Source organism: Heloderma suspectum, chromosome 3, assembly GCF_057233095.1.
Source record: "Heloderma suspectum isolate Gila_16-S chromosome 3, 16-S_ref, whole genome shotgun sequence".
NCBI classification, from domain to species: Eukaryota; Metazoa; Chordata; class Lepidosauria; order Squamata; family Helodermatidae; genus Heloderma; species Heloderma suspectum.
This window is the reverse complement of record NC_139460.1, coordinates 15,795,370-15,898,109: the sequence shown is the minus strand read 5'-3', so window position 1 is coordinate 15,898,109 and position 102,740 is coordinate 15,795,370. Positions and strand designations below refer to the sequence as shown.

The 102,740-nt window shown below is 45.8% G+C and overlaps 1 protein-coding gene and 1 long non-coding RNA gene across 3 annotated transcripts; one reads left to right on the top strand and one right to left on the bottom strand.

The window, feature by feature from the left end:
- Window positions 1–11,267: 11,267 nt before the first annotated feature.
- On the top strand, window positions 11,268–89,636 carry LOC146349377 (uncharacterized). Of its 2 annotated transcripts, none has more exons than XR_014788797.1 (2): window positions 11,268–11,846; window positions 14,079–14,916. XR_014788797.1 is itself a non-coding variant. In XM_084841604.1 (2 exons), the coding sequence occupies exons 1-2, from the start codon at window positions 11,744–11,746 to the stop codon at window positions 87,361–87,363; spliced, it is 333 nt and encodes a 110-aa protein (XP_084697730.1). In that variant the 5' UTR covers window positions 11,277–11,743; the 3' UTR covers window positions 87,364–89,636. The 2 variants fall into 2 exon arrangements, 1 of the variants encoding a protein (XP_084697730.1); XM_084841604.1 differs by lacking the exon at window positions 14,079–14,916 and adding an exon at window positions 87,134–89,636 and having other exon boundaries at window positions 11,277–11,846.
- LOC146349378 (uncharacterized) lies at window positions 44,570–59,586 on the bottom strand. The gene is made up of 3 exons (XR_014788796.1): window positions 59,180–59,586; window positions 49,208–49,388; window positions 44,570–45,080 (listed from the first exon to the last, which is right to left on the bottom strand). It is a non-coding gene; the product is annotated as an uncharacterized LOC146349378 (long non-coding RNA).
- Window positions 89,637–102,740: the final 13,104 nt, after the last annotated feature.

The window sequence follows — 102,740 nt, the reverse complement described above, 5'->3', positions numbered from 1 at the left end:
CTAATCGGTAGCCTTCTCCTCCATTAATTTGTCTAATCCCCTTTTAAAACCATCCAAGTTGGTGGCCATCCCGACATCTTGTGATAGTGAATTCCATAGCATAACTGTGCTCCATGTGGATACCTACATACTCGTAGCACCCTAATTCTGTCCTCAAAGACCAATCATTGTCCAACCCCGAACCCCCCCCCCCCACACACACACACTGTTATGTACGGCTAAGGCCTCTATTCCATCTGGTGTATGTTATATATTTTTTATTATTATTCTGCAATAGACTATCCTGCACTGATTTCATGAATGCCAAGTGGGTGTTTGCTTTTTTGGTTAAATATATACTTGAGGGGGCATAACACATAATTGTCCTACAGTACATTAGCAACAGTTCAAAACAGCATACCTCAGCAGCCACAGTGCGCGGAAACAGAAGCTGTGCACTGTACATGGGCCCTTAGTGTTATTCAGGCACATCTGTTTACCTGTATATGTGCTGGAGACAAAAGGCATCAACTGTCTTCCCACTCAGAGACTGAAATTCCACAGGCCCTGGGGTGGGAGCTAAACTTGGAAGCCTCACCGCTCTAGCAGCTCACATGAAAAGTATGGAGGAGGGCATTCCCTCACTCCAATTATTTCCCAGGAAATGGCACCCTAAAATAGGGACTGCCCTTGGCAAACAAAGACTGTTGGAGAGTGTGTATGCAATGCTTTCGTAGGGTGGCCATGTGTCCTACTCCACAGAGAACAGTCTTCTACTCTGGAGAGCTAGCAGAGGACAGTCCTCTATTTGTTGGCATTCTCTGTTTAAACAAGTCCAAGTCTGGTTTAAAGATAAAGAATCATAAGAAGGAAGAGCCAGCAGGGGCCTTGAAGTTGCCCATCAATGGTTAGTTAGCACCTGGACTACAGACAGAGCAGTCAGTCTTCACACTATGGTGAGACATGTGATGTCTTACATTTTTATTTAAATCATTCTTTCTAAATGTGCATCTGTACATATAAAATCCTCTTTTGGGGGTGGTGCCTTTCCACTTTTTTGGATGACGTATAAGTGGCCATCCTGCTCCAAAGAAAGGCTTTTTAGAAGTGGGATCTGCAACAAATTGTTGCAGTATGGAGTGCTCATGTTCAAGATATTCCTTTCCATCCCCTCTCTCCTCCCTCTGCCCCCCCCCCCCGGTCAGTATTCCATGACCACTGAGCATGCTCAGGCATCATTGGGCTATTTGGGTCCCCTGCACCCCCCCTTAGATTTCCCCCCTTAATTTTTTTTGTACTTCTGCACACCTTGGGATTCCCCTGAGACTGCAGATACTTCCCTTTTATGTTTGGGTGGGGCCACTTGGCTACATAAAGAATGGCACTCACAGCCTAAGCAATGAAAATAGAGGGAATTACTGTATAAGCAGCAGAAATAACTGAACCTTTATATGGTTTGTTTGATTTGAGCCATGCTCTGGTGCTTTGTGGCTCAGATGAGCAGGTGCTGCCTTGTGCAATCTTTTTTCCATGCCACATAGGCTGTTTGATCATCCACATCTTACAAGAGTTTCACATTTCTCAATTTATCTGTCTGTCTCAGTGAACAGCAACTTTTCCCATTCTGTGCTGATGAATTGATGATGTTCCATTTTCCTTCCTCCCTGAAGCAATATAGTTGGGCCATGGCCATGCAGCAGCAAATGAGATCTTAACAAAGACTGACAATAGCAGCTAAAATGCAAATTCCCCTCTTGGTGTGTAAGAACTTTGTTGAGGTGAAGTCACTTAGCTGCAATTGTATGAGATTGCTGAGCATTTGCTGATGCCACCGCTCATTAATTTTGTGTGGGAACCAGGACCTGACAGGCAAAGGCTGCTGCTGCTGGCGAATGGAGGCTATTTTGATCACCTCAAGAGTTTTTGCGCTTGGTTACTGTTATATTGTTGTAGGGAATAAAGAGTTTGATGATGTTTAATACTTGGGGCTTTTCTATATGGGGCTTTTAACTCACCACTTTACTGACCATCTGTTTCCGGATTCTTTGCAGGATTAAGATTGGCTCCTTTGCACATGTTTTTTTTTCCTGGGGATTTTCTTTTTCTTCCTTTCCTTGTGTTCCATTCCCCTCCGCCCCAGGTGGTGCTGTGGTATAGCAGAATTGCACAATTACACAAGGCTTTATCCCACCATTCACAAATAATACCAGACTTTCCTCATTAGGAAAAAACCCTGCTAAAATGGTTGCCAAGCACAAGAGAGGCCCTGGAGGATGACAACGTCATGTAAAGGACCCGTGAACTGCCATAACTGAGGAATCACAAGAGCTCAATAAATGCCTCATGTAGAAAGGCTCTTGAAGGACTGCCTGCTCCCGTGCAATCCTGCTGACCCATGGAGATCTGGAGGAAAGGACCTGCTCCGTGTTCCACCACTGTCTGAAGTACAGTTGGTGGCTATGCAGGATAGGAACAGTGCTCTTAATGACCTCATCACTCAACCAAACTTGATTATGTAGTGTTGTGATGTCATTCTCTCACTATGTAATTCCTCATTGGGTGGGATGACCCATGTGACTAATCCAGGAAAGAGAAAGAAGCAGCAGGTGGGGGCAAATATTACATTTTTAACAATTTTTTTCACCAAAATGTCCTTTAAAATTGTCAATTTGTAGGAGATAAAAAACATATATTTAAACATGAAAATACTCGGCCCAGTAATGGAGGGGACACTGCTCTCCAAACCCACTTTAACATTAGGCCTGAAATGTTTTTAATTACCTATCCAAGAAAGATTAAATGTACTAATAATTAGTAATTAGGTACAAATATTTCAATATTTACTTTTTAATTATGTAGGTATTTATATGTATACTTTAGTTATCCGAGAAGCTGGGACTTTTTATGGGATGTATGGTCTTTCAATTATATATAATTTCAAAACGATTGTAATGTTTTTGTGTGACAGGGGAAAATTCCATTGCCCTGGACCCCCAGGTTCCTCTAGGCAGCCCTGTTCTGATTTCAAAAGGTTTGCTAATATCACTTTATCTAAATGTCCCTTCCATTTGGAATAATTTCTTGTTTACATTCAAGTACTTTCAAGTAAACAAGACAGCCATCTGGACAGCCATCTGTCAGGGATGCTCTGACTTGGATTCCTGCATTGAGCAGGGGGTTGGACTCGATGGCCTTGTAGGTCCCTTCCAGCCCTACTATTCTATGATTCTAAGTATACAGAAATGTTTTTGATCTAATTCATGCCTTCTATATAGGTCTCAAAGTAGATAGTGACCACCATAGAGATGTGAAGGCCTGTGGGAAAAAACCAGGGGAGAAATGGGGTGGGGGGACGGGACAGGACAGATTTTTTTTAAAGTTTTTTTCAATTCCCCACCCAGTGAATTCTGGAAAATTTGAAGAGAAAAAAAATTAACCCCCCACCCTCATAGAATCATAGAATAGTGGGATTGGAAGGGGCCTATGAGACCATCGAGTCCAACCCCCCGCTCAGTGCAGGAATCTAAGTCAAAGCATCATTTTTCTGTCCCCCCCGCCCCGTTTTCCCCGCAAGCCTTTCCCGCATCTCTAGGCCAGCAGCATTTACTGCAGCGATCAACCCCTGAGTCCCCTAGGTCCATCGAACACAATAGTTTCCACAGTATGCTGAGTGTCTGTTGGGGGGAAAAATGAGAAATGGTTGGGACGGGGATGATTGGGAGCAGAATGGGATATTGTGGAAGAGGATACGATGGCATGGCTGGCTGAAACACTGAACAGGACAGTTGTTCAGTGTTCCAGCCAGGGGAGTAGCGGTTAGGGATGTCAGAGAATTCTGCGACGATCCCCCCGAAATCCGTCGCGGAACGAAGCCCCCGCCCCCCAACCCACGAAAGGCGCACGAAACGGAGCACTTACCTGCTCCTGTCCGCGCTGATTTGCGAATGGCAGCCGTCCTGCGGCCGCCATTCGCTTCCTCCTCTTCATAGCCGTGATAGGCTACGTAAATACTTACGGACCCTATCACGGCTAACGCCTGCGGAGGCCGTGATAGGCTACGTACGTATTTACGTAGCCTATCACGGCTAAGTACGGGGACGCAAATGGAGGCGGCTACGACAGCTGCCATTTGCGTCCCTGCAGGGCTGCCCAGCAGCCGGATGTCCGGCTGCGGGCGGCCAGAGCTGGCTGGCGGCCCTGCGGCTTGGCCGTGGAGCAGAGCTGTAGCAGAAATCAGAGTCAGAGAGACCTCGGAGTGAAGGGAAAAGAGATTCTTCTTTATTTAACACGCGGGCTTAAGGCTGGAATCACTTCCAAAGAGCCAGAAGCCCCGAGGCATAGCCACACATTACTTTTATAGAGATGATGACACACAAGCGACCCTTTCTCCCACCCCCTTCTCTTACGGTTTTACAGTTGGTACAGTTGTTTATGGTGCAGGAAATGGGCCATAGGGCATTCTATCTTGAGAACAAGGATATAGTCTTGCAGTAAGCAAAAAGGCAAAATCATGACTATGTTGTGCAATTCGGCTTGCTGACAGGGGAAGTCTCTACATTGCTGTTCCTGCCAAACTATGCTAGCTCAGCAAGAACATGAGACCACTTAGTCTGACCCCTGACATGGCTGCTACATTCCCCCCTTAAATGCATAATTTTATTACAATTATAGCATTTCATCACACAAGTAGACATCTTGGTTGGCAAGGCATAACACAGGATTTTTATGGCAACTCTCTTACTTAATATCTTGTTGAGCTATTAAAGCATAGCGGGCGGCTGTTTTTGTGGCTGAGGCAATAAACAGATTGTTTAAGCAACGCATAAACCAGGGGATGCAGAGGCATAACAGTACCCCTACCACTGCTACTGGTAATAGCGTTGCCCTTATTTTCACCGTAGTCTACGTAAAGATTTACGTAGACTACAGCGACCAAATAAGGAACGCGAATGGCGGCTCCCTATGGGGGCCGCCATTATCCGTACGCACTTTTTTTTTTTTAAGTCACCCGTGATAGGCTACGTGACGATTTACGTAGCCTATCACGGCTGACTTTGCAAATCTAGCCGTGATAGGCTACGTTAATCATCACGTAGCCTATCACGGGGGCGTTTTTTTGTTTTTCTTTTATTGGAATGGCGGCGGCGGCAGCCGGTCGAAAGACCGGCTGCCACTCCCGCCCCGGACGAAAACCCGCTGAACCGCCGGCCGGACCCGCCGCCGGGAGGGACATTCGCCAAAGGTAAGTCCCATCCCGGGGGGGGGGGTGCGTGGGGCGGGCGGAGAATTTCTCCCCAAAACCTGTTCGGGGGGCCGAACACGTTGGCGCTCGGCCCCCCGAAGTTTCGGGGAGAAATTCTCCGCCAACCCTAAGTGTGGCCCTACACCCCTTCTGACAGACAAGGGCCTTTAACTTTTTAGCAAGGCCTCTGTCTAAACAGAGCGGCACAGCTCAGCTCTCTAGCCATGACGCTTCAACCTGGGCAACTCCTCTGTAAATTTTATTTTACTTCTGTCAGGTTCTCACAGACATTTTAAAACTTACTCTTTTTTTTCTCTCTCTTTTAACCTGGTACACGAAAGCAAAGTGTCGAAACTCAGGACGCTGGGGGGTGATGGGCATCGCTTTAAACTTGCATTTTTCAGGCAGCCATTAATCTTCTTCGGGGAGGCGGGGGGTGATTTGCAAGACTTCAAAGGCAAGCTTCCCAGTTTGTTTGTATTTGTAAATCCTAAGCTTAAAACAGGACACGATGAGGTACAGGGCAGCCAAATCTTTGCTTTGGCACGGGCAACAAATAACTCAGGTTAGCTTTCTTCGCTGGGGTCTCAAACAGGAAAACAGTCTTAATTTAAAGTTGTAACATCACTGACAGCATCAGCCAGCCAACTACACAGATTTCACTGTTTTTAAGACAGTTACTCCAATATCTTCTTTTCTTCTCAATCAGGTTGGGTCTCCCAGCTTACACAGTTTATTGCAGCTTCCAGGAGCATGGTAGTAGCGTGATTTTGGCTTGGCCAGGAACATGCTGTCTGGTTTCTCGGTCTCTTCAGCTCACACACTCAGGCAGTTTAACACTGGACACTCAAATCAGTGAGATTTCTTCATTGCAGGGAATCCCACGGCAAAAGCTTAATGGTTACGCTCTTCAGAAATCATATAGCTGATGGTCTACAGGCTCTATGAAATTCTAGGACAGTTTAAAGCTAAACACGGCTACCTTGACAGAGATCTTCATCATGGTCTCTCCGCTTCATTCTGCCTTGGGACCGTCCTATGGCACACTTTCCACTCGAAGAGGGGTCTAGCCTGTGCCCTGGGGGCTGATTCTTCACCTTTATTTCATTTTGCGCCTTCATCTTCTGGGTCTTCATTTTCAGTTTCCATTTCTTAGGGATTTCATCTAAATTAGGCGAGGTGATGATGTTGCACAACTCAGAACGTTGTGGGCAATTCTCCTGCTCCCCTCCCAGCGCACTAGGCTAACGGTTACTTCTTCAGCCTCACACTCCCACGCTTCGTCAAAAGCCAGGCTGTCTTGCAACATTTCTCTGATTAACAGCCTCAGATCTTGTGCTTTTTTTCTCTCAGCTCGACCTTGAGCTTTTTTTTTTGCTATTCCCTCTCTATTCTGAATCCTTTTTAAAAAATCTTTTTCCTTTTTTTTTTTTTAACATACATCTCAAGGGGGTGCAAGTCTTGATTCCCCCACCTCCCATAGCCTCTCTCGTAAGATAAAGGCAGACACAAGGAGGGAAAGGGGATTGGTCAGTGAGTAAGGGGTCTCACTGATCGACACAAAAGGAATTTCACACCACGCACTTTGCTACTGGCCTGGGCACCCGGACGGTCAACGGTATGCAACAGAAACCGCAGTAGCCACTCACACAATCAATTTCACTTCATTCATATGTCCCTGCCACCCACTTTTCACTCGAGCGGAAAGCGGCTTCCCCAGCTTCCTCAGCTTCCTGCTGAGTACTGGCCGGCTGAGTACTGGCGCCCGCTCGGGGGTGTGATCAGGCCCCCCTTCTACCCGCAAGGAGTAGGTTCTTTTTGTATACGTATACCAACACTGACCTTCTCCATAAGGTGGGGCCCTCTTTTTTTCTTCCCAGTGGCCTTTCTCCCTAAAGGCGGGGCCCACTTTTACTCCATACTTGCCATACTCCTGAAGGCTTCCAATGTGGGTTTCAACTCAATTGCAGCTGCGATACAGGCAGGGGTCAAGTTCCTTCCTCCGCTTCCCAAGGTTCTCTTGCCGCTCGCTGCCGTTTGGGCGATCCCGGCGCAGGCTTTCTCCCGTTCACCCAACAAAAAGGTCGGTGGCGCCAAGAAAGGGAGGCGTGCGCCGAGCTCGTCTTCCCGGTGCGGCGATTAAGAGCAGGCAAATGCCACCTGTCTGTCTCAGAGCCTGCCACATCCGAGTCACGGCACCATTTATGTAGCAGAAATCAGAGTCAGAGAGACCTCGGAGTGAAGGAAAAAGAGATTCTTCTTTATTTAACGCGCGGGCTTAAGGCTGGAATCACTTCCAAAGAGCCAGAAGCCCCGAGGCATAGCCACACATTACTTTTATAGAGATGATGACACACAAGCGACCCTTTCTCCCACCCCCTTCTCTTACGGTTTTACAGTTGGTACAGTTGTTTACGGTGCAGGAAATGGGCCATAGGGCATTCTATCTTGAGAACAAGGATACAGTCTTGCAGTAAGCAAAAAGGCAAAATCATGACTATGTTGTGCAATTCAGCTTGCTGACAGGGGAAGTCTCTACATTGCTGTAGAGACAATGCTCAACAGCAATCCAGCCGGGCAGGATTCTGGGGGGGGGAGGACCGGATCACCTCCCCCCCATCAAAGATTCCGGGGGGAGGGACGGAGCACCTCCCACCCACCGCGGGAACGGAACGGAAGGTAAGTGTTCCGTCCATCCCTAGTTGCAGTGGAAGAGGAGACAAAGGCAAAGCAGTGAGAGGGCTGGAGTAAGCCCAAGGGGCTGTCCTTTCCATGCTGAGGCGCCGTGTGCTCACCATGTGCTCCTGAGAGCTCCAATTGAATTGAAGAGGCGTGGCCTGAGGACTCCCAGCAGCTGTGTGGGCAGGAAGTTTCAGTCTGTTTCCTGTCTCCTAGCTGAGCACAGCAGAGGAAGCTGCTCCAGCTGGTCTAGGGGCTATATAAGGAAGCAAGCTCCCAGAGAGCGAGCAAACAGAGAGAGCAAACAGGAGTTTGCCAGGGGAGTTCAGCAGCAGAGGTCAAGGGGGAGGCCCCTAACATTAAAAAAAAAAATATGTTTTTTTAACCTTTTTCTTGTAACACACACATCCATACTAGTGGGACTGTGTTTTTAAGCCCCAGTGAATAGAGGACAAAGCACAGGCTATTCCAGTACAATCAGAAAGCTAGAAACATAAAGGGAAAAGAGACTATGGAAGAAAAAGACTCTCCAGTGGTGGTGACCTGCAAGGTGTGTGCAATGTTTGTTTTCTTGCCTGAGAACAACATGGCCTACACGTGCAACAAGTGCAAGTTGATCACGCTGTTGGAAGAAAAGGTAAGAGGACTGGAGCGGCGAGTGTTGACCCCCCAGAACGAAGAGTTATTGGACAGAACGGTGGAACTACAGCAGCAAAGTGAAGAACAGAAGCTAAAAGAGCAACAGCAAGCTGAGGCAGAAGAGGAAAATGCTGAGGTGAGGAAAAATGCAGTAGAGGATACTCCTTGGAAAAGGGTGACAGTTAGGAGCAGAAGAACTAGAAGACAGTGGAAGCACTGGAACTATGGAACCATTTCCAGGAACTTGAGGATGAGACTGGAGAGGAAGAATTACAGGGGAAGCTGCATGAGAGTGAGCAAGAGGTCGGTCAAGCAGAGGCAATGAAACCAAGGCCTACAACAAGAAGAGAAGAGTAGTAGTAGTGGGAGACTCTTTGCTGCGTGGGATCAAAACCCAAGGATATTGCGAAGATCCATGGACTCGCCAGGTATGCTGTCTCCCAGAAAGACAGATTAGAGATGTGACTGAAGGGTTGCCTGCACTCATAGAGCCTACTGACATGTATCCCTTTCTTCTCAACCATGTGAGAACAAATGATACTGCCAAGTGGAGCTATGAAGAAATCGCATCAGACTTTGAAGCTTTGGGAAGGAAACTTAAGACCTTTGGGGCCCAGATAGTTTTCTCATCCATCCTTCCTGTAGTTAGAAGAGGGACAGAAAGGGAAATAAAAATACTCCGGGTGAATGACTGGCTACGAAGGTGGTGCCGGCACGAGAGATATGGATTCTGGGACCACGGGCTATACTTCCTGGAAGATGGACTGGTGGCAAGGGATGGGTTCTGGGTGCCACACTTCAAGAAGGATGCAGACAAACTGGAGAGGCTTCAGAGGAGGGCAACAAGGATGATCAAGGGACTGGAAACAAGCCCTATGAGGAGAGACTGAAAGAACTGGGCATGTTTAGCCTTGAGAAGAGAAGACTGAGGGGAGATATGATAGTGCTCTTGAAGTACTTGAAAGGTTGGCACAGAGAGGAAGGCCAGGATCTCTTCTCAAGTATCCCAGAATGCAGGAGACAGAATAATGGGCTCAAGTTACAGGAAGCCAGATTCTGGGTGAACATCAGGAAAAACGTCCTGACTATTAGAGCAATATGACAATGGAACCAACTACCTAGGGTAGTGGGCTCTCCCACACTGGAGGCATTCGAGAAGAAGCTGGACAGCTGCTTCAGGGATGCTTTGACTTGGATTCCTGCACTGAGCAGCGAGTTTGACTCAATGGTCTTGTTAGCCCCTTCCAATCCTACTGTTCTATGATTCAGGAGTACTCCACTTCAGGAGAACATTTCATTGCAGATCTCACTTTTGTAAGTATTTTATGATGCTAGGTATTGTGACAGCACCAGCTGGTTCCTTGATGCAAGTAAAAAGAAGTCAACAATGTAATCCTCTGAGAACCACCATATTGTGGGCAGATGGCTTCTTTTCAAAGACTCAATGGTGGGGGGAAGGAAGCTGTTGTTTTTGCTCCTAGGACTGTTCACAAAGTTTACTGTATTTCCCATAAACCACTTTTTTATGTTTCTAATGACCAAAACCATGGGTTAACCACTGGGTTGTTTAGCCCCCAAACAACCCAGTGGCCAAGGTTCGCACCTCATACTCAGCAACCTATGAAGGAGCCGCTCATGGGTTGCTCGGTAAAAGTGGAACTGGCGGGCACGCTGAAGGCAGTATATCTGCTCTCTCTCTGGTGCATGACTGCCCATGAGTTGTTTTTACATGCAGAATAGGTCAGTGCGACCTCACCATCAATGCAGTCCCCCCATTCCCTAGCCCCCTGCTTTTTATAACTTCTTGCCTGATGAAGAGATCTGGAGATCTCGAAAGCATGCGTATTTCTTTGTTTGGCCTAATAATGGTATTACACTAAGTTGGATTTGGAAATTTTACTTGGCGCCTTCACCCTTTGCTCTTTCTGATTACTGTGATGGCCCTCTCTGAGTTTTCACTTGATCACCTCTGATCCCATCGCAGCATAGGAACATCAGAAGAGCCCTGCTGGATCAGACCAAGGGTCCATCTAGTCCAACATCATGTTCACATGATGAGTGAGGCCAAACAGCTGCTCACTCAAAACCCACCAGGAGGACATGAGTGCAACAGCACCCTCCCCACCCATGTTCCCCAACAACTGATGTACACAGGCATCCCGCCTCTGATCCTGGAGGTAGCACAGAGCCATCAGGACTAGTAGCCATCGATAGCCTTTTCCTCCATGAATTTGCCCAATCCCCTTTTAAAGCCATTCAAAGTGGTGGCCATCACTTCATCCTGTGGCAGCGAGTTCCATAGTTTATCACTTCATCCTGTGGCAGCGAGTTCCATAGTTTAACAATGTGCCGTGTGAAGAAGGGCTTCCTTTTCTCTGTCCTGCCTCTTCCATCAATCAGCTTCATGGGATGACTCCCATCGGGCTCTAGTATTACGAGAGAGCGTTAGGGTATTTTAAACAAACGTTTTAATGTATAATTTCACTGTTTTAAATTGTGCTGTTGTACATCGCCCAGAGTGGCCGGGTGACGGGCCAGCTAGGCGGGTAAGAAATTTAATAAATAAATAAAAATATAAAAAGTGTCTCCCTAACCCCTTTCAATCTCCACACCAAGCATAATTTTGTACACCTCGGTCATGTCCCCCCTCGAGCCTTTTTTCCCAAGCTAAACAATCCCAGCTGTTGTAACCTCCCCTCATAGGGGAGTGGCTCCGGCCCCATAATCTGGAGCAGACGGTGCTGGAGCGGCAGCGAGCAGCCTCCAGGCGCGAGCGTCCGAGGCAGCCCCGAGAAGCCGGGCGGGGTGGCGCGGAGGCCGTCCCGCTTCGTTCCCGAATGAAGGCGGCCGGGCGGGCAAGGGCGAAATCTGCGCAAAGCGGGCAGGCGCGGAGGGGCGCGCGCGCTTCAGCCGGGCGCGGAGTAGTGGCGGGGAAAGGCTTCGCCCCGCGCCGCCCCGTCCGCTCCGCCGAAGACCCGGCGCCGTGCGGACGCGCCCGCGGCTGCGCTCCGCCTCGTCTCCAGCCGCCGCCAGAGCCGAACGCGCGGAGAGTTTGGGCCAAGCGCGCAAGCCCCGGTCGCGGCTGAGCGAGGCGAGCCGGCCCGCCGCCGGGCGAGAGCGCAGCCCGCTGGGTTAGCTCGCTCGTCCGCTGCGGGTGGGGGTCTCCCTTTCCTCGGCAGCCCTTCGTTCGGGGCAGGGCGGACCATGCTGAAGGAGACGGGCAAGGCGGGGGCTCCCCCGGAGCGCTCGCTTCGGTTGCTGCCGCTGCTGCTGCTGCTGCTGCTGCTGCCTTCGCCGGCCGCGCGAGGTGAGTGGCTCTGGTGCCTTTTGGTGCCCTTTGGATCTCTTGCTGGCAGGTGGAGCTGTGTGAGCCGGCGGGTCCCTTGGCGTTGCAGGCGCCCTCGGCGGGTCTTCTTCGCTAGCCTCTGCGCTTGTTTCTGCACCACCCGCAGCGAATCCGTTTTGTGGGTGCGTTTTCTTAATTTTAAAGATTTATAGCGCGCCCTCCCCGTCCCCCCGTCCCCCAGATCACCTTTCCCAAGATAGCATGGCACGTTCTTGTTGTTGGGGTGACACTTCTATATTATTTGTTTTATTATTAAAACATAATAACTTTCAAGACGAGGCTGGACAGCCACCTGTCCACCTGGACAGCCACCTGCTCTGACTCGGATTCCTGCATTGAGCAGGGGGCTGGACTCGATGGCCTTGTAGGCGCCTTCCAATCCTACGGTCTATGATTCTGAGTTAGCAGTGCAGTCATAGGAAGGCGTTTGCAAAAGTCCGTTTTGCCCAGTGAGGTATACTCCTTAGTGATAGTCCATGAGCTGGGTGGGTTGGGCATTACCATCTGGAGTGAGCAAGCGAGGTAGCCTGCCCCGGGGTGGGGGGGGAGCTGATGACACTAGTAAAATTATTAGACCATTTCTCCCCCCCCCCCCCCGTACATTACGGATTTTTTTCCAGTCAGTTTGAGCCCTCTTGGGCCCTAATTGGGCAAAAGCTGTCAGACACAAGAATTATGTACTTTTAGCTTCTTCTGTTTTTTTTTTAAATTATGTGTGGAGGGGGGGCATTCAGTGAAGGCTACTGGTTACAGATGGCCATAATAATGTTACTAGTATCAGAGACTACCAGAAGAAAAGGCTGCCTCGTTCATTCACTCTGGATGGTACCAATGACCCCTTTTTCAGACCCCTGGCAGATGGACTATCCATGTGTTGGGCTTGCAGTTTTTCCCAGTGGGACTCCCTGGTAAGCTTTTGAAAGAAATAGTTTCTGGAGTGAGTCGCCTTGGAAGCTGGTGTTCACAGGATGGCAGCTTTCTGCACATATTAACTTAGCATGATATAGCAGCACTACAAAGTCCTTGGGGGAGGTGTGCTTTTCTGCCAGGGTGACTGAGTTGGAAAGGAAGTCCGGGGCCCCTGTGTCCTTGAGGGGGTGTATGAAAGAGTGAATCTTCAGCAAATACATTTTTTTCTCATCCCTGTGAGGCAAGCCGCACCTGCCACAGTCCTGCTTCTACATCCTAAACCTCCTTGTTGCTTTTCTAGGGGTTGTTGCCATGTTATACTCAACTAGTGTACACGCTTCCTGTACATGTGTTCAACTGCTTGTGAGAAAGAGTCTATGCGTTGGTTTTTAAAATTCCCACATGTAGCTGGCCCCGGAAGAAAGCTGCCTCTTGTTCCCATGTAGGTCTTTACTCTTACTCTGTTCATGTAGCTATGACCGTGTGAAGTTTCCTAACAGTTTGTGTGCAAAAAGGAATTTCAGTCAATTAACGTTTCTCTTGTCCCTGCAACACTGATGCAGCAAGAGGCAGCTGCCAAAATTCAGATTTCTGCAGGGCAATAGCAGCCCTCTTTTTCATCTGATCATCTTAAGGAGGTGAGATCAGAGCATGAAAAGGGATATTGGGTTGCCAATTGTTGAGAGAGTGGCGAGAAAATGGCCTGGTCTGCCCTGGTGTATTCAACAGGAGCTTGAACTGGAGAAAATAGCAGGAAAAATGTGTGCATCCTTTTGGTGCATGATGATAAAACATTATCGTCTGCTGCTACTTGCTACAGATCAGACCTCAAGTAGAGGCACAGCTGCAGGAGCAGGTTAAAAAGTTGGGAGCCTGTGAAGGTTACCTGGCATGTTTTTGGAATGATGTGAGGGATGCAACAGAGGCTGGACTTGGAATTAGTAGCATTAGCTCCTTTCCAGGAGCTCTGAGCTTTACACTTCAGGTGGCCAGAATAAAAATAACGCAGGGCTCTGGTACCTTTTTCACAGCTGAGAAGAGGGACATGTGAAGTTTGTCATGCAGGGGTGAGAGAAGGGAACAAGGGAAGGCACAAAATCAGCCAGCCTTTGCATCTGGTCGCCCTGTTGCACCCTGAATTAAGCAAGCCAGCTTTGCAGAATACGTAGCCAGGGTTCCCAGTCTGGCTGCTCTCCTTCTGCAGCGCAGGTCCCGGCAGTTCCTACATAGGTGTTTGTGACAGGTCGGAAGCAAAACTGAAACCCTTCCGAAATCTCCTTGCAGGTGAATAATTTATGCCAAGGCTTAGAACCCATACGAAGTGCAAGAGCTCAGGCTGAAAACTTGAAGAAGAGTAAAAGCTGGGTCTTTCTTCCGAGCATCGGCAGTGTGGCTTTTCTTGAGCAGCCATACTTCACCAACCCACACTGGAGATTAATGGGGAAGGGTTTCCTTCTCAAGGCTGAATCTTCCAAGAAGTTGTGTGCCCTGTTCACATGTCTTCCAAAGCTCTGATGAAGTGCAGAACGTCCAGAAAAGCTTATGCCAGAACATATTCATTAGTCTTTAAGGAAGAGGTGGACAACTTTTGGGTGCTGTGCAGCTGCACTGCCCCCACTGGAACTCACTGGGGGCCACACACCACATCCCTGCCGCTGCTGAATTTGCTGTGATTTTGCAGGGAAACAAGGTGCGTGGGGACCACGCCCCTTCTTTCTAAGCAGAATCACAATTCTGGGAGGCTTCTAGGAGCACAGTTCTGTTTGCCAGCAAGGCATGCACTCCCTCTGTGCCTTGTTCACCTGCAAAATTGCCACAATTTTTGCCATCAGTGCAATTTTTACCATCAGGAGAACACAGCAGGGGTGCAAGAATTGTGATGGGGGCCCACGTGTGCACCACATTTTGCCCGCGTCTGCTTTAAGGTGCCACAAAATGCTGTTGTTTATGCTGCAACAGACTTAACACAGCTACCCCTCTGGAAATGTATTTTTTTATTTTATTACACAAATGTATATACTGCTTTCTTCAGAGGTATCGAAGCTGTGAATATAAAATATATTATCAAAACAGTAATGTGTAACTGTAAAACAACATAATAATAAAAATGTTAATCAGCAGTAAAACCACATACTCTCCTGTGTGCTACAGGTCATACTGACTGGGTCACACTTTGGGAAGGCCTCTGTGAAGAGATGGGTTTTGAGAAAACGTCTAAGGGCACAATCCTATGGCCCCTAGTCAGTGGCTAGATGGCCATAGGATAGGTCAGTTCCGGGAACTGACCTCGGAACCGGCGCTCCAAGGTTGGTTCCCTGAGAACCGACCTCCACCCCCTCCTGTGCTGCCTCATAAGCAGTGCAGAATGGCCCCATGCTCAGAAGAGGAGCTTCTCAGAGAACCTCAGGAGCATATAGCACCATCAGCAGCATTTCCTCTGAACAGGGCTGGCGTCAAGGATAGGAACAGTCGGGCACCTGTCTAGGTCCCACACCCCAGTAGGGGTCCACTGACAAGAGCCCTCTGGATTTACTACTCCTGTCCACCATTGCAGCCTGCTTATTCCCCTTCCTCTCGCTCTGGCCAGGACAGTGGTGGTGGTGGTGAGGAGAAGCGACAGATGCCACTCTCTACTTGCTCATTGGCTCTTTCCCTGTCAAGCAAGTCAGCGGTAGCAATGACGGGAAAGAGGAGGAGGAGTGGTGACAATGGCAGTGAGAAGGTGGATTCACTGAGGGAAGGGGGTCATTGGGGGTGCCTTGCCCAAGGCCCCTCAAAAACCTGGAGTCGGCACTGCCTCTGATGATTGCAGAAATCAGGCAGGGACATAAGGGGTAAAGCAATCTCTAAGGTAACCTGGCCCCAAGTTGTTTAGGCCTTTATATTGTTACAAAGCTCTCTGTTCAATCAACTGAACAGCGTTGCAAAGAGAGCAGGATCCCGGCAGCTCCGCTTCCTGCTTCCACCCACCCACGTGCATTCGGTCTGTTTGGTTGCATGACCAGGACTGTGGAAGCAGCTGAACGCACACCGTTTGCTAAGAACGGGTTAACAGAGGAGGAGCAATGAAGGCCACTGGGGTGTTGTTGTTGTTGTTGTTCAGTCGTTCAGTCGTGTCCGACTCTTCGTGACCCCATGGACCATAGCACGCCAGGCCTTCCTGTCCTGAGCTCTCTCCCGGAGCGTGCTCAAGTTCATATTCATTGCATCCGTGATGCTATCTAGCCATCTCATCCTCTGCCGTCCCCTTCTCCTTTGGCCTTCAGTCTTTCCCAGCATCAGGGTCTTTTCCAGGGAGTTTTCTCTTCGCATTAGGTGGCCAAAATATTGGAGCTTCAGCTTCATTATCTGTCCTTCCAATGAGCACTCAGGGTTGATTTCCTTTAGGATGGACTGATTTGACCTCCTTGCAGTCCAGGGGACTCGTAAGAGTCTTCTCCAGCACCACAGTTCGAAAGCATCAATTCTTCAGGGCTCAGCCTTCCTTATAGTCCAGCTCTCACAGCCATACATTACTACTGGGAAAACCATAGCTTTGATTAGACGGACCTTTGTCGGCAAGGTGATGTCTCTGCTTCTGACTATGCTGTCTAGGTTGGCCATAGCTTTCCTCCCAAGGAGCAAGCGTCTTTTAATTTCATGGCTACAGTCACCGTCTGCAGTGATCTTGGAGCCCAAGAAAGTAAAATCTGTCACTGCTTCCATTTCTTCCCCTTCTATATGCCAGGAAGTGATAGGGCCAGATGCCATGATCTTCGTTTTTTTAATGTTGAGTTTCAAACCAGCTTTTGCACTCTCCTCTTTCACCCTCAACAAGAGGCTCTTTAGATCCTCTTCGCTTTCTGCCATTAGGGTGGTATCGTCTGCATATCGGAGGTTGTTGATAATTCTCCCAGCAGTCTTAATTCCGACCTCTGATTCATCCAACCCGGCATTTCTCATGATGTACTCTGCATATAAGTTAAATAAGCAGGGTGACAATATGCAGCCTTGTCGTACTCCTTTCCCAATTTTGAACCAATCGGTTGTTCCATGTCTGGTTCTTAATGTTGCTTCTTGACCCTCGTACAGGTTTCTCAGGAGACAGGTAAGGTGGTCTGGTACTCCCATCACTTTAAGAATTTGCCACAGTTTGTTGTGATCCACACAATCAAAGGCTTTAGCGTAGTCAATGAAGCAGAAATAGACGTTTTTCTGGAATTCTCTTGCTTTCTCCATGATGCAGCGAATGTTGGCGATTTGATCTCTAGTTCCTCTGCCTCTTCTAAACCCAGCTTGTACTTCCGGTAGTTCTCGGTTCGCATACTGCTGAAGCCTAGCTTGTAGGATTTTGAGCATCACCTTGCTGGCATGTGAAATGAGCGCAATTGTGCGGTAGTTTGAACACTCTTTGGCATTGCCCTTCTTTGGAATTGGAATGTAAACTGACCTTTTCCAGTCTTGTGGCCACTGTTGAGTGTTCCAGATTTGTTGGCATATTGAATGCAGCACTTTAACAGCATCATCTTTTAGGATTTTAAATAGCTCAGCTGGAATAGTGTCATCTCCGCTAGCTTTGTTGTTACTAATGCTTCCTAAGGCCCACTTGACTTCACTCTCTAGGATGTCCGGCTCAAGTTCAGTGACCGCACTATCATGGCTATCAGGGACATTCAGATCTTTCCTGTATAGTTCTTCTGTGTATTCTTGCCACCTCTTCTTAATCTCATCTGCTTCTGTTAGGTCCCTGCCTTCTTTGTCCTTTATCATGCCCGTCTTTGCACAAAACGTTCCCTTGAGATCTCCAATTTTCTTGAAGAGATCTCTAGTCTTTCCCATTCTGTTGTTTTCCTCGATTTCTTTGCATTGTTCATTTAAGAAGGCCTTCTTGTCTCTCCTTGCTATTCTCTGGAACTCTGCATTCAGTTGGGTATATCTTCCCCTTTCTCCCTTGCTTTTCGCTTCCCTTCTTTCGTGAGCTACTTGTAAAGCCTCATCAGACAGCCACTTGGCTTTCTTGCATTTCTTTTTCTTTGGGATGGATTTCGTTGCTACCTCCTGAACAATGTTACGGACCTCCTTCCATAGTTCCTCAGGCACTCTGTCTATCAGGTCTAATCCCTGAAATCTATTCGTCACCTCCACTGTATATTCATCAGGGATATGATTTAGGTCATACCTGAACGGTTTAGTGGTTTTCCTGACGTTCTTCAATTTAAGCCGAAATTTTGCAAGAAGCAGCTCATGATCTGAGCCACAGTCAGCTCCAGGTCTTGTTTTTACTGACTGTATGGAGCTTCTCCATCTTTGGCTGCAAGGACATAATCAATCTGATTTCGATATTGACCATCTGGTGACGTCCATGTGTAGAGTCGCCTCTTGTGCTGTTGGAAAAGAGTGTTTGCTATGATCAGCATGTTCTCTTGGCAAAACTCTATTAGCTTTTGTCCTGCTTCATTTTGTACACCAAGGCCATGCCTGCCTGTTATCCCGGTGATTTCTTGACTTCCGACTTTAGCATTCCAATCCCCTATGATGAAGAGGACATCTTTTTTTTGGTGTTAGTTCTAGAAGGTGTTGTAGGTCTTCATAGAACCGATCAACCTCAGCTTCTTCGGCCTCAGTGGTTGGGGCATAGACTTGAATTACTGTGATGTTGAATGGTTTGCCTTGGATTCGTACTGAGATCATTCTATCATTTTTAAGATTGTACCCCAGTCCTGCTTTTCCCACCCTTTTGTTGACTATGAGTGCTACTCCATTTCTTCTAAGGGATTCTTGCCCACAATAGTAGATATGATAGTCACCTGAATTAAATTCGCCCATGCCTGTCCATTTTAGTTCACTGATTCCCAAGATGTCGATGTTCAATCTTGCCATCTCATGTTTGACCACCTCCAGCTTACCTTGATTCATTGATCTGACATTCCAGGTTCCTAAACAATATTGTACTTTACAGCATCGGATTTTCTTTTCACCACCAGACACATCCACAGCTGAGTGTCCTTTTGGCTTTGGCCCAGCCGCTTCACTCTTTCTGGCACTACTTGGAAATACCCTCTGCTCTTCCCCAGTAGCATATTGGACACCTTCCGACCTGAGGGGCTCATCTTCCGGCGTCATATCTTATATTATTTTGTCAGAACTCTCTGCCATGACCTGTCCGTCTTGGGTGGCCCTGCACGGCATAGCTTATGGCTTCACTGAGTTACGCAAGCCCCTTCGCCACAACAAGGCAGTGATCCATGAAGGGGCCACTGGGGTAGTCACGTACTAAGCAGCCACCTGGAGGTTGATGGTTTTTTAGCTGTTTCTCAGCCCCCTAGCTCAAGGCCACAGTTTGCTCTGACGAATTGGAAAATGGTAACTGCTGGGCCTGGTAGGAAGATGCAACCTCTTTGGAGGGTGGAGTGGGGGTGTCCTGGGCCTGGGTTGGGATTGGGTGTTCAAATCTGCCTTGGGTTGCTAGGGTTGGGCAATAAAAGGAGGGCTAAGAAAGGGGCTGGTGTCTCTTCTTGGCCCTGATGGCACTAGAGTGTGCTGCTGGCTATCCTGGAGGTCCATACTTTGGTATGTATAGGATAGGCTAGGCTAGCTAGCTTTATTGTTTTGCTGTTGGGAGTGCGTGCCTTGGTGTTTGGTGTTTCTGGTTTTGTTTGGAGTTTTGTGCCTTGCTTGTAATTTCCTGTACAACCTACCATCTCTCCCTATTCCTTCCTCTTTGTTCCTTACCCCTAATAAACTTTTACCCAACTTTACAGTTGGTGTCGTGTGTCCTGAATAACTTCAGTGCTAAATACAGTGCCTATTGGCCTGGAAGGGAGCTACTGGGTTAATTTGGGGAAAACTTGTGGCCAAGTTTGGCCTGATCTACCTTGCAGGGCTGTTGGGGTGAAACCAGCAATCCTTCACACTGTTCATTAACATAGAATGGATAGCTCTTAATTTCATGATTTAATTTTTTCAAGTTGGCCAGAGATTTTTCTTTAAAAGAGGGAGAGGATGTATATGCAGGAGGTTTTCCAGCATATCCACAGGACATTTCTTTAAAATGAAAAAAATGATCAGACTTGCAGGGTGTGTGTGTGCATGGGTGGGATTTTAGATAGGATCAGCAGGCTAAAAAATATTCTCCTTCGGTGTCCAGTATAGCGTTAGTAGCATCTGCTGGGAGACTTTTGAACAGCTAAGACTGAGCCAGCCAACTGATAATGATGCCTGGCAAGGGCTCCATGGAATTTTACTTTATTTTGAAATAAAGTTGAAAATGCCGGCAACAAAAAAGAGCAACACACACAGCAATACAAAGTGGCTAAAGAAAAAAGATCGCTTAGGGTTCAATCCTATTCATGTTTAGACAGAAAAAGTCCTACAACTCCCAGCATTCCCCAGCTAGCATGGGGACTTTTTTTCTGTCTAAACATGCATAGATTTGAACCCTCAATATCGTACGGCTATGCTTGTGGGACAGCTAGAGTAAAAAAAAAAAAAAAGTATCAGGATAAGCTTGCTATCTAATGAAAGATTGGATATATAAGCTATATAGCATATATAAGGGGTGTGTATGCGTGTGATATATATATCATAGAACACAGTGCAATTCTATAGTATAATACACTGAATGATGCAAGAACCTTTTTTTAAATAGGAGGAAGCAGAATTAGATTCTTCTTTAGGTGTATCTATACTTCAGATTTCAAAATTTTTGAAATTGGTCTGAAACCAGTTTATGCTGTACTATCTGTTTTATGGTGGGGTTGTTGCATTTCATGATCTTTTAACTGAGTTTAAGACACTGATTTTCCTTTTATTTGAAGGGTGGGGTATAAATCAATTCATAAATATAATATTTAATTTTGAGAGGTGGTGTAGCATAGTGGCTAAGAGACTGAACTGTGAATGGGGAAGTCCCTGGTTTGAATCACGCCTCTGCCATAAACTTGCTAGGTGGCCTTAGGAAAGCATCTTAATAAATAAATAAAGCATCTCTCTCTTTCACCCATCCTCAGTCCCTCTCCTATCTGCAGTTTGCAGGCTAATAATACCGACTTACCTTGCAGGGCTGTTGTAAGCGTATTTTAGCTTGAAGCTGTTACTTTGAGTAATTAAGCCTTAGGAGAGGCATTTCAACTTTTTAGAATGGGAGGGGAAGAAACATGGAAAAGCAGGGAAACCACCAAACAGCAGTTGGGGAAAATGGGGTGGGACCTGGGGAAGGGGGTGTGGCCCAGTGGGCTGTATTTGGCCCCTAGGTGGGCTGTATTTGGCCCCTAGGTGGGCTGTATTTGGCCCATGGGCCTAAGGTTCAACTTCCCTGCTGTAAGGAATACAACTAGATGATACACGTGAAGCACTTTGAATGCTTGAAAGCACTGTGCAAATGTTAAATATTTATTATAAATGTCCACAGCTTCCCCCAGTAGTACTCTCTGGGGTGCTCCTAACAAGGGAAGCAGAGTCCGATCATTGGTCCATATAGTCCAGCACTGTCTACTCTGATTAGCAGCGATACTCCAAAGTCTCAGGCAGAAGTCTATGCCATCACCTGCTACTTTATCCTTTTAATAGGAGACAGTGTGGTGTAGTGGTTAGAGTGTTGGACTGGGACTCTGGAGATACAGGTTCTAGTCCTCACCTGCCTGTGAAGCTCCCTGAGTGACTTTAGGCTGAGAGTCAGTGGCTGGGCCAAACTACCTCACAGTTGTGAGGATGGGAGAGGAGGAGGAGGGCTCTGCAACTTGCTTTGGGTTCCTTGCAAGAGGAAGAAAGGTGGGATATAAATGTAGTAATAAGTAAAAATAAAAGATGCTGGGGATTGAATCTGGGGCCTTCCATGCCAAACCATGTGCTCCACCATTGTGCTAAGCCCCCTCCCCCTGCCCCGTCTTTGGGTGGGAGCTGAGATTTCCTGTGCTAGAGATCCCATGTCAGGATTACCGCTCACCTGGTTCCTTCGGAAGGAGGCATGGCAGTTAAAAAAGCCTGAAACCACTTTACACTTGCAGTGTAGACATGCCATTTAAAGAGCAGCAGAGGCTGGAGTTGGGCTGCATGCTGCAGTTCCTGGTGGAAGACGCCGCTAACACCAGCATAAATATGGAAAACAGAGTGCTTGCACTCAGCATTTATATGGTGCATTTTGGAGGTGTTCAGAACACGATGCAGGTATGTATTATCAGGTAATCCTTAGAACTCCCCTGTAAAATTGGCCAGTATTATCCTCCTCCGCTTGCAGATGTGGGGAGGGGGTGACTGAGGCAGAGAGAGAGTGGATGGCCAAAGGCCACCCAGTGAGTTTGTAGCTGAAGGTCAAACTGGATGTGACAGCCCTCTTCAACCTGGGGCCCTCCAAATGTGTTGGACTACAACTCCCAGGCTGGCTTGTGGATGCTGGGAGTTGTAGTCCAACACATCTGGAGGGCCCCAAGTTGGGGGGGGCTGATAATAGGACGACTGCCCCATTGCCTGTACAGTGTGTCAAGGTTAGACTGTGGGAGAAACCTGGATTCAAATCCTTGCTCGTACATATACATCTGCCCAGACCCTAAGATCAGCTTCAGCAGTCCTTCTCTGGGGGCCCCTGCCAGAGGACAGGAGGTGGGTGGCTACCAGGAAGAGGGCCTTTTCTGCTATGGCACCCCGGTTTTGGAATGAGCTTCCCAGAGAGGTTTGCCTGGCACCTACATTGTGCTCATTTCGGTGCCACGTGAAGACCTTTTTATTGCCCTAGGCATTTTAGTTTTTCAGTTTATTTTTATCTGGTATTATGTTTTAAATTTTTGTACTGTGGCTAGCTTCTGCTGGCTATTTCTATTTTTATATTGCAGTTTTAAAGTTTAACGTTTCATATTGTATTTGTCATCCGTATTTTATTGTATGGCATTTTATGGTTTTAATTGTTGTGAATCACCCAGAGAACTTCGGTTATTGGGCGATATAAAACTGTAATAAATAAATACAAGTTAAATGAAACTTATTGGGTAACCTTGGGCCATTCACTCTTTCACAGCCTAACAGGGTTGTTGTGAATATAAAATAGGGGTAGGGAACCCTGAGCTCCTTGGAAGAAGGGGGATATAAATATAATACTAGTTGTAATGTAGCCATGAAATTAAAAGACGCTTGCTCCTTGGGAGGAAAGCTATGGCAAACCTAGACAGCATAGTAAGAAGCAAAGACATCACCTTGCCAACAAAGGTCCGTCTAATCAAAGCTGTGGTTTTCCCAGTAGTAACGTATGGCTGTGGGAGCTGGACTATAAGGAAGGCTGAGCGCCGAAGAATCGATGCTTTCGAACTGTGGTGCTGGAGAAGACTCTTACGAGTCCCCTGGACTGCAAGGGGGTCAAATCAGTCAGTCCTAAAGGAAATCAACCCTGAGTGCTCATTGGAAGGACAGATCCTGAAGCTGAAGCTCAAATATTTTGGCCACCTAATGTGAAGAGAAAACTCTCTGGAAAAGACCCTGATGCTGGGAAAGACTGAAGGCAAAAGGAGAAGGGGACGGCAGAGGATGAGATGGCTAGATGGCATCACCGATGCAATGAATATGAACTTGAGCACACTCCGGGAGAGAGCGGAGGACAGGAAGGCCTGGCGTGCTATGGTCCATGGGGTCACGAAGAGTCAGACACGACTGAACAACAACGACACTGCATATGCTGGTAGGAATCCATATACACCAACCCCTTCAGTCTAGGCAATTTTAAATTTATGTATGAAGTGCACCTTAGGAGCTTGGGATGGCCAGAGCATTTATATATGTTTTGCTACACTTAACAAAACAAATATAAATTCTGGGAAGCAAAAAACTGGTTTCAAAAGATTCAGGAAGTTTCTGAGAAGAGTGCGATGGAAGAAACAGTTGCTAGTTGACAACCAGACTGGAGAGGAAGTTGAGCGCATCAGAGCAGAGGTTATGGGTTTCAGCCTGTCCAGAAGAAAAATAAACTGCTAGCAGAGTTATTCTGCCTGACCTCCAGTCACCTATTTTGTGCTCTGTGTGAAGTAAGCAGCGTGATGTTCATGGCATTCAGCCAAACTACCGTATTCACCTAGAGAAGAATTGATTAACTAAAACTGGAGAGACAGAAGTGTCCGGCTTTTCAATTAAGCTGTCAGTGGTCCTTTTAGTCCCTTATTCATGGGAGACAGGCTTTTCCCATGTTATAATGACAGGGAAATAGGTTATTAATTTAGAAACTCTGCAGAGCCAAGTGTCTTAAGGTAATATTCAGGCAGTGTAGCTCCACAGGGTTCTTGGGCACATGTTAATGCTTGATCCAGACATCGTCCTAAAATGCCAGAGAAATGTTACATGGCTGCTTTGCATTCACTGTCCTTTCCCGCCTCTCTTTGGTTCTATCCCATGGCGTATCTTAACTTCATTTGCCTGAATAATCAGTTATTCCTCTAGTGCATTGCCAATGGGTGCCAGTTTCATAATGACTTCTCTTTACAAGCCTGTAGGTATCTCTCCATGGGAGGCTGAAGTACCTGATGCTAAAGCAAGAAAGCAGAAAGAACTCCCATCCCCAAAGCAGGCGCAATATTTTGTGAGATTGGGGATTGTTGAGCCAGGTTGGCTGAAGGAGACAGGTGGTATGCCAGTATGGTCTTAACAGTATGGACTGTACCATCTGTCTCTGCTCTATGTCAGGAAAACAGGCTCAAAATGGTACATGTCTTTCTGGTACATTTGGTACAGAACAGAGAAGTGTGGTATTTGATTTTCTCTGGACACCAAAAACTGCGCATGCGTCTATGTGGGTGCCCCCCCCCACACAAACCAAAAACTGAAATTCACAAAACAAATATTGCTGAAAATTATCCTGTGGGCCATTCCAGGTTGCCCTATCTGTGTTTGAACAGCACCTGAAAATAAAGGATTCTTTTTAAAGAGTTCTCAATTGGCAAAAATTATTTTATGGCTATTTGGCTATTATACGCCTTTATTTTAAATGGGCTTGTCTATTTTGAATTCATCTGGCTATGCTGTCTTGCAGATAGGTGCGGATTCCAAAAAGGCAAGGCACTGAATCTTTTTTGGATTCATCTGTGGTGGGTGGAACTAGACAAAAAGCCATTGAAACAGTGGTTGACCCCACCTCCACTGCCCAGTGCTAAGATGGATTTACCCTTGTTGTCATGTCATGCTGTGTGTTTCCCTGCCTTCACTGGCTGCTTCTGGTGCAGGCAGAGATATATGAGGATTGTTGTAGGTGGATCTGCCTAATAACTAGGGGTGATAGGAGAGGGAAAGAATTCAACACAAGGCTTCTGTTTTTGGCTACAGCACTTCGTTGAAAGTTACATCTATTTCCGTCCTGTGATAGACAAACAAACCCAAATAGCCATGATGATTAGTCCATTAGAAGAATTCCAGGCGGGCTGGGACAGAAAAACAAATAGAGGATCTTGCTTTGAAAATACCCCCTGCCCCAGCAGTTTCTGGCCACACTTGGATGACTGCACCTCAACTTAATGTTTTGTCTGCACATGTGGCCTTTTGCTTCTCGCTTTGCATTGCAAGCAAACAAACCAGGAAGCGTCTAATTAACCATGATTTCCCATCTCACCCGAACCAGGAAACTATGGCTACCAACTTTGGAACAAGCCAGGGTATTAAATCAACTTTAAACTGTGGTTTAATAACCTGGCTTGTTTCAAAGCTGGTAACTATAGACAAAGACCCATCTTTGCAGAAAGCAGAAGGTGTGGCTGGCGTATTCCTGTTGTCTCCTCCAGATTTCCCATCCTGTGTGGTTAAATTTAGTATTCAGGTATTTGGAGAGTTGTTTCTCTCTGCATTTAGAATTCTTCAAAAACACTCGCGCATGCTGAAGATTATTTTACTGTTCTGCCCTCCCATTTTCTGAGGAAACTTTCACATCATTAATATTTCATCCTATGTTTTCTAGAATTTTGTAAGGTCGGTTTTCTCATTCACGTTAATGAAGTTTTTTTGGTGAGTTCATGGTACAGGTTGACATGGAGGACTTTTCATTTGTTTCTTGCCCTGCATTCATTTGCTTTTCTAACAAGATTGGACTTCCTGAGTTTACCTCAAAAGAACCACATGTTTATGAGAGGATAAGGTGGACAGAATTACACTGGCAATTGTTTTATGGTTGCAGTCGCAAACATTAGAAAGTTTTTATTCAATATAACTAATAAGAATAGAGCTTCTTTGCATGTGAATTTCATGTCCATTGCAAGACTTAGGTTTTAAAAAATCAGTTCTGTTCACTGCATTTTAACTTTATATGGGACTTAAGTGATGTTTTAGTATTTTGGCTGTCTCTGGGAATTCTAATCTAATAGCACCATTTAGAATGTACATACTGCTTAAGTCACCCTCTTTCTTCTGTGTACATGGAGCACAAGAAATCAGCCCAGCAGCTGGAAGTCCTTTGGATTAGGTCTTGTAAAATAGACAGTGGACACACATGAGATAAAATGGAACAGACTTGTTATCTGTTGCTCCAGAGGTCAGGACTAGAACCAATGGAGGGAAATTACAGGGAAGCAGATTTAGGCTTAACACGAGGAGAAACCTCCTTAACAGTGAGAGCCTTTCAGCACTGGAACTGCCTTGGGAGGTGGTGGGTTCTCCTTCACTGGAGGCATTTAAGCATAGTCTGAAGGCCATTTGTCAGAGATGCTGTAGCTGCACCCTGCATTGCAGAGCCTGCATTGAGCAGGGGGGTTGGACTAGATGATCCCTGTGGTCCCTTCCAACTCTATGATTCTGAACAAAATCCTGATGTAGGTTTGCAAATGTGGGACAAAGTAATGGATTCTATGCAATGTACTTGCACTACAGGGATGAGTGATTAATGGCTCTCCAGGCATTGCTGGACTACAACTCCCATCAGCCTCAGCCAGGATGCCCAGTGATGAGCCATGTTGGCTGAAGCAGACAGGTAGTGTGGTCTTAACAGCGTGGATGTAGCCTTTGTCTCTACTCTATGTCAGGAAAACAGACTCAAAATGGTACAAAAGCATATCTTTCTGGAACATTTGGTACAGAACAGAGAAGTGTGGTATTGATTTTCTGTGGACACCAAAAATTGAGCATGCGTCCATGTGGGTGCTGACACACACACACACACACACACACACAGAGGCCCCAAACGGGAATTTGCAAAAATATCCAAACCTTCTGCTCACGGGGACTTAGGATCCAAGCCACTGAATTCACATGTCAATGTGAGTTCAGTGTTGTGGCCTTAATCAGCTGTGCACGTTTTCAGAGATGCATTTCGAGATGTGGAATTGAATGAAGGAAGAAGGTTCTGGGCTAGAGAAGTTGAGTGGGATGTCATCTGCATATTGGTGGGACTTCACAGTTCTTACATAGAATAGACTCATTCACCCACCCAGTGTCCCCAGTCCATTCTATAGCCAGTTATTAATAGAAAACATCAAAAATATTTCATACGTGAGTAGGCTCAAAATGAGAGCAATTAGTTTTTCTTCATTGCACAAAGATCTATAGGAGCCTGGCCATGCTGGCTGGGATGATGGGATTTGTAGTCCAACACATCTGGAGGGCACCAGGCTGGGGAAGTCTGATCTACAAGGAGGTTGGTATTCTCCATCTGTGAGCAGAGATGTCACAATATGTATGTATTTGTTTTAGGAAAATGAAAGTGAAGTCCTTGGCTTTTATTTCTCCCTTCCATTATAGCTTTGGCAAATATAAGGAAGTAGAAAACTACCAAGTGCAACTTCATGTGTCTCATTAATTTCCCTGGAAACTAATGGTAACACAGCCACATTTTTACACTAATAAGAGGTTGATGTGGGTGAAGTAAAAGGGGGAGGGGAATAAAAGTCCGCCATGCTATAATGAGACTCAAGTACCACGTGGCTGAAGCCAGTTGAAAAGAGGTGATGATGGCATGTCAACAGAGGGCTAAACTAAACCCTGTCAGATATCTGGGAATTGCTTTGCAACTCTTTAGATGCAGAGAACTTCAAACCATAGCCTGGCTCGCTTGGACTGCTGATGTAGTGTAGTTTTTAGAGACTGGGCTACAAATCAGGAAGTGTAGAGTTTGAGGGAGTCTCTGCACAAACGATTTATTGCACGCTCACGATTGGTCACTCGCAGAATTTTGTGGGTCCTTTACATGACATTGTCAACCTCCAGGACGCCTCGTGCGCATTTTCCCCTTTATTGTGCTTTCAAAAGGATCGGAGATAAGCTAGTAACAAAAGTTAATGGCGCCATATCGGCAGTGCGTAATGCCGGCTTAGCACCAGGAACTTGCCGTGGAAGAACTTTCCTCGATTCAAACCATGTGTCTATTGATCACTGTTTAGAGGGAAAAGTGAGTAAAATGCCTCCCTGCAACGAAGGGAGACAGATCTGATACCCCACCCCACCAAGCTCAGAATCAACAGCTTCTGTTGATTCAGAGCACCCCATTAAGTCCAGTGGGGCTTACTCCCAAGTAAGTGTGCTAAGGGTTGCAGACTTACAATGTGATCTAATGTCTACTCAGAAGTAAGTCCCATTGACTTCAGTGGGGCTTACTCCCAAGTAAGTGTGCTTAGGGCTGTGAGGAAACAGGATAGCACAAGTTCAGCATCAAAAGCAAGACTCCCCCCCCCCGTTCCCCCGGTTCATTTGTACACATGCCAGGGAGGGAGGCAGGCAGACACTTCCTCTACGTTCAGCACATGTCTGCTGTGTAAATCCCACAAAGAAAGCAAAAGCAGAAAGCCCTGGAAAGGATGAGGGCCTTTTTGCTTAATATAGAGACACCCCAAATCTGTCCTCTGCCATAAACTCAGTAGGTGGGCCTTAAGCAAACGACTCTCTCAGCCTGAGCCCACCCCCCATCTGCATTACAGGAGATAATAATACTAAGTTACCTTGCAATGTTGTGGGAAGGATTATAATGGGTCCCCAACCATTTTGGGTTAGTGGGCTCATTTGATAATGCATATGAAGCACTTTGAATACTTGAAAGTGCTGTCATAGATACTGATAGCAAACACAGGTTCCCAAAGTATGTAGTCAAAATGGCACGTTCCATGAATAATGGAGGCAGGTTTTTGGGAACCCCGTGCATTGCGGAAATAGAAAACATATTTAGTAACAAACAAAACTAGTGGAGGAAAAAAAACACCAAATTGTCTAATGAGGGCTGAGCATGCTAAATGGGCACAGAATACTGATGGGGGGGGGGGAGATAGAATGGAATATCCTGGAAGAGAGGCTGGCTGGCTGTTATCATTATCATGGACTGGAGCACTCTGTACTGCAACACTTTATTGAATTCTCACTTGTATACATTTACGATGATGTGTTCATGATCAAATGTGGTGTTCATAGCATAGTACCTATGGAATACCCATCATGCATGGGTGGGGTTCCACAGTTATATTATTCATTTATTTAGAATATTTATATAGGCAGTTTAAAAATAAAAAAATCACACAGTGTTTACGTAGGGCAAGACGGCGTACTATAAATCTGTGTACAGTCCCAGTGGGTTTGCACGTTTAAATCATCCAGCCTAAAAGAAAGGAAGAGTCTCCACCCTCACCTTGTGCCTCATCTCTGCTTGGGTTCTGGCTGTTTTGGGCCTTGGCAGTGGGCCAAAGAGCAACCTGTCCCTGGAAGCACCCACTCCCAGACTGAATCGAGGAGAAATGGAGCATCAGGTCACAAGTTTAGGGCTGGTCCTGTGAGACAGCTGTCCTTACAGGCAATCAACTTGGTGGCAGTGGGATTCCTCTCAGGAGGGTCTTTGATAGAATTGCCCTTGCCAGTGTCAGTACTGGTCGTCTTGGCTTTGGTAATGGGGCAAAGAGTAGCCCCTACCTGGAAGTAACAACTCCGCAGACCAAATATGGGGAGCAGAGCAAACAATAATGGCTTTGACGGAAGGCTAGCATGGAGAGCCATGTGATTAGGAGCCATGGTGTTGAAGGCCTGTTAATAGCACCTCCTGAGAAGATAACAGTCCTGGGAGGCTTGGATGACACTTCAGGAAGCTAGACAAGAATGTTATTGTCTCTCTTAAAAACAAGGCAGAACAGTGACAGGAAATACCTGACTTCACCCAGATACAGCTAAGTCCAGTGCCATCTGGTGACTAAACTATATAATGGCACTATCCATACAGGTAAGAGCGCCGCCATAGGGCTGTGCCATGCGGTCGTGCCAGATCATCTGCACAGATGCGTCTCTTGCCTGCTTGCTTCTTTACAAGAGTACGGCTGCATGTGGCAGTACTGCTGCACTTTTCCCATTCATTTCAATGAGGCTTTCACAGGAGAACTTCTCACTGGATCGTGTGCCGTGTGCGTGGTGGGTGGAGTGCCATTAGGTCTTACCACTCCAGGCACTAAAATGGTTTGGACTGGCCCTGAACATGTAAGGATGTATTGTTGGCAATGCCTTGAAGGCTACAGTCATAGAATCATAGAATAGTAGCCTTGAAAGGGGCCTACAAGGCCATTGAGTCCAACCCCCTGCTTAATGCAGGAATCCAAGTCAGAGCAGCCCTGACAGATGGCTGTCCAGCCTCGTCTTGAATGCCTCCAGTGTGGGAGAGCCCACCACCTCCCTAGGTCATTGGTTCCATTGTCGTATTGCTCTAACAGTCAGGAAGTTTTTCCTGATGTTCAGCCGGAATCTGGCTTCCTGTCACTTGAGCCCATTATTCCGTGTCCTGCACTCTGGGATGATGGAGAAGAGATCCTGGCCTTCCTCTCTGTGACAACCTTTCAAGTACTTGAAGAGCGCTATCGTATCTCCCCTCAGTCTTCTTTTCTCAAGGCTAAACATGCCCAGTTCTTCCAGTCTCTCCTCATAGGGCTTTGTTCCCAGTCCCCTGGTCATCTTTGTTGCCCTCCTCTGAACCCTCTCCAGTTTGTCTGCATCCTTCTTAAAGTGCAGTGCCCAGAACTGGACACAGTACTCCAGATGAGGCCTAGCCAGTGCTGAGTAGAGGGGAACTAGTACTTCCCGGGATTTGGAAGCTATGCTTCTATGAATGCAGCCCAAAAGAGCATTTGCCTTTTTTGCAGCCACATCACATTGTTGGCTCATATTCAGCTTGTGATTGACAACAATTCCAAGATCCTTCTCGCTTGTAATGTTGTTGCCATGTATCCCATTAGGACCATAAGTCCTAAACACACTTGCCTAGGAGGAAGCCCCATTGATCTTGCCTGGGAATAAGCAACAGATGTTTTAGTAGAGGGGCCATAGCTCACTGGTAGAGCACTTGCTTTGCATGCAGAAGGTCCTAGGTTCGATCCTCGATCCCCAGCATCTCCAGGTAGTGCTAGGAAAGAATCCTGGCTGAAACCCTGGAGAGCTGCTGCCAGTCAGTGTTGACAGTACTGGGCTAGATGGACCAACTTTGCATAAGCCAGCTTCCTATGTTCCTATCTCTGTGGGACTTACTTCTGAGTAAACCTACTTACGATTGCTCCATTAGAAAACTGGTCTTTCTGGCCTTTCCAGAGTAGACCTAGTGGAATATATGTCCCATTGTGTACTTAGGTGCAGTTAACAGATCCGTTATGACATTCTTTGTGCACACCACAGGGTGATTAATCTTGGTGTAGGATGAAAAACTCTTCCTTTTCCCCTGCTCATTCAGTGCATATTTTGATCCGCTCTCAGGTGCCTGCCATTGTTCCTGAGTAAGCCAGAGGCAATGCTATTCTGAGGCAATTGCCTCTGGGTGACCCAGAAACAGCCTAAGCCCGAGGCAGGTGGTAGGAGCATGACACAGCATTGTAGGATGCCAGGCAAACGTTCATGCCAATCTATCATCCCCTCTTGGAACTATATTTAGATCAGCTACCTGGAGACTGTATTGTTGGCAGAAGGTGCAAAAGCACCTTTTGTCTGCAATATTTTTCAGAAAGAAACACGCTTCCCCCAAAACATCAGTATCCACATTCATATGCATCCAACGGACCTTTGGCACTCCCATTCAATTCCGCACAGCATATGATTGGTGTGTATCTATTAAGATGGTGGCTGCTCTACTTTTAAGAACTGCACTCTGGGCTGGTTTCTACATTGTGGCTATTACGAGAATCATAACTTCCAGCTGCAGCAGGCTGTTTTGCTTCTTAAGGCTTTGTTCCATGCTCCTTTCAATGCCACTGCTTGATGCCAGTCCAGCATTAAACTAGAAAGTACTGACTTTAAACATAACTGCAGAGAAGTGTGTACTTTAAGTCCATCAAAACCATACGCTTGCATTTTCTTCATATCCCTTATGGGAATACAACATAATGCCTGTCGATAACAACACTCTCTTGAAAGAGGTATGTCTGCCGAGTGGCAAGGCTAATGTATGTAGGATGAAGTGAGAAGAAGCAGAATGATCAAGTGTTTCTGTTTATATCTTGTAGAATAAGAGGCTGAAGGGCAGGAGTGGAGGAGCTGGCTAGCTTTCTGCTCTAGAGAAGTGGTTCCAAACTATCTACTTTGACTTCTTTGCCCCAGAACCCCTGTGAGATTCCAGATTTTCACTTGCCATGGCAGTTATGCTGCTGCTCTCTGATTATGATTAGCCCCAGTCTTCTTCCCAAACCTGGAGCTGCAGAAGGAGGCAGAAATAATTCCTGTGGTTACATAGCAATCTTTACCCCTTCGCTAGCTCCGAGGATGGCAGGAAGCCCAGGGTGCTTTGGCTGCTGTATTACCAAGGTTCTTGGAGAAATCCAGCCTCTTGCAATGCCTCTAGGAAGCTGGTGGGGCTGGAACAGCTGGAGCCCTTCAGGTTCAGATGGTGTAGCCAGTGGGGGCTAGGGCTTCAATGTCAGTGGGGCAGTCAATCCACTCTGGGTTTCAGTCAGAACCAGTCAGAACTCTAAAGGAGCTATCTAAGGTTCTGACTGAAACCCAGAGTGGATTCACCACCCCACTGACATGGAACCTCCAGCCTCCAATGGGTGTATCCACATCTTCCTCCCAATGGAAACTCCCCAAATAAGGTTGGATTTGTTCTCACTATGCCTTGCTTTCCAGTATTAATGGCATGGTGGGGGCGAGGGGGAGGGTTGTTGGTGGTCCAAAGTTATATGTTTGTACAAGTGAACTGCCTTCTTTGGTTAACGCAAGCTTCTTCAAGTGTGAAGTGCTGGTGCCCATCCCTCCTTGGCAGAGAGAATGAATTATGCATGCACAAGAGCATTTTGAGATCTGTACAATATCCTTGGAGGTTCTTGCTCATGCACGATTGAAGCCATGTGCTGCCTCGTGGGCACTGAGAGATCTATCCTTGATTTACTTGGCTGCAAACTCAGCAAAATCTTCCTGCGTGTTTTGGAATTCTGAGAGAGCATAGCGCCAACCTTCAAGCATCTGTACTTATAACAGAGATGGGGAGCTGCCGACCCATGGGCCAGATTTGTCCCACCAGGCTTCCTTATCCGGCCTGCGGGCCAAATTCACCCCACCAGGCCTCGCTCTTGGGCCCCCAAAGGCCTCCATTGAAGCCCCATCACCTCAGAGAAAGGATGGGAGGAACTGAGGTGGCGGTCAGTCTGCTTTGCTCACCCCTTGCCTTCCCCCTCTTTTAACTGGGCTCGGGAACAATCCAGAGGATTTGTTGTCTAGATTTGTCTTGGCATGTGCTGCAGTGTGCTTGTGGTTGGATTAGAGGGACTGACTCATCGCCCCTTCTGTCTGTTATGGCTAAGCGAGTTTGTGATGGCATGGAGAGAGAGGGATCCGAGTTTACCTTCTTGCTCAGACATGAGCAAACTGGGATGCAGCACATCCCAAGATGAGACAAAGCATATAAAATGATACTGTATTTATATCCAGCCTTACAGAAGCAGCAAAGTAACACCTATTTAGTTTCATATTCCTCCCTTTTCAGAAGCTCCTGTAGGACGTCTGGGGGTGGGGGGGTTAGGTGCTATGAATAGAGTACAGCTTTTCCTCCTCTCATGATGATTTCTCACATCCAGAGAGCTTTTCTAATATGTGCTGGACATTAGCAGTACCCCTGTCCAATGGATATAATACATTCCATCCATATTTAATACATTTCAGGACCCTTCTGCTTTGACTGGTACCAGATGTGCTTCTCTGCATTGATTAAAAAAAAAAGTCAGGCAAAATGCAGGCACAGAATCCAGCCAAAATAGATTTGTGTTGTGTTGGATCTTTCTGGGAAAATCCAATGTTTCCTTCAGTCCTCATCCAAACAAGGAGGGTGTGAGCAACGGCTAGCGTCTTGCTTTGACCGCAGCACGCTCTCAGTGCAGGGCGAATACAAAAGCAATGCAATGAAACCAGCAAACATTCCAGCATACAGGTTTCCATCCAGTGGGGTTCAGGCTAAGACAGAGGTGGTCCAAATAACAAGCAAAGGTCAAAGCACAATCAGTCAAATATGTTCTGCAGTCCAGAGGCAGAGTCAATAAGGAGTCCAGAGGTCAGTAACATAGAGCATTAATCACAGGGCAAGGCCCGAGAAGCAAAGTGCATGGCGGGACGAACAACATTGTTCCAATACCAGCTAGGCTAAAACTGAAGGCCAATATAGCCAGAACTTTCTAAGCCCCACCCAGGCTCAGCTGCAGTGCGTTTCAGGCCCTCTGGCAAAAGTCCTACTTGGGAGGAGGGCCTTGTTCCGAGGAGTTCGCTTGTAAGCGAGCACTCCTTCTCAGAAGGACCCCATTGTCCTGCTTCTTGAGGCAGTGACACTCTTGTGGGCTGCCCAGCCTCTGCCTCAGAGATGGGACTCCCCTCATCCTGCAGGGATGGACCCGCAGTGACCTCCTCTGAGGGCCCAGGCTCCCCCAGATCTCCCGATGTGAATGGTTCCTTGGTATTGTCTCTCTTTGGGAGCTCTAGCTCCTCAGAGGAGGATTCCCCCAGCAGGGACATGACAGACAGTACCCACCAGCCATCAAGGCCATTCAGTAAACATCAAGAAGTACAAAAGCTTAAAAGAGAATCACTTTTTGTCTTGACACAGCATGATAGCATTCCTGTTACAATTAGTGATAGGCAAGTCCCACCCCCTGCTCAATTGGACTGAGTCAGAAGTAAGCACAGCTATTTCCTGAAAAACAGGGAAATAGCTCAGCTTATTTCTGATCCAGATCAGATTGAACTTGTCCGCCATTTGTAATCCAGGTCCCCTTCCACCCTACTTGTGTGGCTGCTGCTGGCACTTCTCTGGTGGAAAATAGGAGGAAGAAAGGGAAGGGGTTCTGTCCCACTTCAGCACCTGGTGTGGTACTACATGGTGTACAAGTGGCCCCTGGGAAATACAGTTTTCCTACAGGCTCCTGACATTGCAGTATTCCTTTGGAAAGCTATATTTCCCAGGAGCTGCTTGCACCTGGTGTGCTATGTAGCAGCAAACCAGGCATGAGAGAGGGGAGAACACCAGCGGCAGCCAGGTGAATAGGGTAGGAGGATTAAAATCCAAGCTGGAGAAGAATTTGGGGGTCATGAGGTTTACTTCATATTTGAGCATTGTGATCCCCAAAGCTCGTCTTTCCAACCCACAGGCAGTCATTAGTTACAATATTGTGCCTGGAGGATTTGTGGTGAGGTCTTTTCTTGGACCCCTGCACCTCCATGATGCCAATGGAGACTATTTTCTTTTTTAACACCCCACCCCCAAGGGGGCATTTAATGGAAAAACATTGGAGTGGAAAAGGTTTAGTCTTCCCCTCCTGGTCCATGGAGGTCCTGATCTGAATCAGGGCTGTGTGTGCTTACACTAAAGTAAAGGAAAAAAACTACCACAGCTATGCGATTAGCGTGGCATGGAGTTGGCTCTTCCTTACATCATATTATTAACACTACCGTGCTGATAATTTTTAATATCCCCACAACAGGATCCATTTAATTTTAAAAGAGGGAGTGTGAGAGAGTCTGTGTGTAACATTTGCCCTCCTGATAATGTTTACCATTCTGATCAAACTCTTGCCAAGTTGTAACCAGAGAAAGGTGTCCACAGTACCGTGGCTATCATCATGGAAACAGGTGGGCTGTATATTAGGTCAGCATGAAAAACATTCAAAGGTTAAAGCCTGCTGGGACCATTCCTCCTAAGAATGATCTGTAAAGCTCAGGTGTGGCATTGGCACCTGGCATCCTTGGTCAACTGCCCAGGCCCAGTAGGGCCCACCTGTGCTGACTCCTGCGCGGGGTCTGCAAGCTGCCATTTTAAACTTCCCACAATACCCCTCGCATAGCATCACTCCATCACATAGTGGAAAATTAAAATGGCAGACCCAGTGCCCCAGAGTGGCTCTGCATCATGTTCCAGCAAATGCATGTCTCATGAGAACGTGCACAATTTTGTACATATCTCTAGACGGGCAACACCCCTTGGCTTTTAACTTGTGGGTTCTGTTTTGCCTGTTTTGGAGTATTCTTCTCAAAAGTCATATGAACTGAAAGTGGAGCCACAGTATTTTTCTCATTGGGGATAACGTGACACCACAGAAAACTGTATTGCTACATTCTTATCATATGAAGGGAGAGGAGGGTGTGAAGCAAAGGGTAAACAACCCCCCCGAGCATCATGTTTTTAATGAACAGGGAAAGAAAGCATGGCCCAAATGTCAGTGTTTGTTTTCTCGCCGTCTGCAATGAGATTAAATTTTTTTAAATGTAAGCCTGCTACATGCCTTCTTAAATATAAGATGTGCTGTCAGAAGGAAAACTCGGCTCTCGGTGATATCTTTGCAATCATAACTCATTATAAAAAAAATGAACCTCCATTATTAAAAAAAGAAAACACCTAAAGGGAAAAAGAGAAGTTCACATCAAAGGGCAGTAATGATATCTGGTTGGTCATGGCCTTGAGCTATTTAACTTTGCTAAGGAATATAAATGCTTGCAGAATGTGAGGGGTCCTCGCAAACAGATTGTCGTCAGTGGGGGCCCAGAGAATGAGCTGAAGTTCTCACCACTGACATTAGGGTTTCTGACGAAATTCCAAGCCCTCTGAGAATGAGATTTTCATGATTTCAGAGCAAATTTGTTGGTGGTGCCTTTGTAAGCAAGCATTATTGCCAGTCTTTTCCCAGAAGAGGCAACGGGAGTAGAACTTATCCATCAAATGAAGTGATCCCATCTACCAATTCCACTGGCAGTTCTTTTCTTTCTTTTTTAACATTTCTTATCAAAGTTTGTATTCTAGGAGACTTCAAAGATTCTGCATCAGGATGTGGCAGAAAACTTCAGTAGATCTACCTGTCACAAGGAACGCTCCCAAGATGGGAGAAAGAATAGGCTTTAAAACTCGAACTTTGGTGCAATAAATAATTAGATGCCTGAAGCTATAGGACAGTTCAAGCCAAGTGAAGGGGGGAAAGGCCTCACACTTTCCATGGGTGTTGATTGCATTTTCATGCCAATGAAATGCCTGTCCTTATAACTGGCAGATGGTAGCAGAAGGAAGGCGTGTATGGTGCAGAACACATTGCAAGTCAGCCTGTGTCAGGGCTGAGCATCAGATTTTGCCACTATATTGGTGCTTTACTTTCAGCTGTATAAATCAGCCTTCCACACCCTGGTGCTCTCCAGATATTTTGGGCTTCATGTCCCGTGAGCCCCAGCCAGCATGGCCAGCAGTCAGGAATTCTGAGAGTTGTAGTCCAGGGGGTCACGAAGAGTCGGACACGACTTAACGACTGAACAACAACAAATATCTGGAAGGGTATCCTGGACTACCAGACTGAAGGAGGCTGATAAAAATGAATGGCTGCCATTCACTTCTAGGGAGGAAATAAGCATGCAGGTAGGGATGGGTGAAAGCTGCAGGTGGAGGAGAGGGCTGGCATCATGCCCTTGAGAGGGGCTGTGGCTGACTGGAAGAGCACCTTCTTTGCATGCAAAAGGTCCCAAGTTGAATCCCTGGCATCTCCAAGGGTTAGGAAAGAATCCTGCCTGAAATCCTGGAGAGTCACTGCCAGTCACTTGACAATACCGGGCAGCTTCCTAAGTTCATTAAGAGAGCAATCCTATGGTCCCTGGGTGAGCATCCCAGGGACCATAGGATGGCTTGGGAAACCCTTCCAAGGTCAGAGACAGTGCTCTGATCTTGGAAGGGGAAAGAAACAGCGACCTCAGAGGAGGAGGAAAGGGAGCGTTGCTGTGGCTGGAGAGGGGAGGGGACTGGAGAGGCCAGGATACGATTTATCCTGAGCCCTCTACAACCCCCTTCTCTCCCACTCCAGCCTCCTTCCCTTCCCCTGGAAAGCCCATTTAGTGAAAATACTGGAGTTCAGAAGACAGGGAGGTGAAGATCACCTCCATTGCTCTTTCTACCCTGCCGGCTTTAGCCTTGCAGGGCATAGGAATCTCAGAAGCCCCCAAGTTCAGGAGCTTCCAAGTGACAACGGTGCAGTCCACAGTATTGTGCCCTCAATCAAATGCTCAGAGATGTTCCTCTCCCCAAGATTTCTGAGCATTCGCCTTTGACATCTGAAGTGTGCAATGCAATTTTGGGGGTAGCAAAAAGCTTGCTAAGTATCTGCCTGTATCACTATGCTTCCCAGCTGTAGTGCTTGACTCAGTGCCATTGTCAGAAGGGTGACTGTCAGTGGAGAGAGATGGAATTATTTTAAAATCCTGCAGGATAATGTTTTGTGGTCTGCAGGGCTGAAAGAGAAATATACAATCTGGGGTTCAATCCCCAGCTTCTCCAACTAGAAGGATTTGGGGCATCAAGGCTGTGAAACATCTCTGCCTGTGCCTCTGGGGAGCTGTAGACAGCAGTGAAGTAGACAGAACCATGGCCTGAGTAAGAGCAGCTTCACGCCATCTTATTTATTTGCTACATTTCTATTTCTGTCTTTCCACCAAATGATGCTCAAGTCATATCGGCAGTAAATTACAAAACTTAAAGAACATAAAAACAAGACAGATAAAATACATCAATAAAACTGATAAAAAGAACAGATAATAGATGATTTGGAACTAGGAGTGAGCAGCTGAGTGGCCAAGTTCGCTGGTGACACCAAACTATTTAGGGTGGTTAAAATGGAAAGGGATTGTGAGGAGCTCCAAAAGGATCTCTCCAAACTGGAAGAATGGGTATCCAAATGGCAAATGAGGTTTGATGTAAGCAAGTGTAAAGTGATGTATGTTGGGGCAAAAAATCCCAACTTCAAGTATAGCCTGATGGGATCTGAGCTGATGGGATCTGACCAACCAAAGAAATCTTAGGGTTGTGGTGGACAGCTGGATGAAAATGTCAACCCAGTGTGATGCCGCTGTAAAAAAAGCAAACTCCATGTCAGTCATAATTAGATCAGGAATTGAGAATAAAACTGCCCATATCATACTGCCTTTACATAAATCTGTGCTCCAACCACACTTAGAATACTGTGTACATTTCTGGTCACCACATCTAAAAAAAAATTAGTGTAGAGCTGGAAAAAATGCAGAAAAGGGCAACTAAAATGATCAAGGGGCTGGAGCATTTCCCCTGTGACAGAAGGTTACAATAACAGGGAACCGCTGTCTATTCTCTTTGAGAAATCATGGAGGATGGGGGAAGTGCCAGATGACTGGAGGAGGGCTAATGTGGTCCCTATCTTCAAAAAGGGTAAAAAGGAGGAACCTGGGAACTACAGAGCAGTCAGTCTGACATCAATCCCTGGGAAAATTCTGGAGCAGATGATAAAGCAATCCATCTGGAAGCACCTTGAAAACAATGCCGTGATTACTCGAAGCCAACATGGATTTGTCAAGAACAAGTCCTGCCAGACAAATCTGATCTCATTTTTTGATCAAGTCACTTCCCTTGTGGACCGTGGGAATGCATCATATACCTCGACTTCAGCAATGCTTTCGACAAAGTGCCCCATGATATCCTGATGAGCAAACTAGCTCAAAGTGGGCTAGATGAAACAACGATCCGGTGGATCCACAGTTGGGTACAGAATCGGACTCAAAGAGTGCTTATCCATGGAACCTTCTCAAACTGGGGAGAGTTAACGAGTGGGGTACCACAGGGCTCAGTCCTGGGCCCAGTGCTCTTCAACATTTTTATTAATGACTTGGAGGAGGAGGTGCAGGGAATGCTGACCAGATTTGCAGATGACACAAAATTGGGCGGGATAGCTAATACTTTGGAAGACAGAAACAAAATTCAAAGTGATCTGGATAGACTGGAGCGCTGGGCAGAAAACAACAGAATTACATTTAATAGGGATAAATGCCAAGTTCTGCACCTAGGAAAACGAAACCAAATGCACAGTTACAAGATGGGGGATACGTGGCTCAACCACACTACAAGCGAGAAAGATCTTGGAATTGTTGTCGATCACAAGCTGAATATGAGCCAACAATGTGATGTGGCTGCAAAAAAGGCAAATGCTCTTTTGGGCTGCATTCATAGAAGCATAGCTTCCAAATCCCGGGAAGTACTAGTTCCCCTCTACTCAGCACTGGTTAGGCCTCAATTGGAATACTGTGTCCAGTTCTGGGTACCACACTTTAAGAAGGATGCAGACAAACTGGAGAGGGTGCAGAGGAGGGCAACAAAGATGATCAGGGGACTGGAAACAAAGCCCTATGAGGAGAGACTGAAAGAACTGAGCATGTTTAGCCTTGAGAAGAGAAGATTGAGGGAAGATAGGATAGCGCTCTTCAAGTATTTGAAAGGTTGTCACAGAGAGGAAGGCCAGGATCTCTTCTCCATCATCCCAGAGTGCAGGGCACGGAATAATGGGCTCAAGTGACAGGAAGCCAGATTCCGGCTGAACATCAGGAAAAAGTTCTGACTATTAGAGCAATATGACAATGGAAGCAATGACCTAGGGAGGTGGTGGGCTCTCCCACACTGGAGGCATTCAAGACGAGGCTGGACAGCCATCTGTCAGGGCTGCTCTGACTTGGATTCCTGCATTGAGCAGGGGGTTGGACTCGATGGCCTTGTAGACCCCTTCCAACCCTACTATTCTATGATTCTATGATTGTTTAGCTTGGAAAAAAGGAGGGTAAGGGGAGACATGATGGAGGTGTACAAAATTATGCATGGTGTGGAAAATGTGGATAGGGAGACTGTTTTCTCCCTCTCTCAGAATACTAGAACCTGGGATCATCCCATGAAGCTGAGTGGTGGGAGATTCAGGACAGATAAAAGGAAGTACTTCTTCACACAGTGCATAGTTGAACTATAGGATTTGCTACCACAAGATGTACTGATGGCCACCAATTTTGGTGGCTTTAAAAGGGGGTTAGACAAATTCATGGAGGAGATGTCTATCGATGGCTACTAGTCCAGATGGCCATGTCATACCTCCAGTATCAGAAGCAGTGAGCCTATGTACACCAGTTGCTGGGGAACATGGGTAGGAGGGTACTTGTGTTCTCCTTGTGGGTTCCTGGTCGACAGCTGGTCGGCCACTGTGGGAACAGACTGCTGGACTAGATGGACCCTTGGTCTGATCCAGCATGGCTCGAAGTGCAACATATTTGTTGTTGTTCAGTCGTTAAGTCATGTCTGACTCTTTGTGACCCCATGGCCCATAGCACGCCAGGCCTTCCTGTCCAAGTCAGCTTATCAGGCCACTGGTCTGTATGAAGAAAAATGTATTTGCTTGCCAGCGTAAGTTCACCGAGATTGGAGCAAGGACAGGGATGGGGAATGTGCAGCCCTCCGACTGTTGCTGGACTGCAACTCCCATCAGCCCGAGCCAACATAGCCAATGGTGAGGGATGATGGGAGCTACAGTCCAACAATATCTGGAGGCAGGGTCAGCATCAAGGGTACGTATGGTTGAACAGCTGGTGAGGGCCCATACCCCAGCAGGGGCCCACTGACAAGAACTCCCAGGAGTTGCTCCTCCTCTTCACCTCTGCAACCTATTTGTTCAACTGCCTCCCAGACAACGGTGGTGGTGAGAAGGAGGAACAGTAGATGCCTGTCAATCAAGCAAGTGGAAGCAATTATTAGAAAGAGGAGGAGCAAGAACAGCTGGTGACAATGGTGGTGAGAAGGTAGACTTACTGAAGAAGGGAGCCCGTTGAGGGTGTCTTACCCAAGAGCCATCAGAGACCTGGAACCAGAACCATGGTTCTAGGTTCCAGGAGCCATGTGAAGGAATGCTGGAACTAGTCCCAACATCCCTGAAAGATAGGACAGGCCAAACCTGGCCTCACATCCCCAGAAATACCCCAGAAATAGTCACCCTCTCTGGCCAAGAGGCACTGAAATTAGCACTGAAGTTGCTCAGAAAAGATCACACCAACTTGGAGTTGGATTTATGTTTATTAAAGGGAAGGGGATAGAGAGAAAGGGAGAATTGGAGGTCGTAGGTTGTACAGAGGGTTACAAAGCTTAAAAAAGGAAACCAGAATACACAGACTGCCTTTGTACCGCGCTCCCAAGCAAAATAATAAAACTAGCTAGCGTGTCCTTGTACATATGTAAATCTAGGCCTCCCAGGATAGCATCCAGACGTCAGCAGGTCCGAAAACCACCAGAAAGAAGGGAGACCCACACATTTCCCACCCTTGAGCTAGGAGCTCCAGAGACTGGGAGGTTCCATCACAAGTGCCCTCTCTCAATTTCCCACCAAACGTGTTTAAGATGTTGGTGGGACAGAAAGAAGCTCTTCTTCCAAAGGTCTTAACGCCTGGGTCGGCTTTGTATGAGAGGAAATGATCTTTCAGATAACCTGGTCCAAAGTTGTATAAGGCTTCGTAGGTCATAACCTTGAATTTTTCCGGAAATAGACTGGTAGCCGGTGAAGCTGTTATGACATGGGAGTTGTGTGCTCCCCTATCACCATCCCCAGATAATAGTCTGGTTGCAGCAGTCTGAACCAGCTGACACCAAGGTTATGCCCTGGTTATAAAGCTACCTTATGATTAGGCTCTTGAAAAATTCAGCCCCTCTTAAAATCCATCTATGTCACTTCATGCAATTGTTATGATTTTAATCCTGATAGAGAATTCTGAAAGTTGAGATTTAGGGAGCTTTGGAATGTAGGTCATTTTCTTAATTATCAGGATTTACCCTTTGACTAGTCCCTTTGCCTTAGTTTGTGAGCGTAAAATGAAGGGATGGGGACAACTTTGTATGCTGCTCTATTATCCCTGGGGGAAAGGCAGGATAAAAATATATAATCATAATAATTTGGAAGCTGCAACTGCATTTGATGCCCTTCTAGCACCAGTGAAGACTCTGTTTTTTTAATTAGCCCATGTCTCCCAGCATTTAATCTAGCTTGTTTCAATTGGATGAGCTTTTGCTCTCTGCTGGGGTTTTTTATTGGCCTGTAATTATTTTTGCACTGCACTTCCATTTATTTTATATTGTTTATATTTTTAATTAATTTTCTTACCTTGTAAGTTACCTTAAGAGCTTATCAGAAGGAAAGGAGCCATACAATTACTTTAATTAATACATATAAATGGGAGTGGATGTTTCTTCTCACAGTATTTCAGGACCATCCTGTAAACAATACCCTATCATCGGAGTCCCTAATATGGTCCCCGTGGGTACCAGGGTGCCTGCAGACATCTCTTTTGGTGTCCGCTGGGCTCCCTGCCCCTTATGATTGCTTATTTAATTGCTAAAGATTTTTTTGTAATTAAAAAGAGCTAACTGGGAGGCTGGCATGCTGCAAGGTGAAGTGTTGCCCTCCAGCGCCACCTTCATTTAGATTCAAATGACTCTTTTTTTGTTTTGGAGTTTAGACCACACCTCTGCCTTGTACTTAGGTTTTTGGGCAAGTTATTTTCCTTTTAGTCTCACCAGTTTGCCTTCTGGGAAATGAGTGTTTTGTGATTGGCCATGCCCACTGTGGCATCCATTTTATGAATGGAAAAGCTCCCCACTCCCCATGGCAGCCATTTTGTCATAGCCACGACACTCCCTCAAAATTCCAGATGTGCCCAAAATGTTTGGGGACCCATCATATTGCCTCTGCCCAGTAAGGTTTAACTTTTGACCAACCCCACCCCATATTTGTTTGATTACTCCATATTAAACCTTGGGATATCACCGTTATGGAGATGACAATTTTTGTTAAATTTACAGAAGCCAAAATCTGTATTGATTAACATTTTGAGTAAAACGGCTCTTGTGTATGCTATTTTGGAGAAAGTCTGGCTTAAAACACCTTCCTCAACCTGGTGCCCTGCCTGGGGATGATGGAAGTTGCAGTCTAACGCATCAGCAGGATACCAGGTTGGGGAAGGGTTGTTTAGAATTTCAGTTTTGAAAGGACCTTTGGATTACTATAGCTTCTTACAGGCTCTTTCCCCTTTTCTTCTATAAGTTAGTAAAAATGCTGGAAGGAAAGAGTGAGTGTTTACATACCTTCATCACCATCCAGTGGGATTACAGTTCCTATTAGCAACAAGCTTTTCTAAAGTGTGGTCAAGGACAATCTAAAAACATACAGCCAACCTGTCCTTACACTGTGACATGAGGAAATAACATCCCTGCCTACAATGTATGGTTTGATTTCCTTGCCTTTCTTCCCTGCAGGCATCTAATAGCTTAAAAATGTATTAACAGTCTACTTTCTTATGTGCCTGCAATTACACTGTGATTTTTTTTTTAAAAAATTGTAGTATGTGTAATTTTGACCAAACAAGCAGCACTGTAGGGAGAGGGTTAAGCACACAGAGATGTCTATAGCTGTATAAAAGAGACACCTTAAAACCCAGGCCCTGCCTCAGATGGGTCCTATAAACCTCACACCATAGGAGAAAACCTGATCTTTGATTGTTGCCTACTCTATGGATTAAACAGCACAGCTACCAGAATGTGAATATATTTGAGGGAAATTTGAGGGATTTTTTTTGGAGGATGTTTATTTAAACATTAAAAAGCAGTGAGACCCATCAAATATCTTACAAAAAATAAAACATCTAGACATAAAATAACCTTTAAACAGTGAGACATTACAATGAAGGAAATGGATTATCATGCATTACACCTTGCTTATCATTCCCACTGTTAAGAACATAAGAAGAGCCATGCTGGATCAGACCAAGGGTCCATCTCGTCCAGCATTCTGTTCACACAGAGCCAACCAGTTGCCTGTGGGACACCCACAAGTAGGTCATGAGTGCAACAGCATCTTTCTGCTCGTGTTCCCTGGCAGCAGGTAATCTGCCTCTGATGTTGGAGGTAGTATATAGCCATCATGACTAGTAGCCATCATTGCTCCACATCAACAGAGAGGGCTTCCAGACTAGGCTTTTATCATGCAATTACCCTGCCTCATACATGCAATTTCATGGTGGTCAGTTCACGTCTTCCACTTGTAAGCCTCCTGTGTTTTCCCATTGCTTCTTCCATCTTTTTTCTTTCTGCAAAAAAAAAAAAAATCTATTAAAGAGGAAAAGACAGAATAACTGCACAATGTCTTTTGATGGGTAGAGCCTGGAGCCACACTGCTGAAGAAGTTTATTTGTATAAACCATAGGTTATTAAAAAAAAATTAAAACAGAGATAGGTCATCACCTTTGAATGAACAGAAATTGATTTTTAAAACTTCGCTCTAATTTTCTTAGCTGCAATTGCAAATGAGTCCACTTGTTTAGTAGCATAAGGAACATTATCAGATAACAGTACTAATATTTTCTCAGATAATGTTCTTCCAGACATAGTTTTTAACAGCAGAGCAATACATTTCTTCCTCGGAGACGAATGCAACTCACAGAACAACATGTAATGAACAATATTCTCTATTTGTAGGGCTCCAGAAATACATAATTGCTGTATAATCGGCAATGTAGCTTACCTAAAGAGGCCATTGTCTGAAAGCATAGCTCAGTGAAGGCTTGCCTCAAAGGAGAAACTGTCAGAAACTGAAAGTATGGGGATAGGCTTCTAGCGTCTTCTTTGAAGCCACAGTACCGTCTACTGAAACCAGAGGACTGGATAGCTCTCCTATTCTGACTTGTATCCATTAGATATATCCAATCGCAGGCTCTCACTGTCTCTGAACCTGGAGGGTTCCACAAAGCCGTCATGACTAGTAGCCATAGACAGACATCTTTTCCATGACTACTGTGGTGTTGGGCATAAGATGCTGGTTGAGCAACCTGCTATTGATAATTACACAAGGTATCCAGTGCTTTGTCAATGTTCTTGTCTATTCGGGGGGGGGGGGGGAGTGTTGAACAAAAGTGCATAATCTCATTGAAGAGGTGCAAACTTTCCTGCGATTGACCAAGTCTCATGTTGTCCTTCACAGCCCTCGTATTGCCACCTTCTCATCAGAGTTCTTTTTAATGTGGATTTCTGCTTTACTGTATTTGTCTCAGGTTGTCCTTCACAGCCCTCGTATCGCCACCTCCTTACCAGAGTTCTTTTTAATGCTGATTTCTGCTCTATTGTACTTGTGTGCCCATTCATCAAAGACACCTTGCTCATCTCTTCTGCTAAATTAATTCTTTTTACCAGAAGCTCATCCAGACTACTGCCTGATTCCAGAGCCCAGCCGTTGTCTTGTTATTCTTCTCTTCCTCCCCCGTCCCAGTCTCGTGTTTCAGCCTGCTGCATCAAATGTATTAGAATGTGGATGGGTACAATTTGGAAAATTCTGTGTCCTTACAGAAAAGCAAACAAGCCACTGAGCCTGCAATTTTGGAAGGAGGAAATATTTACCTGTATGAAACATATGAAGATTGTTTAGTACGAAGGCAGCGATGGATGAAATGTGATGCAGGCTAGTCTAAATGTGGCTATCACCTGTTCACAGGCTTGAGTTGGAGAGTAATCCTGGGGACAATTTACATGGAAATGGAATGAGAAGTGGTTTCTGGTTATATCCGGATTTTCATGAAATTGCTTTGGTCCGTCAGAAGCAAGAAAAGCAGAGTATACGCTGCCTTAAAACCCGCTTTCATGGACCACACAGTACTTGAAACCCCCATACTTCAGGGTTGGGTGGGCGGAGGAGAACTGAACGTCATCAACCCTGTAGGTGCTGCTCAGCAAATGAGAAAGACTTGTTCCCTGCCCCTGTCCACACTCCCCTGCTCAGGGATGTTTACTGGAAGCGCTGAATTAAGCCCCTCTGGTTTACCCCGCACCTCTCCCCTCTCATCCACCCTTGGGATATTGTGAAAGATTAAAAGATACTGCACTATTTTGAATGGGAAAAACAAGCTATATACTGTAAATGGGTAAAGCAGATACTGCAGTATTCTGAATGATTAAAACTGCTATTGTGAATGGGAAAAACAGGCTACATAATGTGAATGGGTAAGGCACCTACTGTGCTATTCTGAGTTATTAAAACAGCATTATTGCACTATTATGAATGGGAAAAACAGGCTACATAATGTGAATGGGTAAGGCACCTACTGTGCTATTCTGAGTTATTAAAACAGCATTATTGCACTATTATGAATGGGAAAAACAGGCTGCATACTGAGAATGGGTAAAGTGGCTACTGTGCTAGGCTACATATTGTGAATGGGAAAACAGCACTACTGTGATATAGTGAAAGGATGAAACAGCACGAAGTTGTGCTAAGTGGGAAAGAAAGCTTGTGTCCAAAAGTGCCCTACTACTAATGGGGAAAAAGGGGGAAGGGGTGACCCCACCCTTTGGCCACGTCACAGCCAGGTCACAGAGAGGCATGCCCAGGATTTAATGGGGGGGGGGATTGGGCACACTGCAGCAGAACCATATGGGAGCCGCATTTAAGGAAAAAAGACACACTTTCCAAAAATGTGCCTTTTCCAGAGGGAGGCTGTGGGGTTGCTGCAGATTGGCGACAGAGTAATCTGTTGCGAACAACCCTGATGTGCTCTCACTCTGCACTAAATCAGCTGTGTAGATTCGCTCCTGGACTCTACTCAGTCGAACTGAAATAACGCACAACAGGAACTAACTTGGCTTACCCTGGCTTCACTTGTCATTCTGACACCAGTCTCTGCAGGTGGAAGTAAAGGGCATTTGGGCAGCTGTCCAATAATCATGCTCAGCTTATTTCACAGTATTTATTTATTTACTGCTTTTGTATACTGCTTTTCTTCAAAGCACTTGAGGTGGTTTGCATTTTATATGAATGGCTTGCCATCTAAGAGACACAACACAAAAGGAAAAGGAATGGAGAGGGAAGAGGAGAAATTACAGGTGGAATGGCTGCTGATGGAGATGGTTCTGAGAGGGGAGGAACCAACTAGCAGCTGACACAAGGAAGGGAGCCTTTTCTTCTGTTGCAGCCTGGCAGAATAGGTGCTGATTTCTCTTTCCCTGATTCTGTAAGCCATGTCTCAGGGAACCTACCCATATTTGAACTTTCACTGCTTGTCTTGGACACTTCCTTCAGCCTGTTTCCAGTCCTGAATGCCTGGTCTTTGTCATGTTTGCCTTCCTCTAGATTGGTATTCCTAGACTCAGTCATAAATGGCCTCTAGCCTTGACCTGATTGTTTTTCCTCTTTCAACTGAGACTTCCTTCACTGGTCTTGCTTTTGTAAATTCTACATTTCAACCACCAATGGTAAAGTTTGTACTTTTCTGTGGGCACCTCCAATGGCACCTGCAAAGGGATCCACAACATGGTGCCCACAGGCACCCAAATTACTTACTTATTTTTCTTCTTTCCATTTTTTAAATATACTTACATGCATTTGTATGAAACGCATACAACTTTCTAGCAATTATACATAGGCTTCAACAACCTTTGTAAACCACCCAGAGAGCTTCAGCTATTGGGGGGTATAGAAATGTAATAAATGAAATGAAAATGAAACTAAAACAAAAGTGGACCAAATATCCAAATAAGTCTGCATTTGGTGGCATCTACAAGCCACCCATTCAAATATTGAAAGTGTTGTAAGGTCCTCAATCCATTGCGCTATAGGAGATGAGCGTTTATCCTGCCAGTCTTGTAATATCAGTCTTTTAGCTGTCAGAAGGGCACTGAAAATCCAGTTACGCTGACCATTTCTTAATTTCTATGAAGCAGGTCAATAATTTTTAAAAGTGTGTACATCAGTGAATATTAAAGACTGTTCCAGTACAAAATTTATCTGTGTAATAATCTTCCCCCCAAAGAAGCAACTACTAGACATTGCCAAAAAGTATCTTTAAAAGAGGCATTAGCTGCATTGCACTGCCAGCAATCAGCTGAATTAAACAATCCCTTATTAAAGAGATGTTGCAGTGTCCAGTAGACATGAAAGAAAAGATTTTGCTGGATAAGACACAGCCTAACATCCATAGACACAAAAGGTAGATGCCACAGCGGTGATCCACTGATTAGGCATTTTGTGGTGGTACCCACAGCAGTTTCTCAAATTCCCATATCTTCCCACGGGTTCAAAAAGATTGGGGACCCCTGCTTCTGATGTGTTGGCCTACAACTCCCATCAGCCCTAGCAAACATCCAATAGTGAGGGATCATGAAAGTTGTAGGCCAAAACATCTGGAGGGTCACAAGTTGCCCACCCCTGCTGTAGAGCATAGAACATTACCTGTCTTCACAGCTACTTGATTTGGTGGGTGTTGCATAGTCCATAGTGGATTCCAAAATCATGGGCAAATGAATCAAAACACTTTCTGGAGTCTGCATTGGGTTCCTTAACCCATCTTCTTCATCCAATACACCATTGCTGTGGAATCCACTGTCACAAAATCTATTAGGTTAGCTGTTTTCTTAAAAAGAAAATAAAAAAGAATTGGATAAATTCATGAAGAATTTTTTTAAAAATGCATTACCTTTTCTGGGTCTATCAATGGCTATTAACCATAATAGTGAAATGGAACTAGCTTTGGCTATTGGGTAATACAGAAATGTAATTAAAAAAATAAAACTATCCTGTCGAGAGGCAATTTTTTAGATTCTAGACTTGTAATTTTGCTCTGCATAGTGCCTAGTTTTCTTCACCACTTAAAAAGACAAGTTATTAATAATACCAGGTAGTAGAGAGTCAATTAAAAAAGGGAGGCTGACTCAGTACTTCTCTGTGCAGCAACTAGCTGGCTACAGCTGGAAACAGCATGAGACTGACTGTTCAAGGTCCATGAGTTTGGCTATAAAAAGAATTGGAATTATAGATCATTACTTTCCTCTGCTGCTTTTTCCTTCCATTTGCTTTTACATATCATGATTAAAACTGCAGTAAGTTTAAATAGCTGTTATTTTCTTTCTCTTTCTTTGGTGGTGTGCTTGAATATACTCTGCAGTTACTTTTATTTACAAGCTGCTGACTTGTTTCTCCCGCTCTCTGTCATGGAGATGGTTTTTAAATATCATGCTCTTCTACATAAAGGCGGGTGGCTACCAGGAAGAGGGCTTTTTCTGCTGTGGCATCCTAGCTGTGGAATGAGCTCCCTAGAGAGGTTCGCCAGGTGCCTATGTGGTACTCCTTTTGGTGCCAGGTGAAGACCTTTGTATTCTCCCAGTATTTTAGCATTTTTAGCTTCCTAGGACCCATCTACACTGGGCTTTTACTCCGGGGCAGGTGCAAGTTGAGGTCCCTTGTGATAGATGACGCGGTCACGACTTTGCAGCCATCCGTGGTTTTCACCTGGAAAAAGCGGAGTTCCAAGGAGTCGTTTTACTGTGATTTTTTGGGTTTGCTGCAGGCCATCTGTTCCTTCCCTGAACTGACTTCGCATCTTACAGTGGGCGTGTTGTAGGCGTGCGTAGTGCCTGCGTCACTCTGTGACTCCCCTTTGCTCCACGATCCCTTCACAGCTGCGCAGTTACAGAGGCACGTTATCATTTATTTAATCACACTTTCGCACATTTTTTCAGCTTCATATCTTCACAACGGTTGCATTTGGACTCAGTACCCAAGGGCTGGGGGGTGGGGTCTGGGGGGCGGCTTGGGGGAGGAACAACATCACTCTGGCCACCATTTCGGAGTGATGGCTTGCACATAACACTCATGCTTGTGAGTGCGAACCATCACGAGAATCTCGGGCTGGGGAACTGACAAACTGCTTCTGCGGAAATGAAGGAGCACAAAATACCCAATTTTTACGTAAAACAGGGTCAGAAAGACACAGCAGAGCCCCTCAATTATAAAACAGCCACTGAAGTTTCTCACCCCACAGTCATGGGACTGCACAGCTGCGCGTTTCAGTATAATGGCGGGGGGGCATGGCGAGACTCTTAGGGAAGCGCACAGTGGATTGCAGGGCATGCCGACTCGAAGCCACATTGCTGCGCAGTTGCAACGGAGTTGGGGGCCAAAGTGGTGCCATGTAGATGGGGCCCTAGTCTTTTAGCTCTGGTGTTTTAAATCTGTATTTTAAATCTCTGCATTGCTGCTAGGTTTTATTCTGGTTGTACTGTTGCGGTTTTAAGCTTTCATATTTTATATTGTTTTATGCTGCACTTTGTGGTTTTAATTTTTTTGAACTGCCCAGAGAGCTTTGGCTATTGGGTGGTATTGAAATTAAATAAATAAGTACATAAATAAAATAAAGTACAAAGGAAAAGACTGCCCACCTCTTTTCCATGCTTTCGTCATTTCCGTTGCTTTGCCCATCTGCAAGTCCCATATACTAATCATATAATCATCGGTTCAGATAAATGGCTGCATCTCCCTCCCCACACTCTCTCGTTCTATTCCCCAAGTCCTTATGCAAGTCTTTGGAGGGGTCTTGAATTTTATGCTCAAAATAGCTTTTGTTGTGGTAAAAATGTTTAATGTTTAAAATGTTTAATTTAAAAATTCATTCAGGGTTTAATATTAAACATTTTTCCTGTCATTTATTTATTTAAAAGATTTTTTAACCCACCTTTCAGGGTGCATTGGCCTCATAAAGCGGTTTACAATATTACAAAAATATGAAACATTCGAATTACAGGTAAACACACATACATTCACACTCTGTCTCTTACAGTGAGAGAGAGAGAGAGAGAGAGAGAGAGAGAGAGTTTAAAAAATGATTTTTAAGCACCAAATGCAGACTGGAATAAATGTGTTCAGGGTTGCTGTTTTTAAAGCCAGCAGCAGTGGAAACTGGTGGCTCCAATTTTGGTGGGGCTATGTATCCATTCTGGGATTCAATCAGAACCAGCCAGAACTCTGTACGAGCTACTCAAGATGCTGAACCTTTACTTACAGTAGGCCCTTTCCAATCAGTGGCACATGATAACCAATTTAAGCCCCACTTAAGCCCCAACCCATCCTTTCCAATGAAAAAAATGGCAGCAGTCAAAATATCACTAATACTTAACATTTGTATAGCACTTTCCAGTGTTCAAAGCAATTCACATGCATTTCCTAGTTGTAGTTCTGATAACAGCCTTGCAAGGTAAGTCGATATTATTGTCCTGCATGTTGTATATGGGGCGGGGGGGGGGGCTGGTGGCAGCTGAGAGTGAGTGGGTTTGCTTAAGGTCAACTAGTGAGTGATTCAAACCAGGGACTTCTTGATATGTAGCTCAGTCTCTTAGCCTCTACACTATATCCACTGTCTATCAAAAAACAGCAATGCAAGTAAGGTATCATTCAGGAGACATGTGGAGTGTCTCCCAACCCTTTTTGCTTTTACATGCAGCTTAACCAAACACATTGGCCTCGGTCACACATAACATTCTAACCCATGATGTTGAATTTTGGTTTGTCAGGATGACCTGGTTCGCACGTAACGAAAACCCAGAGAATGGGTTGAGTATGGGTTGTTGAATCCTGCGTTGTCATTGTGTGTGAACCTGGAACTATGGATTAACTATAAGTTGTTAATCGCAAGCAAACCGGGAAGAGAACCCATGATTTGTTGTTGCACTGGAACTCTGGGTTGTTAAAACCATAAGTTGTCGGTACATGTGAACCCAGAACTGTGGGTTGTTCATGGGTTATAGAGGCAGCAGGCAAGAGGGGTAGAAAAAAAAACCAGGCACTCCACATGCCAGTACAACAGCTCAGCAAAGGCATTTGGGATACAGGGAGGGATCAGGCAAAGGAAGACGGAAACAAACAACCCAGGGACTGAGAAAACAAACTACAGTTTGTTCAATTGCCTGCCAGACAAACCCTGGACAGGGCAACAAACCATGGGTTAAATAGGGACCAGACTACCTGGCAGATAACTTTCCCTAACACAGACCTGTGTGATCATTAAGATCATCAGAAGAGGTTTTGCTGGTTGTACCATGACCTGCAGATTGCCATCTTGCAGCAACCAGGATGCAGGCCTTTTCCATGGTGGCACCCACCTTATGGAATGAGCTCCCCACTGGTATTCGGGAGGCACCAACTGTAGCATGCTTTAGGTGCCAACTGAAGACCCATTTCTTTACACAGGCCTTCCCTGAGTGAGTGTGTTGCCCCATCTGTTTGTTTGTAGTTATGTGTTATAGTGGTTTTAATTGGTTTTAATGTTTTTATTAATGCTTTATATACATGTTTTAGCCATTATTATGTATTTAATGCATAATGTAATGTATTATAATGTTTTTAATTTTCTTGTAAATCGCTTAGAGATGTTATTAAATATGGACAGTGGTATATAAATCTAATAAATAAATAAAGTGTACCCTTAGTGTGGCTCAGGAGTTCCTGGCCCATGTTGTAACTACACTTTCTGGCTTCATGTATTTGTTCTGTGAGGAACAGGGCCTTAAAGGGGTTATTTCATGGGCAACCTGTAGATAGATTATACATAGGAGTCATTATTGCTCTGATTCTGACATTACTTATAGACTGTAGTTGTACCATTTCCATGATTCTTTGGTCCACTTGGTATAATTCAAGGTGGATAAAGAATAGTTTTTGTAATACTCTCCATCCAGCCACATCCCTGTTGCCTTCCCACAGTTCCAGTCACTCACGTCCCCATACACCTCAGCCAGTGCTTCATTGATCACACTGGTTCCCCACCTCCCATTGCTGCTGTCAAACCACAGGGTCTGAGCACACCAACTCTCAGGGATTTCCCCCAACCAGTTTGTTCCATTATCAGGCCACACACACAGGGGATATGGCTACTAGGAGCAGAAAAAGCCCTCTTCCTAGTAGCCAGCCACCCGCCTCACTTCCTTTGGCAGGGGCTCACGGAGAAGGGCCGCTGACGATGATCTTAAGGTCCGGGCAGGCACATACGGGAGGAGGCGTTCCTTCAGATAACCTGGCCCCAAGCCGTTAAGAGCTTTGAATGTTAATACCAGCACTTTGAATCGGGCCCGGAAATGGACTGGCAGCCAGTGCAGCTGGAAAAGAACTGGCGTAATATGAGCTCGCAGGCCAGTCCCTGTTAACAATCTTGCTGCCCTATTTCGGACCAGCTGAAGTTTCCGGACCGTTTTCAAAGGCAGCCCCACGTATAACACATTGCAGTAATCCAGACGAGAAGTTATCAGAGCATGGATAACTGTAGCTAGGCTATCTCTGTCCAGATAAGGGCGTAGTTGGTATACCAGCCTAAGCTGATAAAAAGTGCTCCGTGCCACCGAGTTCACCTGTGCCTCAAGTGACAGTTCTGGATCCAAGAGCATCCCCAAACTACAAACGTGATCCTTTAGGGGGAGTGCAGCCCCCTCCAGAACAGGTTGAATATCACCTAGCCGGACAGACAAACCACCCACTAACAGTACCTCCATCTTTGTCTGGATTGAGTTTCAGGTTATTGGCCCTCATCCAGTCCATTACTGTTGCCAGGCCTGTAGCATTTCCCCCCTGCCTATTTCATTTTTTTTCTGTGTTTAACTTTAAGTGTAGAAAAAGAACTTGACCAGAGTGTTTCAAGGCATCTAAACTGGTGAAATTACTAGTTTTTTTCTTTTTTTTCCTCTTGGCTTTGAATGAAGATGTGTTCTAAAAGCATTTATTTTAAGAACAAGCCACAGAATGGAGCTCTTTGATTCCATTCTGGTAACGACTGTGAAATGTCAGCGCCATAAGGATAGATCCATTTCAACAACCTTTACTTAAAGTACCTCCCCTGCCCCCCTCCACACACACACCCAAGTAGATCAATATTGCATTATTGTTTGGTAAGGTGGCTTATTATTAGAGCAACAGCGTATTTGCTTGGTGGTAGTTATGGGTTTTTCTTATGTAGATTAATATTGCATTTCATTAGGATTATTTCATAAATCAGCATAAGCTTAAAATTGTTGGACTACTTATGTGAAGGGGAGTAGGAGAGTTAGGGGGGATTGCCCCCAAACTCCCCACTTCCTGCAGTATGGGCAGCAGGCAAACAAATTACCTGGCGGACATACACCACCCCTTAACATCCAAACCCAGGGCTTCTCTACACTAGCAATTTATTGCACCTTGGTGCTTGGCCATTCACGGATGTTTGCAGTTCCATTACACAACGTCGTTGACATGCAGGGCCCCTCCCACGCCTTTTCAGGTTTTTCCCACTGTAAAAAACACTGGACTAAATCAGGTCTTTTTAAAAAATGTGCAGAATCGGTAGCGCATAATGCCACCGTAGTGCTACATTTCAACCACTAGATGGCACTGTCTAAAGAAAAACATAGGGAAAATGCTGAAATGGAAGGTTTCAATTCAAACCACGTGGTCACCTGTGTCTGCTTGTGTAATGGAGCCAATCATAATCCCACAAAGACTCCAGGAGCAGAAAACACCGGTAAGGCAGTGGAATTGTCCATTAATGTGGAGAAGCCCCCAGCCTGAGCAAGGGGATACTCAGACTTTTCAGGACACACTTGGGGCACATAAATAAGGGTTGCAGCTGACACCCTCTATTTCATGCCCCAAGCCCAATATTCTAGACAGTAGCAAGACCAACGCAGAAGGCTCTGAATTCAGCACTGAGGCTTAAATGGAATGAAGCTCACACAAACTTTGAAACAGAAGTGAAGTTTATTAACAACAAAGAAGGGGAAAGTGCAGAAAAGGTGTACAGATATCAGAGGAGATCAGAGAAAACCCAAAGCAATCAGAGAAATCTTTGGAAGCAATGCTGCAGGCAAAAACAATAGAGCATTATCTGTCCTATACTTTACCAAAGTAGGGGGCTTCCCATAGGACAGGGCCTAGTTCACGATCCAAAAACTCCCAGGCCCGAAAGCCAGTTAGCAGATGAAGACTGAAGATCAAAACAAATACCAGAATGAAGACCAAACACAAGACTGGATGAAAGACCAAATGGCAACAGTAGCCCCCCTAGGTTTATATCCTCCCCCAGGCCGTTGAGATGTGTTAGGTGAGCCTCCATAGCCAATCATTATTGGGCTGGATAACTGCCTCGGGTTCCAGGAGGGGAGGGGGGAGTGAAAACCTCTCACTGCAATCCAATGAAATCAGTCAGTCTAATTTTGGCAGAAATTCAGCTCTGCCCTTGAAGGCCTGGAGACTAGAAAACCTTATGATAATACATGCAGGTGGTTTTCACGAATGTTTGTGTATTGCCCCAGTGGGCTGCTAAGGTTTGGAGGTGCTGAGATAGTGATAAGCCAGATCCAGGTTTGCTTACAAGGATAGACTTTATTGAGTACTTACAGCACACAGGCGTACCCAATGGTTGGATTAGAGAGCTTCTCTGAACCCAGAGCCAAGGGGTAAAATGGGTTTTATACCATACATGTTAGCAATGAGGCAGTATGACAGCAGCAAGCGTTAATTAGTGTTCATCTGCAACTTTCCCAGCATAGACTAACAGCCCCACGTCAGAGGGGAGACAATCAGAACTTTCCCAGCACAGACACCTGTAAACAGAGCCTAAACAGAGCCTTACTTCTCAGGCGCTTCCTAGGCCTAATAAGATTCAGAGCTTATTAGCATGGATATTGACCTTTGACTCATCTTACCAGCCAAGAGGCCCACTAGCAAGGAAATCCCACTTAATAATGAACCAAAGCAAAGCATTATGGATCTCTAGCCCCCACTAAAACTACAGGTGACTTGGTTACAGGCCTGGGGGCCTTACAGCGTGCCAGCCCCTCCTTACAAAATGGAGCTTGTTTCAAAAAGTAAATGGATTTCTTTACAACTCATATTTAGGCTTTAATGGCTTTGCGTTGACTTATGATGCCCCCTCAGCATAGCCATAAGCCAGGAGTGGGACACCTGTTGCCCTCCACTTGTTGTTGGACTCTAGCTCCCACCGTCCTTGTCCACTGAACATGGCTAGGGCTGATGGGGGTAGAAGTCCAACAACATCTGGAAGACCACAGGTTCTCCAACCCTGTCTTAGGCAGTTCACCTTTGCTGCAAAATATCTGCCCACACAGACCTGCAGTAGGTTGAGGTTGACGTCTTCATTTCGTTAGGTTAGTTATAGCTATTAGGTTTCCAGTCCGTAAAATGGTAATTCCCGAACTGTGTGTAGGGAAATGGTAGTAGGCCAGAAGAGAACTGGCCATGTGCTATGAGAATAATCTCTAGCATCTCCAGTAAAAAGGATCTCAAATTCCAGGACTAGAAAAGCCTCCTCTCTGCCAGCAATGTTAGACAGCCAACTATCACTTGGGATAGACAGGTGCTGGACTAGTGCAGTATAAGTCAACATCTTAAGCTTACATAGAAGGCTTGTCAAGCACCCAGTTGCTGTATTAAGTAATTCCAGGCCTTAAGGGTGCAATCCTATGCATGTTTGGGGCATAGTGGGAATTGTAGCACTTTTTTCTGTCTAAACATGCATAGGATTGCACCCTAAGTTTATTATATCTCACTCTGCTGACGGTTACTTATATGATCATCCATCCAGGCACTCATCAGATCTATTCCTGCTTAGCTTCACTACAATTACAGCACTGGGGGTTCCCAAGTCATTTGTTGGGAAAAAAAAAAAAAAAAAACCAACACAGCCTTCATTGGAAGCAACCTCCTAGTCTGCTCTGTTCTTGGCTAGATTTCACCAGTCTAGATAGACTAGTTCACTAAAAGAGCAGGCAACATTCTGCTCTTGTCTCTCGATCAGAGAGAAGCTATTTAAATATTTAATAATAATAATAATAATAATATTTGTTCTATTGTTGAACAAGCCCAGCTGCTTTGATGTAGTTTTGACAGAGAACAAAACTGTCCAGGAGATTCCTTCCCTCTCTTTTTCTCTTGAGGAAGATCCAACACACTGGAATATATGTCACAAATAGGCTTACCAATAAAACCTCTGCACTTTTTGGTTTGTGCTTTCCATGCTGCATCCAAAGGGCTTGGAACCAGAATACCTCCAGAGGCATCTGCTTCAGTAAGGGGGGTTCCTTATGCCATCCTGCCCCCCCCCAACTGCCATGTGCTTACATCATCATATGGAAAGGAAAGGAAAGGTTCCTCCTGTGCAAGCACCGGGTCATTACTGACCCCTAGAGGGATGCCACTTGCACTGGTGTTTTCATGGTAGACTATAGCGGGGTGGTTTGCCATTGCCTTCCCCAGTCGTGACTTCTTTTCCCCCAGCAAGCTGAGTACTCATTTACTGACCTCAGAAGGATGGAGGGCTAAGTCAACCTGAGCTGGCTCCCCAAGACCCGGCTTCTGCTGGGATCGAACTCAGGTTGTGGGGAGAGTTTCGGTTGAAATACTGCCGCCTATACCACAGGGGCTAGTAATCTGAGAATACTGCTACATTTAAATGCGCTACAAATGAAACGCCAAAGGTGAAAACAACAAAAACATGTTATTTTTAAAAAGATCATTTGACTCTTCTTGCTAGTGTGTTGTCTATCTGTTTTCGTCTCTTGATTTTCTGTCTCTTCTCCCTCTGATGTCCTTTCAGGTTTTTGTCCTCAGCTTCTCTTCCTCTAACTTACTTACTTACTTACTTACTTACTTACTTACTTACTTTATTATTCTTCTATACTGCCCCATAGCTGAAGCTCTCTGGGTGGTTTACAGAAGGTAACTATCAACAACTGACTTTTCTTCAGGCTCTTTCCCAATATTCTGTGCCTTTCATTGGCCCAGCACTCTTAAGACCTCATAGGAGTAAGCATTATTACACATTGCATACACACACAGTGTCACATGTTACATTTCATGCACAATGTGGGGCATATGCATTAACCTCCCCTTTGCCTCATCCCTCTCGCTTCTCCCTTCCCGAGCTGCCCAAAGCTCGAGCTTTCAATGTTTTCAAAGCTTCAAAATTTTCTGCATGCCTTCACTACTCAAGCTTCAGTTTAAAAAAAAAAAAAATGAGCAAAATCAGTCCAATAGATCTCTAGAAGTAAGTCTTACACTATCATATTGTTATGTAAGATTCTACTCTTACAGACATGGCAGCCTGAAGCTAGGCTAATAATTATGAAGAGCAGGTTTTATTGGCAGTGGCACCCACATTTTGGATTTCCCTCCCAAGAGAGGGTTGTCGGTCTGGCTTCCTCTTGACATTCTGACATTTGGTTACATTTTTTTTTATTTCAGAAGACCTTGGCATGAGCTGTGATTTTATCAGGTTTAGCTTTGTCATTGGATTATATTGCTGATCTCACAGTGGCTTTTAGAGTGGATTTTAGGAGGATGTAATGTGTCTGTTCCAATGTTAATTCCAAAAGAGAAACACGCTCTTACCTCGTCTGAGATGGCCGCGTCCGGCTGCTTCAAACCATCACCTCTGAGCGGAGGACTGTTTGTTCTGTGTCCAGAAAGAGACTTCCCTCTAGAGTCCCCAGCGCCGGTTGACACACGTCCAAGAAGCAGGGGAATGGCGGATCCTAATTCAGGCTTCCAGTGCGCACTTCATTCCTTGCCGTCGGAGGTCGTTCGGCCACAGGGGTCGACTAGAGGAAAAGTCCCGGCGGAGTCACCATTTGTTGCACAAATTATGCTTAAGTTCGTTCCCTCTAGGAGGGATATGCCAATATCCCCTTAGAGACACACAGAACTCTGAGATTCAGTCCAATGCCGTTTTATTTGGCAGGAGACAAACAGTGCTGTTCAGGTGGATTCTCGCAGCTAACACCACAAAGGAGAACCACACCTTAGATGCTTTTGGTACAGCTTATATACATTCAGTATAATGACCTCATTAGCTATGCAGGGTGGGCCACATAATATTCATGAACTTCATTAAGCATGCGTAGCTGACATGTCTCTATGGCTTTAGATTATGGCTGTCCTTGCAAGCTGGGCAGGAAGCGATCTAGCTGGAACTGATCTAACCAGCTGCAGGAGTGGCGGCTACTTGGGGGGCGGGGGGGCTCCTCTGGCTGTACCTAGTATGAAACAGACCGTTACTGTTGGTTTCAACATGATAAGACTATCTTCCTCTGGGACTTTTCCACTGTAGGAGGCTGCCTCGGATGGCTGCCAATACTTTAAGATGGTGCCTGTTTGGTTCTTTCACTCTCCCACACTGGAGGCGTTCAAGACGAGGCTGGACAGCCACCCGTCAGGGATGCTCTGACTTGGATTCCTGCACTGAGCAGGGGGTTGGACTCGATGGCCTTGTAGGCCCCTTCCAGCCCTACTATTCTATGATTCTATGATTATTAGTAATAGTAGTACTGCTTCTGCTCAGTCATTCACAATAGCATTGTTGTGTACCTTTGCATTACTTCAGCTGGGCTTAGGGGCTCCTACTCCCACCACCAGAGGGAGGGAAAGGGGTGGAAGGGAGGATGTTTGCATGTCTATTCGGAAGTAACGTCTCCATTGCACACAAGCAAGAGTGGCAGGGGTGGGGGGGAGCAGAGGACTAAAAAATGGAGATGCGCAGGTACGCAGAACTTTGATTTTAAGAGCCGATGGTTTAAATGTGTGCATATATGGGAGTGTGGAACTGTGTATTTCTAGGAGCCGAAAAAGTAATCATCCTCAACCCCCACCCCACCCCATTCTTGTCCATTTCACCTGACTTGAGCATGGAAAGGAGAACAGGGGCAGAAGTAACTGGGTGTCTCCTATTGACTTAACCAAGCATCGGAGTGCAGAGAGCGGGGCAGGGTGGGGGGAAACACCCATCTATCTGCACATCCACAGCAATTTAATTCAAGTACTTTAATTCACCCTGACTTCCCCTGAGAGAGGGAGCATGTGAGGGGAGGTGTTAGCTAAACGTGCCTACTCTGAAGTAAGTCACGTGCATCCATTGCTCTTGATTGAGCACTTTCATTCACAGAGGGGAAGGAGAGGGGGCAGCCAGCAGCAGGAGTATGGACAGGGCAGGGAACAAAGCTCTCTCATTCGCTGAGCAGCATCTCTGCAGTTGATGAGGTTCACTTCAACTGGCGGGACTATGCCCAACCTCAAAGTAAACCGGTTTAAAGGGCTCTTGTGTGACTTGCGAAAGAGGGTTTTTAGGTGGTGTATATTCCGCTTTTATTGCTTCGTGTGCTGCTGACAGACCAAAGCCGATTTCATGAGAATCTGGATACAACCAGAAAGCACTTCTCATCCCATTTCCATGTAGATTGGGCCTGGGTTTTCTACTCCCTCGCAAGCACTGTGAACTGGAGCTTTCATAGCAGATTTTGAAAAAAGGCCTTCTGCCTGAGATACTGGAGAACTGTTGGCAGCCAGAGCAGAATAGGCTAACATAGTGCTAGATGTTTTCATAGAGGCCATCATGTTTAGCTTCAAGGTTCACCAGCCTCATTTAAGCTAAGGGTTAGTCCTAGAAATGCAGTAAACAGTGCACTTTCCGGTTGGGGGACCTGGTTTTCTGCTCCCTCTGCCTCACAGACAATCACATAATCCTCAGGGATGGATCCAGGTGACTCACCCTGGTATAGCAATTTAAGTGAAAGTGACAACCCCCCCACCCCCTGCATTGCTGACAAATTTGGAAGGGGAAGGAGCACAGCTCAGCCATGACAGGTGCTGAGCCACAAGTGAATTTCAGAGCTAAAGAAGTGTTGCTGAAAGGCGTGGAGTCTCACACAGGTCTGCTCGTGCATTGGCTGCTAATCCCCTGCACTGTCTCAGAAATTAGAAGTTCTTGGCAGATACGTGGCTGGCAAGAGTTCCACAACACACAGTGGAGCAGAGAAGAGCTTCCATTAATTGGATAGCACGCAAGCTGTGGAGAAGAAACAGCAACAGTAGTGCCCCGTGGGTGAAGTACTTTCTGCCCTGTTTTGGCTCACTCCATGGACTGTTAAGTGAGACATGGACCAAAAAACAAACTACAACATGCAGCAGGATGTGATAGCAAGAAACCAGTTTTGGGCTGCTGATCAGAGTCCTGAGCACAGTAGGAGTGGATCTGACAAAGACCAGGGCTCAACTGATTCATTATACTGCCAAGCCGGGCTTTGGGATGGCCTGAGTCCCATCCTTCAAGCATAATGGCATACAGTTTTAAAGAGGAGCCTGAAATGGTGACACTGCTGAATGGTTCTGCCTTCCCCAGTGAAGACCCCTCAGAACAAGGGTGTTGAACCTCTTTCAACCCAAGGGCCAAATTCCACTTCAGAGAAGCTCTTGGGGGCCACATTCCCATGGTGGGTGGGGCTGAAAGCAAAAGGGGCATGGCCAAAATGCCAAAAAATACTAGCATATTTTAGCTTAAAGCTCTTAGTGGCTGTAATTAAGCCTTAGGAGAGGCATTTCAACCTTGCAGAATGAGAAAAAAAAAAACTACACAAAAGCTTAGAAATCGCCACACAATCGATGTTCAGGGGAAAGGAGGATGGGGCCATCTGGGGAGACCTGGAGGACCAGATGTGGCCACTGGGTAGACCAGATTTGGCTCCTGGCCTGTAGTTCTGCACCCCAGCCTCAGAGCATGAGCAGCCTTGGTGAGCCGTTGTCTCTCTTCACCTGAAAAGCCTCCATTGCAAGATCCAGGTGCAGAGTCTGGTAACTTCTCTCTGTTACTCCTGATGGTAAAGGGGAGCTCTCAAATCCTAGTTCTGTTCATTCAAAGCCCATGAGAGCTCCCAAGAGCCGGACTTGCCTTTGGCTATCATCAAAGATGGCTTGCCCCACTTCCTGTTCCTCTTCCTGTTTTTCCATCACCAGAAAAATAATTGTCAAGATGTTTGTTGAATTGTAATAGTTGTATGCACTTCCTTGTTTTGAGTTATTAAGAAGTTTGTCCCTAGAGGGTCCCAGGAGGAGGGGGAAGGAAAGAGGGAAGGAGAGAAAGAAGAAGAAGGAGGAAGTGAGGAAAGAAAGACAGAAAGAAATTTAGGGTTTAGAAATAAAGTGAAATTCTATTTACATCCAGACCTTGTTTCTGGATCTTCCTTACTGAGAAGAAAATAAAAAAAAAATTCCATTAATTCCTATTTGTTCTGTTGCTACTCATCTTTGGCAAGTGGTGGGTGATTTCTTGAGAGCAAATAACCACCCAGAGAGTGGCAAGAGATGAGGGCAACAAAAGCAAACTCCGATTTATTCCTGTCATCATGATGCTATGATTTAAGTGAATTTAAAATGCAGAACGGCACACTCAGAGCATTTTTTAAATCAAGGTTGGCAAACCATTTTGTTGTTCTTGTTCTGACATATCAGGAATTACCTAGGTATACCACTCGGAACTCTGTATGTTCATCAGATTCTCATTTGCAGGAATATAATGCAAATCTTTTAAGGTGGAAGATACGCATGAGCAATACTGTGCAAATAGAGGAGAGGAGAGAGAGGGGGGAGTCTTATTAAAGTAACAGCCATTTACATCTTCATAAGGGAAAACAGGCAGAGTGTGTCCCTCTGAAAAGGATTTTCGAGGCAAGAAATGGGACGATAGGAGCCTGTATAGAGCGACAGAGAGCGCCTAAAGAGTGGTCTGAAGGAACATGATGCTGTTATATTGTTGACGCTAAGCAGGTTTTAGGAGTGTGAGGAAATGTGCTGTCAACCTGCCTTCCCCAATTTGGACAACAAATTGCACAACACATCTTGAGGGAACCAGGTTGGGGAAAGTTATCTAGACACTGTCCCCAGGGTCCTTTAAAAAAAACCCTGTTCTGTCCCTCAGACATATCATGTGCAAATGTAGCCGAAGACTAGAAGTTTAAATACGGAGTGACAGATGGTTACCTCTGGGGCATCTGTGCCATTACTGTGCCTTTCCCATTTCTACTGCTAAAGCTTTTCTAGAAGATGATTTCAATATCCACAACATATGGAAACAACATTGGCTAGGAAATTGCCCAACACAGTGCCCAAGCTTGCCCTGCATCTTGGAAAAACCACCTGGATTTGACCAGCCCTGTGCGATATGGACAACTTTGAACCGAATTCTCACAGGTCATGGTAGATGTGCAGATGCCCTTTATAAATGGGGCAAAACAACATCATCAAATTGTGATTGTGGGCCTGAAAAACAAACTATCCAACATATAGTGACAGAGTGTCAAAACCGAGCCTACAATGGAGACTTTGCTGATTTCCTGGCTGTGACAACAGAAGTAAAAAACTATATCTGTAACCTAGACATACGTTTGTAATATTCCTGTCTGTATATTTTCCATTTCATATTTATTATGCTCTATGTGCTGGGAAAGATTGAAGGCAAAAGGAGAAGGGGACGTCAGAGGATGAAATGGCTAGATAGCATCACCGATGCAATGAATATGAACTTGAGCACACTCCGGGAGAGAGCGGAGGACAGGAAGGCCTGGCGTGCTATGGTCCATGGGGTCACGAAGAGTCGGACACGACTGAACGACTGAACAACAACAATGTTTTTATTGTGTTGTTGTTCAGTCGTTCAGTCGTGTCCGACTCTTCATGACCCCATGGACCATAGCACGCCAGGCCTTCCTGTCTTCCGCTCTCTCCCCGAGTGTGCTCAAGTTCATATTCATGGCATCGGTGATGCCATCTAGCCATCTCATCCTCTGCCATCCCCTTCTCCTTTTGCCTTCAATCTTTCCCAGCATCAGGGTCTTTTCCAGAGAGTTTTCTCTTCGCATTAGGTGGCCAGAATATTTCAGCTTCAGCTTCAGTATCTGTCCTTCCAATGAGCGCTCACGGTTGATTTCCTTTAGGATTGACTGATTTGACCTCCTTGCAGTCCAGGGGACTCGTAAGAGTCTTCTCCAGCACCACAGTTTGAAAGCATGAATTCTTTGGCGCTCAGCCTTCCTTATAGTCCAGCTCTCACAGCCATACATTACTACTGGGAAAACCATAGCTTTGACTATACGGACCTTTGTCGGCAAGGTGATGTCTCTGCTTCTTACTATGCTGTCTAGGTTTGCCATAGCTTTCCTCCCAAGGAGCAAGCGTCTTTTAATTTCATGGCTACAGTCACCGTCTGTGGTGATCTTGGAGCCCAAGAAAATAAAATCTGTCACTGCTTCCATTTCTTCCCCTTCTATATGGCAGGAAGCGATGGGGCCAGATGCCATGATCTTAGTTTTTTTAATGTTGAGTTTCAAACCAGCTTTTGCACTCTCCACTTTCACCCTCAACAAGAGGCTCTTTAGATCCTCTTCGCTTTCTGCCGTTAGGGTGGTATCGTCTGCGTATCGGAGGTTGTTGATCATTCTCCCGGCAATCTTAATTCCGACCTGAGATTCATCCAACCCAGCGTTTCTCATGATGTACTCTGCATATAAGTTAAATAAGCAGGGCGACAATATGCAGCCTTGTTGTATTCGTTTCCCAATTTTGAACCAATCGGTTGTTCCATGTCTGGTTCTTACTGTTGCTTCTTGGCCGTCGTTAGGGATGGCGGAGAATTTCTCCCTGAAACTTCGGGGGGCCGAGTGCCAACGTGTTCGGCCCCCTGAACAAGTTTCGGGGAGAAATCCTCCGCACCCCCCCCCGCACCCCGCACCCCCCCCCCGGGATGGGACTTACCTTCGCCGAATGTCCCTCCCGGCGGCGGGTCCGGCCGGCGGTTCGGCGGGTGTTCGTGCGGGGTGGGAGCGGCAGCCGGTCTTTCGACCGGCTGCCGCCGCCACCATTCCAATAAAAGAAAAAAAAAACACCCCCGTGATAGGCTACGTGACGATTAACGTAGCCTATCATGGCTAGATTTGCAAAGTCAGCCATGATAGGCTAAGTAAATCGTCACATAGCCTATCACGGGTGACTTAAAAAAAAAAAAAGCGCGTATGGATAATGGCGGCCCCCATAGGGAGCCGCCATTCGCGTTCCTTATTTGGTCGCTGTAGTCTACGTAAAGATTTACGTAGACTACAGCGACCAAATAAGGAACGCGAATGGCGGCTCCCTATGGGGGCCGCCATTAGCGTACGCGCTTTTGTTTGTTTCTTTTTTAAAGTCACCCGTGATAGGCTACGTGACGATTAACGTAGCCTGTCACGGCTGACTTTGCAGATCTAGCCGTGATAGGCTACGTTAATCGTCACGTAGCCTATCACGGGGGTGTTTTTTTTAAAAAAAAAAAACTTTCAAGTTCGCGGCCGGGCGAGGCGGGAAGCCTCCTCCCTGGCCTGAATTTCGGCCGGGCGAGGCGGGAAGCCTCCCCCCCGGACTGAATTTCGGCCGGGGCGAGGCGGGAAGCCTCCCCCCTGGCCTGAACTTCATGGGGGGAGCAGCGAAGCGCCTCCCTCCCACCGCGAACAAGCTTCGACGACAGGTAAGTGACTTTCATCCACCCCTAGCCGTCGTACAGGTTTCTCAGGAGACAGGTAAGGTGGTCTGGTACTCCCATCTCTTTCAGAATTTGCCAGAGTTTGTTGTGACCCACACAATCAAAGGCTTTAGCATAGTCAATGAAGCAGAAATAGATGTTTTTCTGGAATTCTCTTGCTTTCTCCATGATCCAGTGAATGTTGGCGATTTGATCTCTAGTTCCTCTGCCTCTTCGGAACCCAGCTTGTACTTCTGGTAGTTCTCGGTTCACATACTGCTGAAGCCTAGCTTGTAGGATTTTGAGCATAACCTTGCTGGCATGTGAAATGAGCGCAATTGTACAGTAGTTTTTATTGTAATGCGATGTAAATGTGCCATATGATTGATAGATAGATAGATAGATCCATCCCCTGGTGCCTAAGTGTGATCCTGATTGTCCTTTGTCACTGCTTCGCCATTTTTTCAATGCCTCCTGCGCTGCCTGTCTGGAGATGCCAAACAACCAGCTTCTGTGACTGAAAACACGTGTCAGCCAGCACACTGAGGCTGATATTGAGCCTTGTTTGCAGTATCTGATTCAAGGAAACGAACCTGTGGCTTTCTCTGAATTCTTTGAAACAGATAGGTATCACCAGAGGACATTGTGTTAAAGAGATACCACCTATTTGAAAAGAGTTCTTCTTATACAGTGCTGTGCTAAATATTCTTTTGATGCTCAAGTGGCAACTGTTTCAGTGGGGCAGAAATGTTTCTTCCAGACTACTTCGATTCATGCAAATGCTTGCTTTCCCACCCACCCCCAACATTTCTTATGTTTGCTTCTTCTCTATCATGTTTGTTGCTTCCTATTTGTCACCACTGTTTCCCAGGCTGCTGTTTCTTCCTCCTTCCTACATTAGTCACATGTGTGATTCCAGCTGTTCGGGGATCATATACAGAGCATCTCTACGCCAGCCTAAAATCCCACATTTAAAACAGGGCTTTCTGCTTCCATTTTAAATGGAGGATCACAACGGACTCCCTTTACATGCACTTCCTTCCCCCCCCCCCCGTCCTTTTCCCCTGCATCTTGGAAAAACCACCTGGATTTGACCAGCCCCGTGCGATATGGACAACCTTGAACCAAATTCGCACTGGTCATGGTAGATGTGCAGATGCCCTTTATAAATGGGGCAAAATAACATAATCAAATTGTGATTGTGGGGCTGAAAAACAAACTACCCAACACATAGTGGCAGAGTGTCAAAACCGAGCCTGGAATGGAGACTTTGCTGATTTCCTGGCTGTGACAACTGGAGCAAAAAAACTATATCTGTAACCTAGACATATGTTTGTGATCTTCCTGTCTATATTTTATATTTTATATTTCATATTTCATATTCATTATGCTCTATGTTTTTATTGTAACGCGATGTAAATGTGCCATACGATAAATAAATAAATAAATAATCCTTCCCCCCCTTCTCTGGGTCCTCCATATGTTTCATTATCCAGCCACTAGATGGCGCTGTGGTCTAGCTCCTCTTGCCACTAGATGGCGCTGTGGTCTAGCTCCTCTTTTCACTGAGGGAATTCATGCGGAACTCAAGCACAGTAATTTGATAGCTCTTTATCTCTGATCTTTTAAAAATGGAATAGAGGTCATTTAGTCTGGGAGACGTCCTGGCGGTTGACAATGTCATCTAAAGGACCCTCAAACTTCCATGAATACCAATCTCAATAGCAGGATGAAAGGTCCGTGTGAAGAAGCCCAGAGTCCAAGCCCAACCTGGTGCCCTCCTAATGTTTTGGACTTCAGTTCCCATCAGTCCCAGCCAGCTAGCTGATGTTTAGCAGTCCAGCACATCTGGAGGGCACCAGGTTGGAGACGGCTGATGTAGCCAGTCAGATTCAACGACATGATGACATCGCTGAGGAAAAATGAGGGCAAAGGAAATGGAATAGGAGAACATTTTCACAAAGTGCACTGAAAAATTGCCACAAAAGTGGGGTGTTACTGAGAAGCTCAGCCATGGTGGCTCTTTGCACATTGTTGGCTTTTTGCATCACCTTTTCTAACATCTCCATTTTGTTCTGGAAGTTTGCCTTCAAGCATGAGGCTTGAGAGCAGCAAAGAGCATAAACGTTCCTGACAGCAGTGTGTGAGCTGCTGTTGCCTAATGCAGTCGTCCCCAAAGAGGGGTGCGCAAGACAATTCATTGGGGTGCACGAGCCGCCTGATCACTGAGCAGCCTCCCGCTGCCCCGACGAGCTGCCGTTGTGTGCAATGATGGCGGCGGCAGGGGCAGCAGGATGGGACGGGAGCCGAGAGGGAGGTTCCAGGGCATTTCTCTCTCAGCTCCAGCCCTATCCTGCCTCTGCTGCAACCACTGAGACCAACTGTGCCAGTCTCTGCCAGGCACCGTAGAGGAAGGCACAGTTGCCTGCTCAGCTGTGAAACTGGAGCAGCTGACATCCTGCGGAAGGAGACCACATTCGTTCCAAATGTGCTGACCTTTTCTGTGATGACAAGTGGCTGTCAGTAGTATGCTACCTAGGAGATATTTTTGAAAAAATAAACACACTTAATCTGTCTCTTCATGGTAAAGGTGACGTTTTAACAATGAGTGAGAAAGTAACTGCTTTTCGAAAGAAACTCATGCTGTGGAGAGAGCGTTTTGAAAATGGATGTTCAGAAATGTTTCCATCAGTATGTGATTTTGTTGCAGAAAACGATGTATGTGTGTCACCTATAAAAACTCTCACATCTGCACACTTTAAAAACTTGGAAATGGAATTTTCTAACCTGTTTAAAAATCTTCCAAACGAAGCGTTTCAATGGGTTGTGAACCCATTTGTTAAAAATATAAAAACACAACACCTTCCGTTGAGTTTGCAAGAACGACTGATTGACATCAGGGAAGATGGAAATTTATTAGCTGAATTTCAACAAAAACCTTTGCATAATTGGTAGATGGGATTTAAAAATGAGTATCATGATTTCCTAAGCGCAGCCAACAATGTACTTCTTCCATTTGGATCTATGTATCTTCGTGAGGTGTCTTTTTCAGCTATGACAGCCATTAAAAACAAGTATCAAAATAACCTGAACTTAGAACCAGACCTTCGAATCGCTCTACAAAGTGTTAAACCAAGATTTCCAAAAATAATGAAGCATATTCAATCACATTGCTCTCACTAAAAAATATTAATAATAATATTTTTAGTGAGGTTTTTTATACCGTTCATAAATAAAATACATTATTTAAAAAATATTGTTTGTCATCTGTATCTAATCCTTTTTTAATTTCTATTTTTGTGTATGTTTTATAATGTACACAATATATTAGTACAGTAGTACATGTATATCAGTTATGAATAAATATACATACATTGGTGTGCTTGCAGTAAAGTTTTTACTGATAGGGGTGCGCAGTGAATAAAGTTTGGAGACCTTTGGCCTAATGTAACTTTGTGTTCTCCACTATAATTGAATTAGGAGTTATCCACATGTGAGTATACAAAGCATGGGAACTCTAGATATATGTAGATACCTTCCTAACTACCAAGTCATGACCACACAGGTCAAGCCACCCCTGAGGCAACCTAAACTGGCCAATCTAAAGCCTTGGTGAGAAATATGGCCCAATCCTTGATCTGTTCCTATCTCTGGGAAAGTCATTAGCAGTCATTAGCATTAAGGTTAAAGCCCCACTAGGTTGTCTCTTGGAAGCATAACTTTGTAATGCCTAATTCACCAGTCCAAATTCAGTCATAATCCCAGCACAATCATGCCCTGCCTTAGATTCCTGCATTGAGCAGGGGGTTGGACTCAATGGTCTTGTAGGCCCCCTTCCAACCCTACTATTCTATTATTCTATGATTCTATGCTCAAAGTCATTACCTTCTTTGTGTCCCTTGCTGGTACCCTATAATTGCCGTTGAGTCCAAACCTTCATTGTGATCGCAGGATCGCAGGACTTCATTGTGATCACAGGATACACAGACCCTCATTGCGTTGACGTGCGATTCTCCTGGCATGCTGCCTGTTCATCATGATCCATTATTCTTCCTTCCTTTCTTCTTGTGCTACCTTGCTGCCCTGTTTTCCCAGATAGAGTGTCGCCCTCCATGGAACAACCATTGCTTCATTTAGGCCACTTGCATTCCAGTGGTGCTGCCCCACCTCACTGGGAACTTAGCCACCTGCCTGACATGCTCAAGGGACTTCTACTGTGTGTGCATGGCTGCAATATCTGGGCTGCAGACCTTTGTACATTTATCTCCTCGGAGATCCAGGGAGACCTGTGCCTTGCCATGGTAGTTAGTAGCAGGACTGTTATGAATTGTTAGTTTTAAGCTCAGGGATTCACTCTTCCTGTGGCCAAGCATTTTGCAAAGGTCTCAAGCCAGGCACACCCAACATCTACCTAACCTCCCTCCTTTGCTTCCTTTTCCCAGTCCCCTTTCCTGTTTTCTAGGTTTGTTATCTTCTTCAGGCTAGTTAGGATTTCAGGGGAGACATTGCTTCATTGTGCTCTACCTCCAATTACACTTTTGCGACTGCATTCCTCACCGTACAGGGGTCCAGGATTCCCAATAATGGTTCAGCCTGTTGTCAGTCCCCCATCATTGCCTTTGGTAGCCAGAAGCCTGTAGAACGGGCGTCAAGAACACCAGTCTGCTTTTCCACCATGAAGCCACTAGCCAGGCCTTGCTCTCACATCTGGTGCAACCACCTGTGAGTGTGTTATCTGGGAAGCTCCTCGGTCCTGCCACTCAGGGCCAGGCTCAGTCCTCGGTAATTGGGAAAGAGATAACCGCTGGGTTTGGTGGGAAAATCCTGCCTCCTTCTGGGGTGAGGGTGGTGGACCCAAGAACTGGGCTGGTGATTGGCTGGGGGAAATCTGCCTTGGGTTGCCAAGGCTGTGCTTTAAAAGGAGCTGGGGCAGAGGCGTAGTTGTCTCCCCTCATTATGGTGGTCTTTGGACCTGGCGCGATGGCTGGATTCTGTCCCAGGAGGCCCTTACTTCGGTATGTACAAGGATAGGTTAGCCAGCTTTTGTCATTTTGCTTGGGTGTGAGGTTAAAGGACTCTCTATGCATAAAGGTTTCTTCCTTGAGAATGTCAGCTTTGTGCCCCTCTGTACAATCGACTACCTCCACCCTTCCCTTTCCCTCTACTCTTCCCAAAATAAACATTTATCTAATGTAAGGTTAGTGTGATTCCTTCTGGGTAACCTCAGTTTTAACTTCAGTGCCTCTTGGCCTGGGAAGGTTGCTATTGGGTGTCTTTGGGAATTTGAGGCCAGAATTGGCCTGTCCTACCTTGCAGGGGAGTCGGAATTAGTTTCAGCTCTCCTTCACAACAGGGGTGAGCAACTTGGGGGGGGGGGGTCTGGGAGCCCCTGCCCCCCTGGACCCTTCACAGGCTGCACTTCTGCCACCAAATTCAGCAGCATCAAAAAAATGGTGGTTTGCAGCTGAATTTCTGAGGCAAACAACAAACTACAGATTGTTTTCTAAATGTGCCCCTTTTACCCCCTGTAGTGGTTTTTTGCCACCACCGTTGCAACATTTGCAGTGGCGTGGGTTGCACCAAAGGACAAGGGCTTCATGCAGCCTGCTTGTTGCCCACCTTTCTGTAGAAGCCACTGCCCTCTTGAGAATTTCCAAGTGACTATGAACACCCAAGAAGTGAAGGCCTCAGCTTTCCTCTTCCTCTGAAACAGGTAAATAAATAAATATACCTGCTCCAACTTTATTTCTCTCTCTTTCTCCTTATATTGCCCTGAATCTGCCCATTATTCCCCTCATGCAGGCAACCTCATGCTGTTGAAGCTCAGGTTTTCCCCACTGTAAATAAACCTCCAAACGCAGCCTGGCCATTTTCCTCGTATCCTCCCTGCTCCTTCTTTGGCAAACCATTACTCCCCACCTCCGTCTTCTCTTGCCCTATCACTGCTAATGTTGTATGAGCGGAACACACTCACATGTTCATTGTCTAGCTGGACAGTGGATCACACTAGACACAGGTAAGACTCTTGGATCTAAAAGCACTTTATTGCATGGCCAGCAAGGCACTCTGTCAGCAAAGGGGCAGAGAGCCCCGAGTGTTCAGTAGGGCGGGCTTTTATACAGCTGAAATACATCACATATAGGGAAGAACTCTAGCCATGCTCTAGTAGCCGCATTACTTGGAGGCAGTCTTACACAGTCTGTCATCTGAAAAGGGACTGAATGTTCTTTCCCTGGACTGGGGTGGATGCTTGCCAGCTACTGACACTTGGTTACTGCACAAAATACAATGTTATCAGGCTGCAGTCTAGGGAGGAATTCATCCTCCCAATTCCTAGGGAAACTGCTTAGAAGCTGTAATTTGCTTCTTACAGACTTGCCAACAACATGGAGTACTAAACACAAGCCAATCTGGGGTACACATAACACATCAGGGGTGAGGTTAAAGGATTCTTTCCACACTAATAGGAACCATAGGTGGACAGTGCTAGTTCAGTCCTAAGCATGATGTACCAACCAATCTTTTCTTTCTGCAAAAAAACTTCTGGTAAAATAAAAATGTGTATGGATTATGCTTAAGCGTTGCCATTCTTCTTGAGCTAATTTCCCCCACTGTATCAATCACAGTATATTTATTTTTATTTACAGCATTTGTATACCACTCCACATCTAAACAGATTCTGGAGCGGTGAACAAGAGATAAAATGAACAAAAGATAAAAAGAATGAAACAAGATATTAAAATTCTTTAAAAACAAAACCCAGAGTGCCAGTATAACTGAGGCTGGTTAACCAAAGAAGGCTTTCTAGAAAAGAGTTGTTTTCAGGAGGCACCAAAGAAGGCTTTCTGGAAAAGAGTTGTTTTCAGGAGGCACCAAAAACAATGCAGTGTTGGCACCTGCCTGGCCTCCGGTGGCAGGGAGTTCCATAGGAAGGGAGCCACCACACTGAAGGCTGTTCTCTGGGTGAACTCCAGTCAGGCCATAGGTCCTTGTGGAACCACTAGCAACATGCCCTCTGATGACCTCGGTGATCAGGCAGGTTGGTAAGGGAGAAGGCACTCTGCCATGTGTTCACCATGTCTTTGCCAAACATCCTAGTATTTTTTATATCATTTGAGTACAAGTGCATAGATGTGGGTTTACGTCCGTGTGTGATTAAAGACTTGGGTAGCAGTTCTGGTAACAGAAGCAGTTTGGGCACTGTGACTAGTTTCAGGTGAGCTGTAAATTCTTACACTAAAATATAAAAACTTTATAGAATTATTTAATGTATTTATTGTGCAAAGGGCTTTACAGTTCTTGGGGAGTCTCCAAAAGCTACTTTTAGCATGATATGTGTTGTTGTTGTTGTTGTTGTTGTTGTTGTTCCTTTTGTGCAACAGACTCCCCTCTCCTCCTACTACATCACAAAATGCTTTGGAAACTCATGTCTCACTTTTATCATGAGGCACTCCAACCACTTGGGACCTAGTGCATGGAACTGGCTCTTTGCATACTGGCTCTTCTTGTCCATTCTGACATCATGCTATACATCTGAAATTGGTGGGGGTTAATTTTAACCAGGTGCACTCCAGGACTTGCAGCCCAATCCTGTCTGATTACTCAAAAGTGCCACTCGCTTTAATTGGCTTATTCCTGACTAGGGATGGACGAAAGTCACTTACCTGATCCCGAAGCTTGCTTCGCAGTGGGGGGAAGGCGCTCCGTTTCTCCCCCTGAAATTCTGGCCGGGGGGGGGAGCGTCTCGTCTCTCCGGCCGCGAATCCTGTTGTCCTGCTGGGACGCAAATGGCGGCGGCCGTAGCCACCGCCGTTTGCGTCCCTGGCCTGCAGTCAGCCATGATAGGCTATGTAAATGTTTACGTAGCCTATCACGGCTGACTTCGGGGGGGGGGGAAAGCGTATGCAAATGGCGCTATTTGCGTTGCCCTTATTTTCGCTGTAGTCTACGTAAATATTTACGTAGACTACCCGTGCCAAAATAAGGAACACAAATGGCGGCGCCCATGGGCGCTGCCATTTGCGTACGCACTTTTTTTTTTTTCAAAGTCAGCCGTGATAGGCTACGTAAATCTTTACGTAGCCTATCATGTTTGTTGTTTTTTGTTTGTTTTTTTACTTGGAAATGGCGGCAGCAGCAGCCAGTCGGAAGACCGGCCGCCACCGCCGAGCCGCTGCCGTGAGGGACATTCACCAAAGGTAAGTCCCATCCTGGGGGGGCGGACCATTTCTCCACCAATTTCGGGGGGGCCGAATGCGTTGGCATTCGGCCTCCCGGAGATTCGTGGAGAAATTCTCTGACATCCCTATACTAAGCGTGCATATGAACTGCCTTTGAACATGCACGAACCATCTTTTCTCCTGACTAAATATCCACAAAGGCTGCAAAATGCAAGATACAGTGATAGCTCTGTATAAATCAGGGATGGAGAACTTGTGACCCTCCAGATGTTGGACTACAGATCCCAGCATCCCTGACCAACAGCTATGCTGGCTAGGACTTATAGGAGTTGGAGCCTGACAATATTTGAGGACCACACGTTCCCCACCTCTGGTATAAATAATAAGGTATAACCAGGTCTGCCTCCAGGTTTTGGGGTCTGCCCTCTGTGGGCGCCCCCTGATGGTACTGTATCCCTGCCTCCCCACTACTTACATAAAGTTGTGTCTAGACTTAGTCATGCCTGGAGTAAACCCACTGAAATCAATGAGACAATTTAGTCATGATTGCTGGAAAAAGTGCAGCAAAGGGCAACTACAATGATCAAGGGGCTGGAGCATCTCCCCTATGAAAGAAGGTTATAATAGCTGGGATTATTTATCTTACAAAAAAGGAGGGTAAGGGGAGACATGACAGAGGTCTACAAAATTAGGCATGGTGTGGAGAATGTGGAGAGGAGGACATTTTTCTCCCTCTCTCCAAATACTAGAACCCAGGGTCATCCCATGAAACTGATTGGTGGGAGGTTCAGGACGGAGAAAAGGAAGTACTTCTTCACACAGCACATAGTTAAGCTATGGAACTCGCTGCCACAGGATGGAGTGATGGCCACCAATTTGGATGGCTTTAAAAGGGGGTTGGACAGAATCCTGGGGGAGAAGGCTATCAGTGGCTACTAGTCTTGATGGCTATGTGTTACCTCCAGTACCAGAGGCAGTGAGCCTCTCTACACCAGTTTCTGGGGAACATGGGTGGGAGGGTGCTGTTGTGCTCATGCTAGGGATGGCGGAGAACTTCTCCCCGAATCTTTGGGGGGCCGAGCGCCAACGCATTCGGCCCCCCGAAATCGGCGGTGAAATTCTCCGCCCCCCCCCAGGACGGGATTTACCTTTGGCGAATGTCCCTCCCGGCGGCGGGTCCCAGCAGCGGTTCGGCGGCATTTCGTCGCGGGCGGAGGCGGCAGGCGGTCTCCCGACCGGCTGCCGCCGTCGCCATTGCAAAAAAAAAAAAATAAAGTAAAAAAAAAAACCACACCTGTGCATAGGCTACGTAACGATTTACGTAGCCTATCACGGCTATATTTCCAAAGTCAGCCGTGATAGGCTACGTAAATCGTCACGTAGCCTATCACGGGTGACTTGGGGGGGGGGAAGCGCGTACACAAATGGTGGCGGCCCATGGGCGCCGCCATTTGCATTCCTTATTTTGGCACGTCTAGTCTACGTAAAGATTTACGTAGACTACGGTGAAAATAAGGGCACGCTATTTGCGTTGCCCTTATTTTCGCCGTAGTCTACGTAAATCTTTACGTAGACTAGACGTGCCAAAATAAGGAACGCAAATGGCGGCACCCATGGGCCGCCGCCATTTGCATATGTGCTTTTTTTTTTCCAATGTCACCTGTGATAGGCTACGTGACGATTTACGTAGCCTATCACGGCTGACTTTAGAAATCTAGCCGTTATAGGCTATGTAAATCGTCACGTAGCCTATCACGGGGTCTTTTTTTTTTTTTTTACTTTTTGTTTCGTGGCCGGGGAGATGGGGCGCTTCTCCCCGGCCAGAATTTCAGCCAAGCAAGGCGAGAAGCCTCCCCCCCTTCGCCTGAACTTCGGGAGGAAAAGCGAAGCGCCTCCCCCCCACCGCGAAGCCAAGCTGCAAAAAGGTAAGTGACTTTCGTACATCCCTAGCTCATGCCATGCTTGTGGGTTCCTGGTCGACAGCTGGTTGGCCACTGTGTGAACAGAAGGCTGGACTAGATGGACCCTTGATCTGAACCAGCAGGGCTCTTCTTATGTTCTTATGACTAAAGTCCTTTTGATATCAATGGCCCTACTATATTATTTATTAGCAATATTTATATACCACTTCTCATTTGAAACCACTCACAAAAGCATGACTAAGACTGAATCCAACCCATTGCATATATCAGGGGTGCAGAAGCTCTTTCAACCCGTGGGCCACGTTCCATTTTGGAGAAGCTTCCAGGGGCCACATTCCAGAGATGGCTGTGTGGCACATGGCCTGGTTCAGAAGTTCTCTCAAACTATATTGTCATTACATTGGTAACCACTGATCACCTGTTTACTGCAGGGATACAGATTCCCCTTACAACCAGACACCATCTAGAGCCAGTTCAATACTTCACTCTGATATCAGTAATACAGAATTTTAGTTCTTAAGAAACTCTCTCTCAGGCAAGATTTTGTCTCTTTGTCTTTTACTCCGAAGTTTTAGCATAACAGTACTAAATAAAAGAGCTGATGCATGCATAAATTCAAATAAACAAAAACATCTAACTCTTAAACAAGGCCCCTAAGCAGAGCTGAGTACATTCGCTAGTTCTCAACGATAATCAGTATCAAACTTACCAGGTTGATTCTACAGGCAACATGTTGGGGCAAGCTGATCCTAAAAGATAGCTTCCACTGTTGCGTGTTCTGAGTCTCCTTTATATACTGTTTGGCTGCTATAAAATATGTCTAAACTATTTTTACTATGGCTTATATTTCTTATCCAAGAATTCTAAAGATAACCTTTCTACTCTAAATCTTCATATGTCTAAATAAGAGAATTTAAGTTTGAAGTTTCTTATCAAAATTAATGTGCATTTTTGTTGTTGTTGTTCAGTTGTTAAGTCATGTCCAACTCTTTGTGACCCCATGGACCATAGCACGCCAGGCCTTCCTGTCCTCCGCTCTCTCCCGGAGTGTGCTCAAGTTCATATTCATTGCATCAGTGATACTATCTAGCCATCTCATCCTCTACCGTCCCCTTCTCCTTTTGCCTTCAATCTTTCCCAGCATCAGGGTCTTTTCCAGAGAGTTTTCTCTTCGCATTAGGTGGCCAAAATATTTGAGCTTCAGCTTCAGTACCTGTCCTTCCAATGAGCAGTCAGGGTTGATTTCCTTTAGGATTGACTGATGTGCATACCAGCATGCTTATCCAAACATCTGAACTTTCTTTGACATGTTACAGGTTTGTTTTTAACACAAACCTATTCACTTGGTATCATTCTGTCTTGTGAGCTTGTTTTTCTTACATATTTAAGGTCTCCAGTGAGGCCTCTTGGTCACTTATCTGATGGCCCATCTGACCTAATGACTTTACAAGACTCTACTAATTAAAAGTCGTAAACCTAAATTTAACATTGAACACCTCTTTATCTGGATTCCTATCTAAACAATAAAAGGATCTATTTCTAATTGCCTGGTATATCCGGCGAACCTCAGAGCTAAAACATCCTAATTTCTCTTGGGTCAGAAGCCTGTACTGGGTGATATTAGGCATTGGGATCCCATTTTTAATCCCAGAGTATTAATCCTCCTGGAGGCATTTAATTACAGAATTTCCTAATTGAGCAGCAGGGGTAAAATCATGCAAATATGAAAGATTTGCTTGATCTGCCACAGGTGGGGCTTAAAGCACAGGGCTGGAGCTGAAAATACTAGCATACTAGGGATGTCGGAGAATTTCTCCACAAATCTCCGGGAGGCCGAATGCCAACGCATTCGGCCCCCCGAAATTGGTGGAGAAACGGTCCGCCCCCCCCATCCCCCCCGGAATGGGACTTACCTTCGGCGAATGTCCCTGGCGGTGGCGGCTCGCGGCGGCGGCAGCGGCCGGTCTTCCGACCTGCTGCCACCACCACCATTTCCAAGTTTTTTTTTTAAAAAAACAACAAACGTGATAGGCTGTGTAAAGATTTACGTAGCCTATCACGGCTAGATTTTCAAAAAAACACCGAAATAGGCCACGTAAATGTTTACATAGCCTATCACGGCTGACTTTGAAAAAAAAAAAAAGCGCGTACGCAAATGGCGGCGCCCATGGGCACCGCCATTTGCGTTCCTTATTTTGGCACGGGTAGTCTACGTAAATATTTACGTAGACTACCCGTGCCAAAATAAGGAACGCAAATGGCGGCGCCCATGGGACCGCCATTTGCGTTCCTTATTTTGGCATGGGTAGTCTACGTAAATATTTATGTAGACTACGGTGAAAATAAGGGCAACGCTATTCTGGCCGGGGAGCGCCCCACCTCTCTGGCTGCGAAAGTTTTTCTCCTGCCAGGACGCAAATGGCGGCGGCTGTAGCTGCCGCCGTTTGCGTCCCTGGCTGCAGTCAGCCGTGATAGGCTACGTAAATCTTTACGTAGCCTATCACAGCTGACTTTGAAAAAAAGAAAAAAAAAAGCGCGTACACAAATGGCGGCGCCCATGGGCACCGCCATTTGCATTCTTTATTTTGGCACGGGTAGTCTACGTAAATATTTACGTAGACTACAGCGAAAATAAGGGCAACGCAAATAGCAAATAAGGGCAAATTATTGCCAAAATAATAAATGCAAATTATTGCCAAAATAAGGAACGCAAATGGCAGCGCCCATGGGCGCCGCCATTTGCCTACGTGCTTTTTTTTTTTTCCCCCAAGGTCAGCCGTGATAGGCTACGTAAACATTTACGTAGCCTATCATGGCTGACTGCAGGCCAGGGATGCAAACGGCGGCGGCTACGGCCGCCGCCATTTGCATCCTGGCAGGAGAAGAACTTTCGTGGCCGGAGAGGTGGGGTGCTCCCCCCCCGGCCAGAATTTCGGCGGGGAGGGATGGGGCGCCTCCCCCCCGGCCAGAATTTCAGCGGGGAGGGATGGGGCACCTTCCCCCCGGCCAGAATTTCGGCGGGGAGGGACAGAGCACCTCCCCCCCACTGCGAAGCAAGCTTCAGGATCAGGTAAGTGACTTTCGTCCATCCCTATAGCATACTAGCATTTTAGCTTAAATATGTTACTGCCAGTAAGGAGAGGCAACTTAACCTTTTAATAGGGGGGGAAACTGCACCCAAAAAGCTGGGAAAGAGGGTGGGGCCAGGGGAAGGAGCGTGACCATCTGGGGAACCCCAGAGGGCCAGATTGGGATGAAAGGAGGGCCAGATTTGGCTTCCGGGCCTGAGCTTGTGCCCCCTGGTATGTGTGATAGCTGCATAGAATTTTCCATTCAGAGCCAGCATATTTCTCAGTACTCTTTCTGGGACCGGGGGAAGGCTGCTGCCTTCATGCCTTCCTCATAGGCCTTCCACTGGGGCATCTAGTTGGAGTGGGAAACAGGATGCTGGACCAATCTGATCCATCAGGGCTCTTCTTATGTTCTGTTTATTACTGAAGGAAGTCAGGTGTTTGGGTTGCAAAGTCCGTCTTGGTTCTGTGCCGGTATAAGCCATCAGTGGTGTGAACCTGTACGGGGCCAGGGTTGGCTGTGCGCATTCCAATTTTATAAACAAAAATCAACCTATCATCCACTCCATCTTTTCATCCAGCCTACTCAGCCTTCCCAGGCAAAAGATAAATTTGCTAATATAGCTTTTACTTGCTTTTTTCTTTTAAATGCAGCTCAGCCGATCTCTTGCTGCCTTCTATTTAGGGCGAAACCATGGAAGCAGGCATGTAAATATTTGGAAATTGCATTTTAAAGCATGGAAGCTGTCAGCCCAGGAGGGAGGTATTTATTAATATTAACGTGCTCTTTAAAATGTTTGAGCTGTCAGAGCAACAGCATTAAAACAGAGATTAGGGGGAGGGGGTTAGTTTCTCCCTTCTTCAGCCAGACTCTTGACTGGTGAGGGAGGTAGCCATTTCTATCCATTAGTCTGTGTGAAATACATCTAGACTATGGACTGGATAGTGATCCAGATAGGCAGATAGATCCTGACAAATAGCCAGTTGACCCTATGTCAAAACTCACACACTTCAGTGAATCAGTTAAAGTGCCTTAGGGCACAATTGTATGGATGTTTGGAGAGAGAAAAGTCCTACAAACTCCCAGCATGCCCCAGCCAGTCCCATGCTGGCTGGGGGATGCTGGGAGCTTTAGGACTTTTCTCTCTCTCTCTCTCTCTCTCTAAACATCCATAGGATTGCACCCTTAGGCAGCACTTTCATGTACACATACCTGATAGTAAGTCTTATAGAACACAGTGGGACTTTTTCCTAAGTGGCTGTGCATAGGATTGTGCTGTAAGGCTGTAATCCTTTACCTAGGTGTAAAACTCATTGAACACAGTGGTATTTACTTCTGAGTAGGCATCTATAAGGTTGCTCCATTAATAAACACCACAGGGTCATAGAATCATAGAATAGTAGGGTTGGAAGGGGCCTACAAGGCCATCGAGTCCAACCCCCTGCTCAATGCAGGAATCCAAGTCAGAGCATCCCAGACAGATGGCTGTCCAGCCTCGTCTTGAACGTCTCCAGTGTGGGAGAGCCCACCACCTCCCTAGGTAATGGGTTCCATTGTCGTATTGCTCTAATGGTCAGGAAGTTTTTCCTGATGTTCAGCCGGAATCTGGCTTCCTGAAACTTGAGCCCATTATTCCGTGTCCTGCACTCTGGGATGATCAAGAAGAGATCCTGGCCTTCTTCTCTGTGACAACCTTTCAAGTACTTGAAGAGTGCTATCATATCTCCCCTCAGTCTTCTCAAGGCTAAACATGCCCAGTTCTTTCAGTTTCTCTTCATAGGGCTTTGTTTCCAGTCCTCTGATCATCTTTGTTGCCCTCCTCTGAACCCTCTCCAGTTTGTCTGCATCCATCTTAAAGTGTGGTGCCCAGAACTGGACACAGTACTCCAGATAAGGCCTAACCAGTGCTGAGTAGAGGGGAACTAGTACTTCCCGGGATTTGGAAGCTATACTTCTATTAATGCAGCCCAAAATAGCATTTGCCTTTTTTGCAGCCACATCACATTGTTATTATTTAATCAGTATGACTAAAATGGTAGCCATTTTAGTCATACTAGCTGGGGAATGCTGGAAGTTGTAGGACGTTTTTCTGTCTAAACATGCATGGGATTGCATCCTAATCCACTTAGACCATATTCCAGAGAACTGGAAATCAGACTCTTCTTATGGTGAAATCTTGGGTTGTTCCATTCAATCTGTAGCTGGAGGATGTCATGATGTAGAATTTAGTTGTTCTAGTATTGTGCTTTCACAGTATTACCCTTTGGTTTGGTTTCATTCTCCAGTCTTCACAGTGGAGGCTGGCGGCTCTGATGTCAGTGGGGCGGCGAAACTACTCCAGGTTTCAGTCAGAACTCTAAAGGAGCTATCCAAGGTGCCTTGGATAGCTCCTTTAGAGCACAATCCTGTGCATGTTTACACAGAAAGAAAGTCCTACAACCCCCAGCATTCCCCAGCAAGCCAATTGTGGGGCTTTTTTTCTGTCTAAATGTGCATAGAATCGCACCCTTAGAGTTCTGAGTGGTTCTGACTGAAACCCGTAGTGGATTCACCGTCCCACTGACATCCAAACCACCAGTCTCCACTGAGTCTTCAGCCTTCCCTTACTGCTGCTATACTCTTATAGGTATTTCCTGGGCATTTGCAGATTTTATCCACTACTGGGCTTCCTTTTAATTCACAGAATTTGATTCTGTTGTATAGTTGCAGGATTCAGCCACTCTGATGGAGCAGAGAGAGGCCTGTCTTTTCACAGTGCTTTATTTCAGTTCCTCACAAAACAAAGTTGGCCCTTCCCAATACCACCGAGCTGGACAGTAGAATAATTCTTTCTACTACACATATCTTATATTCTAATACCTATTCAAGTCTTCTAGTGCCTGGACTTATGTAGTCAAAAGTGCACCATCCTCACACAAGAGGGAGGTATCACCAAACACAGGAAAGCCCCAAGGTTTGCAGAAGAATTAAACAAAAAACCCTAAGGAGGGAAATGCTCCAAAAACAGTCCAGTGAAGACTGAGCATGCTCAGTGGGCACTGAATGCTGGGTGTTGGAGAAGGGAATAGAATGGAGTGTCGTGGAAAATGGTGTGTCTGGCTGCCTGAAAGGCTGAACAGGAGAGTTCTACACTACAACAAACCTACAGATTACAACACCTACTTACATTTTCAGAGTTCACACCCTAGGCACACGAAGGAAAACATTCATGTGAGCCAGTTCTTGAGAATTCGTAGAAATTGTGCAGAGATAAAAGCCTATGAAAGAGAAGCCACAAAACAAAAGAAGGATTTTAAAAGTAGAGGTTACCCAGTTGAAGTCATTCACAAGGCACATGAGAGAGCCCACTTGACTACACGCAGTGAGATTCTGAGACTTAAGGGTAAACAAGAGGGGACACAACAGAAAGATGGCAGTAGTCAGTTATGTAGTTTGACCTATAATAAAGCTAGTATGCCTATAAGAAGCAGCATTTTGAAGTACTGGCATATTTTGGGAGGCATATCCATAAGAAGAGCCCTGCTGGATCTGACCAATACCAGTCCAACATTCTGTTCACACAGTGGCCAACCAGCTGTCGACCAGGAACCCACAAGCAGGGCATGAGCACAACAGCACCCTCCCACCCATGTTCCCCAGCAACTGGCGTACACAGACCCACCGCCTTTGGTACTGGAGGTAGCACACAGCCATCAGGACCAGTAGCCATTGATAGCCTTCTCCTCCAGGATTCTGTCCAACCCCCTTTTAAAGCCATCCAAATTGGTGGCCATCACTCCATCCTGTGGTAGCAAATTCCATAGCTTAACTATGTGCTATGTGAAGAAGTACTTCCTTTTATCTGTCCTGAATCTCCCACCAACCAGCTTCATGGGATGACCCCGGGTTCTAGTATTTTGAGAGAGGGAGAGAACAGTATCCCTATCCATGTTTTCCACCCCAGGCATAATTTTGTAGACCTCTATCATGTCTCCCCTTAGCCTCCTTTTTTCCAAGCTAAACAATCTCAGCTGTTGTTACCTTCCCTCCTAATGGAGATGCTCCAGACCTTTGATCATTGTAGTTGCAGTTTTCTGCACTTTTTTGAGCACTAGAATATCTTTTTTTAGGTGTGGTGACCAGAACTGAACATAGTATTCTAAGTGTGGCCGCATCACAGACTTGTATAAAGGCAGTATGGTATTGGCAGTTTTATTCTCAGTTCCTTTTCTAATTATGCCTAACATGGAGTTTATCTTTTTTTCCAAAGGAAAACAGTCTTTGCCTACAAAAGAATTAATAAAATCAAGGACATATTAGTGCACAGTGACACCACTGAGAGTCCAAAATTACCGCTGTGGGCATTGTGTGTACTGCAAATACACATGTAAGACGTTGTCCTTCATGGATCCCAACAGCCAATGGGAATATTTCTTGCAAAGTTTTACCACGTGTGCCAGCCAGGGTGTGGTTTATATTGTTAGATGTCCATCCAGCTTAATATTTGTAGAAATGACTACCCCACAATCTGAAGATAAGAATTGGAGAGCATTTTAATAATATAAAAAAGGGAAGCTGAACCCTTAGTCAAACATTACTTACAATGTGGACATAAAGCAGGGGATATTTTATTTTGGGCCATAGATCAGATGTCCTAGAATCATAGAATCATAGAATAGTAGGGTTGGAAGGGGCCTACAAGGCCATCAAGTCCAACCCCCTGCTCAATGCAGGAATCCAAGTCAGAAATTGGAATCCAATTTCCTAAAGGAAATCAACCCTGAGTGCTCATTGGAAGGACAGATACTGAAGCTGAAGCTCAAATATTTTGGCCACCTAATCCGAAGAGAAAACTCTCTGGAAAAGACCCTGATGCTGGGAAAGACTGAAGGCAAAAGGAGAAGGGGACGGCAGAGGATGAGATGGCTAGATAGCATCACTGATGCAATGAATATGGACTTGAGCACACTCCGGGAGAGAGCGCAGGACAGGAAGGTCTGGCGTGCTATGGTCCATGGGGTCACGAAGAGTCGGACACGACTGAACAACAAAATAGATCAGATGGCCCTGGAGAAGAGAAAGAGCTTTGTAGGAAGAAACTACTCAGAAAGGAAGCAATGTGGTTCTTGAAGCTTGGTACTGGAACCCCTTCAGGGTTAAATAATATTGACTATATGTCTCTCTTGAAATATGCTGTACAATATCCTCATTCTTGTTTATGTCTTGAAATTGATCTCAATATAAAGGGCAGTAAGTCTTAACAGGATTTTTACCATTCTCTCTTTAAGAATTGATGGCTGGGGGGAGTTTAATTAAGCTCCATTTAATTTGGTTAAAATCAGATGATACCCTACATATGTCTTGAAAGGTAGAATACTTTTCAGTCTTCTTTGGAAGAAGCAAAGGAGAGGGAATTCTCCAGAAGAATCTCTAAGAGTTTGTAAGTAAGCTTAAAAAAAAAAAATCCTGCTTGATCATCGTTGGATATCTGAATACAGAGAATCTCATCATCATTTTTAAGCCAGTTGATATGTCTTGCAGTTTTTAACATTTTAGGGTATCCAGAGATTTTGTTGAAAACATATGAATTTGTATTTTAAATGCCTAGTATATGTATATAATTTATTATGTTTTTTAATGCTTGTCAGATGATAAGACTTATGTATTTATATAGAGAGAATGTTAACAGTATTTTTAGGATAGTTTAGCATGCTCTGAAGATTTTAATTAGTTAATACATATTATTCAGGAATTCTTTTGGAAACATGTAAAATTGTATTTTAAATGCTTCGGTGTATATTATATTTTATTTATAATTTATTTTATTCTTTGAATTCACTTCCCTTGTTAAAGACCAGTGTCGAAAGGTGTTGGGAATTCAATTGGTGCAGCTGTTCCTTTTTTTTAAATTTGCATGCTGGGAGTTATAGGACTTTTTTTTCTGTCAAAGCATGCCTAGGATCGTGCCCTGAGTCTCCATTTCTCTTAGTCTGCAGACGTTTTCTCTGCCCTCCTTCTTTACATGTGAACCCTATTTTCGGTCCTTTCTGTTCCTCTCTGCTTGCCAATAATTATAATCTTCCTAAGGTCGCTCCAAAAGCTGCCAGCTCTCCACCTCTTCTGTCGCTGGCAAACATCAATACCCTCTTAATTCCCACTCCAGCAATATATATACAAAAATCAGAAATAACTGTGCTATACCCTCCTGAACTTTACCACCTGCCTAATGCTAGGTTTTCCTTGCTTAATAAGGGCACCTCTGCACTTAAGGATGCTTCTGCACTTCAGTGCGAGTTCTGTTATGGCGCCTGTTTAGAATTTCCGAGCTGTTCTTTGCACAGTGTTGCAGGGCACAATCCTTTCCAGGGCTTAGCACCATCCTGCATCCCTTCCGCCTGTCCCATTGCCTTCCACAAGGGGAGACGGGGGGGAGGGGGGAGAGGGGAGAGGTCGTATCAATCAATTTGTACTCTATTTTGCTGCAGTATTTTTACATCTAATGTTCTTCGAAAGCAGTGTTTTTCAAGGAGCCCTTTCCACATCGACTTATTTGCCAAACAGGCCTTGCATATACGTAATAGAATCCCTGTGTTGCAGAGGATTCTGGGAAATGCTCTAGTGCAATAATATCTTAGTGCATGCAAAGCACTGACCTGGCCTTTGGCTTTCACGGTTGCTCCGTGCAAGCTGACATTTATTGCATTCCAGAGGCGATCACAGCAAACTGCCTTTCACAGGAGATTGTCCACCATTACTGTTAAGTCAGTGTGGAAACTCCAGGGCTTATTTTGAGAGGCACATAAAGAGGTGACATAGGTAAAAGTTTAACTCTGGAAGGGTCTGATACAGCCTGAACAGGATCCAGGCCTTTCCACAGCTCCCAAGACCAGGGGGCGCAACCTTTTGGGGCCCATGGGTGCACTTGGGAATTTGAGATACTGCTGTGGACACCACCACAAAATGCCTAATCAGTGTATTGCCCCTTTGGCATCTACCTCTCATGTCTATCCATCTTAGGCTGTGACTTATTCAGCAAAAACTTTTGCTTCTATTGGACACTGCAACGTCTCTTTAATAAGGGATTTGCTTGATTGCTGGTGGTGCAATACTGCTAATGCTTCTTTTAAAAACATGTTTTGGCAACGTCCAGTAGTTGCCTCTTTTATAGAGTAGGTTGTTACACAGATCAGTTTTGTACTGGAACAGTCTTTAATATTCACTGATGTACATGCTCTTTTAAGTTATTTACCTGCTTCATGGAAATTAACAAATGGTCAGTGTAAATGGATCTCTTTTCACAGCTAAAAGACTGATATTCCAGCATTGGAAGGATAAACACTCACCTCCTATAATGCAATGGATTGAGGACGCTACAATACTTTTAGTATTTGAAAGGGTGGCAGATAGACATCACCTTCAAATGGATACTTATTTGGATGTTTGGCGTGCTTTTGTGGAAACCCATGTATAATCGCTCGAAAGTTGTATGCATTTCATACGAATACATGTATGTATATTTAAAAAGTTTAAAAAATAAAAAAATTATTTGGGTGCTCAGAAACCAAAAATATCAGCTTATTTTAGCTTAAAGCTCTTAGTGCCAGTAGCTAAGCCTTAAAGACCAGCATTTTACCCTGTTAGAATGGATAACAACACAGAAAAGCTGGGAAACCGCCCATCAGTGGTTGGGGGAAAGGAGCATGGCCATCTGTGGAACCCTGGGGTAGGCCCTCAGAGTGCCCCCTGCGGTGTCCTCCCCGTTCCCTAGATGGCGAGTTCAACATGATGTCACCCCAGGGCTCCTCAGAGCAGAATTTGACAACCAGTGGTCCAAAACGATGTCTAACCCCATGCTGTGTTTCTCTTTCGTTGTTAGGGGAGAACACAGAACTCCCTACCTTCTCTGCAACAAGTGGACTCCACTCCGTATTAGAGGATACAGTATCGCCAGCCTTCAGCGCCACTGTTATCATAATCATCACAGTTATCATCTCTGGGAGCGCTTACTTGTGTTTCTTGAAATACATCTGTGCTGGCTGCTGCAAATCTACACAAGTGGTCCCCGTCAGGAGACTGGACCGAAGCAGATCTGAAGAACAAGTGTAACCTTATTGTCATTCAACCAGGGATGTCCAAATTCTGTTAAATCCATTCCGTCTGTGTTTAGCGGATTGTGAGGTGTCTTTCGTTCTGTTGTCCGTTCCATGACGAAATCAGATTTTTTTGTATGAGAACTTTGTTCTTTTGCAAATGCGCATTTGTGTTAATGCACACTTGTGCTAATGTGGAGTTGTGCTAATGTACACGTGCTCATTAGTGTAAATCCCCCCCAAAACAAAAAACATTCTGCATGTTTGCAGAATCTGTACGACTCAGAAAAAGCTGGTCTGTTGCAGAATCTGCAGGTCAGATTCACAGAAATCCAGTCTGATTTGAATCCGTTGCAGATTTCTCCGATATCCCTACATTCAACTGGCAGTGGCCCAGCCTGGGAGAACTTGTATCTGTTGATGAATGAGAAAGAAACAACTGATTTATTCCTGACATTTATTTGCAAAATCTTGGGAGGCTTTTAAAAGAGTAGATGGCCTTTCCAGGGAATTAGGACAACCAAAAGACTTGTGAAGCTTTCTCACACAAGATTGGTTATGTACATAACAGCTTTTCTCCTCTGAATAATGTATTGACATTGGCCCACCCCACAAAGTGGCCAGTTTACCAAAGTAACTCTATTCTCATGAGTTGGTGCAGCAGCTTATCTTTTTGAGTCCATAGTGGTTCCTTCTAATATAGAGTTGTTGCTGTTTGTAATAAGCCCAGTGCTGGTTTATTAGGGTTGCATCTCTTTCTTTTTTACATTGTTATCCAACCAGGTAGCCGGCTCAGGTCGACTCAGCCTTCCATCCTTCCGAGGTCGGTAAAATGAGTACCCAGCTTGCTGGGGGAAAGGTAGTCACGACTGGGGAAGGCAATGGCAAACCACCCCGCTATAGTCTGCCATGAAAATGCCAGCAAAAGCAGCGTCCCTCTAGGGGTCAGTAATGACTCGGTGCTTGCACAGGAGGAACCTTTCCTTTCCTTTTCTTACAAGGAGCTGTGGTAAATGAGTCTGGCACCCCACCTCATTGTATCCTCACCACAACCTTGTAGGGCAGGTTAGGCTGAGACCAGCACAAGGCTACCCAGTAAGCTTCATGGATGAGCATGAAGGTGAACATGGGTTTCCCACACCTAAACCCATGACTCTTTTCCTCACACCTCTCCAACTTCCTAGCATGGTGAGTCCCTGGGCTCAGGACAGTAAATGGATAGGTCAAACCAGCCTTCCCCATCCTGCTACCTTCCAGTTGTGTTGGGTGTGACTCCCAGTGTTTCAAACCAGCAACCTGAGAACCCTCCAGATGCTGGCTGGGAAGGATTGGAATTGGAGTTCCACACAACTGGAGGGTACCAGGCTGGATTCAACTGATGGATTGCAAATTAATTAATTAATTCATTCATTAATTACATTTCTATACCACCCAATAGCCGAAGCTCTCTGGGCAGATCACAAAATATGCTAACTTATCCCATAATAATTCCTGCATTGAGCAGGGGACTCAATGGCCTTGTAGGCCCCTTCCAACCCTACTTTTCTATGATTCTAAGCTGCAGATATAACACAGCAGCATCTTTCTTTCTACATATCCTGCCTTTCAGGTGGCTTACAAGTAACATCAACATTCATTAATCACATCAGAACAAACTATACTAAAATATTTTAAATTCAGAATGAATTTATTTATCACATTTATATCCTGCTTTTTTTTCCTGCAAGGGACCCAAGGCAGCTTACATAATCATCATCCTCTCCATTTTTATCCTCTCACAACAACCCTGTGAGGTAGGTCATGCTGAGAGCCAGTGACTGGCCCAGAGTCACCTAATGAGCTTCATGGCTGAGTGGGGCCTTGAACCTGGATCTCCCGAGTCCCAGTCCAGAACTCTAATCACTATGCCGCACTGGCTGTCTTATATAAAAATATATAAGAAGTCATCAAGATCCTTCTCATGGGGCTGCCGGTAGTAGATGGCCCTGGGGGTGTATGGGGGACAGTGGAGGCATTCCGAGCTGAAACACCCTAGCAGACTGGTGTTATCCTTACCTACCCCCCTCTGTCACCTAGAATCTTTCTTACAGGATAGAGGGCCCTGTGCGGGGAGAGGGGACAATCCAATCCACTTACTTCTGATGGATTTGTTATACAGGGCCTTCTCTGTGGTGGCCCCCACTCTGTGGAACTCCCTCCCTAGGGAACTCCGTCATGCCCCCTCTTTAATGAGCTTCTGTCGTGCATTAAAAACATGGTTGTTCAGGCAGGCATTTGGGGTGGGTTAGGGTATTTAAAAAAAAAAAATGGTAAAATTTTATTGTTTTAAATTGTTTTATGGGGGTTGTACATCGCCCAGAGTGGCTGGGTGACCAGTCAGATGGGCAATTAATAAATTTAATAAATAAATAAATAAATAAATACATACATACATACATAGTGTTAGGGGGATCCCCGTCTCCATGTGAACTTTAGCAGGGCAGGACAGAAGCCATGAATAAATAGGAGAGATTCAAGTTATTTAAGTTGGGAACATAGGAAGCTGCCTTATACTGAGTCAGACCCTGGGTCCATCTAGCCCAGTATTCTGACACTGACCAGCACCAGTGGTTCTCCAAGGTTTAGGGCAGGGATCTTCCCCAGCCCTGCCTGGGGATGACAGAAATGGCAGGGCAATGTTTCACAATATTTTCTCTTCTGCTAGAAGGGGAGCAAACCTTTAAGGCACAAAAGCACTACTGAGCTATGTTCAGCTGGATAGGGTGGAGTAGTGCAGGTGGGCACAACTTGCGGCCCACCCAGCGAAGCACAGCCCACCCCCAATACGCCATGGCCTGTCACATGTTTGACGGTGCCCCTGTTTTTGCTGTCCCAGGCAGACGCTGGAAGGGGGGGTTTCTCAACTTCCCGATCAGCCACCATACATGGCTGGAGGGCTGTGGAAGATGACATGGACCTCTAAACATTATATAGGGCAAAACTAAACTTTCTTCAAATCATGCATAGCAGAGCTATGCATCATTGCCTTATTTACTTCAGTGTAAGCATCTGCAGCTCTGATTCGAATAAGGACCATGGCGCTCGGGGCGGGGGGAATTAAGCTCCCACTGCCATCCTCCATTTTCATCCCAAAATTCCACCAGCAGTACAAAGTGATTGATACTTCGTTCGCCCCTCCCCCCGGTCTCCCCTTGTGGAAGACAATGGGACAGGCAGAAGGGATGCAGGATGGTGCTAAGTCCTGGAAAGGGTTGTGCCCTGCAACACTGTGCAAAGAACAGCTCGGAAATTCTAAACAGGCGCCATAACAGAACTCGCACTGAAGTGCAGAAGCATCCTTAAGTGCAGAGGTGCCCTTATTAAGCAAGGAAAACCTAGCATTAGGCAGGTGGTAAAGTTCAGGAGGGTATAGCACAGTTATTTCTGATTTTTTATATATATTTCTGGAGTGGGAATTAAGAGGGTATTGACGTTTACCAGTGACAGAAGAGGTGGAGAGTTGGCAGCTTTTGGAGCAACCTTAGGAAGATTATAATTATTGGCAAGCAGAGAGGAACAGAAAGGACTGAAAATAGGGTTCACATGTAAAGAAGGAGGGCAGAGAAAACGCCTGCAGACTAAGAGAAATGGAGACTCAGGGCATGATCCTAGGCATGCTTTGACAGAAAAAAAAAGTCCTATAACTCCCAGCATGCAAAATTTAAAAAGAACAGCTGCACCAATTGAATTCCCAACACCTTTTGACACTGGTCTTTATCAAGGGAATTGAAGAATACAAAGTATAAAATAATAAAAAATAACTTTCCCATTGGAATCAATGGCTCTGCTATGCATGATCTGAAGAACATTTACTTTGGCCCATAGACTACATCTTGTTTATCCTAAGTTGTGTAGGCCTGAGATAACCGTGCTTTCCTGGAAGTCAAAAGCCCTATTCAGGTGTTCTGAACCTGAATAGAGCTAATGTGTGAGGAGAGGAAGTGGTCCAGCCTTGCCCCCTCAGTCATTGCGTTTGTTACCCTGCACTCAGGGAAGGTGAATGTCTGAAGATGAGAGCCTCCTGTATCCAGGGAGGTTCTCTGAGTCGCATGGAGAGCTCCTCTTTAGACAGGTGCCCTCTGCAAGTAGAGGGCAACGAACCTCGCGTGTTTGCTGAATTCAGGCTCAGAACCCCTGCATAGGGCTAGAGAAAGAGCTCAAAGTGGAGCCTAAAAAAGAGGTTAATACTTGGATTTTTGTTATATATGGAAGAGAGAGGCTTCGAGAAAGCTGTCCAGTGTCTTCAGATCTTGTTGTTTTATTCTGACCCTTGCCAGGTCTGCTGGTGCCTTTGGTGGCCACTGCATCTCTTGCATTCTTTGTCAATCTGTACATTTGTAAATAAATATGTTTTCACAGACCATGGGTCACCAATGTTTCCCTCATTCTCTTGTCAGAAGGAACTGGGGTGTTGTCCGGATTTGTCACTGAGAATGAGAGATGTGAAGACCCAGAAAAAAATGGGGAAATTCGGGAGGGAAACCCATTGTTTTTCCGTTTATTTCCAAGGATGGAAAAACAGGAAAACCCCATGGGTTTTCCATGGCTTCAAAATTTCTGGAAATTTTACATCTCTGCTGAGGGCTGGAACACTGTAAATGAGTCACACATTTCTGTGCTGAAAGTCTGCAATGCAAATTCTTTGTGCATTATGGTAAAACGGACACAAACACAAACCAGATCTGGCCCCCGCCTGCAGTGCATGTTCCTTTAGCACAGAGGTGAGCAACTTTGAGAGGTGCAGGGGCCATTTCTGCTCCCCCCCCATGGTGCTGGATTGATTTGTCTGGAGCACTGAACAGGTCAAAATGAACTTGTTTTCATGCTAATTTTAACCATTTCAGTGCTCCATAGTAGCTACAGAGCATTACAGTGGTAACAAAGGCTTCAAAATGGACATTCCCGACACAGTTTTGTTTTTTTTAAAAAAAAAATATGTTTTTTACAATTTTGGAGGTCACATGCAGCCTGCACATTGCCCACCCCTGCCCAGCACTACAACTGGATAAAAAGAAACTTTGGGGAAGGTGATTTGGAGTAGAGAAACAGCAGCAGACAGGTCAAGCACCACCACCACTTGCCACAGCTTCACCACTCTGAATCCCACTGCTGTAGCTGCTCTTTTTCCGAAGGACAACAGCCATCCAGCCCCTCTTATAGGTTTGCATGCAATGTAAACTTAGGCCCTGAGCCCTGGGATTAGCCTGGCTTTCTCCCACCTTTACAGCTGAAGTGACAGACAGGCATACCTACCAAGTGAATGCTGGATCAGTTATCAGTCTCAGTAGTGGCTAAGCAATTGAGCTATGAATCCAGGAAGTCCTTGGTTCAAATCTTGCTTCATGCCTAGGGATGTACGGACTGTGTAAATTCTGCTCCATCTGTGTTTCGTGGATTGTCAGGCGCCTTCTGTTCCATCATCCGTTCAGACGGATGGGAATATTTTTTTTTCATCATGGGGAAAAATACGCAAATAATTACGTAAGAGGTTTTGTAAGAATTTACATAATTCACTTTAGTATATAACATTTAGCATATTGTCCCCAATTCCATTCAACTTTTCCTCAGCAGAAACGTGCGTATTTTCCTACAAATAAATATGCATACATTTTGGGAAAGTAAAGTCCATGGACTCCGTGCGGCCTGAGGGGGTTGCTCCACAGCAGATTCTGCAGGTCAGATTCTTAACAATCCGAGCTCATCTTAGTTCATCTCAAATTTCTCCAGCACCCCTACTCATGCCATGAATTCACTAGAGCAGTGGTCTCCAAAGTGGGGTACGCGATCCACTGGGGTGCATGAATCACCTGATCATTGAGCTGCCTCCCGCTGCCCCAACGAGCTGCCATTGTGTGCAATGATGGCGGTGGCAGGGGCAGCAGGATGGGACTGGAGCCGAGAGGGAAGCTCCAGGGCATTTCTCGGCTCCAGCCCTATCCTGCCTCTGCTGCAACCACTGAGACCAACTGTGCCAGTCTCTGCCAGGCACCGTAGAGGAAAGCACAGTTGCTTGCTCAGCTGTGAAACCGGAGCAGCTGACATCCTGCGGAAGGAGAGCACATTTGTTCCAAATGTGCTCACCTTTTCTGTGATGACAAGTGGCTGTCAGTAGTATGCTATCCAGCAGATATTTTTGAAAAAAATAAACACACTTAATCTGTCTTTTCAAGGTAAAGGTGACATTTTAACAAGGAGTGAGAAAGTAACTGCTTTTCGAAAGAAACTCATGCTATGGAGAGATCGTTTTGAAAATGGATGCTTGGAAATATTTCCATCGGTATGTGATTTTGTTGCCGAAAGCAATGTAAGTGTGTCACCTATAAAAATCCTCATATCTGCACACTTTAAAAACTCGGAAATTGAATTTTCTAACCTGTTTAAAAATCTTCCAAATGAAGTGTTTCAGTGGGTTGTGAACCCATTTGTTAAAAATATAAAAACACAACACCTTCCACTGAGTTTGCAAGAATGACTGACATCAGGGAAGATGGAAATGTATTAGCTGAATTTCAACAAAAACCTTTGCATAATTGGTGGATGGGATTGAAAAATGAGTATCATGATTTCCTAAGTGCAGCCAACAATGTACTTCTTCCATTTGGATCTACGTATCTTCGTGAGATGTCTTTTTCAGCTATGACAGTCATTAAAACCAAGTATAGAAATAACCTGAACTTAGAACCAGACCTTTGAATCGCTCTATCACAAAGTGTTAAACCAAGGTTTTAAAAAATAATGAAGCATATTCAATCACATTGCTCTCACTAAAAAATATTATTAATCATAGAATCACAGGGTTGGAAGGGGCCTACAAGACCATCAAGTCCACCACCCTTCTCAATGCAGGAAGCCTGATTCCCAGGCGGTCACCCATCCAAGTACTAACCAGGGCTGACCCTGCTTAGCTTCCGAGATCAGAAGATATCGGGTGCGTATTTTAGTGCGAGCGAAAAGGGGTTTTATATTGTTAATAAAATATTTTAAAAATATTGTTTATTTCATCTTTATCTCATCCTTTTCAATTTCTGTTTTTGTTTATGTTTTATACTGTATATAGTAGTACATGTATATCATTTATAAATATACATATTTTGCGAGTGCATGCTCAAAACGTTTTTACTGATAGGGGTGTGCACGCAAAAAAGTTGGGAGACCACTGCACTAGATGGCCTTAGGCAAGCCACTCAGCCTCAGTCTCATGCCCCCTCATCCCATGTCTGTAATATGCACGATACTGCGTATTGGCTAGGGACTGTGACTAGGGACGAGTGAGAAGTGCAGTTCAGTTCTGACAAAAATTTACCAACATTCACTAAGATCTCCATGTCTGGGATAAATCAACTTGATTAAAAAAAAAAGTATGGGAGAAACTGAAACACCGATTCATCCATCCAGGCCCTGGTTTTTGAGTGCTTATCCCCTAAAAGCCTGGCTTGGAATCCCTGTGTATATTCAGCCATGTTAGTGCTGAACTAGAGTTGCCCCCTCTCTTTCCTTACAGCCTCCTCTTCTTTAAAAGGTATATGGCCGGTAGGTACGTCATGGTCTTCTCTATGCTGGATATCGCTGTACCCATTGAATTTGGCTGGTCCAGATGAGTGAGAAGTTTGTTTCAATTCAGTTTTGCTAAGAATTTACCCACGCTCACAAATTGCTTCATATTTAGGAGAGAAGGAACTTGAGATTTGAAAAATTTGCTAGAGAAAGTAAAACTAACAGATTCGCCCATTGCTAATACTGACTTACCTTACAGGATGATTGTAAGGTTTACAGTTAGATAATGCAGGTGAGGGCACAATCCTATAGCCGATTTCAGCTGTCTAGCCGCGGGAAGTTGGAGTGGAGGGGCAGATGCCAGACGATGCTTAGGAAGCGTCGGAACGGCACTTCCGCCCTCCCCAGCCCGCCCCCAGGAACACCCCATTTTTGCTGCTCCGCCCTCCTCTTACTAGTGCGGGACCAATCTGCACTGCCTATGAGGCAGTGGGGGAGGGGGTGGAGGTCAGTTCTCAGGGAACAGACCTATCCTATGGCCGTCTAGCCACTGACTAGCGGCCATAGGATTGCGCCCTGAAGCACTCTGAAAGCACTAGACAAAGTGTTGTTTTATTATTGCCCTATGCTTTTAGGTGGATTGGCAGCCTTTTTAATTTTTAAAAATGCCGCAGAAGCATGCATAAGTTCATTCATTCATACGTTATTAATTTTTAAAGGGGAGACTTTTGAGTAAATGCAAAATTGCTCTGCAGATTGTGTGTTTGGGGTGGTGGGAGGTTTCTTGGAGATATCACAGGAGCCAGTCACTAAATATCATAAACAGCTTCCAGAATTGACATTTTCCCCCAAGTCTAGAGGGAAGGTATATCTAGGTTGGCTCAGTGGGGATACTAAAGAACAGGATGGAATGCAAAAAGGCACATTTTCTGGAAGCTGCCAATGAAAAATGTATTACTGTTGAACCCAGTTTATTATTGTTGAAACCAGATGTGTTGTACTAAAACTCCCATTGTCCCCATTGGCTATGCTGGCTGGGGATGATGGATGTTACAGTCCAACACTTCTAGAGGGTGCTGGCTTGGGGAAGAGTGTTCTTGTCTCTCCTAAGGGTAGGCAACTTGATGTCCACCAGATGTTTTGGACTGCAGTTCCCATAAACCCCAGCCAGGATGGCCAGTGGTCAAGGATTATGAGAGTTGTCCTCCAACACATCTGGAGGGCACCAACTTGGGGAAGGCTATTCTAGGGTGTCCATCCTGCTCTAAGTATGTTAGATTGCATAGGAACATAGGAAGCTGCCTTGTACCGAGTCAGATCATTGGCCTGTCTAGCTCAGCATTGTTGACACTGACTGGCAGCATCTCTCCAAGGTTTCAGGCAGGATTCTTTCCAAGCAGTGGAGGCAGGTAGCTCCGATGTCAGTGGGTCTGTGAATCCATTCTGGGATTCAGTCAGAACTGGCCAGAACTCTAAACGAGCTATCCAAGGCATTGAACCCATTTTGGATAGCTCCTTTAGAGTTCTGACTGGTTCTGACTGAAAGCCAGAGCAGATTGACAACCCCACTGAACTCGGAGCCACCAGTCTTCCCAAGCCCTACTTGGGGGGGTTTCTCCATGACAACAGAAGGAGAAGCAAATGGAGGATTACCTGGATTTTTTGAAGGGATTGGCTTTGGTCCAGGCAGGGCTCCACGAGTGAGTGCACAGCACCGGTATAAGTCATTTCACAGAACATACTTCCGGGTGTGTGGGGTGTGTGTGGAATGAACATCATCTGACTGGAAGGGGTTGCTCAACCAATAAGAGAGGCTCCCCCGCTCCAGGATCCCCCGCCTTCTCCTTTGATAAAATCACTCTCCTCTCTCCCCCAGCATTACTTACTCCCTTAAAGCAACAATCATTACAAGAACAGAGTTCTCTCTGCCTTGAACCTGCCAAAGCTCAAATAATCTCCTCTCTCTCTCCCCCCACCCCTTTACTTACTTCCTTAAAGCAGCAAAGAACACAGCGTTCTCTTCTCCCTGCTGTGTTGCGATCGCAGCTTCAAAACTTTGAAGCCTTGACATGAGGGCTCCTAAGTGGGAGCCCTCACTAACTTCGGCAGCACACATTTCAGAAACAAGCTTCATTGACCACAATGGGGGTTACTTCTGAGCAGACACAAATTGGGTTGTGCTGGGAAACACAGGGACAGGAAACTCCCCTTGACTGGGGTCACAGTGGAAGGCACACCCCTGGGCAGGGCTGGCATACCTGAGGTAAATGGGGGCTTGGGGCTCACCACAACTATATCGCAGAGAACCTGACTTAAGGAAAAGAATCGGACTTTAAGCAGTCTCAGGAAATCTGGTCTTTCCATGATAAGCTCTGGGGTGGCTGCTGGATGGCCACAATGTCATGTATCCCTAACGACCGCCACACACAGCCGGCTCGGAGTAAATCGCTCATGGAGACATCGCCCTGGAGGTCCCAGGGATTGAACCTGAGGCCTTGTGCATGCAAAGCGGGTGCTGTATCCCGGAGCTGCAGTCTCTCTTCACCCCATCCCTCTTTGAAACCAAGTTAAAAGCCTCAGTTATATGAAAAGCACACTCTCACACACAAAAACGGTAATTGAGGATCTCTGCCAATGTTTATTACCTTTTCAGTGATTTTAAAGTGCACCTTTCAAATTTCGCCATTGCTACGACTGAACAACAACAACAACAACTCTTTTCTTGGAATTACTTGAAAGGGTCCATTTGCCTCTAAAGAGGTCTGCAGCTGTCAGTGACGTTATGTCTGGCTTGTCTCCCGGTCTTTCATTACTTTCATCACCAGGTTAGGTTCCACCAGTGCCTCTTACATAAACATATTTTTGCAGTTGTCCCTTACCATTTCTCTATTATCAGGGCCCTCCTATTTTTACAGCAGATCTGTATTGCTGCATCCATATATTTGTTGCTGTCTTACAGCACAACCCTATGCATGTCTATTTGGAAGTAAGCCCCGTTGAGTTCAGTGGGGCTTTCTCCTGGATCGGTATTGAGGTGATCACATCCTTGGAATAAAGACAGTCATATTAAGACGAACATTAAAATCAAAGCAATATTATTCAAAATCAGAGCAATAAAACAATGACAACGACAACAAAAATAAGAAAAAGCCAAGACCTAAGAGACATTTGTCAATAAAAAGGTCTTAAATCTGCAATCCTGTACACCAGGAACTGAAACTGGGTGGAGGACCAGATGATGCCCCCCACCGAGCCCTCCACAGCTTGGGTATCTTCAGGAGCAGGACCACCCTCCCTGACCTTGCCCAGTCCCTGGCTGAAGTGCTGTGCTGCCCACAGGTTTTCTTCCCGCCAGGAAAAGCCCACCTGCAGCAAAGCTACCCCAAACAAGGCACTGCCCGGAGGAATGCTCCACCCAGTCCTGTCACCTCGGTCAAGACAGCTGGGCGGTGAATCTGCTCCAGGTTTCAGACAGAGCCAGTCAGGACTCTAAAGGAGCTATCCAAAGGTGCAAAGGCACTCCAGATTTCAGTCAGAACCAGTCAGGATGCTAAAGGAGTTCACACCTTGGATAGTTCCTTTAGAGTTCTGACTGAAACCTAGAGCAGATTCACCACTCCACTGACATCGGGACCCCCAGCCTCCACCGCCTTCACCTGCCCCACACCTTTCCCCATTGGGGAGGACATGGGGTGGGCAAACATAGGAAGCTGCCTTAGACTGAGTCAGACCATTTTATTAGCCCAGTATTGTTGGCACTAACCGGCAGTGGCTCTCTAGGGCTTCAGGCAGGATTCTTTCCTAGCCCTACCTGGAGGTGCCGGGAATTGAACCTGGGGATCTTCTGCATGCAAAGCACCATCCCATGTGGGACAGCAAGGGGTGCGCTAAAGGGAATCTCTTATCTCGTGTTGATTCCCCTTAGCATACCACTTGCCCTTCCACCCTGGAGAGGAAGCGGTGCGCTTGTTATTATCGATCACTGATCAGTGATAAAAGTGGGGGTTCCTCTTCTCGCTACCCTACAGCCCCCCCCTTCTGTACATGCAAACGTGGGACTTGCTTTTGAGTTGACACACATAGGACTGTGCTGTGTAAATCATCACGTACGAAGTGTACAGGGCCTGTCAGATTTCCTGCAGGAGGCTATTCCATAGAAGAGGTCTGAAAACACAGATGGCCCTGCTCTGTTCACTGACAGATTCTACCTCGCAAGTAAAAAGTACATAAACCAGAAGCTCTGCCTTAGATCTGGGGGGTGGGGGAATGCTCCTATGCCCACTTACCTGGGAGTAAGTTCCACTGAATTCAGTGGGACTTAATTCTGAGTAGACATGTATAGGATTGCACTGGTGGAAGCTACTAAGCTTGCAATCCATTGAGCTGGGCCTTGTCCATTTATTCTTGTACACTGTTTAGTTTTTTAAATAAATAATTCGTTATTATCATCAGTGGTGGTGGTGGGTAGCAGCAGTAGTAGCAGTGTTACTAGTAGTACGCTTTATGTACACTGCGGACTAAAAAGCAAGTTTTAGGGAGACGATGGGTAAAGTTCCCTGACCGTTGCAGACAGGGCTGGCCCTTTTATTAGGCAGAGTGAGGCGGCTGCCTCAGGCAACAGATGCTAGGAGATGGCAGCAAGGTGTAGGAGGAGCGACCTTGTATGCCACATGACCTGCCCTGCACTCCCTAAGTTAGCCTGATGCCCTGAGGTGCAGGGGAGGATGCTGTTCCATCACTGGTGTGGAAGGAAGGTTTAACTGCCAGTCCAGTTGGCTTCTGAACATGAAATGAGAGGGGAGCATCATCCTGTTCTTTGCCTCAGGCAGCAAAAGGTCTTGGGCCGGCCCTGTTTGCAGAAAAACATCAGAAGGTTGGAACCTGCCCCAGCACCTCAAATTCTTGCCTATTTGCATTTCCCTCATGCTGCCAGGGAAAACCCTGAGCAGGAGAGAGTAATGTTCAGCCACAAGCTCTGCAGAGTGTAACCTGTGTGGTGGAAGGAACACAAGATGAGCTTGCTTCCCTTTTTGCCACCAAGCAGGCAAGCTCTGGAGAGGAAGCCGTCCCGGCATCCCGGACACAGCACTGGCCTCCCCAAGGTTCTCCCCTCACCTGATGGGCCAAAGGATAGGAGGAATGGTGGGACAGGGTTTGGCAGAAACGTCCCCCGCCCCACACTCTTCACTCTGTGACTTTTTGTGGGCTCTCGCTTGTTCAAAGACAGCAACCAGCACTTTGAGTATTCGCCCTAGAAGCTAATAGGAAGCCAGAGAAAAAGACGCTCCTGGTTAACTAAATTTAGCATGTGTTTATTATGGATATGTATACACATATGCATGTCTGCCTGGATGCTCCTTTAGCAGGAAAGTTCAAGGAGCTCCACAAAAGTCAAGTTAAAGTGGCCACCAGAGGGAGCCCTAGAAATGTCACAAAAAGACAATGGTGCTTGGAAAAATGTACTGGGTCTCTATAGGAAAATCAATTATATATCAGGACCTACACCGTTGGTCTCAATGTATGCAATGCCCTTCAAATATTCAAAGGTGGCTGTCATAACGTCTCTCCAAGATGCATATCCAGCTGCTTCAATCTTCCTTCATAGGACTTGGTCTCCAGATCCCCTCATCACAGAATAGCCATACAATAGTAGGGTTGGAAGGGTCCTATAAGACCATCGAGTCCAACCCTGGTAGCTCTCCTCCAGACACGTTCCAGCAAGGTAGGAATGTGCTGTTTTTCTCCCTGTTTGCCCCCAGCATTGGGTACTCACGATATACTGCCTCTGAACATGGACCCATCTATTCCTAATTGCCATTGATAGAGCAATCCTTGTTAATCGCCACTGGTAGACGGACTGCTCAGTCCTATACATCTCTACTCAGACATAAGCCCCATTGAGTTCAATGGGGCTTACTCCCAGATAAGTGGTTATAGGACTGCCACATTAGTCTCCATGAGGCTTGGGGGGAGGAGGGCCTAGCTCAGTGGTGGAGCACCGGCTTTCCATGCAGAATGTCCCAGATTCCAACCCTGGCATGTCCAGGTAGGGCTGCAAAAGACCCCTTCTAAAACCCTGGAGAACCATTGCCAGTCCGTGTAGACCAGGGTGTCAAACCTCTGGCCTACAGCCTGCTTGGGGTCCCAATCCAGCTAGCTGGGATACCCCAGTAGGCCAGGCCCCCTTCCCGCCCCCTTCCCCCCCACTCATTTGGTCATTTCCCAGCTTTTGCATTCCCCCCCCCCATTCTGAAATAGACCATCCTGTAGATAACATTGATCTAGATGGACGGGTGCTCTAACTCAGCTCACATATAACTTGTGTAGTTCTTTTTTAAACAAACAAACAAAAAACCTAGTAATTAATTCCAGGACATTTTGAAAGCAGAATTTCTCAAATCCAAGTGATCAACATCAGTCAACGTTTTTGTTTTTGTTTTTTTACAGCTGCTAGGGGAAGGACAGCAGCCTTATTTGGGCATTCAAAAAATCCCTTAGTTTAACATGCCAACAGAGCTTTGCCACATAGTCCCACTGATAGCAGAGGAGCGTTGATGAACATGAGACTTGAGTCTGGAGAAGAAATACTTTCAAAACTGGACTTTTACTTAAACCACATAACTTAATACAATCATGGTTTCTACTAGTTAGAGAGAAAAAACTGGGGGAGTGTCTCCTATTCAGGGAAAGTAGGAAAGGAATGGGTTCCTTCTGGGCAAATAAAGGAACATGCCAACACAAAAAGGGGGGGGAGACCATGGGTTGCTAGGCAATGCCCTACTATCTCCCCCCTAGCCACGGAGGGACTGGTTCATTCTATTAACCCCTGACCCCCAGAGTTATCCCAAAAGATGGAGAGTGCAAAGTGAAGGTAACTTGCCTGCACAAGCATCTCCTCCCCAAAACGCCTCCCTCCAGAGTTACTCTTCTGTTGTCGATCTTCCAACGCCCGCCACTCCAAGGAGGGGCTGTGGCACAGTGGTAGAGCCCCTGCTTTGCATGAAGAAAGTTCCAGGTTCAATCCCCGGCATCTCCAGGTAGGGCCTGAAAAATTCCTGTCTGTAACCCTGAGGAACCACTGCCAGCCAGTGTCAACAGTACTAGGCTAGATGAACCAAGGGTCTGACCCAGTATAAGGCAGTTTCTGATGTTCCCAACATTGCATGAGTTACATAGCCACACACACACACACACACACACACACACACACAGCATCAGTGCATCCAGCATGAATGTCTGCAGGGAGGTGGCCTACGTGGGTACAGCTGTATATGCAAAGGCCTCCATGTGATCCAGAACCCCATACTATAGGGGTTCCGGGTGTAGTGGTGGCCTGTGTGCATACATCATGTACCTGTGTAGTCCCCCTCCCTGCAGAAGGTCACCCTGTACATGCAAACACCGGGGATGGGGGCAGCTAGGTAATGCACATGATGGGAGAAGGCTAGGGCAGGGATGAAGAATGTCAGGGCTGAGGGCCAAATTTGGCCCTCTGTGGTCACAATCCAGCCATGGCCACAGCCCTTCCTGGCCCCAGCCCCTTTCCGCCAGCCACCAATTGTTTGGTGAATACCCTGCTTTTGTGCAGGTTTTTCCCCATTCTAAAAAGATTGAAATGCCTCTCCTAAGGCTTACTGACTGGCAGGAAGAGCTTTAAGCTCAAATATCCTGAAGTTTTGCCTGCCCACCACTGGAATGCACCCCCCTGGGAACCTCTCTGAAATGGACTTGAAAGAGGCTTTGCACCCCTGTGTTAAGGTAAGCTTGTTTTTGAACACCAGAATAGAGCTAGTATTATTCCTATATTATAGACAGGCAATGGAGGCTTAGACTGAATGAATAGCTCACAGTCTCTCACCC

What these genes read in the sequence shown, in the direction of transcription:
- LOC146349377 (XM_084841604.1), top strand. Translation starts at nt 11,744, where the DNA reads ATGCTGAAGGAGACGGGCAAGGCGGGGGCTCCCCCGGAGCGCTCGCTT. An exon ending in GCCTTCGCCGGCCGCGCGAG is followed by an intron (nt 11,847 to 87,133) that starts GTGAGTGGCTCT and finishes TTTCGTTGTTAG; the next exon opens with GGGAGAACACAGAACTCCCT.